The 142,837-nt window shown below is 39.9% G+C and overlaps 11 protein-coding genes and 1 non-coding gene across 19 annotated transcripts in view; 3 read left to right on the forward strand and 9 right to left on the reverse strand.

Annotated features, from left to right (window-relative positions):
• LOC104414137 (BTB/POZ domain-containing protein At1g67900) overlaps window positions 1-204 on the reverse strand; it is a 5,063-nt gene extending 4,859 nt beyond the window's left edge. For all 4 annotated transcript variants that reach the window (XM_039315357.1, XM_039315358.1, XM_010025164.3 and 1 more), the window contains exon 1: window positions 1-204. This exon is cut by the window's left edge and continues 200 nt beyond it. The gene's annotated coding sequence lies outside the window, so the exon portion shown is untranslated.
• Window positions 205-34,387: 34,183 nt separating this feature from the next.
• On the forward strand, window positions 34,388-37,347 carry LOC104414136 (beta-1,4-mannosyl-glycoprotein 4-beta-N-acetylglucosaminyltransferase). The gene is made up of 2 exons (XM_010025161.3): window positions 34,388-35,214; window positions 35,782-37,347. Exons 1-2 carry the CDS (start codon window positions 35,134-35,136, stop codon window positions 36,877-36,879), a joined length of 1,179 nt encoding a protein of 392 aa, XP_010023463.1. The 5' UTR covers window positions 34,388-35,133; the 3' UTR covers window positions 36,880-37,347.
• A 14,964-nt stretch (window positions 37,348-52,311) lies between these two features.
• On the forward strand, window positions 52,312-54,840 carry LOC104414135 (thylakoid lumenal 19 kDa protein, chloroplastic). Its single transcript, XM_039314642.1, has 2 exons — window positions 52,312-52,475; window positions 53,865-54,840. The coding sequence occupies exons 1-2, from the start codon at window positions 52,312-52,314 to the stop codon at window positions 54,700-54,702; spliced, it is 1,002 nt and encodes a 333-aa protein (XP_039170576.1). The 3' UTR covers window positions 54,703-54,840.
• Window positions 54,841-54,896: 56 nt separating this feature from the next.
• Window positions 54,897-58,630, reverse strand: LOC104414134 (transcription initiation factor TFIID subunit 9). The gene is made up of 3 exons (XM_010025159.3): window positions 58,423-58,630; window positions 55,933-56,211; window positions 54,897-55,442 (listed from the first exon to the last, which is right to left on the reverse strand). The coding sequence occupies exons 2-3, from the start codon at window positions 56,188-56,190 to the stop codon at window positions 55,176-55,178; spliced, it is 525 nt and encodes a 174-aa protein (XP_010023461.1). The 5' UTR covers window positions 56,191-56,211; window positions 58,423-58,630; the 3' UTR covers window positions 54,897-55,175.
• A 4,889-nt stretch (window positions 58,631-63,519) lies between these two features.
• Window positions 63,520-64,458, reverse strand: LOC104414133 (probable E3 ubiquitin-protein ligase XERICO). Its single transcript, XM_010025158.3, has one exon. It carries the CDS (start codon window positions 64,213-64,215, stop codon window positions 63,781-63,783), a length of 435 nt encoding a protein of 144 aa, XP_010023460.2. The 5' UTR covers window positions 64,216-64,458; the 3' UTR covers window positions 63,520-63,780.
• Window positions 64,459-64,834: 376 nt separating this feature from the next.
• Window positions 64,835-69,967, reverse strand: LOC104414132. Of its 3 annotated transcripts, none has more exons than XM_010025155.3 (15): window positions 69,611-69,967; window positions 68,341-68,516; window positions 68,139-68,247; window positions 67,915-68,058; window positions 67,162-67,266; window positions 66,738-66,821; window positions 66,532-66,647; window positions 66,338-66,439; window positions 66,144-66,257; window positions 66,013-66,069; window positions 65,829-65,895; window positions 65,665-65,718; window positions 65,505-65,579; window positions 65,341-65,376; window positions 64,835-65,255 (listed from the first exon to the last, which is right to left on the reverse strand). In XM_010025155.3, exons 2-15 carry the CDS (start codon window positions 68,385-68,387, stop codon window positions 65,163-65,165), a joined length of 1,203 nt encoding a protein of 400 aa, XP_010023457.2. In that variant the 5' UTR covers window positions 68,388-68,516; window positions 69,611-69,967; the 3' UTR covers window positions 64,835-65,162. The 3 variants fall into 3 exon arrangements, with proteins under 3 accessions (XP_010023457.2, XP_010023458.2, XP_039171211.1); XM_010025156.3 differs by lacking the exon at window positions 69,611-69,967 and adding an exon at window positions 68,991-69,212; XM_039315277.1 differs by lacking the exon at window positions 69,611-69,967 and having other exon boundaries at window positions 68,341-69,212.
• Window positions 69,968-73,754: 3,787 nt separating this feature from the next.
• On the reverse strand, window positions 73,755-80,123 carry LOC104417006 (chloroplast sensor kinase, chloroplastic). Of its 2 annotated transcripts, XM_010028332.3 has the most exons (9): window positions 79,554-80,066; window positions 79,259-79,426; window positions 78,874-79,161; window positions 77,997-78,062; window positions 77,850-77,918; window positions 77,682-77,774; window positions 76,838-77,046; window positions 75,743-76,016; window positions 73,755-74,425 (listed from the first exon to the last, which is right to left on the reverse strand). In XM_010028332.3, the coding sequence occupies exons 1-9, from the start codon at window positions 80,049-80,051 to the stop codon at window positions 74,171-74,173; spliced, it is 1,920 nt and encodes a 639-aa protein (XP_010026634.2). In that variant the 5' UTR covers window positions 80,052-80,066; the 3' UTR covers window positions 73,755-74,170. The 2 variants fall into 2 exon arrangements, with proteins under 2 accessions (XP_010026634.2, XP_018717071.2); XM_018861526.2 differs by lacking the exon at window positions 73,755-74,425 and having other exon boundaries at window positions 75,861-76,020; window positions 79,554-80,123.
• A 4,607-nt stretch (window positions 80,124-84,730) lies between these two features.
• On the forward strand, window positions 84,731-84,803 carry TRNAR-ACG. The gene has a single exon. It is a non-coding gene; the product is annotated as a tRNA-Arg (tRNA).
• Window positions 84,804-85,027: 224 nt separating this feature from the next.
• Window positions 85,028-87,699, reverse strand: LOC108954884 (GDSL esterase/lipase At5g14450-like). 2 transcript variants are annotated; one of them, XM_018861527.2, is made up of 5 exons: window positions 87,430-87,699; window positions 86,848-87,166; window positions 86,309-86,679; window positions 85,482-85,755; window positions 85,028-85,358 (listed from the first exon to the last, which is right to left on the reverse strand). In XM_018861527.2, the coding sequence occupies exons 1-5, from the start codon at window positions 87,478-87,480 to the stop codon at window positions 85,111-85,113; spliced, it is 1,263 nt and encodes a 420-aa protein (XP_018717072.2). In that variant the 5' UTR covers window positions 87,481-87,699; the 3' UTR covers window positions 85,028-85,110. The 2 variants fall into 2 exon arrangements, with proteins under 2 accessions (XP_018717072.2, XP_018717073.2); XM_018861528.2 differs by having other exon boundaries at window positions 86,848-87,172; window positions 87,430-87,696.
• Window positions 87,700-89,844: 2,145 nt separating this feature from the next.
• LOC104417005 (GDSL esterase/lipase At5g14450) lies at window positions 89,845-92,810 on the reverse strand. Its single transcript, XM_018861530.2, has 5 exons — window positions 92,383-92,810; window positions 91,779-91,985; window positions 91,489-91,661; window positions 90,519-90,789; window positions 89,845-90,413 (listed from the first exon to the last, which is right to left on the reverse strand). Exons 1-5 carry the CDS (start codon window positions 92,699-92,701, stop codon window positions 90,049-90,051), a joined length of 1,335 nt encoding a protein of 444 aa, XP_018717075.2. The 5' UTR covers window positions 92,702-92,810; the 3' UTR covers window positions 89,845-90,048.
• Window positions 92,811-118,919: 26,109 nt separating this feature from the next.
• Window positions 118,920-120,166, reverse strand: LOC104416991 (increased DNA methylation 2-like). Its single transcript, XM_039314643.1, has 3 exons — window positions 119,747-120,166; window positions 119,324-119,654; window positions 118,920-119,170 (listed from the first exon to the last, which is right to left on the reverse strand). Exons 1-3 carry the CDS (start codon window positions 120,164-120,166, stop codon window positions 118,920-118,922), a joined length of 1,002 nt encoding a protein of 333 aa, XP_039170577.1.
• Window positions 120,167-126,436: 6,270 nt separating this feature from the next.
• On the reverse strand, window positions 126,437-134,491 carry LOC104416989 (increased DNA methylation 2-like). Its single transcript, XM_039314644.1, has 5 exons — window positions 134,219-134,491; window positions 127,482-127,793; window positions 127,173-127,372; window positions 126,815-127,089; window positions 126,437-126,660 (listed from the first exon to the last, which is right to left on the reverse strand). Exons 1-5 carry the CDS (start codon window positions 134,489-134,491, stop codon window positions 126,437-126,439), a joined length of 1,284 nt encoding a protein of 427 aa, XP_039170578.1.
• Between the last annotated feature and the right edge of the window lie 8,346 nt (window positions 134,492-142,837).

Genomic DNA, 142,837 nt, shown 5'->3' on the forward strand with positions numbered 1-142,837 from the left:
TGATATCGAGAGCGGTCGAATTTACAGATTATGATAAAGTAAAGTAAGGAAAAAAAGGGAGAATATTTGCTCAAAAGTAAAGTGACTGCAGAAAAGCAAGAAGAATGGAAAGAACGGAAGAGGACGAGGAGGAGGAGGAGCAGCAGCAGCAAAGAAGATGATGGTAAGTGGATCGTTATCAAAAGATGGGCATCTTCATCCTTAGCCTGAACAGCATATTTATACATTCATATCATGGAGAAAACAGGGGGGGGGGTGGGTGGAAGATTGAACGACTGCCCTTGGTTTTCACCAGAATAACGAGAGGTGCCTCTACATGCATTGATGACATATGGTCCTACCCATGACCATGCATGAAACACTTGTTCCTCCCGTGCGAGATGAAAGTCAATGGTTTTTTTTTGCTCCTTATTTTTTGTGTGGAGGTGGGATTTCGTCACTTAAACCTGCTGAAGTTGTTTCAATTCTTGGGCAGTTGAGGGTCATCGTCAGCATTGGATTCTTCTGAACTTATGATCCTTTTTTCCTCCTTCGTTCTTCCTTTCTTACTTTCTTTCTTGGTGGGAAGTTTTGATTAATGGGAATCGATGAGTAGTGACATTGACAATCTGGGTGGGGTCCTGGTTTGAAAGAGAGACCGAAAAGCAAAAAAAATCACCAAAAAAATATGAATAAAAAAGAGGAAAAGAAACCTGCGAGTTGATGAGCATATGATGTTAATAGCAGCAAGCTTGATTTTTGAGCCTACAACATTAATAATGTGCGCGTTTTGATAAGGTAAGTTCTGACGTTGTTCTGCGCACACTTTGCTATCACATTGATTTTTGCTTTGATTTTTTTCTCTTGGAAGGGGGAAAGATAATGGTCCAAATGATAATTGAGCTATGGCAACCCCACCTCAGTCAATAGATGCCAACTTAGGACTCCCCCTATATGTCAAAAGAGTTTTTAAAACTTGGGGGTGTTTACATCACCGGAAGATCATAAACGTTGAAAAGCTATTTCGTCCACACAAAGAGTCCTGTTCATGAGTTATTGCTTTGCCATGCAGATGATGCAGATGATTCCTGATCCCCCCCCCCCTCTTTATAGGATCAAATGAGTTGGTCTATGTGGGGTGGGATAATCTGTGAGACATTGAGAGAGAGAGTGTGGAAGTGGGGGTGGGGTGGGGGCGAAGGGCGGCGGGGACGATGGTAAACAGTGAAGGAGCGGTGGCAGCTCAGCTGCCAATTGTTTAGCGAAAGATAGGGAATAGGGGCTGCTAGGTTAAGTACTGGATTTCCCTTTTCTTTTCTTGGCACGTGCCTCTTTCGAGCTCCCATTTGTACATCTATTGCTCATGCAGTTAGTACCATCAAATCCTAAAAATTAGATAAAAGGCTTATTAGGAGTCCCTAAAATTAAAAATTCGATATGGGCATTAATTGGAATTGCGGTATGATTGAGACTGCATGTTGACCCCTTTCTCTAGCCTTTTGACAAAGTGGCATAAGAAAATTAATTGGTTCACCACTCGATCTCTCGTATCGATATTCTTCGCACCTAATGCGATTTTCACAATTTCTTTATATTCCTTATATGTCTTTTCGGGTAAATTAAACTTTCCATCATCGCCCGGTCTTGAAGTGAAGACGTGTCCTCTACTATACCAAACATGTGAGAGTTACTCATGTTGTAGATGTCAAGGTTATGGTTTTACCAAACGATAAGAAAAGGGTGTGTCACCAGGAACGGCAGGAAGGAACCCTATAAATTGGAAGACCGAAAGTGGTTCATATATCTTTTCTACCCATCCTAGTTGGAAAGATAACAACAGCCATAACAACGACAATAACGTGCTGTCTATATACGGCATGCTTAGGAAGGACCGGTATCTGCCTTTTTAGAGTGTTTTCTCGGCCTCCTGAAACAGAGGCCACTCGATGATTCCCAGATTGACCAAGCTCCCGGACCCGGTGGACCAGAAGTATCGCCACCTGTTCACGTGCTGGCTCGATCGGTGTCTCCCTCGGACCGCGACGCGAGCACGTCTTGGCTCGATCAGCGGGTCATCCCTGTGGCGACGCCCCGTAATTAGGTGCCGGTGGCGGGGCAAAACTGTCGAAGAAGATTGGTGGCCCGAATTAGGGTTCCTCTTTTTCGTCGATGTTTTTATGGGTTTTGGGAGTGTATGAAAGTAGACGGTAAAGCATGGTGGACAATGTTTTGCCCACTGTACGAACGAACGAGAAAAAGATGGGATCAATCGGTCCTTCTCCGTGCAACCCAACGGGGCGACCGGCCGACAGCGGCGGGGCCCCCGCATTCGGGACGCTGTTGGGTTTTCCTTTTGGAGTTGTTTCACGTATTTAGTGGGGGATGCGCGCACTTAGAAAAGAGAGCAAAAAGCAAAGAATAACAAAACCCCACGGAGGTTTGGTTTCTTGTGCAAAAGCGAAGAGATCTTCCTCACCCCCCTCCTCCGTCCGGCCTCTTTCGTGTAGCATCATCAGCGAGGCCGTCCCATCGAGGAGGCCCCGCTCTTTTTTTTCCCCTCCTTCCCTGATTGGAGAACCTTCGGCGAGGGATGGAAACGAAAGCATGGTCCCTGTTTACGCTAAAAAACGATCCACTTTCTCGGTCGGAAGGACGATGGATTCGATTGATTGCGGTAAGGGTCGGTCGAGGCAATCGACTTGAAGATTGTCTTTCAGAGATTGTCTTTAGGCAATCGACTTGAAGATTGTCATGCAGAGATTGACGACTGACACATAAAAGATTGTCTATGAGGATCGTTGCTAATTGGCCATGGTCTTCGACAATCTAGCCATGAAAAATTTGACGAGGGATGCAGTTGAGAAACGGAAGAATGCGTCGTTTCAGTTGGAGCATAAGTATCAAATCTAATGTCCAGCGATGGTTCTGGTACTGAGTGACGGTTTATTATCCCAATAACCTCGAAAATTGTAACTTCGCTCCAGATAATTATTATTCGGGTATGGAAAGTACGCCTATAATTTAAAGAAGTGTGTCCTAGAGCATAGCTACTTATTTGTAACTATTGTTAGTGAGATATAAATGCCCACAATAAATTGTTGAAAAGAAGCCTCGACACAAATATCGATGAAAATACATTATATATACCAACAGTGGGGATGAGGCGCAATGATTGTTGGTTGTGTGGAGAAGCCGATGACGACTTCGACGGCGGCAGCGGCCATGACGGAAGAGGAGAGAGAGAGAGAGAGAGAGAGAGAGAGAGTGGAGGGAGACGAGGAGAATGAATGAGTTCCTGGGGGAACTTAGGATCTTTTAATAGTCATTCAAATAGTGATAATCATTCAAATAGTGATATATTCTGATTTTTTATTTTCGGGAGTAATTTTGAAATAGAATTATGTTTGGTAAAATTTTTGTTCCTAAGAACAAATTTCTAATTTTTTATCCTTGAAAACAAATTTCTAATTTTTTGTTCTCGAAAGTAAATTTGGAATAGAATCAAAATAAAAAATAAAAATAAAAGTTGATTTTTATTATCGAGAACAAATTTAAAAATCAAGCATTTTCTTCTTCTTCCTCCATTTTCTTTTTCTTCATTTACTGCCGCCGCTGTGGTTGCCATCCGCCGCCATCTGCTATCTACCGCCCACCATCGTCAGTCAATGACAACCAGTTCGGCGAACTCGCCGGAGGCTCGCTAAGCCAAGGTGAGGTTCGGAGGTAAGCCCAACCACTGGCGATAGGGGTGTGCAAAATACCCGGGAACCGCCCGGACCGCTCGGAACCGGACCGGAACCGCCCGGAACCGGCGGTTCTTGAGGGAACCGGTCCGGTTCCCGATTCCAATTTTACGGAACCGGTGGGTACCGGTCCGGTTCTCGGTTCCATGGGCGGATCCGCCCACCCGGACCGGACCGGAACCTTTTTAATATTAAAAAAAAAATTACTAAAAGAAACCCTAGATTATATCTCATCTCCTCACTCCCTTTGTCTTCGGTTCTCTCTCTCTTTGTCTCTTCCTCGGTTCCTCCTAATCCTATCGCCATTTCGATTTCTCCCCGAGCGTTGACGCCCCCTTGCGTCGGCCGCCACCCGTCATAGCCGCGGAAAATTGTTTCGCGACCGTTCTATGTTGAAAACCCGACCATAGACCTCCTCCCCTCCTTCCCAACTCATAGACGAGACCGTTCTATGTTGAAAACCAAAATTATTTTGCGTCAAGATCGGTTCCATGGATCCACCCGGGAACCGGCCGGACCCGGGTCCTGTTCCCAGGGGTCCGGTTCCGGTGGATCCATGCAACAAACGGGTGGATCCGGTTCTAATTTTTTCTAACCGGTCCTTAGTGGGCGGTTCTCGGTTCTAGGTCGGGAACCGCCCGCCCGGACCATGCACACCCCTAACGGCGGCGGCCGAGCCTCGCCAATAGCCAAGCGAGCCTTGCCCAGCCCCGATGAGGCCGGTCTGGCCACCGACGAGGGCCGGCCTCACCAAGGGCCGGCGACGCTCCAGTGAGGTCGCCAACTCTCGTCTGGTCAGTTGCCGGACCGACGATCGGCCACTTGAAGAAGAACAATAGGAGAGAGAAAAGAAAAAAAGAAAAAACAAGAAAAAAGTATTAAAAAAATGTAAAAATTAAAAGAAAATGATTTAGAGTAGAAATTTTTAGCATAGTACCAAATGCAATTTTATTCCAGAATAAAATATTTTAGATAATTTTCAAACGGCTTAAAATTCTAATAAGAAAACGCGTCCTTACCATCCTTTTCCCAAAAAAGATGATAAAATCAGAAAATTTTGAAAAAAAAAAACATCATTTCTTTCAAGTTTATTCATGTTATGGCATTGACCATGACACTTAGAATAGTGACTGAATCACCACCTTAGAGATATAAGACCTTCGTGAGGAAGAATTAATTGCACTTTCACTATAAAATTTAAAAGTAGATTAGTTCAATTGAAAGATATATAATCGAATTTAAATTCGTACAACAGATTTATGACTGATTGTGTTATTGTTCCCTTACTTCCACTTGCAAAAGTCGACATGAAGAATAAGTAGTGTACCCCAAAAACAAAGGCAAAAGGAGAGATTGAAAAGACATTTGAAATGTTCGCTCATTTGCAATTTATCAAGTAGGAGTTGTAGCACCAACAACTGCTCCGCTGCTTCTTCTTTTTAATTTCTCCTTAAGCACAAGTTAAGGAAGTTGATATCGGTAATTAAAAATAAATAGCACAAGTATCATTACAGATGGTGAACTGGGGATTTTCCTAAATTTCCTAGATTCAATGGACTAATTTTGGACCGAATACATAATGGCATACGTTAATTATAAAAAATGGAAATTGTTTTATAATATTTTAGGAATTCTTACTCTTAAGGAGAAAGAAGAAAAAATTAATTAATCACACATGCCTCATGGAGCAGCAACATCAAATTAGATCTATCTTTTTCTTTATAGATTTAAATTAATTGAAATCAATTGCAATTTCCTAGTGAATATTCATATGACTAATGCAAAACACAAGGCACTACATGATTGGTGCATGTAGCCACCTCATAATTAAAAAATTTATGATTGAATCGACAAAAATTGTAGTATTTTAAAACTTTTTGGACAATTTTCCATGAATATAAAACATAATAAAGTATTAAATATTAACCCTATTTTACGGAATGATATCCCTAACACTAGCAAAGTTGTCCACCACTTAATTTTGTGAATTTTATTTTTGAAAAACATAATCAGTGTATGGATACCAATGTAGTCCTATAACTTTTCAATTTTACCAATTTAGTTATAAACCTTTTGTGTGAAATTTCAATGAGGTCCTTTCGGCCAGTTTTCATTGGAATTCACTAACATGGCGGTCTTGTCATTGCCGAATGTCTTACGTAGTACAATACCATACTAGTGATTTTCAACGAAAATTAATCATAAATATTAAATTGGAAATTTCACATAAATGTTGAAGACTAAATTAGAAAAATTAAAAACTTTATAACCGAATCAACATTCGTACGACATGTTTAGCGTTGATTGGACAGATTTTTTTTTTCTCTTTTTACCCCCTAAATCCGATGTTTACACCTGTGAAGATATGATCCTCATCCATGCAAGTGTCACCTTTGTTATATAGTTAGAGATAGACAAAAGGTTCAATTAGTGTAAAGCTATGTCTGAACCCTAATCTAACATATAATTAGACATGACCCCCACCAAATGCTTCTTCTTCATATCAATCACATTCGTTTTCTAGTCAGCATCGTAATAAAAAAATATCACAATATGTCCTTTTCCATTCGAGACCAAAAAGATCAGCTGTCTTACGTTGATGCGGCACTTGATTTGCTCCTCTTTCTTCCAGATAAAACACAAATAAAAGGGCGACTAACTAAAAAATTAGGATTCACGCGTTGCCAAATAAGATTCATTTTATCTAAAGTTCGGATCTCCACATTATTCATGTCGGCATGAATGACGTGGTGCTGGCGCATCCTTTGTTGTAGGTAGAGGGTCTCCATCTGTAGGACACTATAAATCCTACATTGAAAGATGGGAGATTTGTATATGATTGATGAGTGAGACTCACTCCCGAGTGATCAGCACTGATTACACTTTGAGAATTCCTTCTGAGGGTTTAGCCTATGCAAAACGGAGAGATTTCGTTACAAATAGTACCAAAGCAAGACCCCTGCCAATAGATATATGGTACAAGAATGAACTAGACCTCAAGCCAATCCTATGATGACGGAGAGTGATCATCGGAACGTGAGGGTTCGAACGAAATGCCACTCCTAATAGGCTTGTAGGACATGAAAGGTGTAAGCATAGATTGGATTGCCTATTGAATAGAGGAAGCATCGTTGGGGGATATGGTCCAATAGTGACAAGATTGTTGGTGCTTTTTACATGAACGAGCTTTTAGAAACTGGGGGAACTAGGTCAACCTGTGGTTGAGGACAGTACCATAAGGTGCATTAACCTAGCTATGGGCATTTAACTCATCCTCACTCATTTCAAGTGCGGGTGGCTACTATACTTGCCTATTCGGTAGTAGCCAAAACCGAAGTCCTGACATGGTGTCTACCTTCACTACCATGAGGCTCCCTAATTCCCTATCTATCTTTGTCTTCCTGACAATGAGAGAATAGGAGGATAGCACGGGGTCTCTCACCCCAGGGCAGTTTTCCCGCATGTTTCCTCCATGAGCCTTTTAAGGACTCGCCCAAGTCCAAGATCTCCACATTATTCATGTCGGCATGAATGATGTGGTGTTGGTGCATCCTTTCTTGTAGGTAGAGGGTCTCCATCTGTAGGACACTATAAATCGTACATTGAAAGATGGGAGATTTGTATATGATTGATAAGTGAAACTCACTCCCGAGTGATCAGCACTAATTACACTTTGAGAATTCCTTATGAGGGTTTAGCCTCTGCAAAACGGAGAGATTTCATTACAAATAGTACCAAAGTAAGATGCTTGCCGATAGATATGTGATACAAGAACGAACTAGACCTCAAGCCAATCCTACGATGACGGAGAGTGATCATCGGAACGTGAGGGTTTGAACGAAGTGCCACTCCTAACAGGCTTGTAGGACATGAACGGTGTAAGCATAGATTGAATTGCCTATTGAATAGAGGAAGCATCGTAGGGGGATATGGTCCGACGGTGACAAGATTGTTGGTGCTTTTTACATGAACGAGCTTGTGATACTCCAAGTCCCACATCGAATGGAAGACGACTTTAGCTCCATCGATTAGTGCTAGCCAATTCCAATAATCACGATATCGAATGGTTGCCCATGAGTCTCCGAACCCTTTCGGGAGGAGACTCGACTCATGTGAAGTGGGTTATACCGTTCTATCTCATGCAAGAAAACGGACGAACTCGCTTCCACCACATGTCAGGCGGTGGGACCGGAGTTTTATCTCCCGGCCGGACGGATGAGGAACAGGGAGACCCCGCAAGATGGCTACGTGCTGGGAGTCGACCTTGCATGTCATGAAGAAGAATAAATGTCGAGCGAGTCGAGTCGAAATGAGAAAGCTGAAAGGGACTCGAGCCGCGACCACGACCACACACGTCCGGCGCATCGGAAAGATCCGTCCGTGTGAATGCTACAACTCGGATCGCCTTGCCTCGAATGCAACAAAAACCACGCAACAACTGCGCACAGCTCGTGCAGTGCGATCGAATCTGCACTTGTCTCTCCACCCTAATACGTACAAAAACCTCGATGCCCTCGAGAAAAAAAGCGGGATCCTCACATGGAAAGGACGGCAATTTGAGCCGCATTGGGCACTTTTTTACTTTGCTTTTTCACTACAGAAAACCGACAGGATCGATCATGAGATGATTAGGTGCTTACTCAGCAACAGGTTGAACGAGAAAAGCGACAACTACGACGACCATGACCCGGACGACCATTCATATTGATTTTGTATAGAGCATGGAGATGTAAAAAAATAAAGCTATACCTAATTTATGGATATTGATACTTATGTACTCGCTCATAACTCGTGACAAAATAATTAGCGAGGAGGGCCCTATAGAGGGAAAAACTACGAAAGTTTGACTTTTAAACTTGTTTTATGTCAACCGGAATTAGAGCCACGGAGTTTGAGTGAACTCAAAACTCATTTTAGTCTTAAAACATTATATTGGATCAATTAACTCTTAAAATTGGTTGTCGTCCTTCAAATTAGTTCATTCATTACCTCCGTTAGCTTCCAATGAATGAAAAAGTATGAATTGATTTTTTTTTTATAAAATAAAAAAAATTGTCCATGTGGCCATTATTTAGTAATATAGCTTTGTCAAAGCCCAAAATGATTGTCAGAAATTTATTTGCTTAGATCCAGGCTCATTTGAACGGTGTCCATGAAATCGTGATCATGTGAATCTCTTACGAGACCTGCACGTGAGATCTACAAGATCAATAGTCACTTTCATAGGGAAAATTATCTAAAAAGTCCTAAACCTATTGTACTTTTACTAATTCAATTATAAACATTTCAATTTTATCAATTGAGTTATAAATCTTTTTACATTTTGTCAATTCATTCTATTAGGCCAATTTTGGCCTCAAATCGCTAACATGGACGTCGGTTAATCCACGTACACAACCAGCATTGATGTGCTATGTAGCACCGACAAGGCCATACGACACGCGACACGACACGATATAACACACCGACACGTCATTTCTCAAAAAATAGGGAATTTTGACATGTTCCAACATGTTATATATTAAATATATATTTTTATATATAATGCAAAAATAAATAATAAAAAGAGCATAGAATTAGTTTATTCTAAAAATATTAATTCAACATTTGTTAATATCATTCATTATTTTAATTTGATAGAGATTGAATAAGAAATTCAAAAATTGCAAACATAAAAGAGTAAATTTGAAGGAACGTGCCATGTTTTCTTACACTTATTGAAAATTAGTGAGATTTCTTATAGTCCGAGATAGAGTTTGGACTTCATGAGATAGACTAGCTTGGAGCTCCTTTGCAAAACAAGGTTCGAGGAAAATGAAAATCTAGGACAATAACTCTCGAAGTACGACCAAAAGAAAAGGAAATAACTAAATTCGCCATGCAAAATGTAAGAAATAACTCACAAGCTAATGACATAAACCAAAATAGATAACTCACAAGCGACGCCTGTGAGAGGCGAAAAGAAGCAAAATTAAATAAATGAATAAATAAATCACAACTTTAAGTCTGTGGGAGCGGCGGAGCGACGCTAGCAAGAAGAATGGTGTTTCATTGTCAGTCACGGGAATGTCAAAACTTATAATTGAGAAACTTGAAAGTAAGAATTTTCTTCTTTCCCCTTTATTTTTGTTATTTTCATTATTTTTTCATATATTTATACTTTGACCCCTTAAGTATTGAAATTTTTTTAAATTAATCCCATGTGTGTCAGAATCGCGTGTCGGAGCATGTTGGGAAGAATTGACTACATGTTGGATTTCCCAACACTTATTGATCATGTGTCGGAATGTATTGGAGCGTGTCAGACACGTGTCGGAGTGTGGGATACGACATGAAAACTTTTGGAAAATGTTGATGCTTTTTAGTTGATGTGCCACATTAACAGTTTTTAATAATATTTTCATGTGCAAAAGTTTAGCGAGGTTGACCTCACCAGCATTGAGCAAGGCTTGACCTTGCCGTGGCTGGGTTCTCTAGTGAGCAAGCCACTTACAAATCTCAGCTCGTCTCTGTTCATGTTCTCTCCATTCTCTCCGACTGATCTAGGGCTTCATCAGGATCAAAATAGGTATTGCCTGTAGCTTCTCGATTACAGCACACCATTCATCCTCGTCCAAGAGGCAGATCTCAATTTTCCCTTGAACAATCATTGTCGCACTCTCACTTTCCTGCATGCTTCGATCCATCTATTTTTTGAATCGGTTATGAGTGTTCTTTTCGCACAAAGCATCTTCCTTTTGGTCCGGCGGCACCCGAACCTCCACCTCCAGCTATGGTGGCTACCGCAACCTTGGATCCGAGGCTGCGAACTATAAATCTGAATCCGAGGTTGGACGCCAACAATTAGTCAACTGCATCACATGCAAAGGGGTTGGAGGGCCGATGGCGAGGCTCAACCTTGCCTTGATGGCCCTCACCTTTGGCCAGTCACTAAGACCCGGCAACTAGCTAGGAGGAAGAAAGGAAAGGGGGAAAGAAGAACAGAGAAAAAAGAGAAAAATAAATTTAAAAAATTCAATAATATTGGAAAATTATTAAAAATTGTCTACGTCAACGTTGGCCATGTCATGTAGGACGGTTATCGTCAACGTCAATAATTTCTTACCAAAATTAGTTGTATAGACTCAAATGGCAAAAATTGATAAAGTTCATGACTCAATTGATACATTTAGAATGTTTAGAATTGAATTGAGAAAAATATAATAAATTTAGAGTTTTTTGGATAATTTTCACGTTTCCAGATATGGTCTAGGGAGCCAGGTCAATGTAAGAAGGGATGACTATCCTCTTCAACCGATTGAGACTTGCTTGGACACGATTTAACATTAAATGTGGGATCAGGTCAATCAAGGCCATTAAATGTGGGATTGATGTGCATGAGTTTCTTGTAATTTGGGAAAAAATTGTTCAATCAGTGCTAAACCTATTTTACAAATGTCAATTCAATCATAAATTTTCAATTTTAATAATTTAGTCATAAATCTTTGCACAAAATTTCAATGTAGTAATTCTAGCCATTTCCGCTAGAAAATACCAATATTCAGTGTGCCATGTAGGACGACTGGCGATGACATAATCATTATGTCAATAATTTTTGGTCAAAAATTAACCAAAATTCCTACCTTATAATTTTGCACAAAAATTTAAGGCTAAACTAGAAAAAATTAAAAAGTTTAGAGCCAGATTGACATTTATATAATAAATTTAGGACTGATTGGATAATTTTTCTTGAAATTAGTGATTGTAAATACACATAATTTATTGATACCAATCCATACAAGTTCTTTTTTTTTTCCCTTTAGCCAACAACATCTTCAGATACCGAAATGCTTCTTCCCTTTTTTTTCCCTGAGATAAGGAACAGATGCACGCAAGATTATCCTGACATAAAAATGTCTCTTTTCCCTGTAGATGTCGCCCTATGAATTCTCAAGCATCTAGCTACCGATCAACCTCATAACAAGCAAGGATGGACCCAGAATTCCAGCTCGGACGGAGAAGTTTCCGGTGCAATTTGACTTTAAATTATAATTATCATTCGTTGAAAATAACTCACTAATCAACTCCAACTTAATTAATCAGTCGACGTTGCCAAAAAATAAAATAAATAAATAAAAGATATTCACGACAATTTTGAAATTGGGAATATTTTTTTTAGTTGGAGTACATTATATAAATTAGGGCTGGTTTAGGAATAAGATTAAATTTTGTGTTCGTGAAAGATTAAATTAAATTCCAATTATTAAATCAGGAGATAAAAACAACAAATAATATTTTAAAACGTTTAAGGTTAGTTGGTATAATTTTATTTTATGAAGTTTTATGTTTATAAGTAAACGTAAAACTAAATGATGATTCGATATTATGTTAAGGGAAAATAATGCTAGAAGGGATCCAAAATTTTACTCGATATTCAGTGCAGTACCTCCATCAATTTTGCTACGACCTGGCCATAATCCACGCGAGTCAAGCCCTGAAAAGAATATTGGATATGGTGACCAATTAGAGCACTTATGAATCAAACTGGAGTAAGAATGAGAGAGACTCAATTTAGTAACATTTGTTTTGAATTCTAATAATATTTATCTCTGACAACGTTTATTGTCGGAAATAAAGCTATTAGAAAATAGATACACGATATATATACCATGTATGTTTTGAAAAGAAAAATACAATGCCTGCTACGACATAGATCAATTAGCAAAAACGACAAGGCAAAAAAGCATTGATAACTCAACAACAATTTTATTATTATTCCTTAGAACAGTGCCATCATATGATCATCTTTCTCTATCAACTTATAATTAGGCGGATAACAGACAAATGATGGTGGAGATTCCAAAGGGAAAAATGGTCAAAAATAAGTGCTGAAAAGCATGAAAATTACAGTTGGTTTGGAGTGCTTTTCTTCTCCTTGGGTAATTAATCATGTAACCTTGGTTCCCCAAGTTAGATACACACCTCTCCATTTGTCAAAGATTCGCGTGCAAAGCATGGAGAGGGCAGGATGAGTGTGACACGACGGATTGGTTTTCTTGCCTCTTTTTTTACTCAATTATTTTGACTGTGGAAAAAGAAATTACAAAAAAAGAAAAAAAGAAAGAGGTGGAAAAATAAGATGCTTTATACCATGATTAATAATTGACCCAATCATCATCACTAGGCTCTCTTTTGAGGTCTTAGGTATGATTCCCAAGATATCCTCTCCTTCTTTATTTTTCTTTTGCCCTGTTTGGTGAGCAAGAAAGTTATATATGTGGCCTAAGGTGGATTGACAGGCTAGTTGAAGAGGCAACAATAATTAACCCAACAATAGTGTGAAACTAATGCGTGTAGGCTATGTACAATTTTACGACAAAAGCTAAAAGCAACTGCAAATGGACATACATGTTTCTAGGGTTTCTAGTTCAAAATGAGATCCTTTCAAAGCTTAGAGCAACTGAACTACTAAAGAATTCACCAAGAGTTAAAAAGAGTTCGGTCTAGATAAGACAGATGTCGCATTCAACCTTCAATTTCTCTAGTCTCATCTAATTCACATGAATGGGACAATTTATGTGTCTTGAAAGGATTAATCGAGTTGAATCGGATGGTCGTGTTACTTAAAAAAAGCTTAGAGTGCTAGCTTCTAATTTTTTAGTTGCATTGAAAAGAGCTCCTTGCATAAGTAGAAAAATTTTCTCAAGAAATTTATCTTAAATACCATATCCTTTTAACCATTTTCAACAAATTATCATTCAACCAAAGAAAAACAAATTATTAAAGTAAAGTACATGCTAAACAGTTAGATGAGACAATTTCTTTGTTTATAACCACTAGGTAATTAAATTAAAAGAGTCGATAAAACGAATTTTTCCATGGTTAACCCATCTTCATATTACCACAAAACATTTCAGTAATTCTTTATTAATCCAACTAAATTTATCGTCTACAATATATCAACTCTAAACTAGGGAATGGATTTTACTCAAACCTATATAAGATAATCGAAAGGCATACTTTCCTCTAAAATACATGTCATTCAAATGAAACATCTTCTATATGTTCATAAGTGATTTTACGAGATACTATATATCGAGCCAAAAATATAAATCAAACTATTTGTAAAGCTGCCATAAACGTTTGAGTGCTTTTAGTTGAGCAAATGTTTTGTCCCTTTCATTAACCAGAATTGGTATACGACGATGACTTTTATCTCATCAAAAGAAACAAAAATAGTACGATAATCCACGCGGAAGCTAAGGTGTTGGCTGTGAAAATCAACAGGATTATATGTTTGACCTCGCTTTTTATTGTGGGTGCGGTTGGCTGGTTCAAATCAACTTTAATAAAGTAGGAAAAAGGGGTTGTAGTAGCTATTAGCTAAACATGCACAAAAGCAATGACCTTCCCTTGCTTTGGTCGGCTTAAGATAAACCTAGATGAGATCAAGCATACGTCTCCCTCGACCCCTTTTCCCACCTCCTTCAATCTTGTCCCTCACTTTTCTTTTTCGTTTTTCTTGTGAGAAATACCACTTTGCATCCTGAATTTTCACTTTTAATACCAACTTGCAACTTACATTGGTTAACGTGCCATAGCTAATTACAAAATTGCCCTTTTCAGCCTATTTTGTCTCTATCACAATTCTAAATTTTTCAAACTTAAAAGTAGATTTAGTTACAAAGCCTAGCCATATGTTGTGATACTCACATCGAAGAATTGGGTATGATGTGGAATACTTAATTTAGTTTGATTAGCTTATAACTCATTGACTTAAACATCTGAATGAAGATGTATCCAATTAGATATGTCAATGAGTTCAGACTTGGCTTCCCTCTTGACCATCTCCCTAGGTGAATGTATTAAGTTTCTGCTGCATGCTTCCAACAAATGGTATAACAGTTGATGGTTTATGGGCGGCCTAATTATAATACATATTGGTAATTGGTGAAAATCTCAAGTAAAGAATGTCGTGACTAACTCGATTTTCGGATAGCTTTCATGGTTCAATTTGACGAAAAAAAATGGTGAAGATGGGCATTGTGGTGTAGCAATGATCCTAATGGCAACTTTTATGGTTTCATTTGGAAAAAGAGACTAAACATGAAGATGAGCATTTAAGATTCAAGCTGAGACATGTTGGTATAGAAAAATATCTGAATTAAGAGGGAGTAGACTCTTGGTGTAGAACAATACCTAAATTAGAAAAGAGCAGGCTAACACTAGCTCACGTATGAATAGGTAATTGTTAAGATGTACATATGAATTGTATTAGAAAAGTTACAAATAAGAGAATTTGCATAATGTGGAACAACTAATATATCCTAATTGACAAAGTGGATATGAGTCCAACTGAATATATTGTCAAGTTCGAAGTTGATTTTCTCTTGGCGATCTCTCCAAGTGAATGTATCGGGCTTTTGCTGTATACTTCTAACACCTACACTAACCCAATTTTCTTTGAACATGAGATAAAATGGTGTCAAAATTTTATGATGTTATCGATATGTACAAAAATTGGTAAGTTATATATGTATTTACACAAAAAAATTCATCAATTCATTGTGGTCAACGTACAATGGAGTTTAATCGATTAGGTGGGATTAGTTTATGAAAGTTCTAAGACATTGTACAATCGACAAATATATGACGTAGATATTGACATCTATGAGGTAGAGTCATCAACAACTATGTGAAATCGATATAGACAAGTAGTTGAAAGGTGCTTAGAGAGACTTCTCGACAGAGCAAACAAGGGATTAGCCATCTTAAAATTTAACCAAGTGTTGGAGACAAAGAGAAGAATCATGGATTAATGCAGGGATAGATATCGAATGAGATTAAGCATCCTAATAATGACTTTGGAAATTGTAACCACTTGTGGATAGGGCCGATGTGAGGATATGAGGCTTAAAATGTCGGGAGTGCAATTGCTTCGATACTTCAAATAATAACTGCTGGCGAACAATTATAAATAGTAGGCTACATAAGCGATTGCGTGTAATTATGAAGGAGACGAGAAACACACATTCCCAATGTATTTTTATCAGTTTATTAATGTTATTGCCTTTCCATTTTTCATTAGAGAAATGATTGGTTGATAATATTTAATCTACTATAAGAATAATAATTAATTTTGGACCATAAAAAATCAAATAACAAATATTATAAATTGTTGTGGGATCCACTTCTTTAAGAATTTATGTTTCACAATAAGTTATTATTCTCAAGGTATTCAAAGACTATTATGCTAATAGAGCCGTTTTTATTATTGAGCATCATTTCCAATACTTTCCTTTTTAATTTACTATTCATCTTCACTATAAAGCCAAGTGAATTTATGTCCAATATTACCATTGAACCCATTTACATTAAAAACCCAATAATCTACTTTGGGTCAAAGATTTTTCACCATATTTCATCTCGATTGTTGCAACCAAGTCTCTTCCTCATATTAAGCCCAACCTTAGTAGAAGTGGGTGCTGGAAAAAGAGAAGAAGCATTATTGTACGACCCTTAAGGCTTTTCGGCAAGTGCCAATTTTTGATGAAACATATTTTTAGCACGTTCAGTGGGACTTTTGTGGTATGATTTAAGGAAGAAGCATGGCAAGAATGATGAATCAACAGAAGTCTGACGATGGCGTCGGTAATCTGTCCCGGCATGATAGTACTGAGAGGGCCAGTTCGAAATGCGTTCTGAGTTGTTGGCTGCTCAGCCAGCGGCAGAGCAGAATCCAGTTGGAATGCCAACGTCCCGAGGCATCTTATGGAAGAGCAAATAGGGAAATGGTGCCAAACTCCCCCATAGTGACCACCATAAAGAGATTAACAACAAAATGACATGGCCAACTACATCGTGAGACATATTTTCGATGTGATTAGGCCGATGGTCGTCAATGCAGTTGATGACGTCGTTTTCAGGAGGATCATCCAACCAGCCATTTCCAATTCATGAAAATCCGGCAGTTTTTGGTGTGTCCCTTCAACTTCTGGTCAATTTAATAATGTTGGGCCATGTAGTTCCACCGCTTGTGGAAATTTTACAAAGGCTCGATACGTTTAACCATGGTCAACGTAATGTGAATTTGGTTGGCGTTGTCACTGGCAATAACCAACTCAACATTGGCCAAAACAATGCAAATGATGACAATTTGGCAAATATAAACATCTAATAGAATGTGCCTTTGCCACACGTAAAAATGTTAGGCCAGTAGGTCCAATGCAAAATGCTGACCACATAAAGACCATGTGGAAATGCCACCAGACGTGGGAAATATTCCTTATAGGCCAAATTTGCCAATTAATTATGTTGAAAAAAGCTCCTAATATATTTGACTTTGAAAAAACTATCCATATCTCATATTGATCTTGACAAATGCATAAGTTGTCTGTCTTTCAAATAATATTCACATCAAGAGGACCTTTGATGTGATTAGTGAAAAGATTTTCAATAGCTGGAAGAACCTACTTGAACAAGTTTAGAAGAATAGAGAATTCATAAAGACTTTGAGGTATTGAGGTGAATAGTCTACAAGATCCCTTTGATGTGATTAGTGAAAAGATTTTCAATAGCTGGAAGAACCTACTTGAACAAGTTTAGAAGAATAGAGAATTCATAGAGACTTTGAGGTATTGAGGTGAATAGTCTACAAGATCTACATTTCCTTTATACTTAAAGAGTCAAAAGAGAAACATTTGGATATAACTATGAAGTCTGATATGACTGGAATCCGACATCGGTAGAAGCTTGTTGTGGAAACTTGATATAAGCATAAGCCTGGCGAAAGTTTAATATCATCATATAACTAGAAATTAGATATAACCGGTGACTATTGATATAACCAGAATACTTACATTACCTATGATAGCAATCTTGTCATTAACTTTAAAATTATCATTTTGAGATATTTTATCTCATCTCTTAACAACTTGTGACTTGGTATGAATTCCTATCTTGATTTTGTTTTTATTGGCTATCATTCTTAAAGATTATTTATGCTAAATATTATCTTAATTGATTAACAATCATCTTGAAGGCAACATACTTTCCTTAGCTAAATCAGTCCACTTTTGGAAATCAAGATTTGATTGTTTGGGAGTCCAAATCCACATGAATTTTGATTGATCAACTTCAACGACTACCCTGATCTTCTCAACAAGGCTCGCTTGGAGATTGATCCTATTAAAAATTGTCCAATGAAAGGTTTGCATGCTGAGGAGTATAAAAGGAGATCAAGACGCCTCATCTCTCTCATCTCTCTCTCTCTATCTTCTCTTTCTATTACAAATATAGTTGTCACTGTCATCCATGTCTACAACCACCGGAGCCGCCCTATCTTCACAACTACCACAGCCATCTTCGCGATTGAGAGTCTCATGCCGTACCAGTTTGGTATGATGGCCGACGGGAGAAGGTGAGAGATAGAAGAGAGGCAGTAAAAGTGGGGGTTTCTTTAGTATGTCTAACAATATGTGGGGAACATGCACCGGAATTTCGGTAACTTCATCTCGGTATGATCTCCAAGAGGGGGAATCTATTTAAAGTTCATTAACAAATTAAGTAGGACCTACCTTTATTCGAATTTTAGATCCATGTATTATGAGCTAACTAAATATTATAAACAGTTTAATCATTAGTCGCAACTCACCAGTGTGAGATTTCATGTCCCTAGCATACTCATGCTTTAACAAATCTTCGAGTTAGCCTTTTGTTTTAGCAATGATGCAGCTAATTCTAGTGTCAGAAAGGGAGGGGACGGGCTTAGATGTTTAACTAGTAACTATCATTAGCATTATTATAAATCGGAAATAACACCCTATAAATCAGCAAAAAGAATTCTCCATAACAAAAGTTTTTTTTTAATTTTTTACTATGATAGATATATGAAATAGTATATGATTGAGAATTATTTTAATTTTCTTTACCAACTATTGAAATATTTAGTGAAGCATTTGTTTGTTATTTAATGATTCATTTTATAAAGGCACCAAAAATTACTCATTACCTTAGTATAGAAAACTTGATTTCATGTAAAGTCCAAAGGCCTTGCACTACGGAGATAATGACATTAACAAATAAATGTTTCCTATCTAATCATCAATAATGAGGAAGCAATTGAAAATATTTTGGTAGGGTCGTGCACAAAGAGGAAAGAAATGTGTAAAGAACAGTTTATAAAAGCTAAAGAAAGGCTGTGGCATTCATTGACGTGGCCATTCGAACTGAAATTCAAAGGGGTTTGAGTAGGAGCATCTTCATCCATTGCATTGAACTTGCAACTCACCTTACTCATCGTACAAAAAGAAAGTCGCGAGTTACCTCGTTGCTGACGTTGCTGTTGTTTTCCTTTTCACTTTCTTGTAATTGTTTGCCGATGGCTAGTTGATTTCTTAGGGTTGGTGGAACATCCCACACCTAAAAGGAGTGGGTAGAAGACTGAGACATTGCATGGTGTTCGGATTAATTGCGTACGTCTGTTTTTGTCTCTCGGAGAGAGGTAGTAGAGTAGTAGGAGTAATATTTTATGTTCATCATGTATTTTTCACTCAGTATAGTTCCTTAAAAGGAACTCGATAATAGCCTGGACCAGGAACCAGATCGATAATAGCCAGTTCCAAAGGAAAGTGGACTAGAATGGGCCGGGCAGGGCCGATTCTTTCTAGTTCCAGACTTCCAGTGTCTACCCGGACCAATGCTCATCCCTTACTCCTTTAAACACCAAAAGCTTCTCCTAGGTTATTTTCCTTTATATCTTTCTAATCAAGATCTTGTTACTAAACTGCATGAAGCCATACCCTTGGCCATAATAATAGAAACAACAATAATATCGTTAATACCTGCAAACAGGCGATGCCAGAAGGGCCGAAGAAAGATAATAAAGCGATGTGTAGCTAGCTGAGATCACAAGGCAACTTCATGTCGGTGCCATGACCTTTTCTCGAGTTGCCGTGAAGAAATCGTAATATCTAGAACACACTTGATTACAACGTATAAAGATGTAAGGGTTCAAAGATTGATTTGTTTCGTTGTCTCTATGTACTTCAAGGATTAAGAGGGGTCTCTAAACATCTCCTTCTCTTGAGGCTTTTATTCATGGCAGAAATGTACCTCTTCTTTGGCTTTCAATGTTTCTATTCGAAGCTAGGTATCCCCCGAGATCCCAAGAGTATCATATATTAATCTCATGAGTCGAGTAAAATGAAGTTGAGGAGCTGTCCAAATATAAAATCAACTTAGTATTATTTATCCAAACCACTAGTCAAGCAAGCATTCCTGACTACACATAGCCAAGGATGAGAGAGAGAGAGTACAAAAGGTTTGGACTGGAGATCTCCAGGTTCTCTCCACACATAAAGAAAGATTAAAAAACTATTTTGTGCTAGCAAACAATATGGAAACTAATGATAACCGCATATTGGAAAGCCAAAAGCAGCTTAATGAGACGTGTTGAGCTGTGGCGTGTTGAGCTGTGGCTTTTTCAAATAGGATTTGGTAGGTGGACTTATTATTATTCGATAATTCTCTAATTCCCTAAAAGAAATTATAGACGTGGGGAGGAAAAGAGGAGAATGGTAATCATACATGTCCTATCTGTCTAGCGATCATCAGCACCAAATTGCCGGTCAAATTTCATATCATGATGTACTAAAAGCATGAGAAAAAGCAAGGATTGATAGGTCTGGGAATGTTGATCCAAAGACAATCTCGTGGAGTCTGCCGAGAAGAGAATTTGACCAACCCCATCTTGCTAAAGTTGTATAGCCTTTTTTCGGAGGGGAATTATCTGATCTTTACCGTCAAGATCAGTAATCTTTGTGACTTGAAAAGTCAACAAAAGGGTAGGTCATCGAGATGGGCACTTTATCTTCCTTATACGTATCAACATCTACTTTCCGATGAGGTGTCGCTGCTTTTGTTTTCTCCATTTCTCGAACTCTATCATTCCTATCAGATTACAAAGCCTTTATCTATATATTTTATGAAAAGATTTTGTCACGGATCCTCATCGAAGAGGATATGAGCACGTCGACTCAGAAAAATTTAGGATAAACGGTCTTGATCTAGTCTCTCGAAATCATAACACATCGTCTCCCAAAAGTTTTCGACCGTCTATCTATGTTCAAGAGAACGTGTCGCAATATTAAGGCTTTCCCTCCACTAGTAAAGGACCAAGCCCATCCTAAGAAGAGAGAAAAGGAACAAAGGGATGTCAAGCGAATGGAAAGCCGTGTTTTCCGAAATCAATGAAATGAACTTTTTGGACACTAGCCTTCCATCAGGTGCCGGATACCCCGGGCAATAGGAGGATGCAACAAAGCTGGAGCCTTAGCCCATCTATCTTTTCTTGAACTTAGGCCTCCCTTGTTGTTTCCGTCTCTTTTGGATGAGGTTGCTGTGGTGACCTTACTTGTTTGTATATTTGTTTTAGTGGAAGACGTGCAACCTTTGGGTATCAAGTCTTTCCTGTTTTCATTTTGAGGGTCGCCATTGTTTGGCTCCCCCTTTCCTTTTCTTCTCCGCACCCTTTCACTTGTTTGACTTGTTTGTTTTCGTGAGTGCAAGTTTTGTAGATACCGAGACTCTTTTGATGTATAGCTTTCTTGGTTAAAAGTGAATATATATCTTATCTTTACTAAAAGAAAAAAAAAAAACTTATTGGACACTGGCAAGGCAATGTGTAGGGTTCTGCAATACAAGCCCGTAGCTGCCACCGGCTAATCATCCCGATACTTCAAAAACAGCGGTCGAGAATGTCACCGGATCGCTAAGCAATCAAGTAAAATCCAAGTAGGCTCCATATGCCGGAGAAAACAGGCGACAGGGGCATGCCCCCATCAGCCTCTGTTTCACGTCTGCAGAGATGGTAAATTGCATGCGGACAAAGCCCTCTTGGCAAACCCACGAGAGGCTGAACCCAAATGCCAGTTAAGGAAGCCAAAAATGAAAGGGAAATGGCAGCAGGCGATCCTGCGAATCAGACCAGACCATCCCCCACCTCCCAAACCTGTGAACAAAAGAGGACGTTCGCGTTGCGCTGGAGGCCACACGGCCAGTTGGTAAGGGAACACCGGAAAGAGCCAGCCCGCCCCCACAGCTCCTCCCAGGCAGGCATCGAACCCACCTCCTCGCGGTGCCTCCCCCCCGCACGGCCGTCGCGGGCATTGCTTGTCTGCGAACGTGGCGAGGTCACCGCTAGAGTTCAAAGCACCGTCGCCCCGTCGTCGCACGTCGCATCAAGGCTGGCGGGACGAGGTGATCAGTGGCCCTGATATGAAAACGGGCAAAGAGGGAAGTAACAGTGCCGGGAGTCTGGTTCCCCCCAGCTCAAAATTTTTTTAGGGAAACTTATAATCGATTTCCTTGAAAAGAAATTAAAATTTGAAAGCATGAGAAATCACGATTCGTCGTCGGAATATTGTGTCGATGGAGTGATGCGCGATAACCATCCAATTTTCTCCTATTGAATTAAGCGTGTTAAGATAACATAATAGGTGCATATGAGAGCCGCACGAACAAATTATTGTTCTTGCGCATCTTGTAGATGGTCATATTTAAGTATGATTGAAATGGAGTATGAAACTTTTCAAAATAAATACATCATTTTGTCGCATCATTAATTGTAAAAACTACACACAAAACTAAATTATCCAAGTACAAAGCAATTAACCACTGGGATTCACCTGAGTGACCACTCTTCCAACATGGAAGGGAAAGGTGAGGGGTTCAAATTCTCACATTCTCAAGAGGGGATGAGATGGGGACACATAAGTTTCAGGAGTGGGTTTCGACTCCCACGCCTTGCAAGAGACAGGACAAAAGTCTAAGAGTAAGTGTAGTGTAGAAATAGAGTAGGACGATAAAAAAAAAAAGTACAAAGCAATTAATTGGGTTAAAAATATAAATTTACGAATATATTGTTAATTTTTGTGAAGAAAGTACCAAGTATCTTTTCTCGCAACAAGCATATTTTGATCCTAACAATTGTGATTAAGGTGGCATACTTAGAAGTAACGCTCACGCTCAGAGAGAACTTTATTATAATAGTTAATATCACAAAAAATTCTAAACTATGCTCACTATGATACAAATACCTCAAAAAAAATTTGTGTTACTAAAAATCCTTAACTTGTCCATTATGACACAAATACTCCAAACATTTTTTGTGTAATGAAAAAATCCTAAATTTTACCAATATGACAAATATATCTTGAACGGAATTGGAATAAATGGTATATATATTACACATGTATAAGTGTAGGTTTTTTTGTTACACAAAAAAAAAGTTTGGAGTATTTGTGTCACAGTAAGCAAGTTTAAGATTTTAGGTGAAAAAAAAAATTAAAAATATTTTGGTCAAGTGGGTATAGTTTAGGTTTTTGTGTTATTTGATCTTATTATAATACATCAACAATTAATTATTACTGAATTTATTGAAATGTTGAACTGGAATGTATTTTTTCTATTTTGAATTTAACCGTTCCAAATTGCTATAAATAAAAGAAGTTAGGTTAGTTGCATACCATACAAATAGAGTTAATGATCCACTTCTCTACTTCCCTTTTTTTGTTAAGGAATAATTACACAAATGGTTTATGAACTTTGGCCTAATGTGAAATGTGATTGCTGAACTTTTAATTTATTTAATGTAGTTCCTAAATTTTAGTCTAGTATACAGTGTGATCTCAGAACTTTTAATTTATTCAATATGATCAATGAACTTTATCCCAATGTGCAATGTTGTTCATGAACTTTTAATGTATTTAATGTAGTACCTGAACTTTCGATACATATTCAAGTGAGTCCCTAAACTATATGAAAATGTTTAATGTTATCTTTCCATTAATTCAAGTTCAAAGACAACATTAAACATTTTCATATAATCCAAAGATTAGATTGAATATATATCAAAAGTTCATGGACCACATTAAACAAATTGAACTTTAAGGATGATATTAAATATTGTGCTAAAATTCAAGAATTATATTGAACAATTTAAAAATTCATGAATCACATTGTATATTAGATTAAAGTTTAGAGACCATTTGTATTATTTTCCCTTTTGTTAACCCACTCCATTGATTCTAACTCATTCCCTCCCTTCCCATGGTAATGGATTGCAACTTTCATCTCCATTCCGCCTCATTCCAATTGATCAAACAATACCAAGAAAGGGAACAAGGCTTCTATTCCCATTCAAAAAATTTCAATCTCGATTATCAAACAAATCCTGTATAAAACTCGCAACTCATTTTATTATTGTCACTATGTACCATCCTATGTCTACTTGGACTTGGGTTTGAGTGTCAAGAACTCAAATGCGGATCTAAGCAATCGACTTGCCTAATTTAAAATTAAGAAAATGAGGGCTTGACTAAAAATATGGACATGTCTAATGTTAGAGAAATAACGATAATCATCATACTATATTAAGGGTTCCAAGATGGGTCGGTTCCTAATTGATTTACAGTTTGTGGAACTGGGAACCAGCCCACCTAGTTCTAGACCCACTCGAGAACCGGACTCTCAGGTGGATTCAAGAACAGGTGATATCTCCCTCTCTTCTTTTCCCCCTATTCCTAGTGCATAGTCTAAACTACTATACAAGTAATGTTAGTAGAATAAGATCATTGATAATCTAAATAAGAGTGATGAGGGTGACTGAGTCACAAGAAAAGAATGAGAATTAAGGTTTTGGAATAATAAGAATTAATATATATATATATGGTCTCATTTAGGTGGTCTAGGTGGGTAGATTCATGCATAGAACCAAGAATTGGACTGATATTTACTGATTCCATATTTTAGGAACCACCTAGAATCGACCGATTCGGTCTAGTTCTCTTGCTCCCCTTTAATGCTTATTGCTGCGATTGAAAGTTTAAGTGAATCTTATGCCAATTTGGGCCTCTTCTTTGATAACTTAGTCGGCTTCAAAAGATCGATTGGGCCTCTCTTCCTTGATTTCGACTACATAGCCCATTCTTAGGAGCTTCACAATGACAACTCTATATCGATCGAGGCCCCTCCAACGATTAGCCTGAGCCCACGCACCAGAAGCGCAGTTGCCCTAGTGGCATAGTCGGTGAGCAGCAATAGATATTTCTTTTCCCAATTTATATTTCTGATGAAATAATTATTCCTTCGTTTGATTTACAAAATATACTTTTCTTGAAATTAACATAATTTAGAGGTTATAATATATTGACATTATAATTTTGGTATTTCATAGTCTATTTTTATGTGTAGCATAGATTTACTCATAGTTAAGGATTATATTCATAGTTATGAGTAACTTATAGATGGTTTGCGTATACACTGATTAATAATGTGAATTTGTAATTGAGTTTTGGTTATCATGTCATTATATTAAATCCTTATTATTATTTGGTTGTTCGTTAAGAAAAATAACAATTATCATGTAAGAAGCTATTTTTATTATTAGTTCTTTTACTTAAAAATAATATCAATATGATTGTGCAATAATTTATTAAGGAAAATTAGTTTATTCACCGACAGGATTTATTTTTTAGATTACAAAATATTACTATAATTTATAAACCCTTATGAATTTATCTTTTTCAATTATGTGATAATGGAATAAATTAAACATTGATTGTATCTCATTGATGGCTGTTTTTTTTATCATACCAACCTTAAACCATATAATGTAAATCTAATAAGGACGTACTCTAAGAATAATTAATCTTTTCTATAAGCCAGACTATAAAAATAGCTATTCCCTTTTCTTAAACTAAAAAATAAAAATATCTTATACAATATCTACTCCATTCATTGCCTTATTCCATTCAGCGAACCAAACGTCACCTAAAACCTTTTGTTCTTTGAAGACTTCAACACTTGCCCCTTACCAAGACCAATTGATTCCAAAGAGGTCCGTCAAAGTGGTGGATCGAGTTAAGACAAATTGACTTATTTAATTCATTTTGAATCTATTTATATATAATACAAAATTAGTTATTCATACCCAACTTATACCATATATCTATTTTTGGCAATTTTTCTCCTTAAATTGTTGCATTTGGAGAATGGGCAACTTTATTGAACAAGGGGTGTGAAGGTAAAAAATAAATCTTATAAAGGAATTCACTATTTATGGGATTTGTAACTAAGTTAACTAGGTTGGACGATTTTGACCCCAAAAAAAATTAGGGTGGACGATATAAAAATAAAATAAAGTCTTTTCGACAAGGAACGAGAAATATAATGAATGAAACCTTAGATTCGAACTATAGGTGATCTAAAATCACTAAGCGGCCGAGCCCACTCGAAGATGAAAAAGGCTTTGTTTGGCTCAACTGGGCCAATGACATCCTATCCATTATATGAAAAGCCACTAAAACCCATTTAATAAAAAAGACTTTTTCCCCTTTATTTGCTTTCGACAGACCATATTATGTTGGGGAGCACAAAGAAATTGACAAAATCCGCACTCAATAACTCAATTTTCCATCAATAAAGCTTCGCGCGCATTTAGTTGGTAAAATAACAAGTAACATGAATTGAAAAGCCAGATAAAATTCTTACTCCAGTGAGGGGAAATGGGAGGAACATCAGAGAATTCTGAAACAACTTCACCACCTCAAGTAAGGGCAAGCAGCAGCAGCCAGAAACAAATCCTTTGAGCAACAAATTCGCCAACTCTAACTTGCCCAACACCCTCCGCGGTGGCGATGGTGGTGATTGTAGTCGTTGTCATGGTGGTGCTAATGGTCGGGGTCGTTATCGCTAGTTTTGGCAATGGGATGAGATCGAAAATTGCGAGGAGAACCTCAGAATCAGATCTTCAGCAATGAATCGTGGAAGTCGAGAAGTCGAGAAGGTTAAGTCAGGGTTGCCTAACGACGATGCGAGAGGTCGAGGAATGGAATTTGCACAGATTGATCGCGCGAGGGAGGGCTTCCGTTGGCCAAGTGTTGAGCGGAGCTCAGGCCATGAACTGAAGAAGAAGAAGACACTAGGCAAAGAAAAAGAAAAGGTGGGTTGAGCCCGGCCTATTTATCAAATGGGTTGGCCTTTGTTGAGAGCTCCAGTGACCCATTTAAAATTCACTTAAGTATGTATGGGTTTGTATATGAGTTTGTGACCCATTTTGACAAGTGAATTCTAAGTGAATTCCACACCTTTTTCGTCATGCCGTTTCAACATGAGTAGGTCGACGAAAATGACAATTCTAGCAGGTGTAGGTTCATAGTCTCTAGTAATTTTTTCATTTGACTGCATATACCTATTGCTACATTTACCCATTTAAAAGGCTTTCTTTTTTTTCCTTTTTTTTGTAATGGAAAGGAAATTCTTTACATTGAGTAATTTCATAAGGACGGAGTGTTTTATTAGAATTTGCATACTAATTTACGTGACAATTGAAAATGAAATTATTGGTTTACTAAGTTTCGATATTGCAACACATGGAATCCATAGATTAGCCATTAAAAGAATTTCATGTTGCGCCACACATGCACATATTCTTGGGGCATCCCTAAAAGCATTGGTTTATGTGTTTAGTAATGATGAACTTTAGAGAGAATTTGGGATATCAATTAGAAAAGTCTGGAGCATCTTAGGCTATTTTTGGGACCTCAGACTCGGGCGACTCAAAATAGCATTATTCTTCTGGAATACATGTTGTTATTAGAAAAATAACAGGTAATGAAGTTGTTTATTATTATTATTATTATTATTCATTAGAATTATCATTTGGGTTTAGAACATCTATGTTGTTGATACGGCTCCAGTATATTCTTTTTCAATTTTTTTTTACTTGGAGTTTATGTCTATCTAGTTCTCTAGAGTGCTTGCTTGATTATTTCTCTTTTTTATTACTTTATGTTTTTCGACTTTTCTTTTTAGAAACTCTATCCTCTTGAGTTATTATTACTTTTCTCCTAACAATTTTTTATATACTCCTTTCCAAATGCCCAAAGTATCAAAGGCCTCAAATAAATAAATAAGTAAAATAAAGAATTAAAAAGGGTTACGGGTTGTAGACGCTTATGGACACCGGAATAAAAGCTTAAAGCAACCGGAAAGCTGGCTAGGGTTAGTTCTTCAAGGTTTTTAGGGCAAGTTAGATTTTAAAAACGCAAAATTAGACAAAGAAATTTTAAGGATAAATGTGTCAGAAGTCCTAAAATTTATCATGAAAGTACAATCGAGTCTTAAAATTTATTACAAAAATACAATCGAATTTTAAAACTTTCAAAAAGTATAATCAACAAAATGACTTAGTTGGATCTGAAATTTAAATATTTCAAAAGATGCAATCAACGAAATGACTTAATAGATTAATTTGATAAGTTTTAAAACTCAATTACACTTTCGTTGATAAGTTTTAGGATTTTGAGTATATCTATCTTGATTTCTTTTTATTACTTGTTTGTTGGCCTAATTCCGCCTTCAGCTCTTTTTTTGTCTTAAATTTTTTTCCCAACTTTCACTTTAATCTTGAATCTGCCTAGTTACCCAAAGAATCGCCACTAGATTCTTCGAGATTATCAACATCATGATCAATTAGAGATTCATTATCAAAACAAATCTTCATCAATATCCTCATTTTCGTATAAAATAATAACAGTCTCCCTTTTGATATCAATATCTTGTAAGATCAGTGACGATTTTTTGACGTAATGAGCAGATTTGAGACTACAGCAAAAACTAATGACTCTTTTCAAATAAAGAAAACTCCAGAACAGAATTATAATTAAATCAAAAGTCAGGGGATTTTGTAAGGAAGAGGCCCTTGTTTGGTGCGAAAAATTGAGACCCCCTCGCAAACAATGGGAAAGCGGAAAAAAGTCGTGCGCTCGACTTTAAAAGCACGTCGACGGGAGTCCTTGCCGCCTAAAACGGCGACGCTAAAGCTACCGTGCACGTAATTCTGTCTGCGCCAACACCTCTTCCCTCTCTTAAAAGTCGTAAGTGGAGAGATGGGGAAAAAGGATGGGATATCAGAACCTACATTCAAATGTTCAAATTAAAGAAAGGAATCCCTTGATATCTACCAAACGAATTCATTTAACGCCGATTTTGTAGCTTCCCAAGCTACACGGCAAGGTACGATAAAGTAAGATGCCGACATGACACGATACGACATAATATGACTATAGTAATTAATTTTGAAATTTAATCAACGGTGCTAGGGTCGGGTTGGATTTCTAGCCAACTTGATCCATTAACTGAACACGAAGGGTGTGCCTTCATAACAACCCGACCCTACCTGAATAAAGCATGAAAGGTAATTGCAGGTGGGGTCAGGTATTCCGAGGTTCGTTCGGTTAGAAGCACGACTTGCATAGCATGCTACCCTTTTCTTATGTTTGCGATCGTCTCTTTCAATTGATAACATGTTTCGGTTCGAGTCATTACCCGACCTGACACGAACCAAAACAATTTCACTACCTGTTTTATAGTAATTTACCTGAATAAAAACAAAACTCGAGCCAAAAAGGCCTCAAAATCGTGTTACGATTTCGATGTGTGGTCCAATTTGATATCCCTCCACAATAGAGTTTGTCCCCCATTTTTCTTTAAACTGTATAAGGTAAGATACATTAAAATCCCCAATTAGTACCTCGACACATGTATTCTAAATTAATTTTCACAAAAAAGCATCATAAATCCGCACTCCATGATACATTTGCCTCGAATTAATTTTCGTCTCGTGAGAAAATCCAAATTAATACCCTTGACCTAAATCTATGATCCGTTCACACTCCATTCAATGTCTCGTCAACATGCACACATGTCGACATCCGCAATAGACAATGCCAATATGGATTTAAGGTGGATAATTTCATACCTAAAGTGAAAATCCACGTGCATTCTCACGCATGCATTCCATTGATGTGTAGATTTGCACAGAAGTACTAGTTTGTGAATTTTTCACGAGAGAGAAATTAGTTCTTGATAAATATGTTGTATGATACAAGTTCAAAATCGTTTTTCAAGCGAAAACTAGATTTTGATCCATATCCATGATCTGAAAAAAAATAAAAATAAAGATAAAATATTCACGAAAGTGTCGATTTGGGATTTTTCGTGAGGCAATATTTAAAATACATGCACCACTTTGGAATATAATAAGCACATCCGGCCCCATGAACTCTTAGCTGCATGTGCTACTGTCTACTGAAAAGCACCTTAATAATTTATATTGAGTTCCAAAAGGTTTCTTCTTTTTGCCTAAGTTTTTAATAATAATAAATAAAAAAATCTTGGTTAAAGTTCGGTTAACTCAACATCAGACTTGAAAAATCTGCAAACTACAAGTCAATGGATTCGGAATTGCTTGCAATAATTGGAATTTGAAATTTATTTCTGTTCTGAAAAATAGAAACCGACACGACCCATTATGCTGCACATGTAATTCACGCATATTATTAGCTGACTCAATCTAATTTCGAAAGATTATCACCTGCAAAAGAAAAAAAAAATTCTAGCAAGACATTTAAAGATTTCAGGCGTCTGTAGCTCAAATAAATTTCACATTCAGATTTTCTTTTCTGAACGATACGTCATGGTTACAAAAGAAATCGACTTTAATTTGTCCTTACAAAAGTCTAAAGTAGCACTGGTTCGTCTTTCCAAGGAATTTAAAAGCAGCCCACTCAGGCAACATCCTCGGCATTCACTTTCCTTTGAACTTATTCGGTCCCAATCCAAATAGCTTTCCATCTACAACAAGATCGCTGAATTTTCGACATTGGGATTTCGGATTGGAAAAAAACTTCCTAAAGTTCAAGGGTTCGAGCACACAAACTACGGGCTCGACGACCTCATCGACTTACCGAATTTGACCGAGTCTGACTTAGTCGACCCAACATCGGGTGTACAAATTTCTTTTCCCATCTCAATGATTCCCAAACATTCAAGTTACATTCACTTAATAAAATTAATTATCGAGAGCACTGAAGGAAGGGGTGTCAAAAACCGAACCAAACCAAACCGAAAAATTCGGTTTTTTCGATTTGGTTCTCATTAAAAACCAAATTTTTTTTAGCGGTTTAAATCGAATCGAACTGGCAAACCAATAAGAACTTATTTCTTGAAAACAAAAATTATATACAACAGAAAAAAAATGAAAAAAAAAATAAATGCAAAAATCGAAAACTAAAAACTGAAAACTAAAAACCGAAAAACCGAACCGAACCAAACCGAATTGAACCAAAATTTCGGTTTAGTTCGTATAAGGTTCGGGTCTTATTTAGTTTGGTTCAGAAGTTTTTCCTAACGGTTCAATTCGGTTCGGTTTGGTTTTTTTTAAAAACCAAACCGAACCGTTTAACATACCTAATTGAAGGGAAGAGAACAAAATTAGCAATTAAAAGAGTAAAAAAAAATGACAAACAGTGGAGTTGAGGGGGTCAAGCGTTGAAAATTTCTAACAGGAACGTGTCTGCTGGGTTTCCCGCAAAGGTTTTGCTTGCTCATGCTCGGGAGTGCCCATCGAAAGCACCTCGGCGGACCATTTCTCGCGGACAAAATCCAAAGTCTCGAGTCAACGATTGATTGCTCCCCGACCTCCTCTTTAATAGTTCAGCACGTCGACTGATTCCGACCGCCTCGCCACGGAGAGACCTCGGTTACAAGTTGCTCGGGTCGGATTTGCGGTCTTGTGGCTTTCCATTGCATACATCATGCATACATAAAAAAAACGGCCTCGTCGGATTTCCGGTCCATTCTTCTTTATTTTTGACTCGACGTTACAAATTGGCCAAGTTCCTCCTCTTTGATAGTTCAGCACGTCGACCGATTCCGACCGCTTTGTCACAGAGATACCTAAATTGCAAGTTACTTGCGTCAGATTTGCGGTCTTGTAGCTTTTCATTTTATACGTCATGCATATGTGAAAAACGACCTGATCGGATTTCCGGTCCATTTTTCTTTATTTTTGACTCGACGTTTCAAATTGGCCAAGAAAATGCGCATTTCCAATACATGGTGTTGAGAAAAGTTAGAGCCATCCTGTCGCCCACTTTTGAGAAATCGATTCGGTAATCACTTTGTCTTTTTTGCCAAATTTTTGTATTAAAAAATTCAAATTTTAAGTATGATCTCAAATTTGCCCTAAATTCCATTTTTTTTTCCAACTTTCGCTCCAATCCTAAATTTAACCTTGTGTCTAGTATTTGCCAGTGGTTTTTATCAATATTATCAACATTAAGGTCAATTAGAAACAAACATGTCAAATGGGTGGACCAAATCAAAACTTGGTCCAATCCATATTGATCAATTTGACTTGTTTTGACCCATATCGTACCCAATTTGCTAATTACAAAAAAACACATACCTAAAACAAGGTAAGAGCTAGAAATGAGTGAGCGCAGGATTGAACAAAGGCAATAGAGAGTCATAGAGATGACGTGGGTTTAAGTAAGTTGTGAACCTATTTAACACTTATATTATTTTGGACTTTACCATTCTAAACCTATTTATGAGCCATTCACTAAAAGTAACTACCCTACATAACAACTCAACCCTTCAAATATGGATTAAGAAATAGGTCCATGACCCATTTCATCATGTCTAGTTCGAGGTTTATTATTAGAATTCGCGTCTTTACTAACAGCCTTATATATATATATATATATATTTTATGATCATATATATATATATTTTATGATCAAGGATCCGCTGGAACATGCCCTTGTCGCTTACGCCGATTTGGGGTTTCACAGGCCTCTAGGGTGAAGGACCAACAACGATTATACCTTGGAGGAAACTAACCTAGCAACCAATCGTCGAGCTTATTGCTTTAATTGCTAGTAACGCAAGGTTTTGAACCATCGACCTCTATGCACTGAAATGAGAGATCTTAACCAACTGCCTTATATCTTAATGTCGATAATTTCGAAGAATCCAATGGTGGTTTTTGGATGCAAAGGAGACTCGAGGACCATAGCGAAAGTTTGTGTTTTTTGAGGAAAAAATACGGGATGAAATTAGAGATCTTTCTTTAAAAAAAGGGGAATCAAGCCTATGCATAATTTGATCATCTAATTGTATTCCCCTCACGGCACAGCGCCATTTGAGTTGTCAGTCCAACAACGTAATTAGGGCGGATTTCGTTAGGTCGACAGGTGGATGATCACTGGCCTCCTAATCCCCCCCCGCCGGTCGGCCCCACCGCCACCGCTTGCCGCCGCCGCCACCACCACCACCACACCACCAGCGCAAGCAAAAAAAAAAAAAAAAAAAAGTCGGCCTCCGCGTATCATCCACCAGCCACGTGTCGTCCCCGAAACGACCTGCCCGAGTGCACGTGTCGACCCGACGGAACCGCCCCGCGCCTCGGCTTGTCAAATCAGGTCGCGCGATTGACGTCGGCGCGGAGAAGTTCTTCCCGTTTCATTTCTCGGAAAGCGAGTTCACGAACCGTTGAAGCGGCGGACGAAATCCGCAATGACCTCTCCACGTGGCAGTCACTGTAGAACCTTTTGGCAAAAGGCGAGTCCGACATGATTCCTTTGAAAAGTATTCCCATCAATAATTACATCCATCGCTTGAAATTATTGATCGGTTGGAGATATTTTTATCGATAATAATTTATATCTGAATACATTATGTGAATTATAAAAAAAATTTCTTGTTTAGTAGAATCATTTTCGAAAAAGATGTTTTTTAAATTATTTATTTTTTGGAAAAATAAATTTACTCTAAGTCCTTTAAAGAGCGTGGTGCTATTTCTTCATAGAATTCATTAAAATCGCACTTTAAAATTCGTTATTTATTTTCGTTCACAACGCGAAACATTGAAACTATTCAATAGTGAACTATAGCCCTTGACTTGTGTGTTGGAGGGTTCGGGTTCCCAAAAGAAGATGGGGAAAAAAAATCTGGCTCCTCTTCGGGTGGTTAAGTGCTTGATCTAGAGCTTTCAAGTCATTTGATTTATTTTTAAATTGCATTCGTTTCCATTAAGACCTCATAAAAGCCAGTAGCATGATTGAAGTGAAGCGTCGTATCTCCCTAACGGGAGACCTTCCGATTTTAAGAAAATTTGTTCTGTACCCATATGAATGTGAGATCTCGTGATTTTTTTTCTTTTTCAAATCAATCGATTCAGTTATAATTTATGATTATTTCTAATCTATAAAAACCCAAAAAGTCCATGCTCTCGATCACTTTTCCCCCAAAAAAACTGTCGTTTCATTTTATCTTGCGATAAGAGAAAATCCAAACTTTTTAATTTGAATTTGCTATATATGACTTAGGTGTACCGTTCAAGATTTTTACTCACTAATGTGATTAATTAAGTTTGGATTGTCCCATGTCTTCCCAAAAACGGGTCAGTCCAAACTTTTCAATTTGACTCTTTTGATAAACTATAGTAATTTGCTATCTATATAAAGTTAGGTGTATTGTTCAAGATTTTACGCACTAATCTTTCCCCCCAACGACACAGTCTGTCTCGAGCCCAGTCAAGAGACGCGTTGGGACCCAGCCCCACCCCGCCCTCTAAATAAAAAAAGAATCAAGAAAAGAAAATAATATTAAAAAAGGAGTGCGGATTCCTCAATGACCGAACTGCCATCGCCGGCTCCCACCTTCGACACGCGGTTTCCTCAATGGCCCCCGCGGCCCTCCATCGTAATTTCGGCGCCACGCGCATCCTCCAGTTTCTCCCTCGATATAAGGGAAAAAGGCTGTGGGGACGGGACAAGGCAAACGGCTCTCTTCCCTGCTCCTCTGCTTTGGAATTCGTGAAGAAGCTTTTTAGAGAGAGAAGCAAGAGAGAGAGAGAGAGAGAGAAAGAGAGGCATCGAGGAGGGAGGGAGGGTACGGGGTTGTGATATTTCCAATTCGCCACCCAATCACCAGATTGGCCACAGCTTTTTCCCGTGTCGTTCACCCCCGTTAGATTCCTCGCGTTCTCGCCTTATTCTTTTATTCTTTTCATTATTTGATTCGTGCTTCCAAGCTTCCCTTTTCCCCCCGCCATCCCTGGTTTCCCTCTGCATCTGCTGAAGAAGGAGGAGAAGGAGAGGTACCCATAGCTTCTCTTGTCGTCCGAGCCTTAAAGTTGCGAACTTTGGCGAGCGTTCGTCGATCGGAGGGGCTAACTGAGGTTGGGTTCGGTGCTGCTTCGATTCCGCCGGCCGATCGCGAAGTGGGTTGGTGTTGGGTGCGAGGGCATTTCCTAAAGTTGCGAACTTTGGCGAGCGTTCGTCGTGGGAGAGAGAGAGAGAGAGAGGGGAGTCGAGATCGGAGCTTGCTTCGACCCTAGATTCCTGCCCCCCTCCTGGTTCTGCGGGCCGATCGCGAAGTGGGTTGTTGGGCGCGGGGGCATTTGGGTAAATTCTCGAGGCGGCCCGATCCCTCGCCGAGCCTAGAGCCCTAAATTCGCGAGATCGAGGCGCGGCCGAATCGCGAAGGAGGAGGAGGAGGAATCCGAGGGGACGAGAAAAAAATGTGGTGGATGATGAGCGAGACCGGCGGGCATTACTGCTCCAAGAAGACCGATGATATCTGCGGCGATGTCTGCGGCCAGGTAACTTCACGCTCCTTGACGACCCTTTGTCGATGTCGATCTGTTTTTCCCCCTTTTTTTTTTTTTTTTTTTTTTTTTCTTTACGTGCGGGGCTTCGTTTCAGATCTCGTTTTTATGTTCGATCGGCTTGTCGTCGAGTGATCGGTCCAAAATGTGGGACGGTCTCGTGCGCTTTCGCTGATGCTTCCTATGCGATTTCTCTTCTCATTGTCGTTTCTTGTTTGATTTGTGGCGACGCTGATTTGTGGAGCGTGGGCAGATCAGGGAATAGACATGATCTTTGAGAAAGCACGCGGCTTTTCTTTTTTGAAGCATTCATAGAATTTGGGAAAAAGTGTAAAGGAAAGCTCGGAGCTTTTTTGTTAAAAGTAATTGGGTGAAATTTGAAAGGGCAACCCATGTTTTTTCTGCATACTTTTGATTTTGGTTTTCTCGTTGATGTTGGGCATTTGCTCTATAAGATTTTTTTCGTATTCATGGCTCTTGATTTACCCTATTTTTTCTGGTCTTTTGTGAACTGTCATCGAATCGTGTTCTGACAGCCTATGCGTGGATTCGAATTTGCAGGACTCGGATCGAGCTTTGAGCTTGTCTAGACTGCGGTGCATGCTGCGTGGCTTGGATTTGAAGACGCTTTTGCTGCTGTTGATTCTTATCCCGACGTTTATTCTCGGCATCTATATACATGGGCAGAAGATTTCGTACTTCCTGCGGCCATTATGGGAGTCGCCACCCAAACCGTTCCACGAAATCCCGCATTACTACCATGAGAACGTGTCCATGGAGAACCTCTGCAAGCTCCACGGTTGGGGGATCCGGGAGTTCCCCAGACGTGTCTACGATGCTGTGTTGTTCAGCAATGAGCTGGACCTCCTCACTATCAGGTGGCAAGAGCTGTACCCTTATATAACACAGTTTGTTCTCCTCGAATCGAATTCGACCTTCACTGGATTCCCAAAACCTCTGGTTTTTGCTGCCAACAAAGATCAGTTCAAATTTGTGGAGCCTCGATTGACTTACGGTAATATTGCGGGGAGATTTAAGAAGGGGGAGAACCCATTTGTCGAGGAAGCTTATCAAAGAATAATGTTGGATCGGCTCCTTAAGCTTGCTGGCATAACTGATGATGATTTGTTGATAATGTCGGACGTGGATGAGATTCCGAGCAGACACACTATCAATCTCTTGCGGTGGTGCGATGAAATCCCACCTGTTCTGCATCTTCAGCTTAAGAATTATCTCTACTCGTTCGAATTCCTTGTTGATAATAATAGCTGGAGAGCATCGGTGCATAGGTATAAATCTGGCAAGACGACGTATGCGCACTATCGTCAGACGGATGACCTCTTGGCAGATGCTGGGTGGCATTGCAGCTTTTGCTTCCGCCGCATCAGCGAGTTCATATTCAAGATGAAGGCCTATAGTCACTTCGATCGGGTGAGGTTCCCCCACTTTTTGAACCCAAAGAGAGTTCAGAGAGTGATATGCAAGGGGGCTGATCTTTTCGATATGCTTCCAGAGGAGCACACGTTCAAGGAGATCATTGGGAAGATGGGACCTGTTCCACATTCCTTCTCGGCTGTTCACCTTCCTTCATATCTCCTGGAAAATGCTGAGAAGTACAAATTTCTTTTACCGGGAAATTGCATGAGAGAAAGTGGCTGAGATTTTCATACTATGTGTGAGCTCTACGAAGGCTTAAAGCACGGCTTTGTTGACTACTCATCAGGGGTTCAACGGATGAGTTTGTCGTCATGGCATGTCACTGATGTAGCTGCTCTGGATGTCCAGCTGAGATATCATTCTTCCAGGATTTTTGGGACCATCTTGGACATTTAGGTGAGGCTTTGTAAATAATCTTTTTCCGGAGTTGGAGAAGCAATGGTTGCTGGGAGGAGGGCTTGTTGGCCATGGCGGGAATTGATGAAACTTGTTGCTGGGTGTATTTTTACCTAGGCGTTGGTATTACATGCTTTGCCTTGTATACCAACTGATATGACTTCTGTTTTGAGACAAATTTGTGCGTAAATGTCTGTCTTGACGAATTTCAGTTGTACCATCTGATTGCCATTTATTTATCTAGTGTTCATAGAGCTGACAATATTTACTTAACCCTGGCTCATTTGTTCTGAAGGTCGGTCTATCTCATTATTTCCTGCAAAAGTTTATTGCCAGTTATTGTCGCGCACACACCTGTCCGATGAGTGTTGATTTAGACTTTCCCTTCGATCACATGGAAAAGAATTTGTTGATACATTTCGCCAATATCATTGCTATTGAGACAGGCTTCCGAATAATTTGGTCTTTGGTCACTATGCCTTTCATAGCAGGCCATTGATGAATTAAGTAAAATGTGTTTTCTACAAAGTATCTTTTCCAAGGTTGGGATATGCTTGTGACTGAGTTAAGCAATTTGCCATCAGTTGCACATTCATGTACAAGTCCTCCTTACCAGGGTCTTTTAGAGTTTTGGATATTCAAGTTGGACATGGCAGAAAACATAGCAAACTGCTTTGCATTGCTTTCCAAATTTCAGATGGTAATGTTTCGTGCAATGCTGGCTCTCTTGGCTTTGTCCTGAAGGATCTATAAGGTTAGGTGAACGGGTATCAGTGGTACCCAATGTGAGATGCCATTGACTTGGTTTATGGTTCTGAATTTGGTTGTCAACTATGACCATGACATAAGGACTTGCTGGTCCAACACAGGCTTATGATTGATTCGCCCATAACCAGAGCAAGGAATCTTACGTTAGCAGTGGGTTCTCTTGATGTATCTTTTATGTGCTGATATGGTTAAAGGTCTATATTAGAGCACGAAGGCATGCTTGATTTGTGCTGATAGTCTCAGGTTTCTGTTCTAGGACTTGTTCTTCAAATGATGAATGTGATTGATAATATGGCTTTTGCCTATCATGACAATCGAATATGCTATCTGTAACGTGGGTCAACTTCTATCATGTTCTGTCCAACTGGAGATGAGGAAGGACCTGGCTTTTGCCTCTCTGTCAGGAGAAGCTGGCATATGGGGAAGGCATTGTTATTCACTCCTTGCTTTGTCTCTTTGACATTGGCCTACTTCGATTATAAAATTAAGGTATCTTGGTCCTACAACTACCCTAAGTTCCATGAAGCATATGGGGAGGGCATAGTTATTCACTCCTTTCTTTGTCTCTTTGACCTTGGCCTACTTTGTTATAAAATTAGGTTCACTTTGTCCTGGTCCTACCCCATGTTCCATGGCTTCCAGCCAAAACAACTAACGACATCCAACTGGCCTCCTCTCAGATTCTCTCTCTCTCTCTCTCTCTCTCTCTCTCTCTCTCAAATGCTTTGGATGAAGAAACACCTGCATAGGCCAGATGTTTGGACTTAACTGGTTGAAGGAGTTTGTAAGGTGTTTCAAGGACTTCCAAGTAGTCGAGTTTTTATCCCGGTGCCACTTGATTATAAAAAAGAATACAAATTATTTATTGTATGTTTAAATATGAATTCGATTACAGGCTCTTGTTAATCGGAAATCTATGATTGGCTCATTAATTGGAAGAAATCCAAATTTGTAAACTCACGTTAACGTGATAGACGCGACCCCATCCAAATAATGGCCTTGCTAGGAGATGTCGTGCACTATTATTGAGTTCTGGTTGGTTGAATCTAACTAAAATATTTTTTTTTTTTATTACTAATCAATTGTCAATCGTATAGAATAAACTATATACATTTCCCATATGCCAGGTCAAACAGAAAGAAAAAGAAAAACAGAGCTACATTATCCCTACACCATATGTTTGCATTCACACGGTAGCAAGTGGAGGAGCATCTTCTCCTCTTCGTTTTCATCTCCATCCCATTCCCATCCTCTTTTAGGCGATGATGACGAGCCGAGCTGGCCAGACGAATGGCGTCGATGATTTCGGAACGGACCCGAATGAAATCTTTCCTTATTTCTCATTTTTCTTTTCTTCCCGGAACACAACGTTGTATAAAGGACAGAGACGTTGGACAATAGTCATCGTGGGGCGGTGGGGCATGCCGCTCATGGCGGACAGACTTTTAGGTTTCGTCGTCGCTCCAAAGGGCCTTTTGGTTTGGAACAAGAGAAGGGGAGAGGAGAAAATGACAAAAGGACGTAAATTGAGACGGATTGTCCACCCAATAAGCAAATCACTTCTGCTTCTGTCACATAGTATAAGATATATCGATTTGAGTATAGTCTTCCTCGCCCCAAACATGAGTTGGGATCATCCCTAGTTTATGAACTCATATGAGCTGGTTCGCAAGGTAAAGCAATCTCCGGCGCTTTACCAGGCTCTCCTAATTGACGTTATATGTAAGTTTGCGGCGGCTCTAAGGTAATGACAAATTAATGAGAGAATGTCTGTTGCGGTTGATGGGACTTGGGAGAGTCATTATGACGTCTTGGTGCCACATTGCGAGAGGTTTCCGTTAGATCCCCCGAGAGGGTCACAACAATTGAGGAAATGCAATTTCAGAAACATATATCTAGGTTCATGAATTTGGAGAATATAAAAGTACAATCAAATACCATTATGCATTGTTGTTGGTTGTCGTGTTGACGTGAAGGGAGAATTATTAAAAAAATTCATAAAATTATTACAATAATGCTAATTTAGTTCTAAACTATTTGTATTTCTGTCAATTGAGCCAATTCGGTTAATTTTGGCTAGTTAACGCTGATATTGCACCACCGATGTTGATGTGACAATTTTAAAATAATATTATAATTTTTTTTTTTTTTATAATTTTCTTTTCTTTTCTTTAATTTTTTCCCTTCCCCTTTGGGTTGGGGAGGGTCGCTAGCCGACCCTCATTGGCCATAAGCGAGGGTGTCCAGGCCCTTGTCAACTAGAGCATGGGTGTGTGGCCCCTTGCCTAGACCAGGCAAGGGTCGAGATGCCCTTGCTCAGTGCTAGCGAGGGCATTGCAGCCCTTGCTAGGTTTGGACGAGGGTCATGACGACCTCGCCCAATTTGGGCAAGCGAGGCACTTGCAACCCTTGCCCAGAGTTAGTGGGGTCGGCCAATAATCCTTGATGACTCGAAGGGGAAGGGGAAGGGGAAAAATCAAAGAAAAAAATAAAAAATTATAAAAAAATTCAAAAACTATTGCCACGAGTCCATGACAATGCTGGCTAGTTAAAATTAGCCAAATGGACTCAATTGGCACCAATGTAAAAGACTTTGGACTAAATTGGCAAAAAAAGGTTCGTGACTGAATTGATATAATTGTAATAAGTTTAGAACTTTTTTGATTTATTCACCCCGGCGTAAATGACCTTGTCAGCATGCATCTAATGAGATGATGTCATTGTTCGCCGCTGCCCATTGTAGAGCATGTTTCTCTGGCCCCATTTCTTCCCCAATCCAAGAGATGCGAGTAGTTCCTCGAACCGTATCGGGCAGCATACGCACCCGTACAGATTGTCTAGCCAGCTCCTCACTTGGGCCAAGATTAACGTAGATCAGTCGATTCAATGAGGCCTAAATTTTCATGATATCGGGCAAGCAGAGCTCCGAGCCCTATTCATCTCGAATCTTGAATCCAGTCGAGGTGCTGGCGACAGGTTTTGTTCCCTCTGGTATTGTCTTAAGTTAATCGAAAATACCTTGTCCGATAAGGCAAAGTCATTTACCACTGTCATGTGTTTCTCACAAACGTTGTCTCGATCGAGTGGCTTGTGGCACAACATTGTGGGAAATTGATTGGCGGTGAGTGTATAACATGCAAGAGGAAATAGTGAGTTCGGTAACAGTTATGGTCTATTTCAAGATCGAAATAGCGAGGGGAATCGTGTTTTGCAAATTGGGAATTTGTTAGGAAATTGAAATCTCTGGGAATTTTTAATAGACGACCTCTAATTAATAATGATACTTGGATTTATTCTTAACACATTTGTTTGTAACATGCCGCCGCAGCTTGGGTCGAGCATTAACTCCGGAGGAAACGGGCATGCCGACAATAGGACCTTGTAATGCCGAGTCTGGTCGTGCCCAAGCCAGCATGGCCCTTTTTAAGATTGCACAATGAATATCTTTTGTCGTCTTCTGTTTCGAAAAATCATGACATTCTAAAGAAAAGGTTATTCGATGCATTAATATTCGAGTTATGAAAATGCATTTGATTTATTTCATCAAAAAACATTATAATTAATGGATATCCTCTTCGTAAACTCATAATTGATACCCCTACTCTAGATTTTCCAAACCTCATAAAATATTTTGCAAATTTTGAAGTGATGGATTACGTGGGTGGCCGTCCATCTCCCAATCGGATGAAGGTATTGTTCCTTACTTTAGGAAATATGTAATCATGTAGATTATACCCACTCAAGTAAACAATTTTGATGGCTACCAATAAGAACTTCCAAATCAATCTTAATTTACAAAATGTGAGAATATTTAAATAATAAATTACGCTTTTATTTAACGGCTTAAGTTTTTAGAACAATCGAAAATAGTTTCACTAAAATTCTCACATAATATCAAAGTTACAGGCTCTGAATTCGAATAATTCTGGGCTTAATTTGCCTTCTTAATTAAAATTTCACCCTTAATACTAAACTTTTAGAATAGTTGCTAGTAGTACACTCAAAATTTAAAATATGAAATTCATCGTGAGTTGAAATTCTATCAATAAAAAATGTCAAGTGTGCCTATAGAAAAGAACTTCAACGGGGTTAAAGCTCTAGCCATACTTTTCATTCCCACCTCCCTTTTAAATATCGTGATGGTATCAGAATGCTTAGTCATTTCAGAATTTTTGGTTGTCGGTTCTATCTCCATCTTATCGATAAACTGTTGTCAAAAGATACTGACTTTTTTTGTTGTTGTCGAAGATAAGAATTTATTCATATAAAACCTGAGATGCCGCATGGGACATCATTACAAAGCAAAGGCCCAAACGCCGAGAGGTGGACACGATAACCAGTCGGGCGGGATCGACTTTTTCCTCTTCTCACGTGCGGCCCAGTCTGCAACGGCAACGGCAACGGAATCTTTCGGGAATCTTTCGGGGGGGGATGTGATCTCTTCCTTAATTTTAGCCATGAATAAGACCGGTCGCATTCGACGGCCCGGTGGTTTCAACGTGGTTCGAACCTCCCCTTTTTGGGACTTTCCGTTTGCACTGGTCAAAAAACACAAGTCCGAAACAACAAATATCTAAGCTCGTGTTGTCAATTTCGAAAAGCGTTTGGACTCTTTTGAGATTAGATTATAGGCCAAATGGACCCCACGTAACTAAAATTTTTCAGAATCGGTCATAAGCCCATTTCTTAACCCATTTTGATGGACCGAGTTATTACATGGGTTTAATTATGTTTATTATATGGGTTATAAAATGTGTTTAGAATGGCAAAATACAAAAATATATGAGTGTTGATTAGGTCCATAGTTTACACCAACTCAACTTACCTTTGTGATTGTCTCATCATCTTCTATGAAAAAACATAATGAACTCTTCCGGTTATTCTAAGTTCAGAGAAATCTTAGTGGGCCTATCTTATTAAAAATATCAAGATTCTATTCTATTTATTTTTATTTTTATTTTTATTAATCTTGTGAGTTTCATCTATTAGTTATTGGAGTATATCTTTCCTTGATTACATTTGGCATTATTACTTTTATGTTATATTCTAATCTTAGTTCTTGTCATTGTAATCCATGATCGGTACAAATCATCATCTTCAATATCTTCTATCCCATTCATTCACGTTATTCATTACTATAATTTTATAAATTCACTATCATGTACTAACTTTTTCTTATTCTTCATGACGAGTCAAAACAAAAACTGGAAATTCCATGCAATGTCGAAAACCAATTCTTATACGCATGAAGACCTTAAAGTGTGTTTACTAGTTGGATATAGGTTATCATAGGTTGGATTAAATATAGAAATATATTATTAAATGGCTCTAGTATAGGCCAATATATTTGTGTTGCATATAATGGGTTAAAATCAGTTACATAGGTCAATTTGAGTAAGACTGTTTTCAATTCGACCCAAACTTGTCTCGACCTTCCCCATATGTCGGCCCTACACGCGACGGACATCCAATGAAAGCCACAACCTTGATATTAACACAACATTTTCGAAAGATTCTAAAGGAAGAATAAAGTCACCAGAGTGCTTTCCAAGATATTCTTCTTTTCACGACAAGTTCAAAAGAAACGTGATCCTCTTTAGATCGTGGTTTATCCCCGAATCTAATTCGGCTTAGCCCGTTTGATCGGAAAGCCTTGTTATCATACGCTCCAGGCTGGTCTATAAAATACTGCATGAAGATGAAGGTAAACAAAGCACAGACAACTTCAGACAGTTTCCCTAGCTTCTGCTCCAAGCCCCACCTAGGAAAGCAACCATGTCGTATTCAAGCAGCCCTTACCATTACGGGCACCACCATCACACGGAAGATGCACGTGATTACCGAGGCCGGTACCCGGATCACGCCCGCCACCACCACAGCATCGACGAACCCTACCGAGTCCAGCACTCCAACACCGATGCGATCTTGCTTGAGAGCTATCCTCACCATGCGCATCGTCCTCATACCTATGACGGTCTATATGGCGTCGCCGACCAGACCGAGCCCCGCAGGAACCACGCTGCGGAGGTCCTGGTCTGCGATTATGGTCCGGCCTCCACCGTGAAGGGCAACGTGGGCAGCGAGCTCGTGGACGAGAAAATCAACGAAGAAGCGGAGCGGTTCATCCGGATGGGGCACAAGAAGTTCAACATGAGCAGGTAATTGTCCACGAACAGTGGCTGAAACGCGCCCTGATCGTCATACGCTATTGTAAATAACAGCCATGGACATTATAATGTCGGGCTTTGTTTTGATTCAAGGGACTCTGTCGTAGGTTTTCTATGCAGAGTCGCGTGTTTCGTACGCGATTGTCTCAATAAATCTGTACCTCGTGTGTTGTCGTTAACGAGTATCCTGGCTTTAATAAACAGATTTCAGCTTTCATTCTTTTTTGAAATGATCGATGGCGACGGGTCGAGTATTTCGTTTGGTCGCCGGAGTTGTTTAGTCGCTATAGGCGTTCGATGGGCCGGGAAATCCACGCCTGTAGCTTGGCGACGAAATTTCAGGGGTTAGCCGCTCAATGCCACTTTTTCAAGAAAGCATCAATTATTTTAGACTTCATTAGTTTTGCAAAAACAGTAAATGATTTGAAAAATATTTTCTTAAAAATGATTATTTCTATAATTTGGAAGAATTAGTTGATGAAAAATATTTCATTATCGACAACAATTTATGTTTAATTATTTTCGTTGAGGATGAAATTTTCTTTCTTTCATTCATTCATTTTTGTAAACAAGATGATCGATTATTTAAAATATATATATATTTTAAAGTGATTGTTTTTCATGAAATAAATGCACTCTTAATTGGAAAAGAATCGAACTTTCTAAAAATTTCATTTGTTTGGAATTTCTAGCAAAACGCCTGTGATGGCCTAGAAGTTCTTTGAAATATCTTAGAAAGTAAAAGACAGTAATAAAAATAAGGGACAAAAGCTCCGAAAGTCCATGAATTCTTGCCAAATGCCCAATCAGTTTTCCTACTAAGTTTAGGATAGGAAGGAATCTAACAAGCAGAGTAGGTTTTCTATTTTTGTCCAATTAAATTCTTGAACTATGAAGCTTGTTATTATTATTTACTCAATGTCGATCCTTTCGTAATTTGGACAAAAAGAAATTGCTAATGTGGCAGACCACGTCAACATCACAGCATTGCTAACTAGATTGATTACTACCAGCGAGGGGCCATCATCCCTGGCCAGCCTGCTAAGCTAAGGCGAATCAGCACGGCACCAATGATCGAGTCGAGCCAATTGTTTTTGACAAAAAAATTGGGTCCTCTGAGGGGACCTCGTTAATGATGGCCAGTTGAGCAGTTCTTGATTTGGGAATATGCATTCATTTATCTCTTCTTTATTCCTTGTGTCTGCGAGCATCAATATACTTGAATTTGAAAGTAGATTTTGACGTCAAGTATGTTATATCATGAGCTGTGTTCTTTTCTTTTTTTAATGTGATTCTTTTGGCTGAATTTGGAAATGAATTGGAGAGTAAGGTTGACATTGTTGCTGTTAAAGAAAGAGCATATAGAGGATTGAAGGTGATTTTGGAGATTAAGTCAAGGAAAAAGAAAACTGAATCTCGTGTAGATGGGGAGGACTTGAAGGTCCATGTGTAATTCTTGCTGGAGTTTTCTCTTGATTTTTGCTTGGAACTCATATTTTGTTGTTCCTTGAGTATATGAATCTAGGCAAAGGTCGTCTAGGTGATTCTTGTTGGGTCGTCTAGATGAGGCTTGTTGGGCCATTAGCATGAGGTCTTGTTCCGACCATTAGTTGTTATTATTAGAGGTAAGTGGTTCCAAATTCTGTCCAAGTTCCATATAGAATTTACTTGTCGGAACAGGCTCTCTAATTTTTAGAACCTTAAGCCTACTTTGTATACCCAAAAATTTGGAATCTATTCCGTCACAGGTTCTAGGGTTTACTCAAGTTCCAATTTTACTTTAAATTTAACAACTCTAGTGAATCATCATCTTTAATAACTACTATTTGTTATAATCCACTGATCACAACTCATATTTAGACACATAAAAATTATGAAATATTAACAAAGTAAAAGGCTCAGTCATAGATATCACTGGAAATGGAAGCTCAGACTAGTGGTTTCAAATTATACAATTATCATTGGATGTCATTGATAAATATAGAATAAGAAAAATACAAAAACTCCTTCCAGGTTCTCAGTTCCACCTAGAACCTACGCGTCATTACAAATTTTCCAATTTTAGGAACCTGTAACCTACCATACATATTGTAGAACTTGAAATAGTAATGTTTATCGGTCCGATTCTCAAGTTTTCAGTTTTACTTGAAACTATGCTTGTCCTAGCTACTATGGCGATGGCCGTGACCCTTGCTCGTATACTTTCCTCCATACGCATGCGTGAGTCTTTGTGTGTTTGCGTTCGAAGGTGAAGGTGGCGACGAGACGACAGTGCCGAGTTAACTTAAGTCCAATGAGGGCCTAACACCGTCGCCTGTGCTTGTGCAGCGACGGCATTGTAACAGTCGTGACAAGGGCTTCAAGCTTCTCCCATCTCTCTTTTTACTTGGCATATTTTCCTTTTTCTCTTTTCAGATTTCCTCTTTTTTACGCATCCAAAAAGGATTTAGTATGTTCTAAATCTTTTTGAGTTTTTTCTGGATTGCCATACGGGATGCCAACGTGATACTTAATGGCAAACTTAATAGGCACCTTAGCATTTTTGTTCACTTATTCAATAGAAGGACCATCTCGAACGAAAAAAAGTTCATACTTTACGGACATAACTACACAAAAGAAGGATCACGAACCTGATTGAACATTTGAAAAATGTTGAGAGACTTATGGTGCCTTTATCCTTAAACAAATGATATAATCTGTCTGTTGACACCCAAAATTACCCTCATTATCATGTGCTGGTCACGTGGAATCTTGATCATCCTCTCTATCACATGCTAGTTATGATTAATAGCAATCCGGCCCATATCAATCATAGAGATGAAGGATGGCAAAGGTTTTTGAGAACCCTTGGGCTGGATTTTGATGGGCCTACAAATGGAGATGCGTGATTTAATAGTAAGGCAAATGATTGCCACATGTCAGGGTCAAGAGACACTACTATGGATGCCAAAATTCATATAGAATTAGTGTCAAGATGGTGCTTAAAAGTGCGCACAAAATCAAAAGAGTTGTTATTACTTGTTGGACAAGTCGTGCAAGCATCATTGACAAGTCAAGAAACAACAAGATATGTGTCAAGCGGTTAAGCAAAGGGACGTGGGAGAAATTAAGAGCGACTTTCAAGGAAGGATCAACTAACCGATGGTTATTAGATTGTCTTGTAAACACTACAAACAATCCAACGAAGAAGCCCCCGAACAACACAACAAAATCATTTATCTTATCATTTATTTATCTTAGCTTAGCCTAGTTTAGTTGTAGCTTTGGATTCTTATCATTGATTCAATTTCAACGAGTGTCTATATTCTAGGTATTAATGTTGATTGGATTCTAGTGTTATCCTACCCTCCAACGTCATCGATTAAATTTCAACAATGTGTTCTCAAATCCATCTAGGAACAATACCTACCCGGTGTTATTTTTGCTAACTAACATAGTCAATTAGATTATGACTTTGTGTCCTCAAACCCATTTAGGAATAGTGCCTACCTAGTGTTGTCTTGTTTAGCATCATCGAATAGATTTCAACGTTGTGTACTCGAACCCATTTAGGAGTAGTGCCGACCTGATGTCGTTTTTAACCGTCTAGCATCATTGATTAGATTTCAACGTTGTGTTCTTGAATCCATATAGGGGCAATGTCTACTTGGTATTGTTTCTATTGCTTGGCATTGTTGATTAGATTCCAACATTGTATCATCATAGGGCAGTATTTAACCAATGTCGTTTCTATCACCTAGTGTTGTCGAACAAATTTTGACATTGTATGCACCACTTGATCTTAGTGGGCTTTCATTAGCATATTGAAGTGTGTTTAAATTACGCTGTTGATTAGATTCCGGGACTTGTTATTATTAATTCTGAGCTTGTACTAAATGATTCTATTGGGTTCAACACTACATAAGATATATAAGCCTAAGTCCCATTAAATAAAAATAAAAAAATAATATTTGGTGAAAGATATTTTGTTGCGGGATCCGAAATTGGTGAAACAAAGTCTGAACGTCTTAACAATGTCTAATTAACTTGAATTACAAAATTGCAAATCAAATATGCTGAAAATAATTAGGATTTTTTTGAATGAAATGAAAAAAAAAGGACAAAACATTATAAACAAGTTGATTTTAGGCTGAAAAATGGCTTTTAAGGTCCTTTCCTTAACGAAACTGTATCTATTAATAATAGCTATAAATGGAACATATCCAATCATATTGTGCACAATCAAATCTCAAGTCCTAAATATACAAGAATAATGTTGTTAAATTATATTAGAATAATGGCACAATGTCTAATTCAATCTTTTTTTTTACAAAAAAGAAGAAGAAGAATCCCTTACTTTTTTCTATACAAATGCAATGAAAACTAATCCGAGAGGATTTTAAGGATGCGTTTTGGGAAACAATTTCTTTTCAGAATAATTTTTCCATTTCTACTCCTTGGAATAATTTCTCAGTAAAATATTGCATTTGGTAACTATACAAAGTTTCTTTTCTTAAAATGAAAAAAAAAGAACATAAATGCATTTGGTACGATCTAAAAAAAAAATTGTAATGTAAAATTTCTTAAAATTTTTCAATACTTTTTAAAGATTTTTTTTCCTTTTTTATTTTCTTATCTTTCCTTTCTACTGGTAGTGAGCGGCGGGGAAGAAAAGAAAAAAAAAAGAAAAAAAAAGAAAGAAAAAAATAACTTATTTTTAGAATTTGTTTCGAGAACAAAAACTATATTTTTTTTTTATATATATATATATATATTTTTACTTCTTGTTTCTGTTTCAAATCTATTCCCCAGCCATGTTTTTATTTTGGGGAATAGAAAAATTAGTTGACGTTATCAAATTGATTTCTATTTTTTTTTTAAATTCCGAGGAATCAAAGAACATAAATTGAGAGAAATAAAAATGTTACCAAACGGAGCATAAGTAGTTGATCTCGAATTGAATAGCCAAACTATGAGTTTGGAATTCTTCTAGGTTGATGACTAGGGTGAGCGGTTCTAAATACTGTATATGTTATATCTAGATCTTGGAATCTACCCATTAGAACATATTTATCATTTTTTGGAACCTAAAACCTACTTTGTCAAGTTAGTTCTATGATCTACCTAGGTTTCACCTATATTATTAATTGAACGGTTATAGTGAATTATCACATTTAGTAATCATCAATTGTTGCTACAATTTACTAACCGTAACTTATATTTAGACACATGAAAAATATTAACATTAATAAAGTAAAAGTCTTAAATCATAAAATGGAAGCTTAGTTAGTGGTTCCAATTATACACTTGTTATCGAACTATGGAATACCGTAGGATTGCACGAACACATGGACAAAGATAAACGCAAAAACTTATTTTAGATCCTAGGTTATAGGTTCCAAGTTCCTCCAACTTAAAACTTACAACCTACCCATTGAAACCAATTTATCAATTTTTGGAACATGGACTGCATAGGTCCTCACTAGTTTGGTTCTCATGTTGCAGATTTTATCCTAAAACCATGCTCATCTCTATTAATGATGCTTAACTTGATATAATACTATGAGATTCGATGAAGTGTGATGGCGCTTTTGAGCTAGATCTAACGTAACATTCTTGTTTGTCGTTGGGGATTCGTCAAAAATAAAACAATCCTGAAAAAGGGGCCGAGCCAGGCACAACATAAACATACGGGCCTAACAAATTTTGAAGAGAGAATGGTCACGCTGGCCGAGGAAGGAAAATTTCATAAGACTCAAAATTCACCCTCCCATTTAAAATCCCCTTCCACCCTTTTTGAAAATCATTAGTCTTTATTATTCCACATCTTTTCTTTACTCAATATCTCTCCACTTTTAATTTATGCTTCCCCAACCTATGTTATTTACTTCATATTTATATTATTGCTTTTCACTCGTGCTGTCTTTCCATATTTTCGCTTAGTTAATCGTCCGTATAAAAGGATCACGCCACCACTATCGGGGAATAATGACTATTCCTCTATTTTTTTTTTTTTTTGAGATATAGAAACACTTATTATTTAATCCACTTAACACGAATAAAGTATCCATCGAGATCAATAAGAACTGCAAACGGAAACTTGATTGATGGATGATCGCATCGCATTTTCACTAGTATGCAACGTGAAGAAACTTTTTGGGAGCGAGAACTCCTTTCCCCGAATCCGAAATGAATCTTCGATAATTTATATCATTCTTAGAAGGCAAAACGATTAGGTTGCTCATTATAAAAAGAAGGGGTAAGATTTCTAATTCCAAGTCTAAATCAGTGTCTTAGTATTGCCGCCTAATGGATATCAGTACATGTTAAAAGAAAGGCGAATCCACGATCATCATGCGCAAGAATTCCAGTACGCATACGTACGCAACTATGGTTATCTTGGTCAATTTAGGGAGATTATTATGTATTGTTGTACCACCGCATGCGGCGAGCCGAATATAACATGAGTGTAATAATTGCAATAAATAAACAAAAAATAGCATTGCAGGGGGAGGGGATGGGAGGGGAAGCAAAGCAAAACCACCAGTCTCCCCTTCCCCCAACCTTTTTTTCTCAAATGGTTTTGGAACCTGGGAAGGTCATATTGACTTCATGGGCTAAATATGGCACGAGAAGATGTCAACAAGGTCAGAAGGCACATCCCCAACGTGGGGGCATTTTGCTTTCTTTTTTATTATTTCATTCTATCGAAGAACATATGATGGGAACACAAGGACACGAGGAGAGAAAGACGAGACCACGAAACGTATTGATATATAAAAGAAGGAGCTCTTATTCAACAAACAAAGTTGGCCTCCCTTCCCTCCCCCATCGTGTCGACACGGTTGATATGCCTCTAGTGCAAGTAGTAGGCGATGGAGGACACGAGGGAGGCGCACACCAGGGTTCCGACCACGGGCAAGCAGGCGGCCGCCCCGCTGGTCGGGGAGGGCGCGGGGGCCTCCTCCTGGGCCATCACCGCGGTCACGGAGGCGGCAGCGAAGAGGACTGCACAGGCGATCTTCTTCATTTCCATTGCGGCGCGACCGGCGAAGAACCTCACGGGCTGTTCTCCGCTAAAAAAAAGGGGGTCTCGAGATTGATCGCCGAATCACGCTTGGAATGCAGCCTGAGGGGAAGATTGGGAGGGGGAGGCCGGTCTCTTATAGGGTTGGTTTTCTGGGGGGAGAACGTGACAGTTGTTGCTTTCCACAATGTGTGGGTTGATCTGTGAATTGGGATGGCGAGGAGAGGTTTGCTCGTCGCGGTTGAACGGATCTCGCGTTTGGATTTTGGTTGGAAAAAGATGCATTTATATATGTTCATTAGTGTTGGCAAAGGGGAGGCTGCGAATGCCAGAGTAAGGACTCCTCTTTCTTTAGGTGAGGGAAGAAGTGCATGCGGGACTCCAAAAAGTTAGGTTAATATCCTGAAAATCTCCAAACTGGTATACATGTGACAAATTTATCCTAAATTATTTTTTTTTACCATAAAAAACCAAAAATTGGTATATTTGTAACAAATTTACCCCGAACTGACCATAAAAAATCATAAACTTATACATTTATAACAAATTTACCCAAAACTAATTTATTTAATTACAAAAAATCCAAAACTGGTAAATTTATGATAATTATACCTTCCGCTAAATTAAATTAATACCACAAAAAAATCACAAAAATTGTAAACTGTGACAAACGAGTGTAATAAACTGTCATGTGTCATTTAATTTAATTAAAAATTAATAAAAATTAATATATGGTAAATTTGTCACAAGTGTATCAGTTTTGGGTAAATTTGTCAAAAATATACCAGTTTGGGGTTTTTGGCGGTCAAAAAATAATTTGAGATAAATTTATCATAAATATATCAGTTTGTGATTTTTTAAGGTATTAACCCCAAAATGTTTTATGTATTCTACAGACCCATTATTTGATAATGGGCTGGGCCGCGCCTCGAAGACTCTTACGTCATCACTCAATTGCTTAGACGAGAGAGAAAGGAAGAGAAAGGAGAGAGAAGAGAAGACTTAGGGAGACCCAAAAGCCCTACTTTACTCCAAAGCAGAAGCGAAAGAACTTCGAAGCTAAGCCATAACGACCTCGGATTGAAGAAAGAGCACGCACGCATTGTACCGTCCCGTGTTTCTGTCGGTTCCTCAGTGGTGTCCAACTTCCCATCCCTCTCCAGATGTTCTCTTCTTCAAGGCAGAGCTTATGATGCTGCTGCTCGTGTGCCCCTCACGCTTGTCTCCCGCTATAAGTAGTACCCACAGCTCTCGCAGACTCTCCACACAATTCACTGCAGACGCGCCCTCCATTCCTCTCCCTGTCAGTTCTTAGCCATGGCACCAGCGGCCACCGCATTCAATTCGGTTCTCTTGGCCGCTTATGTCGTTGTGGTTGCTCTTCTTTCTGTGCCCGCGGCAACCCGCGTTTCGGCTCAAGGTTTAGAAATGGCGCCGTCCCCTGGCGATCTTGCTGGACACCGGATCAGCTCCCTCTTTGGGTGTGTCCGGAGCTGCTGCCATCCTATGCTCTTTCTTGTTGGCCACGCTCCATCTCTTCTTCGGCAACTGATATCCGATCCCGTGCATCCTATCATCTTTGTCGGATGCCTTCGGCCCGGTCGAGGATGTGATTTACGTATATATATGTATTATCTTCATCTGTCCTTTCTTCTTCTTTTGCGTTCCTGTATAGCAGAAATTGACACATTACACAAAAGGAATTACAGAGATCCATTCATATATATACATGTACACTCCACATATATTGTTTCACAATAATGAACAAGGGAGCATCCACCTATTGCTGATAGGACTATGCTTTTTCCTGCATTCTTTGAATTCCCTTGGCGATCATTTGCAGACTACATAGATGTCCACATATCTGTCCATTCATATAACACTCACATGCACACACAAAAAATTCGACATTCCTTGAATATAATCATTCCGCACAGAGTCTAGCAATTAATTTTTTTTTTATGTACTTCTCCACTTCAAAGGATAAAACCTATATGCATAAATCCAAGCACACGCAAACAGATTCATCATAATCATCTATAGTGTGAACTCCATGTAATCCAAGGATCTGGTACCTGTAAGAATTTCTTGTGAGGGAGGAACAATAGTTGTGGATCATGTATGATGGGAATGTGACCATTATTATTTTGTCCAAACAGGAGTCAGCCCAACCGTTCATGCAGTGCTCTACAAGGGCCACAACCTATTAGAATGGTTCATCACGTGCTTTTTCATCGGTAGCGTGTACTAGTTTTGAAGTGGAAGAAGCCAATAATTCAAACTTCTAAAAAAAGTGATTAGTGTAAGAGTGGTTAAGCTTTCTTTTGTCTAGGAAAGAGAAATATCAAGTAGTGACTCCTACTATTAGACTATAAAGCTTTTTCCAATCAAACATTCGAATTTGGTACTCGTTATCATGATATGACATGACCACCATTATAACAAGACTTAGGAAAAGGTAAAAGATATGGAGCCTGCCTAACGCCTTTGTTTCTACTTTTCTTTAGCTAAAAGTATTTTTTTTCTCTCATTTTTTTTCTGCCGAACTTCAAATTACTACTTCAGCTTAAAAAAATTGCAAAAGAAGTCATAAACGATTCACGTCAATATTCCTATAATTTATTTTTAAAAGTTTTAGATGTTCCGCATTTGAATTAAAAGTCAAAGTTACACTCTTGGGTTAAAAAATTTGAAAGCCCTTTTCAAATATTGCTGCGTACATATTTTCAAGCCTTTGTTCTGTGAGAAGGAGAAGGTGTAATTTAGAAATCTATCCTCGCCCAATAATAATGCTTGGAATGGTCCTAGCGTTCCGATGAGATGGCAAGCCGCCATTGGTCGCAGATAATTACCCACCACGTCCCAAAATGACGTCACAATTGGCGAAGAGCATTGGATAAGAGAAAAATCATCATCTTCCATTGCAGAGACCCTCACATCCACCAATCCTTCTCCACCACCAGAAGACCGCCACCATGGCAACTTCACTCTCACCATCGACCATCCTCTCCTCCACCGCCGCCGGCAAATCGGCCCAAGCCCTCTCACCGTCGCCACCAAAACTCACATCTCAGCCCACCCCAACAAACACCCCTCCCCTGGCTCGGCCGCCGGTCTTGCCGCCACAGCCCTTGCGGCGGCCACCGTGCTCGCCACCGTGCCGCCTTCCTAGCCGAATCGCCACCAGCGACCTACCGTGTCTACTACGGCACAGCAGCCAGTGCTGCCAACTACGGGGGCTATGGTGGCAATGCCAGCAAGCAGGACACGGCCGAGTACGTGTACGACGTGCCCGACGGTTGGAAAGAGCGGCTGGTCTCGAAAGTGGAGAAGGGCACCAACGGGACGGACAGCGAGTTTTGCAACCCCAAGAAGAGGACGGAGAAGGAGTACCTGACTTTCCTTGCCGGGTTTAGGCAGTTGGCTCCCAAAGACGCCGTCTTGAACAATTTGGCTCTGTCCGACGTGGAGTTGCAGGACCTCATCGCCAGTGCTGACAACATATCATCGGTGGAGAAGAAGGATGAGAAGGGGCAGCTGTATTACGTGTACGAGATCGATGGGGTTGGTGCTCACAGCTTAATCTCTGTAACCTGTGCCAATAATAAGCTCTACGCCCACTTCGTGAATGCGCCCGCTCCTGAGTGGAATCGGGACCAGGAGACCTTGAGGCACATTCACGAGTCCTTCAAAACCGTCGGATCGTAGTAGGACTTCTTTCCTGAGAGAAATTTGTATTCTGGGTAATGATTTTTGTAAGCTCTTTTGAGTTTTGACGATGTAATCTGTTAACTCCATATACTCGTATCAAAGTTTTATAAACCAGTCGCACCGCAGCAATGTCTACTCGCATGCGTTACTTGGCACTCCAGCTTTGACAAAGCATTGCTACTTGAACAATATAAAGGAAAGCTAACTACTTTTTTTACAGCTGCTAGAAGCTCAACAGCGATTGCTTCTAAGCAAGATAAGTTACAGGTACAGCAGTTGCTGACAAACACCAATCTTCAAACTTGTCACTGAGCAGACCAAAGATGGAAGAGAAGCTTAGGATACAGCCAGCAGACTGCATAATATTCTTATACATTAAACGATCCAATATGAACTACCGTGTCAGCAGACAGACCCATAATTTCTCCAATTCTTTTCCCAGTCACACCATACCTGCGGATGCAGATCCATCACTTGGGATGTTTAGAGAGGGGAAATGAAACTCTCTGTGGCGTACTATGTGGCACATCTGTTTTCTGCTCCTGTGATGGATTGGCATCACTTCTTTCATCTTCTTCGGCTTCTTCCATTGCCTGAGCAGATTGCCTCCTCGGGATTGCAAGTTGGTAATTTGGGCTGATCAGCGTGTCCTGTTCTGGAGGAAGTGGAATTCCGAGACCTGATATTGTCTTTGGTAATGGAATCTTGTTCCTGCTTCTAGCCAATTCTAGTAAGACCTGATAGACAGTAACATCAGCATTGGTTTTTGATCGCTTGGTACAGTAACATCAAACAAGTAAAACACAAACACCAGACGTATAAATGTGTTGTTCACACACATAAGCCCCTGATAATTAATGAATCAGACTACTGAACATTCAACAGCAAACACAAATGTCCAGACTTCGCAAGGACTCAAGTGTGCAGCTTAAAATTTTTTATTTCATGGTCTTCACATGCCAAATGCCATCATGCCAAGATCATGCCAAGACAAAATTCTGACTGGGAGTCAACTCTAGCTCAAGTTGAATGGACTCTACATTATAACCTAACATGGTTTCTGCTCACTGGTCGGAGTTCCATTCACAAATTCACTCCGTCAAGAAACTGCCACAGCTGATATGAACAAGACATCATGCATTGAAACAGAGGATCATCCATGGTCATATGGACATATGTTCAATGATGACAAATCTATACAATGAACAATATAAACACTTTACGCACCTCTCGAGGAGGAGGCTGTGAAAAGGTGAAATTGACTTTTGACTGGACTGCAAGCTTAACATCATCACAATCAATTGCAGCCTTGCCAGCATGCTCAGAGTAGACCTGTGCATCTGTCAATACATCAACTACATATCGATTCCACAGCTCTAAGAATTGGTGTATAACACGAGGTTCATACTCCTCAACACCCATTGATTTCAGTAGTGACTTCACAACCCTGGCGTCTCTTGGCAAGTCATTGTCTTTCTCCGCCATCACCTCTAATGTCTATGATGACTGCATAAAAAGACAGCACACAGATATAAGAAAGATGTAGAAAGCACATATGGTCACTTTGCATTCAAAAAGGGAGGATAAGAAAAATGAGTTGCGAGAAGTTAATTCCATCAGCTTAAAATGACATCATAGGAGGAATTAAGATTATTAAGTAATCTCTTGCTCTGTATTGATTAAGTAAATGTGAAGTACAAAATGACTCAATTTCACACAGCTGAAAAAGGGAAAATATGTTATGCATGACAAGCCTGGCTGAGAACCACACTAATACTAACATGAGAAATTCTTTGTTAGCAACAGAATTTTGCTGGAGAGTGTGAAGGAAATGTTACAATGAGCTATTATTGACATGCTCTGTACTTCTCTTGGATCATGCCTCCAGGTAATCACACTTAAGGGAAAATGCAAAAGAAACTCATTTATAATCACAATGGGAGACAAAAACACTGGTATAACCCAAATGTTTAATTGTAGAAAAGAAATCAAGTCTTCTTGGTACTGCAAGTCAATCATCAACAACAGTAGCTAACACATCAATTACCATCTAGCTTTTTCTCATAAAAAAGGGAGCTAGCTGAACACCAAATTAAGTAAATGTAAATTAAAAACCCAACAAGAAATGCCAACTCTCCTAACACATCTCAAAAAAGTTTGCACAAGATGAAGAAGGGAAATTGCCCCTCTAATTAATACTTCAAAGGGAAAAACTCCAATTTGAGATTGGCAATAGCAATACAATGCTTCCAGCAACTTAAAATAAGGACACAAAAAAATACACATCCGGATGACCCATTTTACTGAATTGAACAATAGGGATTCTTCATCGCTCTCGGACAATATGCCATCTGAACTTAGTTTAACAGTACAAAAGGGAAATGCTCTCCCCGCCAAATTCAAATCACTGAAAAAGAGCAAAGGGAGATGCAGATGAGAAGGTGACAGTGCTATTCTCTATTGGCAACCTATCTCTCAAGCTTCACTGAATTTAACACTAATGAGACAGAAATTGGAGATGAATGATGATTGAGGGATTCATGTTCTCTCTTTCACTAAAGCTGCATTTATTTCAAGAAAATATGATATTTCAGAAAAAAAAAAAAAGTCGTCTTCCTGAAAAATGACAATATTTTTCGGTGTTTGGCTGAAATTGAAAATATTTTCTGTCGTATGGTAAGGAAAACTTTCTTTTATTTTCTTTGCCCATTCCATTGTTTTGCCTGTACACTTAAATGCTCCAAACCAAAACTCAGCAAAACTTCCATGCCAAGACTAAGCAATCACAAGCACAATGCACATATCATCTCGTATTCTGATACCAACCAAATACTTGTACAAATTTATATGAAGTTGAACAATGGAGTTGACATGGGCTAGAACCATATATGCGCCCTTCATACTGAAAGGACGCACAAATGTTTTACTCCGTGTCTCCAACCACCGTAGAATTTCCATCATCAATTGCCAGCCATCACATATACACAACCAAAGCCATTATCAGAGTTCAGAATACAAGAGTGGAAAGGGAATCAAAATAGAGAGAAATCATAGCAATATCCAAACACCATTTTGGACACTCAATTCTAGTTCAAGAAAATCTGCAAGCTATGAGACACGATTTTCCAATCGTACATTCAGTCAACAAACGGCATGAATCATCAAATCGATTCGAGCAATGACAAACTATAATAAGGCTACAACGAGCCAAGTTCTAATTGGATAATCATATCATAGAAACGTGGACGTCTAAAGATATAATAATCCAATCGCGCGAGGTTAAAGAACAAATGAATGCATTCTGATGTCATTTAGGCATTTCATCGAACAGGTAGAGTGGATTACGGCCAAAGAACTCGTATGCAAGAATGCGATAACGGTTCACTTCTATAACTCCCATAGAAGATTTCATAGAAGAAATTGTCTTCCTGGGTTGAACTTCTAAGAATTTTGACACCAACACTTCCAAGAGATGGAAATCGAATCGAACCGCGAAAAACACCCACCCAAACCGAATCACTGAGAAAATGGGGGCAAAGCCACCGTTCAAAATGGTCACGAATTCTTCATCTTTCAGAGAGAATTACGATGTCTGGTTCAAATATCCCGAGCTCAACCAACCTAAAACTGTATAAATCGACGAGTCCACACCACGAATTCTTGATAAAACAAAAACCCAAGAAACTAAAATAATTCCAAGCGAAGGAATCGACTTACCGAAAGAGAGAGGATCGAGCGCAGCTTCGGTCGATTAATCCACAGGCGTGAATCCACCGAATCGGACGAATATAGTCAACCTCGGAGGCGGGAGGGAAAGAAGGAGAAACTCCGGAGGCGGAGAGGCGAAGGAGGAGGAGAACTCTGGGGAGGCGGAGGGAGGTGGAAGAGCAAGCAGGCGAGAAGAGGAAGGTGAAGGAGCGGAGGAGGATTTCTCGTGTGAAAGAATTTTTTTTTTTTTTTTTTTCATTGATCGAATTTTTTTTGTTTTTGATTGATTTATTTTCTGTACATCAAACGCTGGAAAAATTCACAAAATCCTTTTCTTTTGTTCAAAAAAAAGGTTAATACCTCAAAAACCTCAAAAACTAGTGCATATCTGTAACAAATTTACCTAAAACTATTTTTTTTATCATCAAAAATCTAAAACTAATATACTTTTGACAAATTTATTCCCTATTACTTTTAACAAATTTTTATTTTGTAAAGTTAAAAAATTTTCATTAAATTTTACTATCAAATTATTAAATTAAATGACACATGATAATTTATTAGTATACCAATTTGGGATTTTATGTTTCATTTGTTACAGTTACAATTTTTGTGATTTTTTTATGATATTAATCAAATTTAAAAGAAGGTATATTTATCATAAATTTTTTAGTTTGGGGTTTTTTAGGTCGAATAAATTAATTTGAGATAAATTTATCATAAATGTACTAGTTTAAGGTTTTTTATAATTAGTTGGGATAAATTTGTCATGGTAGTATTAGTTTGAGATTTTTCAAGGTATTAATCATTGTAGAATAATTTAAAAGATCCAAAATTTTATTCCTTTTGTTTTAAAAATAGAAGCATTTGAATCTTGTAAGGACAATTAATTTCAGAGATGTCATTGTGAAATTTATTTTAGTTATAAATTTTTCTTAAGTGTTGATGCTATTATAGAAATTATATGAAAAGAGGCTTCATATTTCGTATGAAATAAGAAGGTGGGGTACCAATAACAAAAGTATAAATGGATGGATCCAACTGCAAATCATATATGCTTTTGAAATGTCTATTCTTATTTTGAAATTTTCAGTTCAATGAACTAAATACTTTTTCTAATAAAATATAAAATTGCAAATCAAAAAGTATTTTTATTTTCATAAAATTGAAAAAAACTTCACGAATGAAAAGCCCATGCTCTTCAAATTTTTACGAGAAAAAGATTGTGTGAGGGTAATATAAGAAGCAAGCTTGCTGGGTATTTCCTAGGTATTTCGAAAATTTCAAAGTATTGTCTTTCCAGTGTTATATACAGTCAGTAAATTGTCGATAAAAATATTATTCCCGAGTATGCTTATCAAGTGTCCCAATAATATTCAGTGACAAAATTAATAAGGCGGATTATTTATACCAAAGCGAAAAAACCGAAGAAAATTTCAAAAGATGGAGGAAGCTTGATTGGACATGCCATGTGGATCACCGGATTGTATTTGCCTATGGTTATATCATTGTTACCAAACAACCAAAAACCAGCTATCATCATGCATTCTTTTAAAAATTTTAAATGGCAAAGATACTTTGAGTTTATATCACGCCCTAGGTACGACAATTCGTCACACGAATATTTTAAAAGCTTTTAATAAATGTCGGTACGGTAAAATGGCCTATATCTTCATATCATAACATCTGTCTTTCAATTTTTATTTTTATTTTAAAAGGCATGCTATAACTTCAGCTTGACATACCACAAATCGTTGGTACAAAATAAAATTGTTAATTTACAAAGATATGATATACATCAGTATTGATCTACCAAACATCCAGCAATGCCAGGAGTATGACGAAGCGTTGTACCTTTGCATGGAAAATAATTCATAATTTATGATAGCATGAGATAAATTGGTATATATTTTTCTAATCTAATCGTGTTGTTTAATATTAAAAGTTAATGTATGAGATTTTCATTTTAAGTATGGGTGAGTGTCATATGCATTGGCAATACATCGTTTAACATATTAAGGCATGCGATGATTGACCTAAAGTACCACAAAACATTTTTGGACAAGACGTTGGAAAATATTTAAAAAGTAAAGTATAAGGATCTTGGCCTTAAGTACGTCTTGATTATTGAATACTTGGTAAAATGTCCCGTGATATTAAAAAATTTCATATGATTACTGACCTTCGGTAAGACACGTTATTGTATGTTATAGTAAGACCTTGTATAATATTAAAAAACATCATGTGATTTTGGCCTGAAATATGAGGGACTATCGCTCAACCATATTAAAAAAATTTAAATTGAAATATAAAAAAAAAATAATCAGATTGGGACATCACCTACAATAGTGGCATGTGATGCAATGGTTGCTCAATGCAATTTTAAGAGCAACACAATAGCGGTTTCCAAGGGTAGGAACTAATGCCTCTATGAGGTGAGTTTTAGAGTCTGTTTGGCAACTTGTCAAACAATGATAATTTTTATTCTTTTGTTCCTAGGAATAGATTTGGAATATAAATTTGTTCAGTAAATTTTTTGTTCTTGGGAATAAATTTCTATTTTTTTTGTTCTCGGAAATAGATTTGGAACAGAATCAAGGAGTAAAAAAAAGTTGATTATTTGTTCTCATAAACAATTCTAAAAAACAACCAACCTATTTTCTCTCTTTTCTTTTTCTTTTTTCTTGTTGTTCTTCTCTCTTTCTTCTTCTTCAACTGCCGACGTCGTTACCGTTTGCCGCTATCGCTGTCTACCGTCGCTAGTCGCCAACAATTGGTTGGGTGAGGTCCAGTGAGCTCGTTAGAGGCTCGCCAGGCCAGGGTGAGGTCTAGCGAGCTCGTCGGAGGCTCGTCCAACCATCGACAAGGTCAAGTCTTGCCAGTGGCTAGGCAGGCCTTGCCTAGGCCTCCCCTAGCCACCAGCAAACCTCGCTTGGCTAAGCAAGGCATGGCCTCACTAAGAGCCGGCGATGCTTCAGTGAGGTTGCCAGCCCTCATCCGGTTGGTCACTTTGAACATCTTAAGGTCACACCAAAGAACCTTGAAGAAGAAGAAGGGAAAGAAAGGAAAAAAAAAAAGAAAAAAAAGAAAAAAAAAGGAAAAAAATAATAAAATTATTTAAAAATTAAAAGAAAATTATTTGAAGTAGAAATTTTGTGAATAGTGTCAAATGAAATTCTATTTTAAGAATTAAAATTTTTGACAAATCAAATGACTTAAAATGCTTAGATATTGTTCTTGGAAACATAATTAAAAAGAATCATTTTTAATGATAAATCGTTCTCAAAACAAAAACGTTACTAAATGTGCTCTTATTGGCTCATATGCACAACTTATAAAAATATTTCGTCAAAATTATAAATAATATTTAAATTCCACAAAATTATTAATTTTAGTATTTATATAATATAACAAATTTCAGTGTCTAAAATTGAAAGAAAATCAAAGTATATGCCTCTTAAGACTTGAACCGTGTAAATCAAAAGTTTTAGTGGACATAATTCATAAGTAAAAAAGCAAACGCTGAAGTAGAAAAATGCTATCGAGAATCGAAGGAACACATCCATTTTCCCCCATTCAGATCACGTGCAATGAAACTCTTTCTTCACAAGAAATGTTTCATTGTAGTACGATAGCTAATGTAGTGAAAACTATATATATACTAAAATATTATAGCTACTCAAATTTAGAGAGAATCTGATATTGGATGTCAAACAAGTCGACGAATGGTGACGTAGCGAAAACTAAAGCGTGAAAAGATTTCGAGGTTCGGCTAGTGGCGGTGGCGTTCCCACTCTCTCCCACCCTCTCTACAAACATTTTTTGAATATTTTTGTAGTGTTATTCTGCCAATCAAAATTATTTTATGATTTAAGACATTTGTACTATTATTTTTTATTTTTTTAAAATTGCATCAGCAGTCGCCAGACTCGCCACGATGTAGTAGTTAAAAAGTCAATGAGAAAAGTGGGGTAAATTGCACGCCATCATGCCGGTTGACGAATTCGACAGTAGAATCTCTTAAAAGAAGAACAATGAGCACTTAATTTACGAAAGATTTACATGAACAAAAAGTTCCCCATGCTTTATGGACAGTGGAGAATTTCACGGCTCGGTGGGTGGGCCCCTCGCTCATATGCTCAGAAAATATCTTTTTTCCAATAATTAATTTAAAAAAAAAAAGAAAAAGAGAAAAATAAGAGAGAGAGAGAGAGAGGAGGGAGGACCTGGTGGGGAGCTCGTCCAAGTAGCTGGAAGGAGAAGTACGTTCCAAAATAAGAGTATAAATATAGAGATTAAAGAAGAAGACGGCTGTCGAGTCGTCGACATGGTGTTTGGGGAGGAGAACAAGTGGCCATTCGTGATGCTCAATCGATGCCAAAACCCAACCTAAATCTTTCGTCAGCTTCTGTTTTACTGAACAAAAAAGGGGTTTCTTGAACCATGTTGGTTCCTGCCTCTAGGCAAGTTGGTCACTGCTGTCCCACCGCAATGCAGCGCAGGATCGGCGATCCACCTAATAAGCCAAGGCACGTCCTTCGCAGACTAAACAAAGTAACCCTAGAATCGAGGGCGGACTGGCAAATCGAAACTCGTAACCTCTGGCTGACGAATCAAAATCTTAGACCACTCGACCAACCGTCATGGCGGTGGTAAACATTCATTGGCTTTCGGTTTCTCGCTATTGAGTCCCTTCACATTTCTACTGTTGTCTTAAGTCTCTCTGATTGCTTGCATAAATTTCTATCCCTTTTAGCCATTTTGTTCGTGAATACCAGTGGAGTAGCAGTAGTATGCCGCAAATACCAGGGTAAAACAGTTTGATCTGGAGCAAATATCTGTCGGTTCAGTCTAATCTTCTGCATTTTAGTTTTTAGCAACATTTACATTTCCGGACTCGCAGGTTTTCTGACGTTCTTCTTGCTTCCGAGATCCAGCACACCTCGTCTGAAACGTAAGAACATTTCACGAGGTTAGTACCGTTTCAAGACTCGAGCAAGTCCTGTCTTAGAGGTCGGACCAGAGCGCGAATTCGAGGTCGAGTTCTCGTCAGATTTCCTCGCGCGTTAGTTCAGGGAAGAAAAACACAGGCGAAGTACGCAAAACTTCAAAGTCGAAAACCCCTTCAGCTTCTTATTATGTCCGGCAGCTCTGCCAGAGAAATCCCTACTAATCCTGTCTCGAGACAGTCCGAGGGAAAAAACAGAAGAGGAAACACCAACGTGAAGGGGCAAAAACAAAGGAGAAGAAGCGAAAAAAAAAAAAAACGCAAACGGGAACGCGACGGAGAAGCGAAAACCGCATCACTCGCGCGGGAAAAGAAAAAGGACGTCAGCAATCTCTCTGTGTCGTAAAACCCTTTCTTCTTCAGAGAACGGAGCGACAGAGAGGGCAGGTCCGGTGGCCGTTGTCGAACCACCTGGCGAGGCACTCCCGGTGGAAGAAATGCTTGCAGTCGAGCTCGCTCACCTCCTCCTCCGCCTCGAACCGGCACAGGCACACGCAGCAGGAGCCGCCGCACTCGCTCCCCGCCGGCGTCTCGAACCGCCTGACGCGGACCCTCCTCCTCCTCCTCCTCCTCCGCGCCGCTCCTCCTCCTCCTCCCCCTCGCCGCCGCCGCCGCGAGAGGGGGCGCGGGGTCCCGGCTTCCGCCGCGGCCGAGGCCGAGGCCGCGACGCCGCCGGCGATGGCGTCGAGGAGGTACCTCCAGGTGCTCTTGACGTGCGACACCGAGAGGGCCGCGTTCATCACGAGCAGAGGCAGTAGCCCTTCCGCCGCCACCGGAAAGCTCGACAGCCCCATTGACGTTCTCTTGCTGCTGCTGCTGCTTCTTCTTCTTCTTCTTCTTCTTCTTGGTTTCTTCAGTGGAGGCGAGAGGACCAGGTTTTGACGCTGCGACGACGCCCGATGGGGGGGAAGCAGATGAACTCGCCACCGCGCATAAATGGCTGCGGCTCCCGACCGCGACGGATGGCTCGGCGCGCGACACGTGGCGACACGTGTGAGGCCGGGAAACGGTAGTGGGGTGTACTCGGTTCCTAGGGCAAGGGAAGGGCGTTGGCCCCCCCCGGAAAACCGTGGGCGCGCGTTTCGGCCATGATAGTTACGGCGGACGGTGCGCGACACGTGGCCCTCTTTGTCAGCAGGAGGAGGGCCAATGGGGAGGCGCCACTTGGCGGGTCGCGAATTTGTTTATTGAGCGGAAGCTTCTTGATTTCCCGGTAAACATTATCTAAATCATGATAAGATGCGACTTATCTCTCTGATTTTATGAGATTATGAGGTGTCGGGTTCAATCGAGTGCTCGAAAAAGAGTCGCGCAGTGAATAATTTGGACAGTACAATCTTATACCATGGAGAATTGGGTTCGTGTGGTCCGGCCCCGGCTTAAGGAGAACTTCTTAGATATCCGTCGATCGATGTGCCTCGAGAAATTTCGATTATTGGAATCGTAAACAGGTGTATCACCTTGCGATGGATCAGCCAGTGTTTTTGAAACTTCTGATAACATCTTTATTACAGCTCCAAAGGAAATTGGCATGCTGAGAGCTCTCTATAAAAACAGGGAACTGAATTCTGTAATTTTAACGATGTGAGGCTGTTTATGCTGAGTAATGCTATGGTACAAGGACAATCATAATTACCGAGGATCCTAAGAAATTTGAGGTTTCTGGTGTGTGTAACTTTGGTATCTGCAGAACATTCTGCTGCTGCAATGTGCGCTACCGTGTCTTTTAGTTTGGGGAGGATCACGGACCGCCGTTTGCCCGTTCTTGAGCGATTTCGGCGTCTCTCAATCGGCTGTTGAACATCGCCCACTCTTTCCCGCATCTGTCCCTCACCTGCAATTGCGAGCCATCGAAGCACAAGGCAGGTGAATTCGAATGGTCCGAAGCGTAAGTTCAGGAGGATTTAGAACTGACTTACCCCTTGCCATGGAGCCGATCCATTTCGTGATTCGCCCTGCGAAACGATCCCCGCAAAGCAAATTGTATCAGCTCAATGAGAAGAAAGAACATGGTAATGCTGGCTTTCCTAAGAAGACCGCTAGTGAAGGGGCAATGCAGTGACTGCTGTGTTTTTTCGCTTACCTGGTTACCCAACGAAGGAAATGACTGATGCACGATCCACTGAGCGTCGACTACTCCTATCTTCTCATGCGCAGGCTGTTCAAATAGAGATTGTGAAGATTATGCTATGTAAGGATAACAGACGATGTCGAAATTGTGAGTAGTATAGGCACAGCCTCACCTCTACACATTTCCTCAGGGCAAGGTCAAAACCCCATCCATGTACCAAGTCATTCTGTAGATTCCCAGATAAAATAAAATACACATTTCAGTAAAGAAGGTGCTTCTCTCGCCGCCTTTTTTTTTTTCTTCCTGTTTTTGGTGCAGTATGGTTGGATGTCATACCTGAAGCAAATACCATATGCAGCGCCATGCCTCTCTTGTGAAAACCGGAGCCATGATCTCAACAAACCTGCGTAAGCGGAGCATGACAGTCCATATTTTCCCATCAGGGCGGCGCAAGAACGAAGTAGAAGAGACGTAAACTGCAGCAAGCAAAAATGAAGTTGACGATCTAAGTGGTACATACGCTGCACATGGGGGCAGATGTGGGTCACGACATCTGCCTGGTCGTTCTTCTACTTTCCTGATTGAAACGCAACATTAGTTGATTGCCTCGGAATTACAGATGATTATTTCTGGAGGCCTCATCAGACTTACTTGTGAACTTCACTACCATTTATTCTTTTAGTCATCAACCAGTTCAACTTCCTGTCAGGTTCCAGGCCAGGCTGTGATATCTCCAAGCCATGCTTCCTCACCAATTTTAGATACCTGGATTTGCCATGTTTAGCACAGGTAAGACCAATTAATATAACTTAGTCATATACAAAGAAGCCATATTCTGTACTCACTCCTCTGCATCAAAATGCTCAACTCCTAGGTCTTCATCCCATATAAATATGTACTCGTAAGGAGCCACGATGTCAGGATGTAAGAACCTCTTGGCGTACCACCTAGGCCAAAATAAACAGGCAGTTGAAGACATAGGATCTGTAGAAAGATCATCAAATTCAATCTCAACAATGAAAAGAACAGCGCTTCCTACCATTTTGTCTGCTTTGGAACACTCACATGTATGGCTCGCTTGGCCCACTCGAACTCATTCCATTCTGTTGTTCGCCCGTCGTAATGAAACAGAAGAATGGTGAAGTTCTCTGAAAACTGATGGGAGAAGTAGAGATATCGAGCTTATGAACTTGGATATAAATACATACGGAAAATGCACATGCGCATAACCAAGAGGGCTCTCACCTTTTTGACTACTGCATCAATATTATTTCTTTGGTTATAACCAACAGTGAAGGTTACCAGATACCTCTGTTTGAAAGTCAAGTCCTGCACAGAGCAATTTCACCAAAAGATCAAATTCAACATAGTGTTAGCCATCTTTGATACATCAGCCAGACATATCTCAGTGGCTCGGAAGTACTACTAAATTGTGGCGAAGTTCTAATTAGTAACTTCACAAGAAGTAACATCCAAGCTTTTCCATTGATGAAGATGCTAAAGCAGATCATTGATAATTCTCCAGCTGCGTCTTCTACTTTAGCGCTAGAAACATTTGTACTCTCCTCTTAAAAAAGGGTTCTTTCTATGCAAAATATTCTTGAAGAATATCCAGATGCTTAGTCTGCAAATTTGGGCTGCTAGCTACCTTGCATGCTAGAATGCTTACCTCTTTGGGGTCTCCAAACAATCTACGCAAGTAAAAATCTGATTCAGCAGCTATTATTCCCGGTGGCAATCTTTCTGCACCTCTTGGCTTTGATTGGACCAAAATCTGCAGTAGATCAGGAGCAAAACTTCAATTTAATCGAAAAAAGTTTAAACCGGGCTATAACACTGGGATGACAAGGGCTGATCTATGGTGAAAGACCCCCAGCTCTATGCATTGTGCAAATGAATATGCTCCCACAAGAGTAAGCAGCATTTACAGTCAGCAACAAAATGCTCCTCTACTGTCTTATCAATTCCTGGGAACTACAAAGATCTATTGCTAGAAGAAGGGAAATTGACAGATCGGTAACCCTGCCACTAGCAAAATGCAAAAGACGCTGATATTTGTTTGAACCATGAAATACCCATCAAAATAGGATAGATTCACTTTAGCCATGGGCACTATGTAGATTATGACAAGGAAATCGGAACAAGGATAAATTACACGAGCCGATTGGGTTCTCGGCAATGGCATGGCATGAGTTTAGACTCTGTAGAATCCATCTAAGTCAACAATCATAAGATGAAGTGTTCAACCTCTTCCTACAAAGAAGAAAACTACTTTTACGATGGACCAATGGCTTTTTTTCACTCTTAAACATTCGTCCACTACCTTACTAGAGCTTGATAAATCAGATAAACGAATTCCACGATCCAAACGTAATGAGGACAGAGCAGTGATCACTGAAGTTAGAGAAGGGAAAAAATGCACCTTGGAAGTGTCGTTCACTTTCGGAGCTTCAGTTGAGCTGCTGTTGCAGCCATTCTCAGAAGAAACTTGAGTCAAGGGCCTCAATTGTTGGTTATCATGTTTGGAAAGATCAGAGATGGGAAGAAGGCTGGATGAAAGGGTAAACTGCCAATTTGGACATGGAAATTTCTTTACAAAATATAGTTAATTGGAACTACTACTAAAAGCAGTGATCAATCACATACCTTATTTAATGACCACAACGGAAACGATAGTCCTAAGAAGAAACCGAAAAAGATTCCAATCAAAGTTGTTATTATACCCCTCGTTCCACCGTGCTTTGTACCGCCTGCACTGCAGCCAAAGAAGGCAAAGGCACAATCCTTGACTTAAGCCACTCTTACGACTACAAAAGTGAGAATAGAGAAAGCACCAAAAGTTTGTAACCTGTGTGAAAAGTTCCCCATTTTCTTTGCACTCTTCCCAGAAAGCATTCGAGAAATAAGCTAGTAAGCTACAGGGTTTTGGAAGAACTCTTCTGCTCTTGTCAGCAGATTTGGAGTTCCCTAGTTCTCAAATCTGCAGTGGTACATAAAGTTGCTTGTGGAATGTGTACAGGGGACCTGATATGACACAGCAATTAAAACTGGCAAGTTAGATTGAAGGGTTCACATACTTTAACAAAGTACAGAACAGCATAAGTTCAACAGAGCTTATGGTTTGAAACTTGAAAAAGCAGAGTCACTCATGCAGACTGTGACAGAGATGTTATAGCAGTGACATCATAAGATCATATTACAACCTAAACCTACTCAGGCTGCATTAATTCATCAAAAGCATACAAGAACATGCACAAAAGCGAAGCAAAGGAAAGATTAAGCAGATGACAAGTTGCCTTAAAGACCCCTTGCCCAATTCACGCCAGCATCTCTACTCCGATGCGCTTTAAGGCGTTCCCACTTCATTCGAATAAGAAATTGTCTCCCTCTCCCTCTTGTCCTTCAACCCCACTTAAAGCTAAAGATTTATCCCATAATGCAGAAGGGGAAAATGTAAAGCTCAAGAATTCAGATTTCCCATCGACACTCATCACTCACACCAGAAGCGAAACGACTTCTCTTAGAGATCTGCACGAGTGATTGAAGGAGCAAGCAATCATGTGCTCGAAAAGTTTGCTTTTATGAACAAGCAAACATGTGCCTTTGATCCTTTTTTGACCTTGGCAATTGAACCCTCTTCAGCCCTTCCGGGTTCCGATCCAGAAATAAGTTGACTCCAACTGAAGGCAACCGCGTGCCACTTTTCAAGACGAAATTTCTGCAGCCAATATAATAATGCCATATCCCCTGAATTGAATCCCGATTTATTGCCGCTCATGCAAACACGTAACCCTTGCGTCCAACTGAAGACAATGAGCTCAAAAACGTCCCACTTGCATCGAGCCTAAGCACGAAGTTAGCTCTGAACAGCAAAACCCAATAATTTTAACGTATCTACGACAGCATAAATGAACCCGGATCGCGGACGTGATTTCGTGACAACAATCACTAAGTAAGCACACGAATGAATTGATCCGCATGCTTCCAGCAGACGAACTTCAAACGTGCTAAACTTAGCTAAACCGACGACATGGGCAGCCGAATTTTAGCTCCAAAAGTTTACTTTCACACAGCTCATCCAATACTAGAACACATCTTTCGGAAAAAGAAAAAATCACCATCAACGCCTCGTTCTCGTGTCGTGAAGACGTGGAAGACCTCCGGCTCAAGGGTCGCGATCCCGACCTCGTCTCGACGACGTTCCTCGGGAACAAGACTGGAGCGGCGGCTGCATGGAGCAATCAAGAAACCGCCGTTCGCCGGCAAAACAGCGGTCCCTCAGCTTCTGAGGAGCCGGACGACGATACTGTGCTCGGGAGAGAGCAAAGATGCGAATCTAACGAGGACTGAGTAGGAGGAAGGACTCTGTTCGATGGCGGGATGCGACGGGAAAGAACGTCGGATTCGGCGTTCGTTGTTTTTCCTTGACGAGCTTCGAGACGGACGAGGGAGGCGATGGGAAGGGAAACGAATTTAACTGAACGGGCGATGCAGATGCATGGCATTGAATGGCGACTGCATGCGTTGAAAAGGTTAGGCATGCATTGAATGGCGATGCATGGCGTTCAATCAAGTCACTCGGTTAATTAATCACCTAATATGCACATGATTTTCTTTTCGGTTTTCCTTTTCTTCTCGTTTCGCCTTAAGAGTCCTAAACCTATCAACGTTTCTCGAATATAATCCATCCGGTCAATATAGATTGGAAAACACTAGAGTGAGGATCTAATTAGCCCGTGCCAGCATTAACGATTTTTGTATTTTTTCTTTCTTTTTTTTCCCCTTATTATATGTTCATATTTTGCCTCGGTCGGTGGGTGGCCTGGGCCTCGGCTGTACCTTTTCATGATTGAACCATGTGTCCCTCAATCTATTTCCGAGCCAGATCCAAAGCTCCAAAATCAAATGGATTTGACGGGAATACAAGTGAAATCTTATGGCAGTGAAAGTACACGTACCAACCATTGTGCTTGGCTGCCAAACTTTGACCACCGTCGTTTTGGTTTTGGTCTTTGTCTTCCCACTTCCCTTTTGCCGAATCCAAATGGCTTCCCCAATGTTGGGTCTGGTACCAAACTTTGCTCCTCCCGTGAAAATTGCACATTTAAGATGTTTGTGTGTTTCGACGTCACGGACTAGAGGCGCCCGACCATGAAATTACGACTCGCCGATGAAATCAGTTTGCTCGGCGGCGTGCGCAGCCACGGATTCTCATCGAATGCCTGAACGGGGCAGCTAACCGATCGACATAAGTGCTGCGTCATTCAGTAAATCGATTTAGTGCTTAGTTAGGGTATCGACTGGAATCCCCACTTGCGTCCGACTTGGTTCATCAGATTTACTCGTGGGCCTTACTTAACACGGAACTTCCGTGCGATAAGGGGAAGAAGAAAGGGTTGGTCATCAGATTTTGTGCACATGGTATGAGAAGTCATTCCATGTACCATGTCCCAAACCCTCCTGGCACGGCATCTTCCCGGGTGGCGAAATCAGGCTGATCTGGTCATGTACTCATCATGGCCTGTACCAGAATGTAAGAGGAAAAGCTTTCTGTCTTTCTAAAACTTTGATTTATTCGCGGGAATTTATGAGGAGAAGTACCTAAATTGAGAGGATTGGTAAACCTAGGACCGAAACAAAGCGTTGACTTTGCGTTCGCAAAAGCAAATTTGTATTGAGTTTAGCAAGTCTTGCGTGGACTTGACCGAGAGAGAATTGGCATTGGGCTAATTGCATTTTGCACCCGTCAGCTTTGGAGATGTCTCGTTTTGATCCCCATAAAATATAATCTATCTCCAATCGATCGCATCGTTTGTTCTTTTTCTCGGGTTGGCTTAAAATCACGATTGAGGGCCAATATAAAACATAGAGGATCGAATCTTGCATATCTAGAAAGTTTAAAGACTCGATCGAGCAAATAAAATTTAGAGGACCAAAATTGCTCGACTGCGGAATCTGAAGGACTAAAAAAATCTGTACTTTAAATCTCAAAAGGTCGGGATGCGTGGAAAAGGAGGCGTGAAAAGTAATTTTCTTAAAAGTTGAAGGTTTGGCAGCTAAATGGAAAATGGATCTCTATACCTTTAAAATAGAGCTCCCAAACAATGAAAAAATTGTAATTCTCACCCGAATTTCGTCATCCACTTTTCATTTTGGCCCCCCTCGCCCACTTCCCAAACCCAGTAGAAGGGTCAAAAGTTTGGCAGTTTCTGTTTCCGCAATGCAAAGAAGAGAAACATTTCTTTTGGCTGCACATTCAAAGTTAGGCCCCGCGATCGGCGCATCCACGAGATGCACTCCTCTTAGCGAAATTGGCGCGCATTGGACTTTGACTTGACCATTCTCTCCTCTCTTTTTTTTTTCTAAAGGCCAAAAGGGTTGACTTCGATTTGGACGGTCTATCGTCCTCCTCGAGCAATTGGAGCGCGATGATCGCCGCACGTCGAGTTCGAACCCGGGCTTTATTGTCCGTCCAGTTTGCGCCTTTGACTTCGCATATGAAGCGATCCAATGTCTTGCCAAAGGCTCACAATGTCGGACTTGAAAACCTTGCTCATTATAGCCAATTTGCTTTGCGCCAAAGAGCGCACAGGCTTTTCCGTGCAAAATTAATCGATTACAGATCCCGCTGCACTCAGCAGAGGCAAAGTCGTGGGTCGGGCTCAGCTTGAGCCAAATATCTTCCATGCGAAGAGTGTAAAATTCCCCACATCTTCGCTGGGAATAACACTGCAGGTTTCTCAACATCGACATCCACTCGTTATCGCGTAATTGTGTCACAAAATGCTATGAGACGGAGAATTCATTCAAAAGCCAATACCACAACCTGCCCTTCTTTACGCCCACTCGCGCGACCTTACAGCTAAGATATCACGGCCCCACGCGCGACCTTTATCGGGATTTTACATATCACTTCACCCACCTGCACCTCTAATAGGTGTCATATCACGGTCCCACTGAGCACTCCACCTTTATCGTGGGCATATCACGCCTCACTAGGCGCGACCCTAACAGGCATATCACGGCCACCGCCTATCAATTTCCCAATACACTTAGGATTTTATAAAGAATCCCTATATATTATAAAATCACACTCAATTTACCACAACCAATCATCAATATCAAATTTTAAATGCACAAAGAAATGATCTAAGATTTAAATTCTCATAGCCAGATTCAAAATTAATTAAATAATAATATCCATATTTTTCACAATCCATACTCAATTTATAATATCCAATCATCAATTTCAAAATCTGACTACAAAGAAAGCGATCGGCACGAAATTCCGAGCAACCTTGGGATCAAAAATAATTTTTCCGTTTTCTTTTTTTTTTTTTTTATAACACACAATATTTTAATAATTTCCTGAAATATAATATAATATTATAAATTCCAGAATTCGAAATCATTAAATAATTCAAAAATAAAACCCTATTATGTCACATCAAGGCTTTATATTAAAATAAACATACTTAACTTTAAACTAAACACACTTTAACTTAATTAAACATCCTAATCTAATCATCAACCAAATAAACTAATCTAACCACCTAAACTTGCTTAACTTAGACTAAGCACACTTAGGGCATCATTAACCGTCTAATCAAGGTTTAGTGAGTTAAACTCACTGGATTAGTGAGCCGAGTGAATCAAAACGACGAGGATGACGCGAGATCGACTTTCTCAAGGCGGGCCGAGCATCCGGCTTGGAAAGGCGGCCAAAACGGGCCAAACGTCCGCCGCCATACCCATTTTCTACAACTACCGATTTGGGGCGGAGGAGGCGGTTCCGGCGCTTCTGGAATGGGCGGTGGAGGCGGCGGCAGCCGTGGCGGGTGAGGCGGCAGCCCGGCGAGACTCCCGGCGACCCTAGCGACGGCGACCGCGGCTGGACGGAGGGGAAGGAGCTCGGGGCCGGGCGAGTAGGGCGGAGCAGCGCGCGACGGCTGTCCGGCGAAGTGACACGCGGGCGCATGAGCTTTGCGCACGGACGACGGCGGCGGCGGCGGCGAGCGGCTCCGGCGACGAGCGAACCGGCGGCCAAGCGAGCGATCGGGCGAAGAGGGCGGTGTCGGGCGATCGGCTTGGTTGGTCCGGTCGGTCTCTCCCTCCTTCCCTCTCTCTCTCCTTCCCAAGGCTGAAGATGATGGTGATGGCCCCTTTTTTGAGATTAAATCTCCACCCTCCACTTGTCAAGCCCTCAATCCTCGTTTCAATCAGCATAACATCTTCCACTATCTCCTCTCCCACAACATAGAATTCATTCAAAAGCCAATACCACAACCTGCCCTTCTTTAATATTAGTAGTTCTCACATCATGACAACCGACAACCAAGCTTCGACCACCTCGATAGATAACAATGGTGGCAGAGCGATTTCGACTTTCTAGTTTCGCAGAACTGGTACAGACGTAAACTTGCTCAATACATCACCTTCTTTGAATTTCACATCACTATCTACCACGTATGCTGTATGATCTATGGGTTTCTGATTGATCGGAGAGCTGTGAATCTCCTACATAGCATGTTTATTATGCAAGTTTGTCACGGCCTATATCAGAACAAGACTAAAACCCTCTGTACAGGACCTCCCACGTATTTCAGAAGTGGGAAGTAGTTGAAAGGCGAAACCTGCCATATCGGTTACTAATATTGAGAGAGACCGATTCATTCTTGCTAAACTTCCTGCGCAGGGCTTTCTGGATGGGATACAGATGCAAAAGAGGGAAGCCATAGCTCAATGCGAGTTCCACCAGCACCAAGGGCAGCATCTGGGGTCCGTGGTGATATCACGCGGACCACACAGCCGTAGCTCTCGAGTATCTCACGAGCAACGGTGAGCCCCGCTACAAAGTTCCATGTCATGTTGTCTTCAACCATATCTTTGGAGAAAAGATCTGACCCAAATGGTGTCAGTGAGTGCATTTGTGTCTGTAGGCAAACACAAAAAGGAAGAAAACAAGTATTAGACAGCCTAAATTGAAGGTATAAACCCACGGAAAGCAATTGAGTGAGCAACGGCGATTTATTCATTATCGACAGTATAAATTGTGGTACAAACCCAGGAAAAAAAAAAGAGTGATTCCTTGATTTCATGCGAGTATTTACCAGATGTCCTTACTCCCATCTCTACAGATTGCATGCAAGATCCTACTGTGCAAAATTGTCCAGACTAGCATCTCACTATCTATTTCCATCCAGGGTCTCTTTTAAAATATATTTTTAATATACCTAATACCACCAGAACTCTTATGTAACAATAGATTTGATGCTTCTGTCGTGCCTCAATTCAATTAGTGAAATATTAGCACAATACACCTGATAACACAGTAAAAACTATTAAATCCTGCATATCACTCCCAAACCCAAATCATAGAAACATCTCTTTCTTTACCAAGAATGCACGCTTAAGGAAGGCTTTCCATGTATTACTAACATACGTCCACTTGCACTATGTCCCAGCCACCTCTTTCTGATCAACAATAACAATCCCGTAGTCAATTCTTCAGTTTCAGATACTACTAACCAAAACTAATTAACATCAAACCCAACATCTTAAGCTCCCAACATCTTAAACTATGGCATAAAAGGAGACACCATCAATATAAGGCCCAGACAAACCCCACAGACCAGATATGAGATGCTTTAGTATCTTCTCTCATGTGCAGATTGGATGGAAAGAGAAAAGAACCCCACTTCAATGAAATATTAAATGAGGGTATAAAGAGTTAAGGGGCCACTTGCTTGAAGGAAAATCGTTTTTGGAAAATTTTTCCAACCTTCCGGTGTTTGGATGATGGAAAAACTAATAGATCATAGAAAACATTTTCCACAGACTGAAAACAACAAATTTAGATTGGGGGAAAATGTCTTCCCCTTTTGGCAGGAAAGGAATCACTTTCCCTTAGTCACCAAACAAATTAAAACTATCTTTCTTGAAAATTATATTCAAGGAAAAATTAATTTATCATGAAGTTTTCGGTAAAACAAACACACCGTAAAACTTGCCTTTTATACTTTGTTAGACTGTCAGACTAACATATTTAAGCTATAAGGTTCAAAGGGATTATATGAAAACAGACCTAAATAAACTACTAAACGAGTGATGAAATTATTAATATAGAACAGAGCTAGTAATATTTGTAACAATTAAGCTCTAACCACATACCTCTATACAAGCCAAAACCAGAAATTCGATGAGCTATTCACAAATTGAGATAAGAAATGGTAAGAACTCTTTGCACATACCATGTAATGCATATCGGGCCCATCATCATCAATTACCACGAGAGCACCACCTGCTGGTGCTCCTGTTAACACTATTTCAACCTTTCCCCCAACATGCGTACGCAACAATGCACCCTCGATCAAGTTGCTCAGAGCCTGGCGGAAAGCAGGTTCTTCTATGGCAACTTGCAAGGGTTGTGAAAGTTCACTTAGCTCTACCACACGTTGCTGATTACGGGCAAGAGGTCTTATGGCACCAACGAGGTCCGAGAGCACATCAGAAACATTGCACGGTCTTCCTGACAAGAAGAAAGGGCATTAGGGGATAATCAGGTGGATTAACGTAAAATGAGAAAATGAGATAATTCCATGAGAAAGCACTGTACAAAGATTTATCCATTTCGATTATTTCCATTGAAACATTGAATTTCTGCAAAAGTAATGAAATCACGAGCTCTGTTGCTAGAGCACCTCCACACTTAATCAACAACTTTAAGATGTCATGATGAAAGTGGTCAAGTTTCCTTTAAATAGTTGAATGTCACTAAAAAGCAACGAGTATCTTTCCCATCTTGTGCAAGAGTCCAATTTCAGTTCTCTCAGCCATGCTCTTACGAAAATTAGTAACCAGACTTGTAACTTGTAAGGTCCGGTGGTATCAAGTTATCAGGTTGACATATATATATATATATGCTCTCTGAGTGTCATTCTAAAAAAAATAGAGAAGGTGGTGATCAGTGTACATCCAGAAGTACTAATGCACATAAATCAAATTAAGGAAAGCACAACCTAATATAAGAAATTGTAACTGTAACTAGTGTTGCTTCTTGATGCACATATAGAAATTCATTGCCTTAGAATAGTAAAATCTTCATCCAAGAACACATTTGTCAGCTCGAATCATCGCCTATGAAAGGTAAAAGCCATAAATGAAGTTACTTACTGATAGTTAGTTACATATATTCATATGTAGGTCTAAAGCTAGCCTGTTATAGCATTACTAGCAGAAGAGATGCAAGTGATGAACAGAAACTACAGTATTCACATATAAAAAGCAAGAAGAAATTGCTCTCAGAATAATGGAAGCATCTGGTCCAGCTTAAGGAATATAATTACCTGATTCCATGTTGTTGAAGAGGTGCAAGAGCAAGAGGTGGCGTTGGCAACTCTAAATCTTTCACAGCAGAATTCTGAGAGAACTGATCACCTTTTGAAAATTTGCTTTGAATATTATCAGTCAATTGAGACCTTCCAGAACCAGGATGGGCATAGGTTGAGTTGTGCACTTTCTTTAATGTTTCTTCATTGTACCGCATTATGTTAGCCTGAGAAATATCAAATGAAAAGAGTCAGATCTATTGCCAGCTATATGAATTGTTAGGCTGACAGTCTCTGCAATACCAACAGAACATGAATAGCTAAGTTTTGTCTATTTGTAAAATTGTAACGGTAACTTTGAACTGCAGATTTTGTAGAGGTCAGCTACATTAACAGAAAGGGCACATCTCTTACTGCATACAAAAAGATTGACAGAGTTAAATGACTTTTGACTCTACCAAAGTGGAAAGCACTGGTGACTGAGGGTGCTGAAGGTTGGCAAAATTGATCAACAGATACATCTGTAGAAGTAGATAAGTCTATAATAGAAGAAGCATATCATGCTTCACCAAGAAGTGTTCTAACATGGTTAGAGAACAGGAAAAAAAAACCTTAAACATATACAAAGGCTTGCAAATGCCATATTAATCAACTCCATCCACCTTTTACTACATTTTGTCCTCCATGAGAAACTTATATGCGTCACAGAGATGTCAATGAGCAAGCACGTGCGAGCAACTCCACTCTACATGATCACTGTGACCTACTACTAAACAGCAGTGGTCTATATCAAGAGATGAAACCTAAATGACAATTCTGTGTCCAGAAAAAGGACAACTGTCAAAGGAAATGATGTGTGCACCTTTGTAAAGTATACTGCATCCTGAAGTTGTTGAAGAGTATCTCGCATTCGATCACCTTGCACCAAGATGTCTTCAACAATGTCATGGGAAATCTGCAACCATATGTCTTTTAGATGTAGAATTTCAGGCCAGAAAGGGGGGAAAAGAAAGAAGTGAAATACACAAACCTCACTTCGTTTCATGTGCAGAGACAGCATTTTTGTCAAACTTCGAATGCTCGACAGAGGACCACGAATCTGTGTAAACTTTCAAACATTACATTTCTTAACAATCACTTCAAGTAACACATGCTGATGCCAGATGATCCTTCTTACCTGCTCCACTAAGTTGCTCATCCGGACGTTATTTTGCCAGGAAGATTGCTGGAGCAACATTGCCTTCTGTTGGGCAACAAATGCAAGCAGGAGCAACTCAGTTGAACAGCACACAATAAGGACTAGTTCAATTTAAATATGCAGGAAGTAAAGTCAGAGCTACAGTGAGGCAAGCTGATCACATGTTATGCATACAAGCAACCAACAAGCTGTTCAGGTATATGAAGGGCAAATAGCAGGTGATTATATCTACCAAAATAAAAGGGCATTAATAGTAAAGCTCCTGATAAATACCAGATTACAAACAGGTCAAGCTTTTAGCATATTCTCCATGGAGGATATATCTTATCCAAACACCCTAATTAAGAGTGCGATATAGCATGACTAACATGTAAATCACAGGATTCCACTGGAAAATGAAGCATGACAACCTAAAAATATGACTGCCTAGTGAAAAAAGTGCAATGATCTAATCTAGGTAGCAGAAAATGCTGTAAATCCCCTCTAGATATCCACGGAGCAACTAAAAATCAAATTGCTCCCTGCACAGACCATGCATGCCTATGCAGCTACGGTGGATTATGCAATACAGAAGTAGATGCTGTTTTACCAAAGTAGTGACTGAAGCATATTATAAAAAAAAATGGCCCAAAATATAGAAAATAATATAATCAAAAAAAAAATTTGTCAAAAGGATTGGTGTCACTCATGATTAACAGTCGTTGCCACAGCAGACTAGACAACTAACCCACATCCCTGGAGTCCAGATTCGGCATGCACTTTCTTTATGCAATATACATAGAAACAGGACACATAGAATCCATATGTATCCAGTTACAAAAGAGAGCGGCAAACCGGCTTAGCTGAACAGTTGTACCTGATCCATGACATAGGCCATTGCAATAGAACGGGAGATGTTGACAGCAATTGATCTCTGCTCAGGGCTCAACTGGCGCATTCCGACCTTCATATCCTTTACACTCGGAGTATCCCTCATTTTCAATTCATGTCCCAAAGGCGGCAATGCATACACGTCCTCCGGAGATAGCGAATGCAAAGTATCCTGCTCTTCCATCATAGGAAACTCGGCAACCAAGAATCCGACTACAAAAGGGTGCTTCACCATCGGAAATACCACCGCCCGAGACTCCGGTATCTCTTCAACCTACAAGGTAATCCACTAACTAACTTCCAGCCCCTAAAAAGAAAGAAATTGGAGCAAATGGCAATAAAAGGACTGAGCAACAAAAATGATCATTTACTTGTTGGTTAGAAAGTGCGGCTTCAGCAACGCGCAATCCAGTTGCAACGTTGAAATTTCCAACCAAAATAACAATGTCAGACTCATTCGCGTTGGATTCCGGATGAGCAGCGACGCGGCGCAGCTCTAGGCGGTCCATCACATAACTACCAGCCGGCCTCACATAGACCTGCTCCAATTCGAATCGAACACTCCTCATTAACATTGAAAAACTCATCGATTCAACGACAACGATCTCGACTTTCTAAGCAAAACCGGAAGCAGAAAAAAAGGCTCAAAAGCTCCGAGGAACGGACCGAGAGGAGAGCATCGGGATGGACGATCCGGCGGAAGAGGTCGAGCTGCTCGAGGCAGAGCCGCTGGAAGTCGGGGCTCGGGAGCACCAGGCCGCCCCTCTGGTCCTGCTCCACCCGCTGCGCGAACTCCACCGGCGAGCTCGAGGCCCTGCGGATGGCGGACGCGACGGCGGAGGCGGAGGGCAGGAGCGGCCGCTCCGCGTCGCCGGGCGGGGGCGCCGTGGGCCACGCGGCGGAGGGATCCGGAGCCGGGGGCGGGGCGGCGCCGGCGCCGGCGAGGGGGACGGGCCTGGGGGAGGGCGAGCTCGGGGAGAGGGAGCGGCATTTGCAGGCGGAGGCGTGGGGCTTGGGGGCCGGGGAGGTCAGGAAGCAGAAGAGGAGGAGGTTGCCGGAGGCGGCGGTGGCGGAGGCGGAGGCGGAGGCGGAGGCGGCGGCGGGGGCGGAGGCGGTGGCGGTGGAGAGGAGGTTTTGGGGAGAGAGTGAGGAGGAGAAGAGCATTGTAGTGGCGGTTGTAGAGAGAGAGAGTGATGGAAAAAGAGGACGATGGCTTTCGGTTTTGGAGCTGCAATCTGAGCCATATGGCTGGAGGCGGAGCTCTGCCACGTGGCACTTTTCTGTGCCCTCATAAATTTTGGGAGGAATTTCGTGATTAAAAAAAAAAACAAAATTATTTTTTGTGGGTGTTTAGAATTGAGCTTTCCGACAAAAAAGAAGAAGGAATTAAACTTAATAATTATAAAGTTCGGTCAATATTTAAAATGTCATCTAAATATATATATATATACATATACTACGTATATCTAAGTATTAATATTCGTATCCTTTTTATAGGTTCAAGTGTTTAGGTCTTAAAAGGAAAATCAAAGTGCATCGGTTACAAGATGTTAGATCAAGTAAAAAGTCAAAAATAAAATTTTGCGTCCATGTTCTTCTTAGAGATTTTATTTTGCATTTATCCACATCTATTTGTAATTAAAATTTCAATATTATGTTGCCAAATCACTATCTTGTAAGCTTAAGACGGCCCAACCACTGCGATCTCGCCCTACTTAGGGCCACTTCTTCCAACACGGGAAGAGGGAGGTGAGTTCAAATCCCCACATTCTCGAAATGGGGTGTGGGCAGAACGTGGTTTCGGGTGGATTTCGACTCACCCCTACTGCGGTAGGGAGGAATGGGGTGGGACGCGTAAAGTTTGAAAAGTGGGTTTCGACTCCCACGCCCGTTCGTTCAAGAGTAGGGTAAGAAATGAGCCGAGCCTGTAGACATAGAGTAGGATTGACAAAAAAAGAAAAAGCTTAAGATGGCCCCTATATATAAAAAGTGTCACACCCTGAACCCCGAGCACGTGTACGTCCCTCGATGGTTGACTGAAATGCGACATTCTCAGAACGAGTCGCTTACTCTTTCTTTTTATGCACAATTAAACACATGCAGAAGTGAATTAAATAAACACTTTGGCAACCATCAAACATGGGGATAGTAAAACACAGGCCAATGCTCTTTCACAAAACTCACTTCATTAACCTAAGGATTCATATTAACAAGTATATGTCCAAAAGAAAACCCTAAGCCACCTACGCTCCGTACCCTCTAACCTTGGGCTTCGAGTTCACCATCTAAGGACCTGAAAAATGGTTAATCACGACGGACTGAGATAAAATCTTAGTGAGTCAATACCTTAAACTCCAATTAGGATGTTAATTCACTTACCAGCCTAAACATGCATCACACACAAACTTATCTCGTCTCAACATCTCCCTGCATATTAGTACACCACATCTATTATATGCATACATCAAACGTATTCAATAACTGGAAAACCTCAATTTATCTTTCAGACAATCACAAGGGTCCTGATTATAAGACAAAATCGTTATAACAGGTCCCATTCCGTGCCACACAATTTTGCCCCATAATTATGCGCAAATATCTCAATCACTCAGACGTGTCCTAGTTATTTACGACCCAACGGCTACGGCCAACTCATCAGTCGGCAGTCATTCGACATAATCGGGCGTTATTCTGCTTTGTTGGGCACGGCAATGTCTAGAACCCCTGCCTAGACGGTATCCCAAAAAAGGGCATCGGTTCGGCCTCAACCGGCTTTTAGACCCCCACCAGGCATCCGATAAAATTCGACATCGTCCCCAAACTCCCGTTGGGTGACGGGTTTCGATAGTAACCGCACGCACATGCATACTCGGTCAAGAATATCGTGTTTTACACTCAAATGCCTCAATGTTAAATAATGGATTTGGCTAATTTTCTTTATATTAAAAATTCCCGATAATATAATTATGCATGGTCACACATTCAAATCGAACCATAAAACGTGATACACTCCCATTTCAAAATTCCACGATTTTATATAGTACATAAAATATTTTTGGCATAAAAAATCGACACTCGGTATTTTTTCTATTTAAATACCAAAAAATCATTTTTTTTTGCAATAATAATCCAAAACGGCAACCAAGCACTCAATTGCATAATTAAGCAATCAATTTCACATATAAATGCATCCACGACGATTGGCGTAAAATTATGATAAATAGCTATCCTGTCACAATTTATGCTAATAAAAATTAATTAAATAAATCTCGGGAAAATAAATTATTTTAATTTAATTAACTTAACCACGATTAAATAAATTAACCACGGTTAACTAATCCAAGATTAGGATGTTAACTCATCGGATTAGCACGATGGCGGGTCCTCGGCGACGGTGACGCGAAGACGGTGAAGACTTGTGGCTACGGCCTCAACCGACCAAGGCTGAAAAGGCCCAACAAGTCTCAGCTCAAGCTGAGATTCAGTTCTAAGGTTGCTGGGTCGAGGGCTGGGCTGACGGATCGCGGGGTTGCTGGTGGCCGGAGGACTAAGCTGGAATGGTGGGGTCTGCTTGGCAGGGGAGCTGGGCGGACCAGCTGCTGGTGGGGATGAGGCAGTTGGCGGCTACTGTAGAGTGGAGCGGGCGTGATGGTGGGCTGCACATGGAGCTAGGGAACTGATGGTGGAGTTGGGCGGCTGAGGGAGTGATGGCAGGGGGTGGTGTCGTGTTGGTGGTGGAGATGGACGAGTGATGTGGGCGCGGGCGTGTGGCAGTGCAACAGAAGGAATGGAGGAGATGGGAGCTGAGGCGTGAGGAGGGGGATTCGGTCGCTGGTGGGGTGGAAGAGAAACATGAAGAGGAATAAGAAGGAGAAGGAATGTGCGGCTAAAACAGAAGGGGAAATTCACACCGGGGGTGGGGAGAGGAGCCATGAAAGTCCAAGCAACATCCAATGAGAGCCAAGCCTAAATATCCAAGCACTTAAGTATTAGCCTCAAAAAGTTTTCAGCTCACAATGTCAAGAGGCCAACCAATAGCTCATTTCCTCTCATTTCTTCACCAAACAAAGCAAATTTGGCAGTAAAAGGGCACGGATAATAACCATTTTGGCCAGAAAATTGATTTATGAAAGAAGAATAGATTTTTCTATTTCTATTTCTAAATGAGTTTCTAAGAAAAAATATATGTTTGATAACAACACAAAATTTCTCTCGCTAGCGATGGGCGGATTCCAGTAGCAACATGACCGACGATCGGGCTAAGGCGACTAGTTCAATGGCGACGGATGGATGATCGGTTCGTAACAAGGACTAACGATGAGGAGAATTTTTATTTCTCATTTTTATTCTAGAAATAGAAAAGTATACATTTTTTACTTTTGATTTCTATTCCAAATCTATTTCAAGAACAAAAATCTATTTCAAAAATAGAAAAATGAAATAATTTTATCAAACGGATTCCTATTTCAAAAAAACAAGTTTGGAATAAAAATTGTTTCTAGAACAGAAATTTTGGTTTGTCCTGCACCCCCAAATAACCCCTTTTTAGCAGCCCATACAAATTTCCAATTCTTTTCCGATTTGTCCAAATCGATTTTTCGCAAAAAAACCGGACTTGACGGAATTCCTTTGAAAGATGAAACAATGTTCTAAAAATAAATCGTGATACGCTCGAACGTTCGATTCCCGAAATTGAATTCAATTTCATAGTTAAAATCGACCCATGATGCGATTTTAGTACAACCTACCCTACTTGAGTAGCTTTTAGGAATTTTAATGCGTTTGACCCGTGGTCAATAATTTTCGATCCACATTTGTGCATCTTTGACTCGTAGGCGACTCTTGATTGTCGTAAAAATCGCAAGATTTTAATTACGGGCACCAAGTATAAAATCGACAGAAAATCAGGTTAGTGCCGTTTGACGTGAATTTCATAATCATGCGGAATCACCCGCAATTCAATTACATTATTTCGTTGAATCGACCTATTTCCTATCACAATAAATTATAATGGTGTCATATCAACCCTTGCCGATTATCACAGTCGAGCAGTCGAGTTTTGATCGAATTCTCAAGTTTATCGCGTTTATATCCCTTAATAGCTTAACCTAATATGTTAGTTAACTCAAGAGTGATCAACTATGAGAAAAATGACCATAGGCGCGTCGATGAAATACCCATTTCATATTATTGAGACGGGGTCGAAATTCATGATGTCACAAAGAGAGTTAGCCAATTCATATATATATACAATAATCAATAGAGGTGATCATTGGGCAAGGCTTGAGTATACCTCGAGTATAAAATCGAGCCTAATATTTTCCCAAACTCACCCATCATATATTACATATATAGTAATTTTTAAGTAGAATCGAGCTGGGTTTTTTTCCTATAAGATCACTACCCAATCCTATTTATCTACCTATTGAGACTTGGTCGAGTTTTAGGTAATCTTCTTTAGGATAACACCCATCAAGGTATGACTTAAGCCAAAAAAAAAAAAAAAAATGTATGACTTAATGACTTTAGCCCTCTTGAGTATCGGAAGGTCTTTCCTAAAGTATTTTAAGGACTTCTCCTCTCTTCAGTGAATAGATCCACGATCACTTGAGAAGCTTGACATGGTTCGAGATTGGCTGGAGATTTCATGCATAACAAAAAAACGTTATTTAGAGTATATTTGCACCCGGAAAACTTTTACGTTTGGGTTGTTTTTGAAACATTCATAGATAAGAACTTGGAAACTTTGCATAAAAACGTGCATCCTCCGACTAAATTGGGGCCTTTTTATTTTCGCTTTGTAAATATTAAAACAATACTTTAATGGCGATTCCACCAAGAAAGACTCCATGGCCCAATGGATAAGGCGCTGGTCTACGAAACCAGAGATTCTGGGTTCGATCCCCAGTGGAGTCGCTTCTCCTTTCGATTTTACCTTTTCTTTCTTTCAGCCATCAACTCTTCCTTTCCTTTTTTGCACTTACTAGTGCAGCTCCTGAATGATGCTAATCTAGAATTTATATTCCCTCAGACACATATCAAATGGCAAGCGAACGCGTCCCTTTCGTCTCGACTATCTCGACCTGAGAGACAATGGACATTGAGGATGCCGAGAGAACTCGGAAATCAACCTCCCAGATGAACATGGAGGAGTTCGATTCGCTCTTCGAAAATTGGGAACAAGTCGCTTGTTTTCCGACTATTACATACTACACATGACTGACTACAGGGCCTTACGGCATGCTTCGGTTATGGCCACGGGGGGATCGGAGAACGAACCGTCCAGGATTTTGTTCGCTATCCAGAGGTTCGCGGCGTGAGAGTAGTGAATCCCGTCCCAGCTTATGTGTTGGGATGGATCGCTGCAAGAATCCCCGGAAACTTCAACTCCATCAACTGCCATTTTCATCCCGCACGGGACAACGTTATCTCCGTCGTGGCCGCAGCAGTAACGGAGGGGATCGGTGAAACCTGCACACCAAATTGAGTCCCGTCAGAAGGGGAATCCAAACATGTCCGAGACTGCAAGAAAGCACTTGTTGTCACCTAATTACATGCAAATAAAGAGATTAGTAGACCATGATACGGACTAACCGTGCTGCTTCGCTTCGCTTATCAGCATGAATTTTGCGGAGTACATGTCGACATAAGTGAGAACTGCATCAGTGAGTTTGGCTCTCAGGTCAATGACTCTCTCCTTGAGCTGCCTGTTAAATTCTTGAGCTATTTCGTTGTGCGACTTCACACAGCCGATTCCGTCCACCTTATCGGGCTGCATCGCGGAAATGCGCCTGGCGGTCAGTGGTATGCAGCCGATGGGACCCGTGTTGTGTATCCAGAAAGCTCTTGCCCCTTCTTGGTACAGCTTCTGCAGCAACAAAGAAGCGCAGTAAGGTCTAGATAAATCGCATCACGAGACAGTACAAAGCTCATGATCACACCAAAATATTTTAGCTGATTAGCAGATGATGCAAAAGGACTAACCCAGGCTTTTTAGTGTTTGGACTGAAAGCGAGGCCAACTACATTAGCTTTACTAGCACTACTATCGAAAACTAGCAGATGCATATCAGAGAACACGAGAATTGCTATGTAAAGTGAGTAAGCAACACTTGAAGTGATCGATGTCATAGGATGATATCAGTATCTCCAATTCATGTGTTAACATCAATAAGATGAAGAAACTTTTTAGACCATTTGAAGAAGCAATTACATGAAGAATGAGAATCTTGATCCATGACATTGAATCCAAACCAGAAGCAATGAAACCGATCTCGACATGGGTTGAGTTAAATTCTTATGTAGTTGTAGTGGTGGAACTTGTAATCCTTTCTGCAGTAAAAGTAGTACGACAGCAAGACCTTTTGTTTTCTCGGCTAAGAAACCCTCAGTTTAGGAAGACGCTATATAGAGGCTACAAACCTCAACAACTGAAGCGAACTGATGTGTGATGTTGGGAATAGAGGCCCGCGCTTGTTCTTCTGTCATGAATTTAAAGCCGAGGTGGAGATCGTTCTGACCGATGTCGAGAGTGTATAGAGCATTGGAGAAGTCGCCCGGTAGTGGAAGACGGCTTGTAACACCGTCACTGAATAGCTCATTAGTCCGTGCCTTGAACTGTTGGAATTGCAGAAGCTGCAGATCGAGAGAAATAGGGCTAAGTCTCGCGTCAAATGCTCGGCCGTCGATTCGCTGGATAGTAGAGCCTCCAGTGGCGAAATTCGCTCCATGGAGATAATCTGAACCTACAGAGTCCAAATACGCAGATAGAAATGGCAAACCAAGCTTCTCGGCTGTGCAAAAAGATGACAGCAAAGTTAGATCATTGAGCAGGAAACTAGTGGGTTCTCCGTAGAAACTAGATCATTGAGCAGGAAATCAAAGCAGAAAAGGGAAAAGCAATCCTCATAAAATCAGGAAAAAATCATCTGATATTCCCACACACTCGAATTGAAGCATACCCATGAAATCAATAACGACTTGGCCATCCGAGAACCGGCCCGATGGTTTGCCAAAGAAGCTGTTCCCATAAGGCGAAGGGAGCCAGTAAAACGCAGCAGACAGACCGCCGGTGTCGGAATTCGAATCGCCAAAGTTGTAAATCGCCGGGAAGCGGCAAACCCCGGAGTCCCTGAATGCCCAGCCATTCTCCGTTTTTCGTGGCATCAAGACTGAAAATGCGATAGCCACAATGACTCCGATCACCACCACCGCAATGCACCTCGCGAGCCCGAAGTTTTGCTTCCCCATACTCAATTGGGCTTCTCTTGTACCAACCATCTAAATCTAAACAGGGAAAATACCAGAGAATCACTTCAAAGCTAAGATGCTATGGCTAGAGCGATGATTTCATGGAAGGTTCTTGCATAAAAGAAAGAAGTTAAAAAAAAAAAAAAAAACAAGCAGAGCAGTCTCCCAATGAGCAAAACGTATGCAAATGAGCTTCCGATGCTGCTAAATTGCCGATCCTCATGAACAACGAGCACGCGAGATGCTTAAACAAGAAATTCGAAAAGAAAAGGGAAAAGGGTAGGACAGCGTACGTCGCTGCGAACGCTTGAGATGGAAGAACTGTCGATCCCAATTCTCCTCATAGCCCTTGCTGTCGGCAGAAGATCCAAAAGAGCACCTTCCCAGCTTGAAGAACGAGCGAAGGTTTTTGTAGTTTCACAGAGAGAGAGAGAGATTCGCAGAAATCGTCAGCGAAGCTTCAAGCCTGTCCGCAGTGGTCGGCAATGCTTCGCGCCCGAAGTCTACGTGCACGCCCAGAAGTCAATCACGGACGGCACACGGCACACGTTGTTTAATACATACAAGTGACGAAGCTTTTTGGCGAAAATAAAAAACAGAGTGACAGAAGTCTTCAGCTGCCACGCACCATCAACTCTCGACCATCTTCCACGAGTGCACGAACTCGACTTCTCCTGGATGACCCACTTCGCAAATCCCAAAAATCTAGACTGCAGATGATGTTGAACGCAATGTTAATGACATGAGTTATTATAACTTAAATCCAACGTTTCGTAAGGCAAGTGAGTATCTTCATAGATTGCATCATATCGTAAATTCAGCTAATTATTTTCTGTAAGAAAATCGTGATGAAACACATCGCTAGAGCTCTTCAACCCCGATAGTTACACAATAGCTAAGGAAAGGGAGACCGCCGACTTGCGGGGTGGTCTTGTAGCCTCGGAAAACCCAACACTTCGGGAAACAGTGATGGGCATATAGTCTCTGATATGGACTCCAGACATGGTTATAATAGAAAGAAAAAAGAGAACATGAATTCTTGAAGAATCAGAACGGAAGCGATGGAGGTGTACATTTTCTTGTTTTGGTCGAAGAATCAGGAAGCATTATTGGTCGGGCTCGAGTCGCTGTCTTGCCACTTCAGCCACGGCTTCTGCCCCATGTTCTTGTTTCTTTGTCTTGATACTGGTATGTTGTCGTCTTCTAGATTGATCATTGAAGCCTACATAAAGATAAATGTTGCAATTGAAAATGACACTGTTCCACATTCAAGTGGTGGTCTTTTGGGGGGCAAGAGAAACATACATTTTTTTCTTTATAAATGACACAGAAAGTAAGTAGACAAATCGCACTTTGAAAGGCATGAGTGACTAGTTGATTAGCCATTTTGAATGTAACGATTGATATTCTGTAGGTCCGACTTTACTTTTTTGGCTCCTTTTGTCAGAAACAAAACAACAACAAAGGAAAAAAAAAAGAATAATGAAACGAAACAAAACAAAACAAAGGAAAAAAAGCAAGCTCCTTGAATTTTCTTAATTGTTCGATCAGGTTCCTGAATTAATTGTTCGATCCGGTTCCTGAATTTTGTGTGTGCAATTCCTCCCTAGATTATATGCTTTTTATTTCAAGTCATTCATTTCGTCAATTTTTTTTAGAGAATTGCCAACGTGGCATCATTCATGACTTTTTAAGAAAACTTACTAACAAAATTAAGAATACAAAGTTAATAATTGAAATGAAGCAAGATAGTTATTTGGGCAAATCTAATGCCGAGAGGTTGCCTAGTTCTGTTTTTATGGCTTCTTACATTGGAGAGAGCAAGCTTTTTGCCTGAGTGTCTTCAACAATACGAGGTATTCCATCTCCATTTCCATTATTACACGAAATATCAATGATTTAAAAAATATTTTTTAAATTATTAATTTTGTGCAAAACAAAACGGAGCCTATTCACTTCCATTTTTACTTTTAACACTCTTCTAGGCTACAACTCGAAATTTAGGCACCCGTCCAAGATCAGCCTAAACATTGTTATAACATCACCCACCATTGAGAAGAACCATTGGCCTTCGATTTCATCTCTGAAAAGGATGTTATCCCTAAATCTATTCCTTTTAAAACTCGATTCGATAGTTTATTTTCATCGTGCATCATCATCCAGGATTAGCTTCATAAGTAGGGCAGAGTTAAAGTCCGCCATTACGGCGAAACTGCAATCCTCCAAACATGTTGGAGCCATCAGCCGGTTCGGTTGCATCGTCCTGTCCATGGCTTCTGATTTCGACATGAAATATACTGGGTTGGAATGGCGAACCAGACAAATGAAAGTTTGTTGCCCTGCCTATGACAGTAACTTTGGCTTCCATAGCATCGTTCGAAACCGAACTTTCACGAATGAAGCCAAGATCTTTGATGCACGGCCTTCGTTAGAATAGAATCTGATCAAGATACTTAGAAGAGATCCGAATTTTAGTGAGTCCCTACCTTTGACAAACACAGGTACGAGTCGAAACCAGCAATGACGGCAAGGCTCAGGTTATAACACACCTTGATGGGATTCAGGTAGCATGGATGGAGGCGACCGGTGGAGCAGTTTTTCGAGGTTGATTGATGGGGGCGTTTTCTCTGCCTAGATAGTCATGCGGATTTTTTTGGTTTCTGAATTGACATTGCCTTGAGGAAGCAGAAGGAAGATGAATTATGGAGTGAAGAAGGAAAAGAACCAAATGGCATTGAAAGAAAAAATGTTGAAGGTGTTTTTGAAATAAAATAATTGATCATTTACAAGCTTGCCGAGCGGCATGCCGGCTAATGTCCACTGTCGTAGAATCTACCACCGGTTTTGAAATTGCAGAAGGGTACTAAGTATAGCAAGATCAGGTAGCTTGTTGTGGCTTCTCCACCGTGAATCTAGGAATGTTCTGATCCGCTTTGATTCAGCTGGACTTTTGGGATGGAAAAACTGGAATATTTACTAAGGTGAATTGCAACTTCAGGACTGTTCACCTTTTGGACACAATGATCAGGAGTGAATGGACTCGTGACATGATTCCGTGAGAGGAACCTGAACATCCGAGAGGAGCCGTCAACAACTCTGTTTGCTACCCACTGATTTGCAGCATGAGAATAGTGCACTCCATCCCAGCTTATCACCTTCGAAGGGTCGCTGCAAGAATCCCCGACTACTTCAGTTCCATTCACAATCGCCTTCTGTCCGCAATATACAGTGTAATCCCCGTCATGCCCGCAACAATACTCTAGTGGACCACCAAAACCTAGAAGAATCCAATTGAAACTTGAACTGATGTCAAATTCTGCACTCATTCCATATCATACATGCCGCATGTAATCTGCAATTTAGATAGCTGCAGGATGCTTACCATGTTTCTGAGCTTCAGAGATCAAAGTGTATTTAGCTGAATAAATGTCAATGTAGTTTAGTGTTGTGCCCACAAGACGAAGTCTTAGCTTGGACACAAGTGTTTTGAGCTGCATATTAAATTCTTGCGCAATTTTGTTGTAGGATGCCAGACATCCATTTTTGTCTGTCGCGTTTGATTCTGGAGGATCAAAGACGAAGTAATGGGGCAAACATCCAATTGGTCCTGTATTATGTATCCAAAATGCCCTTGCTCCTTGCTGATATAATCTCTGAGATCATGTAATCAGCGTTAGAATCCTAAAATGACTTAATTACACATTTAATTAAAATTATTTAAGGGAAAATGTCAATATTCTATGTCAAAGCATGGGATTTGTTAATTACACATTTTACTTACAACTTCTGTAAGTTCATTGTGAAACTCTCACAAGCATTGACAACAAATACAACGGCTAGAAAGCCATAGTTTAATCACTACTTCGTTAAGTACTCTATGACATGAGAATTTGGAAGAGTATAGCTGGATTTCATAAAGCAAGCCAATCAGGTCAAAAACAACCAATCGAGCATCCAAAGGCAAAGTCTCTCTCATGTAACATGCACTGAGCAACTAAAGAAAAGCCTATCAAGATCAGCAACATTCCCTTAATTTCAAACATCTTATATCCAGATCCAGCTTCTTCCACCCATCCTTTTGTACATAAAGCTGATTAAAAGGCTCCTTGATAAGTTCTTGTTAACTTCAATGAACATTAAGCAAAATGCATGGGTTTATTCTGCTACGGTGCAGCTCTGAGCTTACAAACTCCTTTCTCTTTCATGCAAGAGATAATGTTAGGATGCAAAACAGACGAGATGTTCTGATAATGCCCAGTCAAGCCACTGCTTTCCTTCGTGAAGGGTATACAATGACGTTCCTCACAAACTAGAGAGTTCATAAGCAGTTAATTAACGAAACTTTTACTTACCTCTACTGCTACAGCAAACTTATTCAAAATGTTGGGAATGGACGCCAATGCCTGTTTCTCCGTCATGGATTTCAATGTGGCATGAAGATCATTCTGACCAATATCCATTGTGTATAATGCCTTGGAGAAGTCCTCGGGTCTTGGCAGACTGCTCTTTGCATAATCACTCTTACCTGAGAAACATAATGCACGAATTTTCAGACCTCCATGCTTGCGAGTTAGAACAGATTCTGAAAATGCAAAGACCTAAACTTGTCCAAAGTCAGCGAATCAAATGAATAGTCAAGTACCGGCATGAAGCTCGAGAGTGTGTGCCTTGAATTGCTCGAACTGCGAAAGCTGTATGTCGAGCGAGATGGGACTGAAGCCTCCCTCAAAGATTCGGGTATCCACCGGCTGGATCGTGGACCCTCCCGTGGCAAAATTCGCCCCATGACGGAAGTTTGTCCCCATGGAATCCAAGTATGCACTCAAGAATGGTAATCCCAACTTCTCAGCTGCCACCAGATTTGCAAACACACTACCGAATGAGAGGCTAAGAGAGAAGAAACTAACTTATCAAGGAGATCAAGCTGAACCTCATAACTCAGTCCATAAGATCTCAAATTATATCTTTATCATCAGGTCTTCAAAATGGCATCGCAAACCACAACATCCAGCGCGATTCATATGGATCAAACCCGAAAATAAGAATCATTCAACTATCCCTCAATCACTCCATGTTAGAGATGGAGCATTGCTACACATACCCAGTGGAAAAATTGCAGAGAAATGCAGCAGGACAGTCTAAAAACTGTTTCTTGAAATATGTATATATATATCAAAACTCCAGCAAAATCACGAAATTGGCAGGCAAGAATATTGGACAGAAAATGGGCAAGTCCAATCGTTCACCTATGAAATCAAGAATCACTTTGCCGTCGCAGTACCGGCCAGAGGATGTGCCGAAGAATGTGTCGCCGTTCGGGGGCAGGAGACGGTGGAAGGCGGCGGATTTGCCGCCGGTGTCGGAGTTGGAGTCGCCGAAGTTGAAGATCGCCGGGAACGCGCAGGCCCTGGACTGGAGGGGGCCCGCCGGGCGCCTCGTCGAAGACGAGAGGGTGGAGAGCGCGACCGTCAGGAGGACGAGGACGGCGACGACCTCGGCGGCGTTCCTCGGCGAGAAGCGGTGCCGCAGGCTCCTGACGGCGGCGCCGGGTCGGGACCAGTCCATGGCGATTGTTGGTCTGAGATTCTTGCATAGGCCGGGTCAACGCACCCGACAACATAGGAATCACTCAAGTCGACTCAGGCCTTGAGATTCGAAGCTACCTGTGAGAATCGCCAACAGAGTTGAGTATTTCATTTTTATTTTATTTTATTTTATTTATAGCAAAGTAATATAAGTAACAAAACGATTCAAAATAAGGGATGAATTATGTGAGAAAATGCGAGTTAGAAGTGAGCGAGGGTAGGCGGGCGGGCGAGCGAGCGAGATGAAGTATTTGGATAAAGTTGGAGAGAAAAGAGAGAGAAATATGTCAAGAAAATAATTAGGTTTTTTTTTTAGACTTTATGAAACTAATTTCAAATTTGGACCGGATGGTCTGGTTTATGAGTGGTTCTTCACTAAAAACTAAGGATCAGATTGGTTTCCATTAGTTTCAACATGAATCTAGAATTGGATTGGCTTCAGGATGGTTTGATTCTCTGATAGAATCGATTTGGTTACATAAATCTAACTTTTGTGTAACCTTTGATTGAGAGCACAATAGAATCAACAGTGCTATAAATTTCTCATATTAAACAAATACGTCATATTACTTGAATAAACAGCGTATGAAAGTTATAGTATTCAAGTGATCAATTGAGATATTAAATCAATTAAGTGAATATCATGAGAAATTTATCGCATTTGTGAGGTCTTGGATGCTAGATTACTGCACCTTAAAAATCTAAAAATTATGAAACGATTACATTAATATAAATTTGCCAATTATTCATGTATGGAGAACTGGGCATATGGTATCCGACAAAAATGCCGTTCGGTGAAGAGGAATCGGGATTTGTTACTATTATTTATCAATAGGGGCAAATGAAGTTAGATTTGGTCAATTACACCCGCAAATCTACAATATCAAGAAGGGCCTTAATTTCGTAGCAAGTAATCAAGGTCACATTTACGTTGTTATATCATGTTATAACAGGAGTAATACCAGACATTTCGCTTTTTTTCTTCCTTGGATGAGATTTAATGAATCAAGCAACTCGATTTTGCCAAAGTGGAAAATGTTTTACCATGTTCTATAAGTTTAGCCAGCTTGCATGGCCAAATTGCATCGGAAATAATAAAATGGAAAAACACCCGTACGAGGTTGGAGTGTAAGGCTGCGTAGCAAGTTAGGTAGAGTGCCTTTTTTTTTTTTTTTTTTTGGTCATACTCATCGCCTCTTTCTACACTCACTCGCAGACTTGTGCCTCTACCTCTTGCGGGCGTGGGAGTCGCAACCCACTCTCGAAACTTACGCGTCCCTACCCCCATCCCCCCAGAAGGTGGGGATTTGAACCTCACCTCCCCTTCCAAGTTGGAAGGGTGGCCATTGGGGCGAACCCCCAGTGGTTGGTAGAGTGCCTTAACTTGTTGGTTATTTGGTTGGACTTTTGGAGAAAATCTCTCAAAAATGTAAATTGAAGTGGTTTCTCGAAATGTAAATTGTGTTTGGTAAAGTATAATGTAAAAGCATATTGAGAAGTAACTTTGATTTTAATGATTTTTGGTAAAAGCACACTCATAAAGAACTTTTGCAATATTTTTTTTTCACAAAAAAAACTCAAAATTTTCATTGATGAGTTAAATCTAGCCCTAGCTCCCCAACGAGGTGGGATTGTGTGACCCCAGACAAGGCTTCTTGGCACTAGATCTAGCTTGTTGGTGGTTAGATTTGGCATCTCCAACGATGTCTAATGAAGTTGTCGGTGGTGAGAGCATTTTGGGAATTTCAATCATTAGCGAGGGAAAAATTGGAAGAAGAAAACATATTAGCATTCTGGAAATACTAAATGCCAAAACTCCTATGAACCTCTCGGGTGTTGGAGAAATCTTTATGGAATATTTTGAAACTGACAAAACGTTTCTATTAGTCTAGTCTGAAGTTTTGCAGACTCTTCTATTAAAGTTTGAAGACCTCCGGACTACCAGACTCAAGACTCAAAGTCTATTCTCATTGACAGTTTCTAATTCGTTGAAGAAAGGCTATTCAGAATTGCTTTATTAAGGATTTGGCCTTATCGACTGGAGAAGATCTCTTGGCTGGATATGACATAACGGATTCCTTTATTCAAATCAAGAATGATTAAAGATCCGATGATTGGCAAAGTATTTTTGGAAGGTTCTACTTATGGAAACCATGATCCTAATTGTATGGGCGAGCAGGATTGATGGGCTATCGACATGTTTCTTTAATAGCTCGAATGATCTTCCTAATTGATTCTGTCCAACGGGAGGATTGTAAGAATTCCTTTGGTAAGTGCCAACTGGTATGATGGCACAAAAGAGTATAAAAGGAAGACGTTCCACTTGTTCGAGGGAGTGCACGATAGAAGAATTCCAAAGTCTGAAGCTCTTTGATTCTTAGTCAATTCACTTACTGAGCGAAATTTTGTACACAAAAGAGAGTATATATTTTGAGATACCTTGAGGAAGTGTGGTAGAATATCTACACTATGGAATCAAGGGAAAATAGTGCTGTAACATCTCTTTTGTTCATAGTGAAATCCAGCGAGTGGGCTGTCAGTACAGAAGAGTGGACGTAGGCTTGGAATAAGCCGAACCACTATAAACCTTGTGTTTAATTTTCTCTTCCCTACTCTCTGCTTTACTTTGATCATAGTTTGATTTGTTAACTAAAGGAGAACTTCCTTTTTGTTGTTTGTCTAGTATTGCTTTCATATCTTGAGAAATTATTTTTACATCTATTCACCCCCCTCTAGGTGCTTATACTAGCTATATTAATTGGTATCAGAGTTTGTGTACTCACTTTGTTTGAAGTGTTTTACTTCAGAGTTAAAGATCTATGGCTAGTATGCTAGCTTCAGGGCTGGTGGAAGGGCAAAGCAATACTAGACCACCTTACTTTGATGGAAATGATTACAACATCTGGAAAAACAAGATGAAAGCGTTTCTATGATCAAAGGATTCTCTGGAATGGGACGTTGTAGAAAAATAAATCACTCCTAAAGCTGTATCTCATAGAGAGAGAAAAGAAACTGTTGAGTCAAGTGAAATGACTCGGGAAGAGATAATCAAGAGACAAGCTCTTGATGCAAAAGCAATTTATTCTTTATATTGTGCTTTGTCACCTATTGAATATAACAGAATATCTTCTTGTGTTACAGCAAAAGAAGTCTGGGATATATTACATATCACCTATGAAGGAACTGATCGAGTGAAAGAGACCAGGATCAACATTCTCCTCGGTCAATATGAAGCCTTTAAAATGAAATAAGGAGAATATATAATTGACATGTTTAGTCGTTTTACTGAAATCGTGAATGGTCTTCAAAATCAAGGTCAACCAATTTTTGACCCCATGAAGGTAAACAAGTTACTGCGTGGACTCTCCAAGGATTGGAATCACATAAAGACCTCAATAAGAGAGACACAAAGAATCATGCTACTATCTGTCGATGAGTTGGTTGGAACTCTTCAGTCTTATGAAGTGGAACGAATTAATGAAGACGAAGATCCTAAATGTAAGAAATCCATTGCATTAAAATCCAATGATAATTCTGATGTCACAGATTCTGAAGACGATATGGATGATGAGTAGCTTGCTCTCATGATAAGAAGATTCGAAAGCTGAACGAAAAGGAAGAAGATTCAATCCAAAGAAACAGAGTTTTCAAAAGCAACGGACCAAGTCTCGGTGATGATGATGAATCAAACAAAGATGTAGTCTGCTTTGAATGTAAGAAAAATGGACACATCAGACCCAACTGTCATCTTCTGAGAAAGAAGAAAGGAAACACTGAAAAGAATCGAAAAGTTCTTAAAGCAGAAACCTGGAGTGATACAGAGTGTGAAGAAAGTGATGATGATTATGCCAATATATGTCGATGGCACAATCGGATTCAGAATTAAACTCCGAGACATACTTATTCGGACGGTGAATTTGAGGTAAGTAACTTTAAAATCCATGTTAAAGTTTCCAAATACATTGATGAGCTGTGTTTAAGTCTTAAGACTTCTCTTAAAAGATTTCCGAACTTAAAAGGAAAACTCTGCACTAAAACAACAGAAAATGTTTTGAAAGAAAAGTTGAAACATTTAGACATGAATATTTCTACTCTTAAAGAAAGCGAAGATAATCTCTTGAAAGAAAATGCATTTTTAAAAATGATTTATCAAATATTTCAAAACGATTTTCAATAGGATCCGAGAAACTTGAAAAATTCTTTCAGCACAAAGACCTTATTTCAATAAATTTGGTTTAGGAATGACAGCAGAAACCATTCCTTTAATTGATTTTCCTAAAGTGAAGGAAATAATTAAGCAAAGACCTCTAAAGACATTTTACAAAAATCATTTTCAAAAAGTGTTTGTAAAACCGGTGGGTCAAAATGCTCTCGGATGTTCAAAGTGCAATAGTGCATCATTTTGAAAAGAGTGTCCTATGGTTTGAAACCCGTTAAGAAAGTATGGGCAAAAACTGCATATCATACTAACACCAATGGACCCAAAAAAATATGGGTACCAAAGAAAGCTTGAGTTTCTTTTTTAAATGCAGGTCACTATCAAGAAAAAGGTAAAATGGTATCTGGATAGTGGATGCTCAAGACATATGACAGGAGATTCAAATTGCTTCATAAAGCTCGTTCAAGTAAATGGTGGAAAAGTCTCATTTGGAGGAAACAACAAAGGAAGAATTGTGGGATTTGGAGCGCAGAAAGATTGGAAACCTTACAATAAGCAATGTTTCCCTAGTGGAATGACTCAACTACAATTTGCTCAAAAGTGTCGATCCAAGTGTGATACTGGTTTCAAAATCAACTCTCAAGAGAGAATATGTTCAGGAACCAGTAAAAATTCTACTCAGTCATTCATGGGCCGAAGACATGAAATATCTACCTCTTGGATATGAAACCAGATGAATCGCAATGTCTAATCTCAATTCAAGATGAAGCGAGCTTATGGCACGTAAAGCTTGGGCACATCAATATGAAGCGAATAGCCAAAATTTCAGCAAAGAAGCTTGTTCGTGGTCTACCCAAATTGTCATACCAAAAGTATGATCTATGTACACCATGCGTATTGGGAAAGCAGGTAAGAAATTCCTTTAAACTAATAAATCAAGTTTCCATTAATCGTGTACTGCAGCTTCTGCATATGGACCTTTTCGGACCAACCAGAACTCAGAGCATTTGAGGTAAAAAATATTGCCTAGTAATTGTGGATGATTACTCACGATTTACTTGGGTATATTTCTGGCAAGTAAGTCTGAAACTTTCTCTTACTTTGAAAAGTTTGCTAAAAGGTTCAAAATGAAAATGGTATGTTATCTCGAGTATAAGAACATATTATGGAGGTGAATTTGAAAATCAAGATTTTACAAAATTCTGTGATAAATCTGGTTTTCAGCATGTGTTCTCCTCTCCATATACTCCAGAGCAAAATGGAGTTGTGGAAAGAAAGAATAGATCGCTTCAAGAAATGGCTAGAACTCTTTTAATTGAAAGTAACATCTCTTCACGATTTTGGGCTGAAGCAGTTTCAACAGCATGTTATATTATCAATAGAGTTTTTCTAAGACCTATTTTGGAAAAAACCCCCTATGAGTTATTCAAAGGAAAGAAGCCTATTGTTTCATATTTTCATGTGTTCGGATGCAAATGCTTTATATTGAAAAATGCAAATGATAAAGTTGGTAAGTTTGAAGAAAAATCAGACGAAGGCATTTTCCTTGGATATTCTACCTCAAGCAAAGCCTACAGAGTCTATAACAAGAAGAGTCAATCTGTGGAGGAATCAATGAATGTCAAATTCTAGGATTCTATGCAAAATGAATCTGCTTAGACTTATCTTGAAGAATCTGAACCTACTCCAGACTCTACAAAGTCTAAATCTCAAGAAGCAACTCAGACTTTGAAAAATCAACAACAAATGGTTATTGAAGATTCAAATGAAGGAAGTGATCATCAACCTGACAAATCAACCAGTAATTGGAAGCATAAGTCTAGTCATCCCAAAGACCTCATTATTGGTGACATTAATGAAGGAATTCGCACAAGATCCAAAAGGCGCGAAGAGTCTAGTGTTGTGGCTCTTATTTCGAAATAGAACCAAAAAGCATAGAAGAAGCTTTATCGATGAAAACCGGATTGAAGCTATGCAAGAAGAACTCGAGACAATTCAGTATTAATGATGTCTCGGGAGTTGACTCCTAAACCAAAAGGTAAATCTATTATTGGAGCTAAATGGTTTTTCAGGAACAAGATGAACGAAAAAAGGTAAAGTCGTAAGAAACAAAGCAAGACTTGTGGCCAAGGGATATACGCAATAAGAAGGGATAGACTATGACGAAACTTACGCACCCGGTAGCAAGGTTAGAAGCAATTCGATTATTACTTGCTTTTGCTTGTTATAAGAATTTCAGGTTATTCCAAATGGACGTCAAAAGTGCTTTCTGAATGGATTTATCCATGAGGAAGTCTATGTGGAACAACCCCTGGGTTTGAAGACCCAAGGAAGCCAGACTTAGTATTCAGACTGAAAAAGGCCTTGTATGGATTAAAAGCAAGCACCTTGAGCTTGGTACAACGGGCTGAGTAAGTTTTTAATTCAAAATGGCTTTGAAAAAGGTAAAGTAGACACTTCTTTGTTTAACAAAAGAGAAAACAAAAGTTTTCTGCTTGTTCAAATATATGTTGATGATATCATTTTTGGATCCTTTAATGAAAATTTGTGCAAGAAATTCTCTAAGTCAATGCAAGATGAATTTGAAATGAGCATGATGGGTGAACTAACCTTCTTTCTTGGACTTCAAGTGAAACAATTGAAGGAATGGACTTTTATTCATCAAGAAAAAAATGCTAATGATCTTGTCAAAAGTTTGGACTGGAAAATTGCAAAAAGACTGATATACCAATGTCAAGTTCCTTGAAGATAGACAAAGATGAAGGAGGAAAGAAAGTTGACCAGAAGTTATACGGAGTATCATCGGTTCACTTCTTTATCTTACGCTTTCTAGACTGACATTTTGTTTAGTGTTTGCATTTGTGCAGTTTCAAGCGGACCCTAAAGAATCTCATCTAAGTGCTGCAAAGTGTATTATCAAATACATTACTTCAACTTCAAGCATCGGTCTTTGGTATCCTAAAAGGAGACTTTACTCTCCTTGGATATTCGAGATGCGAGATCTAGACGGTTGCGAGTTGATAGAAAGAGCACCTCGGGTACTGTCGCTTACTTGGAAGTAGGACAAAGTGTCTTGGTTTTTAAGGAAGCAAAATTCGGTAGCTCTTTCTACGCCGGCGAGTATGTAGCTATTGGAAGTTGTTGTTCACAAATTCTGTGGATAAAACAATAACTAAGAGATTTTGGGATTGAAGATTCATGCACGGAGATTAACTGCGACAATACCAGTGCAATCAATCTTACCAAAAATCCAATTCTTCACTCAAGAGTAAAGCATATGGAGATTTGACATCACTTCATTAGAGATCATGTTCAAAATGGAGAAGTTTCGATTCGGTTTGTTGACTCAAAGAACCAACCGGCGGATATATTTACAAAGCCTTTGGAGAAAAATCAATTTGAAATCATCCGTTCCAGACTCAACATCTTGAAGCTTGAAGAAGTTAAAGTCTAGAGACTCGCAGTCTTAGACAATCATGGTTCTTGATTGTAAGTTATTTTATTTTCTCTATATTAAATCTCATAAAGGTACGATCATTTATCCATTCATAATTGATTTATGCTATCTTCAATTTCTGTGAAAAGTGCAATTTTTCCTTTTCAAAAAGAGTTAATGGCAGTTATCTATTTTTGAAAAAGGCAGTTATTTTTTTTAAAAGGCATCTTTTAACCTTCCTTTACGACGTTTAACATTCCCCCATTTCGACTAAACGATATACAAATCGGTTTCTCTTCACTTAACTTCATAACCCTAAAAAGCATTGATCCTCCATTCCTGTCTTCCTCCCTTGTTTAATCTTCGAAAAAGTTGTCATCTTTCTTGGGAAAATCAAGCAAGGAATCTTTCGAAGACTGAGAAAGATGTTGTCTTCAAGAAAGTCTTTGAGAATCGCAAGCAGGGGACTACGGCGAATGAGTGAGGGGCCTACTCACTTTGATCTCACCGAGGAAGAGGAGTCACCAAGTCGGCGAGAGCCCACAACATTCTCATCAGCGTCATTCTCCACCATCTAGTCCACAGGATGCTGGTCATCAACAAGAGGAAGAAATCATTGAAGACGCAGATCCTGTAAGAGTTCAAAAGCCCTATTTTATTTATAAGCTTTACTGTGCGTTAAAGATCACTAGTACTCCATTGAACTACATCGATGAGTTTCTTAAGGACAAAGGATATGGGAATGAGTACATCTTTTTGCGAAAAATGGAGAGTTTGGAAATTGCTCCTAAGGGGTTGGCAGAAAAAACCCTTGCAAATATCCCAAGTGATCCACGTGTTGGGGGATTTAATCCGATAGATGGGAATGATGATGACCAGTTACAGCCAATTTCAACCGAGAATGGGTGTTGTGGCGAAAATTCGAGGAAAAAGAACAGAGTTGTTTAGATCGAAGGAATAGAAGGATTTATACTACAAATTGTTGAAGCGTGGGGTGATAAACCCTAGGAGTGTGGATTTTGATTTCCTTGATGTTATGAATGTCAATTTGAGGGAAAAGTTCAGTTTTCTTCAACTTGAACAGTTATGTTCTGACACCACAAAAGCCTATGCTCAATTAATTGCATATTTCTATTCAAATCTTAGTTTCTTGGATGCGAATAGAATCTCTTTCAGTGTCCGAGATCAGGACTTTGTAGTGGATGTGGATACACTGGCGGATGTTATTGGGGTTGAGAGAGGGAGATATCAACCCATCAGTGTCTCTATAACTCGTGCCACATTGGAACTTGTTAAAGACAGAAGGACAGAGGGAAGGATTTCCTACTCAAGGATGCGTGCGTTCAACATTCTGCTTCACAAGATTGTGATAAATTGCCTCAGACCGAAATCAACTTCCAAGACTGATGTTTCTAACTCAAAGGCAAAGCTGATGTACGCCATCAATGCTTTGGAAAAGTTTTCTTTCCTCACACTATTCTTCCACATGTATAGAGCAAGTGGTGAAGGACAAGGGCCAACTTCCTTATCCAGTCTTGTGTCAAAGATATTAAGACATTTGAATATTCAGCCTCCACAAATTCTCTCGTGTTCGACCATGTGACAAAATGGTGGTAGGACTGAAAATGGTGTCCAAAATGCGTCGAAAGAGCTCGACAAGGCGTTGGAGAAATTTAAGGAGAAAACCCCCGTCAAATCTCATCAAGTCTCTTCGGGCGAAAAGAAAAGGGAAGGAGCCCATGGTTACTCCATCCAAAAAGAGAAAAGCTCTCATTACGTGCGATGAAGATGATGATGATGACCTCACAATTTCTGCTATAGCATTGAAGAAGCTGAGTCGTTGTTCGAGAATCAATGGAACGACGGAGAAAGAAGCAGAGGAGAGAGAAGGACAGGAGAAAGAAGAAGAAGAAACGAGAAGCGAGAGGAGCAAGAAGCGAGAGAGAAGGAAGAAAAGGAGAAAGAAGCTGAAGAAAAAGAAGCAAAGGAGGAAAGGTTTGAAGAAGAAGAAGAAAGAGAAAATCAAGAGGAAGGAGAGCATGAGGAAAACTCTTCTCCACCTGAAGCCATGGAAACAGGGGGAGATGGTGAGAACAGGAAATGTCCTCATATCCTCGTTATCGCGTGAAGAGTCGCCCGCTCTCCAGCGAGATCCAGAAGACATTCATGCCTCTCAATTTCCTGAGGAGGGACATGATGCTTCATCGCCAAATACTGTGTGATTATCTTTGATATACCATCGTCTGCCTTTACTCCATCAGATCGTGCCAAAGCTAGTACGTTGACTGATAATTAAGCAGATTTTCGCAGAATCATTGATGTTCTTTTGGAAATGTGGGGTCAGATATATGCTTTGGAAAGCGAAGTCCAAAACTTGAAAAATGCAGGACAAGCTTCTTCCGTTTCATTATCTGATCAGATCCAAGCCCTTGCTCTTCAGATTCAAGCCAATGCTAAAGGTGAAGAGGTGAATCAACTGAAGGAAGAATTGAAAAAGCTGAAGGCATCATCCAGTCCATGGGAGATTTCCAACTTGTTCGCATTCCCAAGCAAACTTGACTCCATTCTATTCCCATCTCAACCTTTTTTTTTTATGACAAAAAGGGGAGAGATGCGGGATTTGAAATCTTTGAACTTAAACTTGTTGAATTTTCAGTTTGTTTGATGTTTGACTTGTGTGTCTCGTGTCTGGATAAGGATTGACCGAACGTGGATTTGGATTTGACTTCGCTATATTAAGTACTATTGATATCTTCGAATGGCTTTACTCTCATGCAAGACTAACCTATTTTCTGTGGTTGCAGATTCTAGTGTTATCATTAAGCCATTAACCTTTATGAGATATCCATATTTGCTTGAGTAATGTTTTGTAGGTCAAAGTTATTCAAATCTGCAGGAAAGTTTTGTCACCATAAAAAATGGGGAGATTGTTGGAGAAATCTTTCTGGAATATTTTGAAGCGACAAAATGTTTCTATCAATCTAGTATGAAGTTTTGCGAGACTCTTCTATTAAAGTCGAAGACCTTCGGATTACCGACTCAAGACTCAAAGTCTATTTTCATTGTGATTTCTAATCCGTTGAAGAAAGGCTATCCGTAACTGCTTTATTAAGGATTTGGCCTTATCGATTGGAGAAGATCTCTTGGCTGGATATGACATAACGGATTCCTTTATTCAAATCAAGAATGATTAAAGATCCGATGATTGGCGAAGTATTCTTGGAAGGTTCTACTTATGGAAACCATGATCCTAATTGTATGGGCGAGCAGGATTGATGGGCTATCGACATGTTCCTTTAATAGCTCGAATGATCTTCCTAATTGATTCTGTCCAACGGGAGGATTGGAAGAATTCCTTTGGTAAGTGCCAACTGGTATGATGGCACAAATGAGTATAAAAGGAAGACATTCCAGTTGTTCGAGGGAGTGCACGATAGAAGAATTCCAAAGTCTGAAGCTCTTTGATTCTTAGTCAATTCACTTACTGAGCGAAATCTTGTACACAAAAGAGAGTCTATATTTTGAGATACCTTGAGGAAGTGTTATAGAATATCTACACTGTGGAATCAAGGAAAAGTAGTGCTGTAACATCTCTTTTGTTCATAGTGAAATCCAGCTAGTGGGCTGTCAGTACAGAAGAGTGGACGTAGGCTTGGAATAAGCCGAACCACTATAAACCTTGTGTTCAATTTTCTTTTACCTACTCTCTGCTTTACTTTGATCATAGTTTGATTTGTTAACTAAAGGAGAGCTTCATTTCTGTTGTTTGTCTAGTATTGCTTTCATATCTTGAGAAATTATTTTTACACCTATTCACCCCCCTCTAGGTGCTTATACTAGCTATATCACCGGGGACTAAGGGATTTTAGAAGATTTTGGAAATGCTTGCGTTAAAGCTCTCCAAAAAATTTTCCAAGCACGTTAAGATTTGGTTGAGGGCCTTTAGAGGCCTAAAAGGGGTTCGCCTAAATGGTCTCAGCCATTGCGCATGACAACGAAAGCTCAATAAAATTCTTTTTCAGCCAAAAAAAGAACAGTTCTTTCTATTACTCGTCTAGCTGATTGATAGAATAAACATCATGTGCAAAGTCATTTGATCAAGCCACTTGATTCAAGTGGCATTTCCATTGTTGTCAAAGTGACGGTAATCCACCGAATGTAGTGGAAATGGAAGAACAAAAAATTAGTATAAACTATGGAAATTTGAAGTAAAAGCACAATGAAGGAATTTATTGAATTGATAATGCTTTTACGCTTCGTACTACAACTCCTTGTTTACTAGGGGTGAGTATAGTCTAGGTTGGGTTGGTCCAAAGATTTAACCTAGGGACCAATTGTATAATGTTGGTCTTCAATTTTTGAGATTGAGGACTGATCTTTGTTGAGCTCGAGACCGAGGGCTAGACCGACCCTATGGGTTCGGTGCGGTTCTAGGGTCTATCCCATCAACCTGTCTATTTTCTTCCTTTTTTATATTTCTTAAAAGGACAAGGACAATCATACTATTTCAAATTACATACATATCAAACATAAATATAAAGTAAAGTAACAATAGAAATTTGCACTTGTTAAAAGCTTTGTTAAAAGCAATAAACCATAAAAACAAACATGCGAGGCAAGAGAATAGAGGCGAGTAGCAAGGTGAGTGAAAAGAGGGAAGCGACAAGACAAGTGATGCAAGCGAAGGAGGCGAGTCATAAGCAAGGCGAGTGAGGCCGAGGCCGAGACTAGTAAAGAGGGTTTATGTTTTTTTTTTCTCTAATTTACATGACAAATTGACCTACGGAGATAAATAGATGAGAAGGTGCTATAATTTAAAGTAGATAAAACATATTATATATATATATATATATATATATATATATATATATATATATTATATGCATGGTTAGTCCAAGTTGGATCAATCATAAACTCCCATAACTAACGACCAACTCGCATAGTGTAGGGTTCAGGGATTCCAAGACAATAGATTGACCTAGTCCCTATTAGGACCGGACTAGGATTGGTCAAGTTGGATCGATCTAAGGTTGGTCTAGAGTTGATGCTAAACCAATGCTCATCTTGTTGTTTACAATGCTTCACTAGCACTCTATATTCATAGCTAAGGTTTTAAAATTCAAAAACAGTGTTGCATTTATTCACCCTAGGACTAACCTGCAAACCATGTGCTCAATTTTTCAACAATCCAACAATCAATTTTATATAATTCTAATAGCTTCCCTTGAAATTGATCTTGAATATAACAACACCAAGCATTGCCTTTACTTTTTTTAAAAAAATCTACCTTTAATGGTTTGAATTGATTTGAGTGATTCCATCTTAGGACACCTGGACTCTTGGAGTGTCAAAAGTTGGCACAAAGGGTCATTTAAGTGCCAAAAGTTACGAAAGTGACACTTAAGTGCCAAAATCAAAGCAAAATGGATTACTTAAGTGTCATCGCGAAAAAATCCGGCCAAAATGCTGACATGCCAATTTTCTGGTGAGTTACGCGCAAAATGATGTCATTTTGTATGCTAATGTGGCTAAACAGTGTCAAAATGACGTCGTTTTGGTATAATTCAAATTTTAATATAATAATTAATTAAATTAAAAATTAAAAATTTAATTAATTAATTTTAAAAAAAGAGGAAAGGAGGAGGAGGGAGGCAACCAGCAGGCGAGGGCTCGGCCTTCGCCCTCCTGTTGCCACCTCCCCTTTGTCGCCGGGGAGGTGGGGAGAGTCGCCCGAGGCCGCCGAGCCCAAGTTGGGGGCAAGCAGCCCCGATCAATGGTGGCAAGGGCTTGCGTGCCCTCGCCCCAAATGCAGGTGAGGTTGTGGCCCTCGCGCGATCGGTTGGGGCCGCCGGCCCTCAACCAAACTCGCGGCCCCGGCCGACCCTCCCCACCTTTCGGCGATGGCGGGGAGGCGGCGCGGCGAGGGCTCGACCCTCGGCTATCGGCTGTCTTCCTCCTCCTCCTCTTCCTCCTTTTTATTTTTTATTTTATTATAAAATAAACATAAAAATAAAAATAAAATAATTATTATTTTGTTTTAAATTTAATTTAATTAATTTGTATATTATATTAAAATTTAAATTATGCCAAAATGACATCGTTTTTGTGTGTGTTTTGCTGATTCGGCATTCGACGGGTCACGTAAGCGAAAATTAATAAAAAATGCCTCGTAGGATTTTCAGTGAGGCTCGGATGTGACACTCAAGTGTCTCATTTTTTTTTTAAATTTATTTATAAAAAAGTAGCATTTAAGTGTCACTTTCATAAGTTTTGGCATTTAAGTAACCATTTATACCAACTTTTGGCACTTGAAGCATTCTTTTGCCTAGCATTTTATAAGCTTGAGTAGTGCCACTTTGGCGAGTCCAACTCTTTCACTCGGTAATTATTGTCTATGCTATATTATTTCATTGAATATTAGTTCAGTCTGTCCAAAGCATCAAACCAAGTTTTTTAGACTTACTAGTTTACTAGTTTAATTCACACGATGCGCAATAAGTTCATCTTTCTTCACTTAAAACCAAAGCAAAGTGCTCCGTCCGGGTAGCAAATACCCTCAGTTCATTTCTCTGGCCAACCTGCGCCCTTGTTTGTTGCTTTTAGAGCGACATATGGCAAGGTTAAGTGCTTGTTTTGGCTAGAGGAGCTTGTTTTGGAGCATATGCTGCCAAGCTACCGATTTATGCCATGGATGAGGTGTTTTATGAAGTGGTGGCACGAGAGGTGCGGTCAGAGGGACGATCTCTTTTTGTCCTTCCTCCTCGTGATTGTCACGGAAGAAAATGCGAGAGCAACGCAGCTCTTCGAATGGTTCCATATAACGCTCACCCTCCTCGACATCATCACGGTTGTCCGGAGAACGCAACACCTACTTCAAGGCTCAACTTGATCTAAGGTGGTCTTTTCTCCGCTAAGTACAACAGAGATGCAATGTTGTGGTGCCGCCGTCACTTGCAGTGCTGGAGTTTGAGTGGTTGGGAATGCGAATGTGGGTCTTACAGCATCCATCACGGGGCGTGCGAAACTTGTGGAGTCCGAAGACTGTTGCCTGTTCCTGGCGTCACTTCCGGGGTCAGAAGAGATCAATGTAAGTTCCTGATGGCATAAAATAAAAAAAAAAAACCTCATTATAATCGAAGAAGCGAATTACTGAGTTTCAAGTTTTCTCCTTTTTGCATATTCTGAAACTTCCTTTTGGATGAGCAGCTATCAATTGTAAATTCAATACGGATGGCGAGTTCTTGATTGAAGGAGATACTGCAATGGGTCGAAAGGTGGTTGAGAGCAGACTGGGAAAACTTTCGTCCTCCTGGACACTTCTGTCTCTGTTTTCAGTTGCCCGGTTGCGTCAATTGCAGATAGTCTCCCTACAACTTTGGCTCAGATTGGATCTTCGGTGGAGTTGTGAAAAATCATGTTCAATGTTTACTCCTCCCATACCTTTTTCATATGCAGAGAAACTCGATTAAGAATAGACATTGTTTCTCTGCATTATATGTGCATCTGGAAAAGGTATAGAAGGAGCATACATAGAACTCGATTTGTGTCCACTTGAGTTTCGATAAATCCCAACTTTTTCTTTTCCAAAGTCTACCTGGCTAGAGTCATCAATCATTGATCTACTTCTTCACGACGACTCCGAAGGTTCCATCTGAGCCACACTTGCAGTCGGACCATCTAGGATTGACACGACTGGGCAGCTGAAAATAAGGACAGAAGTGTTTGCGGGGAAAAAGTTTCCTGTGATGCTCTTAACTACCTTCCCACCGGTTGCAGCGTCTCCTTCGATAAAGACCTCGTCGCCATCCACGTTGAACTTACAACTGAATGTTCCTGCATCTTAAAAGGAAGTTTCATGTAAATCTGCAATTATCTTACCATCACCATATGAATCAAAATATACAAAAGGAGACATCTGCAAAGTTGGTAATTACTAATTAGCTTGTAGGCCTAGAAATATAGAGGATTTTTTTAGGTCATGAGGAATTTACTTTGATCTCTAATCCCTGGAAGCGACACTTGGAATGGGGAACAGTTTTCGGACTGCACAATTTTCACACGCCGCAAGATGGAAGTGAGTTAAAATGGGGAACAGTCTTCGAACTCTTCCATATGAGGAGCTAGGACATAAACTAGGAAAGATTACACCAGGCAACATTAAAAAAGAAAACTTTAAGTTGGGGAATAGTAAACTATGAAACATCAAATTAGGAAACATTGAACTAGGAAACGTTAAATTATAAATCTTATTCACAATTGAAAACCAACTTGAAAAGGTAAACCTTTGACTCCGTCGAAAGAGTTTTTATTCTTAGACTTCATTTTAAATGCTGTATCCTCATGAACATTGATGCTCCTGCACCATCCACCCCGGGTTGATGGATATTTGACCTCATTTCTGATGGGATCTTCAACTTTAAGATAGGGAGAAAGGTCTCTAATATTGAAAGTAGCTAAGTTGCCACAATTACCATTACTAAAAGGAACTCGACTCCATAAGTTCTTAGGCGGCCTTTCGAATGAATTAGATAATACGTCAGTTCATCCAGATAAAAATCTTAAAAGGCAAGTTGGCAAGCTGGCAAGCTGAAAAATAAATCGGACATATTTTAACAAATGATGAACAATTCCAGATATATTACTTCAGGGCATATGAAATGAACGTGGCAATTTGTGGCTCTTACCATTGTAATAATTCGTTCTCTAGAATTTTTGTCTTCCTCAATATGAGAAAATTTCTCCAATGGATGAATAGCTAGAAAATGAAAAAATTATCAAAAAAATTATAAACCTATTATAATTTTTCTAATTCAGTCATATTTTTTTTTTTTCGCCAGTTCAGTCTTAAACTTTTTGCAATTATACTAATTCAGTTTATTAGGCCAATTTTGGTGGACCAATGCGACATAGATACTTGCTGGCATTGGCCATTCGAATCGACACTTGATATAGATAATTTTTAATATATTTTTTTTTTTCAAAATTTATTATTATTATTTTTCTTCCTTTTTTTCCCCTCCTTCTTCCTTCTCCCTCCTTCCTTTGGTTGGCTGGCTAGAGGTGAGCATTGGCAAGGTTAGCCTCATTGGCCAATGGTGAGGCTTGCCCCCATCAACCACTGGCGAGGGCGAGCCTCGCCCAGCAATGGCAAAGCTGCCATCGCCATGGTTAGGCGAGGCGGAGCCTCATCGAATTTGTCGTAGTTGGGCATGACCATGGTCAATAAGGGCGAGCCTTGTCCAGCCATTGGTAGCCATGGCCGAGGTTGCGTGAGGTTGCGTGAGGTTGCGACCTTCAACCTAGCGGTGTCATCAAGGCTCGACCCTTGCCAAATTAAGTGAGGGCAAGCCTTTCCCCTTGCGAGGCCTCCGGTGAGGGCCTCACCCATAGCCGGTAAGGCTCAACTATTACCAAATCTAGCGAGGGTGAGCCTTGGTAGCCTAGCTGGTGGCTTGGGCGAGGTCACCCAGCCACGACTAGACTTCCTTGAGGTCGGCAAGGTCTCTGGCCAATCACGGGCGATGATTGGCTAGAGGAAGGAGAAGGAAGTAAAGAAAAAAATAAACAAATAAAAAAAGAAAAAAAAAGAAAAAAATTAATAAAAAAATTCAAAAAATAAAAATATTATTATGTTTACGTCGGTGTTGGGTGGCATCCATGTCAATGCAAGAATGGCAAAAAATGGCCAAAATGGAATGAATTAGCACAATTGTAAAAAGTTTATGATTGAATTGACCCAAAAAAAAAGGTTTAAGACTGAATTGGAAAAGTCGCAATAGGTTTGTGATTGTTTTGGTAATTTTCCCGATAGAAAAGAGCCATACAAGGCAAGCTCAAGATTCCCATCTTCTCTCATCCTCATTGGTGTAGCTTTTGCCATCAATAATCAATTTATATATTCTCTCTCTCTTTTTTTAGTATGTCCACCAAGTGAGGCATGTTTCTTAAGTTCAAGAGAAGTAAGCTTGCACTTCGTTTCATCTGAAAATAATCTAAACTCAAATACTCATTTGATAGCATGCAACCAATCAATAAAGTCACATGGATTTAGGCTGCCTTCAAATTCAAGTGCTTCCACTTTGATTTTGTGGTCATTGTCTTTGTGCCTCCTTCTTCCTCTAGCTCAATAATTCGAATCACTGGAGTTGTCTCTAGTGTTGTTGGATTCGTTAGTGGAGCTTGGATGGTCATCAGGATCAGAGTACCGTGGACAATGAACCGGTGGTGTATGTGGCTATACTTGCTCGCTTGATTCTCTAGCAGGTTGAGAACTCGTGCCATTTGTCGTGGAGATCCTCTATTGCATAGTCATGCCATTCATTATAGGCTTATCCCAAGGCCAAGCATCTTGGAGCCCGATCATTCATTCTTTTTCAGTATAGAAGTATGAACCAGCAAATAGAAGAACTTACCCATCTAATTCACCCTTGAAGGTTTGATAGTAATTCGATGCATGGTGAGTTTAAATGAGATTGCTGAATGAATTTGATGGAATGAGAGCATTTGATGTTCTTTTCCACAAAGAGAGCTTTGGTATAGAAGAGTTCATCACCAAGGCATGAAAGAATACCTTTGCAACCGAGGAAAGAACTAGACTGTTCACCACCAATGAATTGGATAAAGAACCGAAAGATTTTTAAGGTTTACGGTCGATGTAAATTGCATAAAGAACTCAACTAAGAGAAATTCTAACGTATTATCAACTCCCAAATCTGTCTCTTACAATTGAGAAGCACCTCTTATTTATAGAGGAGCTATGGCACTAAACTAGGAAAGACTAATTAGGAAACACTAAACTAAAGTACTTTAAATTAGGAAACATTGAACTAGGAATCATTTAACTAGGAAATCAACTTGATAGTAAACCTTGACTCAGCTGAATGAGTCTTTATTCTTGAACTTCATCTAAGATACCGTACCCCATGGATCTTGATGCTGTCGCATCACGCCCTTTGCTAGATTTAGCTTGGCCGTTATTGGAAGAAGCCAATAACAAAGTTTCCTCTGCTTTTCTAGAACAATCAGATTCCCAAATCCATAGATGAAAGGCACTCAAGAGAATAAAGAGTCCACGTGAGGTGCAATCTTTACCTTGCTTATCCTGCTTTTATATACGTACAAGGAATGATTTTTGACAAATGACAAACTAGATAAGAAATATTACATTGAATCACAACCTGAATGGACTTTCTTGGACATTCTGATTTTTTCCCCATGAACGGCAACATATTCTGTTAAGGAACAACTGAAGGAGCTTCCTAGAATTACTTCTTATGATTTTTTTATTTTTATTTTTTATTGTTAGGAGTGCACAACAGAAGCCCGATATTTTCTTATGAGGAGATCGTCAAAAGGGAGCCCAAGTCCGAGCCCATTAATATATCCAGTTAGATTCACCTTCACTCAAAAGCTTAAGTCAATGAGTTATCGGCCATTTAGTATACATTAAGGCCCTTTTTGTTCGGCATTTGGAATGCTCATTTGGGCTCTAAAGTCCCTTGGCCAAATCAAAGTGTTTGGTTCGTTTTTTTTTGCGCGCTTTGGCGAGATGTAATTGCATCTCCAGTGGCTCTAGGGCGCTTTAACCCAATGTAGCTCTTGAGGTCCTTTAGCAAGTTGCATCTTCGGAATGCAACTTCGGTATTATTCATCTCTCCTATGGAGAAGCCAATTGGCGCCCGAATAAAAATAAAAATAAAAATAAAAATATTTATATAAAAATAAATATGTTTATATTTTTATATAAAAATATATATTTTATATTTTATATTTTATATAAATATATAAACATATCTATTTTTTTTATATTTTATGTTTATATATATTTTATATAGATATAAACATATCCATTTTTTATATAAATATATTTTATGTTTAATAAATAAATATATATTTATAAATATAAACATATCTACTTTTTTTCTCCTATTGTTTTTATATAAATATATATTTATATAAACATATCTATTTTTATATATATTTTATGTTTATATTTTTATAAATATAAAAATATGTTTATATAAAAAACATAAACATATTTTTATTCAGGCTGTTCGGCCGCCGAATTCGGCGGTCCAATAGAAATATATAAACATATATTTTATGTTTATTTCTATATAAAAATATAAACATATCTATTTTTTATATTTTATGTTTAATAAATATATATTTATAAAAAAATATAATATATATTTATAAAAAAAAATATATATATATATAATATAATATATATATAATATAATATATATTTATATAAAATATAATATATATTTATATAAAATATATATTTATATATATTTTATATAGATATAAACATATCCATTTTTTATATAAATATATTTTATGTTTAATAAATAAATATATATATTTATAAATATAAACATATCTATTTTTTTCTCCGATTGCTTTTATATAAATATATCTATTTTTTATATATATTTTATGTTTAATAAATATATTTTATGTTTATATGTTTATATAAAAAAATATAAACATATTTTTACTTTTTAAATTTAATAAAATTTAATTACAAATGTAAATTTTACCAAACGGTATTTTGGCAAAAGTTGTTTCTCAATGCAAATTTTACCAAACGACATTTGCATTTCGGAAAACCCCATTTACCCAAAGGTATTTGCATTTCGCAAATGCATTCCCCAAAACCGAACCAAACGGGCCCTAACTAACGCTTCACACCATATCAATTATTTGATGTGTGACTTTTCTAACATAACTCACTCACATCCTAACAATCTTCTCTCATGTATGAGCTTAGTGTTAAGCTCACTCTCCCTTAATTTAGGTATCTTTCTGCATCAACTTTGGGCCTGCGTTGCTCCACCAAAACACCCACCTACTCGAAAATTCTGATACAATTTGTTAGAAGTGTGCAGTAGAAGCTTGATATCTTCTTTCAAGGAGATCATCAAGAGAGAGCTCAAGTCCGAATCTGTTAATATATCCAATTGGACCACCTTCATTCAAAAGCTTAATTTAATAAGTTATGGGTCATCTATGATATATTAACTATTTTACACCATATTAATTCTCTAATGTGGGACTTTTCTAACATAATTCACTCACACATGCATCCTAACATTGATGTCTCCCTTATCTCATGATGTTAACAGTGGTAATTCCTGTCACACCCTGGACCCCGAGCGCGTACCCATCCCTATCTGGTCAATAATAATTTGCGACTTCCCAGGACGAGTCGCCGACCCTTTCCATTTTATTGCACATGCGGAACGAAAAGAAATCACCCCACGAAATCATCTCGGGATAGAAAAGCATGATACAAATTCTCAGAACAAACATGCTTTTATATTCACATAATGTCAAGTACAAAAGTCTATGGCCAAAAGACTACAAAAAACTGGCTTTCCAGAAAGAAGCGGTCCTAGCGACCTACGCTTCGATCACCTTCTCTCATCTCCAGGTCCCCCACTCGACGAACCTGAAAATGTTGTCCCACCACGGGGTGAGATAAAATCTCAAAGAAATCTAGCTCTAAACCCCAATTAGGAGGGAAATACGCCCAGAAGCGTCCTAACCACACAACCACTCAATTGGCATAGAGGACTTACCTCGCCTCAGTTTCCTTCCCTGCACGTCAGTATAGTTCATATCGCAATGCATATAATCAATGCACATAACAACCGGAACACCTCATCAATTCAATTAATCAGGGTCCGATTATAAGGCCAAACCATTATGACACGTCCCATTCCATGTCACACAGTTTTGGTCTCATAATCGGAAGCATCAAACTCAATAATCATGCGTTCCAATTGTTAATTACACCCCTCAAGGGTACGGCCAACTCTATTGGCGGTCTTCTGGCATTGCCAGGCGTCGTCTCACCTCCTTTGAGCACGGCTACGTCTCTCAATTAGACGGCTTCCCCGAAGGGGCGTAGGTCCCGAGAATCTCTGCGACCATTCTACCCTAATGCATGGGTAACCGAAAAGGGATTTAGTAACGTCCTAACATAATTGCTGGGCGGTTCTCTTAACCAACACACGACCACTCAATCTCGGCCTAGGACACTATGCATTGCACTCAAATGCCTCCATTAAAATAGTGATCCTGGCCTATTTCCTTCATATTAAAAATATCCTGAAAATAGTAGTGTGTGGGTACACGGTCAATTCGAACCAGAAGAATGATACCTATCTCTTTCAAACCCCACTATTTGATATAGTACTTAAAATCCATTTTCGGTGTTAAAACCCGACACCCGGGATTTTTTTGAATAAACATTGGAAATTCACAATTTTGGAATTAAATAACAAAAAATCAATCGGCCTCAATTTGCATAATTTAACACTCAATTGCAGAAATTAACCACACCATTGCAATCGGCACGACGAAATTCCGGTCACTTAGGCTATCCCGACCTAAATTTCGGAAAAATAATTAATAATTAATTAATTCAATTTAATTTCTAAAAATACTAACCTTGGCAAAAATTATTAAATTAAATACCAATACGAACCGGAAAATTCCCGAACCCTTCTAGATAAATAGTATAATTTATTTAGGCCTTAGCTAAACCATGCTAACCACCTAACATGCTCAATTAAATAATTACATTTCTAATTTAATCTAACTTATCACCTAATTCCTAATAAAATAAATCTAAACACCCTTTAAACGTCATTAGCCTACTAAGTAGAGTTTAGAGTATAAACTCACCGGTGTATCGCGAAAACCGGTTCACCGCGACGACGACGCGACGGCGGCCAAAATCTTAATTTTCGGCGGCGTCGGCGGAATTCTCGGGCCGGGCCTAACGGGCCCAACACAACTCAGCAAGGCTGAGTTTTGGTCTTGGGCTTCTGCAGGGCTGCTGGTCGCGGGCTTGGGCCTTCTTCGCGGGCCGGTCTTCACTTGATTTGCTGCAATAGGGCCGAGTAAGTTGCACAAAGGAAACTGGGCTGATCAGTGGGCTGAAGACTGCTGGAGATGGGCCGAATTTGGACTGACTTCACTGACTTAAGGGCTGGATGGACTCAATTCTTTGGGCCCGCGAGACAGAAGGAGCTGGGCCGAAACCTGAAGACGCTGGGCTGATGGGCCGCTCGGTTGCACGCGTGCAGCTTCGCGCAATTGCTGGCAGCTGGGATCGGGGCATGCGGGCGCTGGAATTCTCGAAGATGTTGAACCCGCTTCACGAAGATCAACGGATAAGGAAGCAGCTGGCGGGTGGTCTTCGAACGGTGCTGCTCGAGGTAACGGCAGGAGGTGTCGCACGTGAAGTTGCTGGGTTGGGCCGCTTCGCACGAGCTGAAGAAGACGCCGTGAAGAACGGAGCTGCTTCGACTTCGTTCGGTGGTCAACCAAATGGGAGCAACCTGCGGCTCTTGACCAAAGAGTCGCGGTGCAGGACAAGTGGCGCGGACGTGCGGACGATGGAGCAGCTTCGTGGACGTCGCTGCTGCTGGGCTTTTGCGGTCAACCGAGGAGCTTCAGTTGTTGCTGCTGTTGACCGAAGCAGATGGAGAATCGTGAGTGGAGGTGGGCGTATGTGAGTGGAGCAGGGGATGAGTGGCTTCGGTAGATGGCAGAGGAGATGGAGGAAATGATCATGGAGAAGAAGCTGAAGGCGTCGCACAAAGAAAGAGAGAGAGACGAAGGAGCTGGCGTGCGCAGGAGGCCAAAGGAGAAGAGAGAATCGGATGAGGAGAGAGGCGGTGGACAGGCGTGCGAAGGAAGCTGCAGCTAAGGAAGAAAAAGTCAAAGAAAATATCTTGATCCTTTAATGCGTGTCCCCACTTTGGTTTTCATGCATATCACCATGTCCCCATTTCCTTTCTAACAAATATAATCCAAAAATTAACCCAATTGATGCTAAAATCAGTCCCCAAACCATAGCTCCGAATTTCACTGATTTTAATTCGATTTCATCCTCAAATTCTCATTTTGAAGTCCAATTTTATCGAAGAAAAATCCACACATGTCCATCAATTCCCATCACCCAAAGTAGCTCAGCCCGCTCATCAAAGTTTCCTTCAAACGAGCCGTCCGATTTCCGTTCATTTCCGAATCGATTTTACGTAAAAATCTCGGAATCTCTGAAAATTTCTCGGAGAGTGAGTCGATGTTAAAATAGCTTGTGACACCTCGGAACTTTCGATTTAAAATCGGGTTGAAATCGCGGTTATTTTTAATCCGGTGCGCTTTTAGTGTGACCTAGTCTACCAGGTAACTTTTAGGAATTTTTTTGTGCAATTGACCCGTGATCGATTTATCTCGAGTCACAAAATACATCTTCGACACATTAGCGACTCTCAGTTGTCGTGAAAATCTCGAGGTTTCAATTACGGGCACTAGGGTACCAAAACGACGAAAAATCAATTTAGTGCCGACCGATAAAATTTTTCAATCAAGTGGAATCACCCACAATTTGATCACATATCTCGGTCGAATCGACCTATCTCGATTTCGATCGATCTCGACGGTGCCATAATGACCATTGCGAATCAACACGGTTGAGCGGTCGATTCTGGTAATTCTCAAGTCCAATTGCATTTAGATTCCCTAATTGCTTCCCGAGATAGTCCGGTTATCTCATGAGTGATCGAGCTCGGAGAATAGCACTCGGCGCGTCGATGAAAGGCCCGATTTATTTAATCGAAACAATTCTGAAAATTCAGGATGTCACAATTCCATAGCTTGACACTAGAGAGATACCCATAATTTACTGCATCGATAAAATTGGATTGTTCTGTTTGCCCTAAGCATATACTAAGATAAAAGCTAAAATCAACTCCTTCCATACTATAATTCAAAGCAGAATTTAGAGTCAGATGTAGTTCATGATGGAAAATTTAGTAAGAAGAATTAGGAGCTGTTGTATCCCATTCTTTGTTTGCATTATATTTGTAAAATATGGATTGAAAAGTCAAAGAGGAAAAGCAAAAAAAAAAAAAAAAAAAAAGAAGGAAAAAATCGTGAAGAAGTCAACAAAAGAAGGGAAAAGGGGACCTAAGCTATTAAAAGGAAAAAGGGTTGCTCGGCTCATATTAACCGAGAGCTCACACAACAAACATAAATAACGGAAAGAAAAAGGGAAAAAGAAGAAAAAAAGAGGGAAAAGAGAGAGTGCGTTCACTCCACAGAGGCCTCGGCAAACCGAAGTCTCTACGTATTGCAATGCCTGATGAGTGCTCCTATCGTCCGTTCGTCCAATTGAAGTAGTTTTTGGAATTATGGCTTAAATTCGAAGTTTTGTGAAACTTGAGCCGTGTTGTTCCATTTTTGAATTGTTGAGCGGTGGGATTTCAAGGTAATGGTGGATTATGGCATTGCGGAGCCATGGGTTTGATGGGAGTCAATTTGAATAAATGGTTTGGCTGAAGTAAGAATTTTGGGGTTTCACTTGTGAGTTTCATGTTTCATTTAGATTTAAATAATTGCTTCAAGTGAGTGATTTGTTAATGTGTATGAGTCGCTTTGTTAGTGTTAGGCGTAATTTTTACTCGATTTTAACGTTATTTTTCGTTTAATTGTTGGATCACGAGTTCGACAATTGGCATTCCGAGATGAGTAATACTATCTCTTCTTTGATTTTGTGAACTTATATTTCGAAAACGAAATGAATTAGTTATATTATGAGTTAAGAATGAGCATATTTCTTGCATAAATTGGAATGAACATTTGCTACCATATGTGTATTAGATATGGATTTTTTTTTTTGGGATGGTAGTCTAAATTGATTGCTTGCAAATGGGTTTGCGAATCCTTTTGGAAAGACTCATGAGAAGTCTTTGACTTCAATATGGAGTATAAAATATTATATATTGATTTGTGAACTATTTCAACGAAATGGAGTTCGAAATAGTTTAAGAAACGTATTATGATATATGAAATGGTTTTGGATTTGGCTTTATAGCATGTGGAGGATGTTGTAGATTGGTGTTGGTGCTCAATATTGCTATGAGCCCAATAAGGGGTTGTGGATATCTATACTAGTTTTAAAGATCTTTGTAGCCCGGCCATTGGTGATATAGGTGGGGACCTTGCTAGGGGAGAGCCCGGTCACCTTGTCATAAGGCGTTATGCGTGATCATAGTTGATATCTTAGCTTGACATTGGTCATTGGAATGGACCTATAACGCGTGTGTTGAGATTGATCAATGGGTTGGATCATTGATATTTGTTTTGATCTTATTGATTTAGATGAGTATTTATGGCACGAAAATGTTATGTTGTAATATATATACACACACATACAAACAACTCATTTTAATCTTAAACTTTGTTGTATTATGGATTTGGTGTAAATGATTTACATTTGTTTTTTTTTCTTAAATGATAGTAATTGCTTGATTTGTTTAGAAGATATGTATTACTCATTGGATTGTAGTTGCTCAATTCACTAGTCTTTTATATTTTCAAGTTCTTGGGTTAGGGGCACGTAGGAAGAGAGTGTTAGTGGTGGAGAACTTTTGGGAATTATATTTGAGAAGGACAACGGTGCCATCTCTCACTCTTGTTAGTTTAAGGGTGTGACTATATTTGCATTGAAGAAGGTACATGAGGACCAAACATAGGACGCAGTTTGTGTCTAATCGAGTCACGGTAAATTTCAACATTATTTCAAAACAAAAACCAAGCTGCCTGCAAGTCATCAATTTTCGATCTGTTTCTTCGCCCTTCCTTCGAAAGTCCCATCTGAGCGAAAGTTGCAGTTGGCGCCTCTGAGATAGATACGACCAGGCAGCTGAAAACGGAGAGAAAGTGTCCAGGTTGACAAGGGTTTCCTGTTCTGCTTTCAACCGTGTTCCCACCGGTTGCAATCTCTCCTTCGATCAAGACCTCGCCATCCATGTCGAATTCACAGCTAAAGCCTGCAGCTTCCATAAGGAAGTTTCCGAGAAATTCGTCAATACATATGCATCACTATGTGAATCAGAATCAACCAAACGGAGAGTGCTCAAAATTTAGTAATTAGCTTCTCGACCTACAAATATTGAGGTTCTTTTAGGCCATCGGAGACTTACTTTGATCTATTCTGATTCCTGGAAGTGATACGTTAAACAGGTAACTATCTTCAGACTCTGCAAGGGTCACACGCCCTGTGATGGATCCTGCAAGCTCCACTTCCGCATTCCAAACAACTCCAGCTCCAGCACTCCAGGCGGCAGTGGCACCTGTCGTATCGAGCGGAGAAAACGCCATGCTGATGTTGCATTGTCTTCCATGAGAACCACAATGGGGCACAGAAAAATGTGGTTGTCCCTCTGAACGCTCCTCTCGTGCTATCACTTGATAAAACACCTCATCGGTGACATAAATAGGTAGCTTGGCAGCATCCTTCTCCAGAACGAACTCCTGCAGTCAGTCAAATTCTTAAACCTCACAACAACCTCTTCTCTGAGGTAAGAGGTGCTCGGGTTATCGATCAAGACAATGTTGTCTATTGCCATAAATCGCTCTTCGACACGTGAACAAGGGTGCAGGTCGGTTGGAAATAAGTCGATGAACAGAGGGTAGTTGAATCCTGGACCAAGCATTCTGGGTGGAAGCGCGTCGCGGAAGAACTTGAGCAGCAAAGGTGGGGCCACTATGACAGATTGACTGGCCTTCCTCAGTATATAATAATATACGTGAATCATTTGGGCCACCATCAACTTGGACCCAGCCAGCCGATCTTGAGTGTACCGTGGCAGTCTCTCGAGTACTCTCTGCAATGCTGACTTGTGGGGTGGCCTTTCCCCTTGGAGATGAGGCCCAAAGTATAATCCAAAAATGACGGTCAAGAGGAAGCGCTGGTCATTGGTCAGCATGTCTTCACCTGCAGAAGAAGCGGTGGATGGTGTAGCAGCATTCACTGGTGGACCCATTTTCAAAGAGAATCTGCAGGAGAGCAAGGCATCAGTTGACGAACAGTACATGCAACGTAACTATTAGAATCTTCCAATCGCACATTATTAATGTTTCAATCAATATGATTGACATGCCGTCAACGACATGTTTGATTTCTAGCATTTCAAAAACTTAAAGATAACGAACTTTCTTTTACTGTAAGTGAAGTCATTCTAACCGCAGAAACTTAATTGACATTCCAAGTGACCATCAACATGCTGCTTGATATCTACATGAATCAACTGTCCGTAAACCTAAACTCTGGTAATAACAAGTAAATGCTCCATCTAATTATGGATGAATCTATTTTTTTTTTCTGGTGAAATTGATATGTGAAAGAGCATGGCTCATCGTAAACCACCCGATTCTCAGTAATTCAGATTTGTAAGTCATGATTTAACGATCTCCGAGAACTATCCAAGGCAACAGAGAGGATGACGTGAAAGAAAAAAAAGAAAGTTGGTCCACTCGCACAAAATGAACTACGCTTAATCAGATCATACACTCAATCTCACAAAAATAATAAATTTTATTCCATAAAAATGTTATGGTTTTGTTCTGTTTTTTTCATTAAAAGCAAGATCAACTTTTTGCACATCATGCGAAAAATGTATGTTTTTTAATCATTTTTCAGAGACAACTTCATGAACACATCGAGATCCATAACAAGAACAAGAAGGCAAAGTGGCTAACCAGTAAGTTTGAAGAACTTGTTTGATGCTTTGGACCAGAGTAATATTGGAGAATAGACACTAAATAGCGAGTCAAAGAGTTGGGCGTGGCCAAAAGTACTGGCAGAAGTCGAGCTTTTATAGTGCTGGCTCGCCTCTACCAGGGGTAGTTTTGTTATTCAGCAGCTTTCAGAATTCATACTTTTTTGGTTAAGATTTTATTTTCCTTCCTCGTCAGGACAAAATTTCTATTTATCCAAGAAAAGAAAATCCATTTGGACCCATACTAATGAGTAGGTAATTTAATTTTACCTACCCATTTAAAGATGATTTTTTAAGGGTGTGCAAAGGAACCGAGGCTGCTTGGAACCAGACCAGACCGACGGTTTCTTGGTTCCAATTTACTAGAACCGTTGAGTATCGGTTTAGTTCCCGGTTTTTAAGTGTGGAATCGCCCATCTAGACCGAACCGGTTTATAAGTTTTAATTTTTCAAATCAAAACTCTAATTTCCTCTTCTTCTCTCTCCATCTCTTGACTTATTTATCTCACAGCCTCGCCTCCCTTGTCACTCTTGCTGTTGGTGGCCTCTGACCTCGTGGATCCCTCTCTCACTCTTGCTTCAAGTCACCTTTGGTCTCCTCACTCTCTCTATTACTCTTGCTCTTGATCACCTTTGGCCTCCGACCTTGTCAGGTGCTCTCAAATTTCATGCCTCTTTCGCAGTGGGGACATTAATTTGGTTCTTGGGTGGGTCTATAAAACCAATAGGCAGTCTTGCATTTCAATTTTTCAAACCGGTCCTTAGTGGACGGTTCCAAGTGGTTCCCCTTCTAGAATGGCACCCACCCTTGAACCGCCCACGCTAGTTTTATCTCCATTTGCCAACTATAATATGGAAGCTACCTATTTGCTAGATTCGGTCAATTATGTCAACAAAATCTACAAAATCTGAAAGGCCCTTAATTTGATAGGAGGCGATTAGGTTTCACACTATCATATCCCTTTAATGAAAAGTCCAATCTAGTGAGCATCATCCATATTTCTTTCTGCTTTTGTGGCCAATCGATTTTAATGAATTGCTTAAATTTGATTGCTCCATACTTGTGAGTTTTATTACCTTAATTAGGTGACTCAATTAGGGGTATGCAATCGGATCAATTCCATCTGAGAACCGAATCGGACCACCCAAAAAATAGAACAAGGAACCGATTCTCATTGGAACTGGCCCGGGGATAGGTTTAAGTGAATGCCCACCCGAGAATCAAACCGGACTGCCCAATTTTGGAACTAGTTTTATAAGCTAAAAAGCTAAAATGCTAATTTCTTTTTTTCCTAAATTCTAACTTTAGCACTTCTTCATCTTTTGTCTTTCCTTAGAACTCTTTGTCAGTCTTTCCTCTTCCCCTAAATTTTTATGGATGCATGAGGAATGAAGTTTTATAATTTATGTTTTATGTTACGTGTTTGAACTTTTTATTATTTATAATTGTAGGTGATTACATGTTCATCTTATGAATTGTTGTTTTTGGCAGATAGGGATTTCTAGTATTCATCCTTACTTTGAGTCATTTTATTACTCATAACCTCATACGATTTTGCTATAAAAACTTAACCAAAAAGAGGGGAAAAAACTAGGAATCAGTTATAACAGGGCAGGTTTTGGGTTTTAGCTATAGAACCTACCCACCTTGGAATCACTCATAGACTCAATCATTGTACAAGGCAAGAAAAAACAAAAGCAATATGCAAAGCATCTATTGGGCTAGGGGGGTTGTAAATCCCTTTGTCGGCAATCCTTTCTCTCCCAAAGAAACCTCCCTCAAAGAAACGGTTTTGCTTTTCTTTTCTACGTCTAGATTTTCTTTTTTTTCTCTCTTGATCTAATATGGGAGTCTTTTTTTGCCTTGTTTGGCGTCTTCTTTTGCTTGTAGTTTTTGCTTTTTTTTTTCCTGGTCTTGGTGAATAAATCTACTTGCAACTGAATATTTGTGAGAATGTTATCATTGGTCTAGCTAGCAAGATGACTGAGATGTGGTTCCATGACTTCTTCAAGATCCTATGGAAGTTCTCCTCTGTTGATTTGGGATTATATCTAAATTTGAGAGCTTTTATCTCTCAATCTAAATATAGATATGAGATTTTCTCAAAGGTATTTGATTTGTGGTGGTTCAACATGTTGTCGCTATTGTCTCCGAATGATGATGGTGTTACGGACATTGGATTTAGACATGCATTGCAAGCTATAGTTTTTGGTGTGCCCATCACTAAATGTTCTGATGATTAGCAGTCGATTGTTTTTTGACACTGGGACAAATATGACCTTTTGGGATGAGAGCATGCTAATAGTTGTAGGCTGTACTCTATTGATTTCTAATTTATTTTTTATTTTTTTTTCATTTTGCTAATCTTTTGGTTTGGTTTTCTTAAAAAAATTTATATTCCTCTCATTTTGATTATGTCAAATGAATGAAAATTTCTTTCAAAAAAAAAGAAGAAAAAAGTTAGGGGTGTGAACTATGCGATTAAATTATACAACATAATGGCCGAAATAAATAAATTATTATACAATATATAGCAACAATAAAATTAAAAATGTGCATAAATGAATAATATGATTCTCATAGAAAATAGTGAAAACTATGTCACTCAAGTTCAATAATATGCTTTTTTTTTTAAAGGAGATAATGAGCTCTTTTTCTGTTCATTAATAGAATAAAGGGTTAATACCTTAAAAAATCCCAAATCAGTACACCTATAATTGATTTACCCCAAACTAATCTTTTGACCATGGAAAACCTTAAATTGATACACTTGTGACAAATTTATTTCAAATGACTGCAAAAAAAAAAAAAACCAAAACTTGTACACTTGTGACCCTAAACTAATTTGTTTGATAACAAAAAAATCTCAAAATTGATATATTTGTGATAAATGTACTCTCCATTAAATTGGATTAATATTATAAAAAACAAAAAAATTGATATAAAAGTGACAAATAGAGAATAAAATCCCAGACCGATATACTAATTAAGTGTCACATGTCATCTAACTTAACAATTTGATAGTAAAATTTAACAGAAACTAATATAGAGTAAAATTATTACAAATGTACTAGTTTGAGGTAAATTTATCAAATGTATATCGGTTTGAGGGTTTTAGTGGTTAAAAAATTTGTTTGGGGTATATTTATCACTAGTGTACAAGTTTAGAATTTTTTAGGGTATTAACCCTAGAATAAAAGATGTGTGAATTGTATGATTGACAAGAGTAAAATATGTTTTTAGGAAAAGAAAAAAGATAAAAGTGAAAAGAAAGGACTAACTGAATCGTCTAGATTGAGACATTGATGTTGTCATGCCCGATCCTCAAGCCCGTGCCCATCCCTCGGTGGTCGATTATTTGCGACGTCCTAGGACGCGTCGCCGACCCATTCATTTTATTACACATACGAAGCGGATTATTAATCAACAATAACAAACGTGAGATAGAAAAGTAGGACAACAAATTTCAAATCAAACACATTATTAAAAATCACGATCTGGTTTACAAAACGGAGGCCAACTCTAGGGTCTAAGTACAAGAAGTCTATCTTCAAAAAGAATTTATGCGTCATCCACGCTCCTGACCCTTCTGCCTCAAGCTCCAGTTTCTTTACCCTAGGGGCCTGAAAATGTTATCTCACAACAGGGTAAGATGACGTCTCAGCAAATTTACCTCATAAACTCTGATTAGGAAGGAAATACACCCTAAGGGCTGCCTAAGCACAAGCACAAGCACAAGTCAGAGGACTTACCTTTGCCTTAGTTCCTTCCAGCAAATCAGTACAATTTGTATCTTTAACCAATCACTTTAATTCAAATCATATCAAACACCGATCAATCGATTCACTCGACTCCATGTCATCAATATCATCCACCCTATTCAATCAAATCGAACATTGCTCACCCTAAGTTGACAACAGATGGTATATTTTACTGAAACTGATCAAGTATACTACTCGCTCTAAGCTAATATATCAAGGTCCTCAGGTTGATATAGTATACTGATAATGCTCACTCTAAGCTAATAAATAATATAGCTCACTTTAAGTTGATAGAGTATACTGCTCACGCTAAGCTGACATATCAAGGCCCGTAAACTGATATAGTATATTGATAATGCTCACCAAAAAAAAAAAAAAAGAAGCTGATAAAGTATATTGCTCTCGCTAAGCTGACATATCAAAGCCCTCAGGCTGATATAGTATATTGGTATATTGCTCTCGCTAAGCTAACATATCAAAGCCCGTAGGCTGATATAGTATACAATTCTAATCATCTAACAATTTCACCATTTTTATCACACCCGATAAAATAATCGTGTGTGGTACACGGTTGGTCTTAGCCAAAATACAATATTTTCCTTTCCAAAATCCCATCATTTAATATAGTCCACCAAAATATTTTTGACGTTGTAAACCGACGCCCGGTGTTTTCCCGATTAAATATTTAAAATACTCAATTTTGGGATAAAATCCCAAAATTACAAATTTCACTCAATTAGCATAAAATAACGGTCAATTAAATAATCCAACCACACCATTGCAATCAACACGAAATTTCGGTCATTGGCTATCCCGATTTGATTTCCGAAAAATAATAATTAATTAAATAATTACAAAATAATTAATATATACCAATAAATGCAACTTAGGCCGAAAAAGCCTAATTAAATACCATTGATTAATAAAGGCCCACGAATCAATATAAGAATTTGGGCTTATTAGGCCTCGGACCAGGAGAGTTTATAGCCCAAAGACTCGGGCTCATGCCCAGAATCTGAATTTTAAATAGAATATGGGCGAAAGCGCATATTTTGGCCCAAGCCTAGTTGGAGGTCATCCTCAACCTCCAACTGAGTCCCGAAAACCTACAAAACCAGGTCGTATGACGTGGTTTCAACCTTATATATATATATATATATATATATATAATAATTTATTTTTGATGAATCTCTCCATGGGTCTTGCTTCTAACATCAATATAATTTACTAGAATAAATTAAACGAAGAAAAAACATGTAAATCTTCCACATACAAGCTTCAAAAAATTTGGATCTAACACCCCCATGGTCGAATTCGGCTTTCTCATGTTTAAGCCCAAAAAACTTACCTTAATGCAACCAAAAGATACTAAAACATATATATAACTATACCCATGTAACGATTTATAACGAACATCAATCAATTGCAAGTAATTTGAAAATTCTAGAATTTTTAAAGGTATAAATCCTATAATTTCAAATTCAAAATTCTTATTCAATTCTCAACGAAATTATACAAACTATATATATTTAGAAAGATCCCAACATGTAGAACAAAAGCCCTATGGTTTCAGGATCAATCGATTGAAAATTCCGTACGAAAAAAAAACGCAAATATTGGGAGCAATCATATTCCATTTTTTTCTGCATTATACCTGCACCTGAAAAAAGTACAGGAAGAGAAAACAAAGGACATGATTTGCGTCTACTTGAGTTTCGGTAAATTCCAACATTCATTTTACAAATTCATTTTACAAAGTCTGAGCAGCGAGAGTCATCGGTCGTTGATCAGCTTCTTCACAACTCCTTCGAACATCCCATCTGAGCCGAAGTTGCAGTGGGACAGTCTGGGATCAACACGACCGGGCAGCTGAAAACAGAGAGAGAAGCGTCCGGATGGACAAAGGTTTCCTGTTCTACTCTCAACCTCCTTCCCGCCGGTGGCAGTCTCTCCTTCAATTAAGACCTTGCCACTCATGTCAAGTTTCCAACTAAATGCTGCAGCATCGGAAAAGGAAGTTTAAGAGAAATTCGTTAGTACTTCAACATCATCCTATGAGTTAAAACCCACAAAACGGAGAATGCTAAAAACTTAATAATTAGCTTTTTGACCTATAACATTGAGGTTTTTCTCAGGCCATCAGGAACTTACTTTGGTCTCTTCTGACCCCTTGAAGTGACACCTGGAACAGGTAATAGTCTCTGGACTCCGCAAGGTTCACACGCCCATTGATGGATCCTCTAAGCCCCACGTCCAGGTTCCCAACCACTCCGACTTTAGCACTACTGGCAGCTGCAGCACCGCCATATTTTATTTCTGTGGTACTGAGTGAAGAAAACACCACCTTAGGATCAAGTTGAGCCTTCAAGGAGGTGTCGCATACCCAGAGAACCATGCCGACGTTGAGGAGGGTGAGCGTGGAACCACTTGAAGAGGCTTTATGTCTAAAGCCACGTTACTATTGCATCTTCTTTGGTGAGAATCCTGAGGAGACATGAAAAAATGAGACTGTCCCCCTGAATGCGCCTCTTGTACCATCACTTCATAGAGTGACTTGTCAGTGACATAAATGGGTAGCTCGGCTGCGTCTTTCTCAAGAACAAATTCTTGCAACCCAGTCAAGTTCTTAAACCTTGCAACAACCTCTTCCTTGAGGTAAGAGGTGCTTGGGTTGATGATGAAGACGATGTTGTCTATCACCATAAACCGCTCCTCAACAAAAGACCAAGGGTGCAGGTCAATTGGAAAGAAGTCAGTGAACCGAGGGTAATTGCTAGCAGGACCAAGCACTTTTGCCGGAAGTGTGTTGCGAAAGAACTTTAGCAATAACGACGGGGCCAACACGAGATTTACTGGCCTTTCTGAGTATGTAATAATAGACGTGCATCATTTGGACCACCATCACCTGGGACCCAGCCAGCTGATCGGGAGTATACTGTGGCAATCTCTCGCATACTCTCTGCATCGCCGACTTGTGGGGCGGCCTTTCCCCTTTGAGTTGAGGCCCGAAGTATGTTCCAAAAATGATGGTAAGGAGGAAGCTCTGGTCATTACTTAGCATGCTTTCGCCTGCAGGAGCAGCAGTGGATGGCGCATTAGCATTCACCGGTTGAGCCATTTTCAATCGACTCTGCAGGACAGCATGGCATCGGTCGAGGAATGGGAAATCAGCAAGAACACCTATAATCTTTCTTGGACGCAACAATCACAGTAAAAGTTTGCTTGGCAAATGAGAAATGAAAATGTTTAGTACTACTCGGATGATGTCCAAAGTACCATCGGTGTACGAGTATATTATGAAAGATTCACTAATTGTTGCACATAATGTGAATGCATACTTGTCTTTTCATCATTCTTCACACAGAACTTCATGAGCACATCAAAATTAACTAAGAAGAATGTCGCGACCAATTTTTTCGGAGGTGTGAACCACCTAGGGTTTTGGCTAATGGATTGTTAAGCCTAAACTTAACTCGGGCTCTCCCAAGCCCATACCAATTCGCGACTTAGATTCAAGTTTTAACATGCAATTGATTTCCAACTAGGAGTCGCCACTAATCAATTTATGGTAGGTCGATTAGACACCTAAGTAAAATAATGGGAGAATTATTTTACTTTTACGAACCAGAGATTATGGGTACGGGGACTTGATTACACTAGATTTCTCTAATGCCCTTTCGGTACCATTCTTTTAATTTCAAAAATGTATTTTTTGCAGGCAGCTTGAATTGATTTTGAATTCTAACATGTGAGGTGACCATGCAGGTGCGCAAACCATCAATTTAACACTCAAGAAAGCAAATGAATAAATTGCAGGACTTACCTTATAGCAACGAAAGCATCTGCGTTGTTAGTTTAGAATTCACATCAGCAGTCCTAGATATGATTTCTAATTAACACGCAATTTTTGTTTTGTTTTCACTTAATTAATGAAAATCATGCGATATGCAATGCATGCCACTAATTAAACATGAAATGATATGACATGGCAACATGTCCTAAACCATATGAATAAAAATTTTATGATCTCTTAATGAGCATGCAATTGTTAAATATGCAATCTAAATTAACAAAAATGACTTAATTCTAATGACGTGCAATGCAATGCAATGACGGACAAAATTATTTCATCTAAAATGACATGCGACATTGCAATTTAATATGCGAGCTATATGTCACGTGACATTTATTAAATGGCCTAATCTGATGACGGTCAATTTCTAATCAGAAATAAACCTAACAATAATCACTAAATGACGTGCATTTCATGGACCTAATTCTATATGACATGGGCATTTTTATTTTCCTAACAAAACATGCAATTTATCTAGGAGAGATTATCTACCTATAATTGATAAACATGCAACCCTAACATGCAATGACGTGCAAAGAATGCCTTAATTCAACATGATATATGCATGATGATTTTTTTGTGTTTTTTTATTAATTTCGAAATTAAAATTTACATAATTAATATGTAATTCAAATAAAAAACTAACAACCTAAATGAATGCACTTTCTTTTTGGTTTTCTTTTCCATGATTTAAAATAAAATTCTTATTTTAAATATAAAAGATAATAACCAAACCTAATCTTAATTCAACATTTTTTGGATTTTTTTTATTTAAAACTCGAGATAAGATTGCAATTTTAACCCTAAATCAGCAAATCTAATCCTAACTCAAATATTTTTTGGATTTTTCTTTTATGAAAATAAGACTGACTCAACCAACATCGAATCAAATAAGATAAGATTGGTATCTAAAATTGACGAACCATATCTCGCATGAGATCGGGTTGGCCAATTTTAAATTAAATCGCAAATCAAATCTCGGGCTTGAGATTGGATTGTCGATTTTATAAAGGGATTGCGAGTCGGATTTCGGGCGCGAAAATCGAACACAATCCCTAACTTGAGGGGCACTTTCATGTTGGAATCTCAATCAAACATTTAAGAGGAACAATTCCATTAAACAAAACTAGATATAAAAGAAAATAAAAAAGCTATAACTAGATAAGCAATAATAATAATAAAAATCTACCTGATTCCCTTTTCCTTTTTTTGTTGTTTTTCTGTTTTCTTCTTCTTTCCCTGTGCACCGTTCGTGGATCTCCAAGGGGAACCGGCGAATCGGCTCAGCAAAGGAGGCTCCGGCCAAGGTGAATCGGCGACGGCAACAACACGGGAGCGGAGCTAGGGAAGCTCGGGTCCGGACGGGCAGGGCCGGCGTTGGGTGGACCGGTGCCGTGCTCGGCGGTGTGGGCGCGGCAGGCTTGGGCGTAGCGGGTTGCGACGAGTTGGGGCGAGACCAGCGGATCGGGCTCTAAACGGGGACGTAGGCGGAGACGTTGGATACTCCGGTGGGCAGATCGCGAACGGAGCAAAAGGTGTTGCTCGGGTCGTCGTGGCTTCAAGGCGTCGAGCGGCAACAACGCCGCAAGAGTGCAAGCTGCTGGTGGGCACTCGGGCGGGTGAACGCGAGCGGAGCGAGGGGTAGGCTCGTCGCTCGGGCGGCGGTCGTCGCGGATCGACACGGCAAGGCGGCGGTGCGAGCTCGCGGGCAAAGGGAACCCCGGCAAGTGGAGTCGCGAGCAGCAAGCGTGTCACGGCTCGGGCGGAACTTTGGGTCGGGAATCTCGGCGGCGCGGCGAGCATCGGTGGGCGAGGCGTGGCGTCGGTCGTCGTGGCGAGCTTCGTGGGGAAACCGACGAAGCGGCTGTGGCGGACGCACGGTTGCGGAAGCCTTGCGTATGGAAGTTGCGAGAGGAGGGGCAGCGGATTTGGGGAAGATGATGAACAGGTTGGGGTCAAATCACCTTGCCTTTTTACCTTTCTCCTCTCTCTCTCTCCCTCTCTCACGTTCTGACTTTTTTCTTTTTTTTCTGCAGTTTTTTCAAAGAAGCCCTCTCCTCAGCCCCCTTCGTACACTGTTGCTTTTATAGGGGGTAGGGGATAAGTTTTAGATTTCCCCTTCAAATCTACATCCGCGATATATTTTAACCAACTAATCACTATTGATAAAAATTCGAGATTACGATAAATATTTTCTCGAAATCCAAATCTCGCAAAAGATAAATCACAATATTTTTTCACACATGTGTCCTATTCAAAAGATTCATATCCCGGAATAATTTCAAAATTTTTATTTTTCACGAGATAATTAAAACACATGGGCTTGGGCCAACCAGCTTGCTTCGTGGGCTTAGTCCAACTAATTTGAACCCATTCGCACTTGATCTAATAAATAAAATGCCAATAACAAAATAAATGCAAATATAAATCTATATGCTATAAAGTTTAACTCCTAATTTCCTATGCAATAAATAAATAAACTAAATCGTCAAAATTTAGGTGTCAACACCCCCTCTTTGAAGGTGGGCTCAAGAGGTTGCCTTCAAAGATAATTTGAGACCTAAATTTTGGTTATGTGTATGCAATGGATGATATTTTTGTTGGAACATAAATTCCATTTTTAATGCAACTTATATGATGCATGGAAATACTAATGCAAATGATAGATGAACCTACCTGAAATAACTTACCTTCGAGGAGGATAGAGTAATTCAAGGTAGTGGGTGTTACTTGTCTAGGACCCGTACCATTCTACGGTCGCCTAGAATAGTAACATGACTTTGTGAAGATGCTGCTTTCCCAGACCCGTACCATTCTACGGTCCGCCCGGTATGGCGAGAAGGAGCTGCTTTCTCGAGACCCGTACCATTCTACGGTCGCCCAATACGGCAGAAATGTTTTGTAATGAACTGCTTTCCCGGACCCGTACCATTCTACGGTCGCCCAATCTGACAAGAAAGGTTTTGTCTAGGACCCGTACCATTCTACGGTCGCCTAAACGGGGATTCATTTTCCAGGACTCGTATCATTTTACGGTCGCCTGAATAGGGAAATAGGTTTTGTCTAGGACCCGTTCTATTCTACGGTCACCTAAACGGGGATTTACCTTCCAAGACCCGTACCATTCTACGGTCGCCTGAATAGGGAAATAGGTTTTGTCTAGGACCCGTACCATTCTACGGTCGCCTAAACGGGGTTTTGCTTGGCTAGGACCCGAACCATTCTTCGGTCGCCCAACCTTGCAACAGAGATCAACTGACCAGGACCCGAACCATTCTTCGGTCGCCTTAATCAGATCGAGTCTTAGAGGAAAAAATTTGGGGGACAACTCAGTCGAGTGTCGGTGTTTTCAAAAGGGACCCTGGGCTATGACAGCACACCAGGTCGATATAAAGGGACATCGGGCTACAAAAGCACGCCGAGTCGATAAAAAGACTCTGGGCTACGAAAGCACGCCAGGTCAATATAAAGGGACAGCTTGATTGAGTCAAGTGTCGAGAATGGGTAGAGATACACTTACCTGATGATATCTCTGATTCTTTGGGATATGTCTTCTAGAACTTAGATATCCTATGGAGGCCTTTCACCTCCTAATATCATGAAACATTCTTAAGGGAACTTGAATTACTCCGTCGGACATGATTTAGAGCAAAACGATATGCATTCATCAAAGAGATAGACAATCTAAGCTACTCTAGAATGCACATTTCAAAATTCAGTGAGGTTTTTATCAACTCAATCAGGGTTTATGCATAATGACATTTGTATCACCCAAATTTCCACTGGGGAGAAATCTTTGGGGGACAACTCAATTGAGTGTCGGTATGCTTAAAAGGGAATATCTGTGCAATGACAAATATTCAAGGTATGGATAGAGGTATACTTACCTGGTATCATCTCTGTTCCTGGAGAAATGTCTTCTGCAAAATATGGTCATAGGAGAAGCAATATGCATTTGTGATCACAAACATGCATTAATTTAAGGGAGGTTCATGCACTATGATTTATATCAAGCCTGCATCACCTAATTTCCATTGGGAAAGATTTCACAAAGAATGTTCCAACTTGAACACATGAGTATCATGGATGTGCCAAATGGGGGGCCTCATGGTCTGAAAGGACTTTTCATTTATCCTCATTAAAAGGGCCATTTTATCCTGACCTTTGATGCAGGATTTTGACAGTCACTTCATCTCTCCATCGTCATGCCGAACAAGGGTCCGAGTAATCTCGCAAGTGGTACGAACTTACCAATCTGAGAGGTCTTTAACAGGGACCGTAATGCGGGCTTGGTCAATGGCTTAGCAAAGGAGACTCTTTGAGCCGAGGCTATTGAAAAAATGAATGATATTTCACAATCATCTTGGGGTTTACAAGCCAAGAAACATGAGAAATGAAGCAGAAATTATATTACTCGCACTTCTTCAAGCGATGCTTCCAAACATATGAACTTTTACGTTAATTCAAGTGCCCTAATTTGAAGAGACTTTGTAAGGGACGTAACGTAGGTTGGGTTCATGGGTTGAGAAACGAAAGGATCATTTGGCTCAAAAAGTGTTTATGGGGACAAAGTTGGTGATCATCTTGACATTTTCAACAATTTTTCTCCCTATCGTCGAAGATTTTCTTCACATCACGACTCCACCGATTGCAACATCATTTGAGTTTTTTTATGAGTACCACCTTGTTGGGGATACGGCTCACTTCATCAAGTGTTTGATTTTTTCTTTGGGCATTGGCCTTGCTTTTACCAGGCACACTGCTTTTTCATGCCCCATTTTTTGCACTTTTTTTTTTTTTGACAAAGTCTTCATTTTTATCAGCATTGTAAATCATGCTACTTGAGTGGTTTGATTTTTCTTTCCTTGCCCCAGTGTGGGGGATAATCACCAACTGGGTTTAATGTGAAATGAATTCATAGGCTCAAATGGGCTATGTAATGGATAAAGTGTATAGGATAGAGAAAGAACTACTCTTCGTCATCCTAAGGCACTTTAAATTATCGTACAAGTCACATTGTAAAAGCAATACTCGAAGATTGATGCAAGTACGAGTAAGAAAATTCCTATCATTCATTTCAAATCTTGTCCCAGTATGAGATGATTCTTGACAGGGATAATTTAAAAAGTTCTTCATGTGTGTGGGCTCAAAGGGCTGAACAATGGATATACCTGTAGTGTTTTAGGTAGCAGAAGAAACTGCCTCTCATCACCTTGGTTGACGTATCCTTTGTGAGATCACCCTTTTCCTCATAGGCATGGAATTTTTCCACACAACTCACTAGGGGTTAGTGTATGAAACAGTGTATGGAATATGGTTTGCCTTTCATCATTCCAAAGTATCCCATTTGACACATTCAATTTATCTCACATAATTCATCAAGGAAGAAAAATGCAATATTTGTGACAAATCTGAACAATTCAATTCAATGAGGGAATTTATTCATCATAAAATGTTTGCAATTCCAAAACATGACATGGCAAATTCTATCATGGGTAATACTTCTTGACAGCATTCGAATTAACTGAGTGGAAAACACACGACCATCCATTTCTGCCAAGATCAAAGCACCACCATGAAGTACCTTCTTTACCACATATGGGCCACTCGTAGTTTGGAGCAAACTTCCCCCCCGGGATCTGGAAAAATTGGCAACACTTCCTTAAAACAAGATCATTTACCTCGAAATGTCTCGGCCGTACCTTCCGGTTGAAAGATCTAGCTACTCTCTGTTGATATGCTTGGCCATGGCAGAGAGCCTTCAGTCTTTTCTCGTCGATCAAGTTCAACTGTTCAAGTCTTTGTTGCGACCATTCTGTCTCAGATAATTCCACTTGGGATAATACTCTCGGGGAAGGAATCTCCACTTCCACGAGCAAAACCGCCTCCATGCCGTATACCGAGCAAAAGGAGTTGCCCCGGTAGAAGTACGAATCGATGTCCGATACGCCATTAGTGCAAAGGGTAACTGTCATGCCAGTCTCGATAATTCTCAGCTGTCTTAGCTAAGATCTTTTTAATATTCTTATTGGCCGCTTCAACAGCCCCATTCATTTGAGGGCGATAAGGGGATGAATTCAGATGCTTGATCTTGAGCTTGCTGAACAACTCATCAATGAGCTTGTTGTTCAAATTTGTTCCGTTGTCAGTGATAATCGTTTCAGGGATACCATAGCGAGCAATTATGTCACGCTTGATGAATTTCACAACATTGCGAAAGCAAGTGACACTTGCAAAGGATGTAGCTTCGATCCATTTTGAAAAATAGTCTATGGCCACTAAAATGAATCTATGCCCATTGGAAGCCTTTGGGTTTATTGGGCCGATCACATCAATCCCCACATTGAAAAGGCCATGGCTCGGAAAACGGTGTAGCACGTTGGAGGAACATTTATCTTATCACCATGGACCTGGCAACGATGACAACTTCGAACATGTTGTATACAACCCTCTAGCGTGAGCCAATAATAGCCTAGTCTCATGATCTTCTTAGCCATCATGTGTCCATTCATATGGGGGCCACACACTCCTTCGTGAACCTCCTGCATAATTTGAGTGGCTTCAGCTGCACCCACACACCGCAATAAGACTGAATCATAAGACCTCTTGTACAAATTCTCACCACTAACGAAGAATTTTGAGGCCATCTTCATGATGTACTTTCTATCAGCTGGAGTGCTTCCGTTGGGGAATTCCTGTTTTTGGATATAGTTCATGATATCGTAATACCATGGTTTTCCGTCAGACTCTTCTATCACCATCATACAATAAGCCGGCCTTGGCAGAACCTCTATTTTCAATGGCTCGACTTCTAATCCGTTAGTGACTTGCAACATAGATGATAAAGTTGTGAGTGCATCTGCAAATTGATTATGAGACCTCGATAAGTATTCGAATGAAACTTCATCGAATTCCTTGATCAAATCTTCTAGGTACTTGTGATATGGGAGCAATTTAGCATCCTTAGTCTTCCATTCACCTACGGTCTGCAGTATGATCAACGCGGAATCCCCGAACACTTTTAATTTGGCTACACCCATCTCGATCGCAGCTTGAAGCCCGAGGATGCAAGCTTCATACTCGGCTGTGTTGTTAGTGCATGGGAATATCAGCTTTGCAGCTCTTGGGTGATGCGTGCATGTCAGGGATATCAAACCGCCGGTGCGAACCCGCACAAGTTCGAGCTCCATCAAAGAACATTGTCCATGAGTCTTCATTTACAATCAACATACGGTCATCTAGGGAACGATCATCATTATTTGAGGCTTCTGGATTCTCAGCCAATAAATCGGCGATCACTCGACCCTTAACCGACTTCTGTGGCATATATTGCACATCAAATTCTGATATCAAAATTTGCCATTTAGCCAACCTACCCACTAGAGCTGGCCGATCAAGTAGGTACTTGATAGGATCATTCTCAGTTACAAGGAATGTCTGGTAATGCAGTGTGTACTGTCTCAATCTATGCAACACCCACACTAGTGCAGCACAAGTCTTTTCCATATCAGAATATTTCAGTTCTTACATGGTAAACTTTTTACTCAGGTAATAAATGGCTCGTTCTTTTTTGTCGACGGGACTTCCCTGAGCCAACATTGCACCCAATGACTCACTATGAATGGTGAGGTAGAGAATCAAAGGATACCCTGGTGATGGGGGGACAAGAACTGGTGGATTCATTAAGTACTGTTTCAACTTGTCGAACGCTTCTCGACACTCATCATCCCAGTTGACTCGTGCATTCTTCTTTAAGAGCTTGAAGAATGGCTTGGCGGTTTCAGAAAGTTGGGAAATGAATCGAGCAATGTAATTCAATCTCCCCAGAAGACTCCGGACTCCTTTCACTGTTGATGGAGGTTGCAACTCACATATGGCCTTAGCTTTAGCCGGGTCGATCTCAATCCCTTTACTAATCACAATGAACCCAAGTAATTTACCAGATGTTGTTCCAAACACGCATTTAGTGGGGTTTAGACGAAGCTTGAACTCACGGAGTCGATCAAACAATTTCTTCAAGGTTTCGATGTGGCTTTTCCCAGGTCGAGTCTTAGCGATCATATCATCAACATAGACCTCGATCTCTTGATGCATCATGTCATGAAATAGCGCTACCATAGCTCGTTGGTAAGTTGCCCTGCATTCTTGAGTCCAAAGGGCATGACCTTATAATGAAAGGTTCCCCACGGAGTGAATAAATGCAGTTTTCTCTTTGTCTTCCTCCCTCATCCTTATCGATTGTATCCGAGAAAAACCATCCATAAATGAAAATAGTTCAAATCTAGCAAGATCTTGTCAACAAGGACATCTATGTGAGGTAGCGGGAAGTCATCTTTTGGGCTAGCCTTGTTCAAATCCCGATAATCGACACAAACTCGAACTCGACCATCCTTCTTCATCACCGGCACGATGTTTGCTACCCATTCAGGGTATTGCGAGACTTCAATAAATCCGACTTTTAGAAGCTTCATCATCTCTTCCTCTATCTTCTTCGAGAGCTCAGGCTTAGTTCTTCGCAACCTTTGCTTCTTAGGAGGCATGCCCGGGTTAGTAGGCAAACAATGCTCCACGATTGATTGGTCTAACCCAGGCATGTCGGCGTAGGTCCATGCGAAGATGTCTTGATATTCCTTCAATAACTGAATTAGGCGCTTAGCCTCATCTTTGGGGAGATTCGGCCCTATTTTCACCTCCTTGGCTTCTTCAATGTCACTTAAATTAATAGTGACGGTCTGCTCGGATGTGAGAGTCTTGGCTTTTTCATGTTGTTCCCAGCTTTGCTGCACCTCAATGGAATCTTCAATGGAATCCTTGATCAACTCTTCAGGATCATTATCAGCATTTGTTGCATTGGATTGAACCATTTCCGTACTTTTGCATGTTATATGATCGTCCCTGAAACATGAAATAGAAGGATCAAAAAGACAAACAAGGTTAATCATTTTTTGTGAAATTTTTTATTGAAATTCTTTTGCAAAAGCATTTTTTAAACATTTTGACACGAGGAAGCATGATGAAGCCCAGGCCTCAGAGTTCTCCTTGGATTTTGATTTTGTTTTATCGGCTGGATATCATCACCGGGCTGGTTTGGTATACCTCATCATGCCCTCAAAATAAAACTTGTAATTTCATTGAAATTCATCAATCAATTACAATTTATTGAATGGAAAATGCAATTCAAGTCCTAAGAAGAAAGTGAAAAATAAGAAATCAAAAACAATTCCTAGAAAGCAATAAAATTCCACCTTGGACTCGTACAAAAGTGATAAATGAGTTACTCTTGTGGGCGAGGGCCCGTTTCTTCCAGAGGTTCTCCATCAATGACTCCAATGGAGAGGTCATCAAACAAACTTGAAATTCCTTCCAGGATGTCGTCAGAGTTTTCCGTCCTTGAAGGCGCCGGATCATCCATGCCATCCCACCCACTTGGAACTATATTGCGGGCATCAAAGTAAAAGCCGGGAGGAGCCGAATACTTCACCATATAGTCGAACTTCCCACTTGGCTGTCCGAGTATCCATTACTTCAGCTTCATGTTGCATCATAATTGGAGGACCGAGGGAACGTCTCATGAATGTTTGGAGGTGGTAAATTTTGCCTCCCTTGCCCTTGCTCGGGTGGCGAGTTATACCTTCCCCGTCTCTCGTCTTCCGGAACTTCCTCCACCTCTTCCATGGTACCCTAAACCAGCGATCGGGACCTCTCGAGGGGCTTCAATGGGGCTTTGAATACCTGACCATTTCTTCCCAAGCCATTGCCGGGGACAAAACCATTCCCAACCATTACTCTTCCTACCATGAGGGCAGCATCTGAAACCTCAGGAGTGGGCGGCGATGAACCTCAAGAAGTGTGTATGGTAGACACTAACTCAAATGAGTGGTAACTTGATTCGAGCTCAGAATCCGGCTCTACATAGGGGATGGCCGTCTCGTGATAAATCTGGTGGTCTTGCTCACCATACACAGTGACTAGCTTCCTTTCGATCACAAATTTCACAGCTTGATGTAGAGTTGAAGGGACTGCTCCAGCAGTATGTATCCATGGACGACCTAGCAGAAAATTGAATGCGGTAGGGATATCCAAGACTGAAGGGAATGTTAAAGATGACCGGCCCTATTTGTACGTCAAGATGGATTTCCCCCGATTACCTCCTTTTCGTTCCATCAAAAGCTCTCACCAAGTCTTCGCAGCATGTACCTTGGACAGTCTACCTTGAGGCGGTGAAGAGTGGCCAATGGACATATGTTTAAGGCGGACCCATTATCAATGAGCACTCGGGACACATGTGAAACCTTGTGCTTGACGGATATGTAGAGTGCTTTATTATGCCCCTTACTCTCAAGAGGAAATTCCTCATCAGAAAAAGCAATCATGTCCTTGAGAATGACTGATCCCACAAAATCCTCCAGCTTATCTGCTTCAACTGTTTTGGGTACACGAATTTCGCTTAGCACCTTCATCATCGACTTTTGATGCACAGGGGAGGTTTGGATGAGCTCGAGCAAAGAGATGCAGGCGGGCATCTTTCGCAATTGATCGACGATATTATACTCACTTGCTTTAATCACAGCCAGAAATTCCTTAGCCTCTTCGTCAGTGACAGGCTTTGCAGGTTGAGTATTATTTGGAGCATAAGTTCGACCAGACCTTGTAACGAGGTCAACATCTAGATCATAAGACCACGGCACCGCTTTATTATTGACATACTCATACGGCTGAGGTATTTCAATCACAACCTCCTCATCAGTTGCATCTTCTAGCGGGGGCATATCTGCAAGTGACGGATCTACTTCTTCCTTACCATTATCGAGAGCAGCCTGCTCCTCCTCCCAATCAATGATGATGTGGGAAATGGTGGAAACCACGCGATTACGGTCGGCATACACGATGATGCCGTCATCCACCATTTTGGCAATTCTTTCCTTCATCAACGATAAAGGAACATCCTCTTGATCTGGATAATAACCAGCTCTCACCAGTCCCTTGTAGGCATCTGCCACATTCACCTTCGAGTTCTTGATCCGTCTAACCTCAGGTTCTAGGATAGCATTCACTGTACCCTCATGCTCCGGTAGTGGATTCTTCTGGACATTAGGCCGAGCAGTTTGAAATGAGAAGGCCTTTGTGTCCAGGAGATTTTGGATCTTGTGCTTGAGGGTGAAACATTCGTCAGTTGAATGCCCCAATTCACCGTTATGGTAGTCACACTTCTTTGCCGGGTCATAACCATGAAATGCTTTCGCGATTGGGACCTTTGGTTCAATAGTAAGCAAACCTTTCTTTCGGAGGATCGTCGGCACTTGGGATGGAGACCCGGGGAGAGGAGAAATTGCCTTCTATTATTTGCTTGGGCAAATGATTGGCGGCCGATGGTTTGCGGTTGTCTTGGATTCATTTGGGCCGGCCGGGCACGTTTGACATTTTCTTGGCTATAAGCCACATTCACATCCACAAGCCATTTCCTTCTCCTTCTTGGCAGTGAATCTCTTACTAGATGACTCAGTAAACCATCCTTCTCTTATCCCCATCTCGATTTGTTCTCCTACAAGAATAAGCTGATTGAAGCTTTCAACGTACGTACTGGCCATTTTATTACGAAACTCAGATGGGAGGGTCTTCACAAACAACTTCATCAGCTCCTTGTTGGTAGGCTCAGGAGTGATTTGAGCTGCCAGGTTTCTCCATCTTACAGCATATTCTTTAAATGATTCGCTCCTTTTCTTTTCCATCCGCTCCAGGTCTTCTCGGGAAGGTGCGATGTCCATGTTGAACTTGTATTGTTTGAGGAATGCGTCAGCTACTTCGTTCCAGGTGTCGAGGAGGTTCATATTCTTCATCACATACCAATTAAGAGCGGGTCCGGTCAAACTTGCATGGAATGATTGGATCATGAGGGCTCGTTTTTGACGTCTTTGGGCCATGCGCACATGGTACATCTGCGAGATGAGATTTTGGGCAAGATGTGCCATCATACTTCTCTCAAACTCGGGCATTTTGAACTTGCTCGGCATTTTGACCTTCTCATAGACCAAGAGGTCGAACGGGAGGGACCTTTGTGACTCCTGCAGCTGTCTCATTTTCTCTTCCAACTTCGCAACACGCTCATCTTGATCTGTCTTAGGAACGCCGTCAAGCTTGGCTTTTCCAACAATGACTGGGTCATCTTCCAGCTCGGGCATGTCGTCGTCAATCGTTTGAACCTTGTTTGCTTGCTTCGGGATAACTACTTCAGGAAGAGCAGGTACAGTTGTTGGATTTGCTTGGAGGAGTTGGAGCTGATCTGTCACAAGCTGTAGAGAGGCGAGTACTTGTTGGAGTTGAGTCTCCATAGCAGAGACACGATCACGCATTTCGGTTTGTTCGGCCATTCTAGCTCTCAACCGTGTGATGATGGGCGAACGTGATGGATCCGTTATAACCTAAATGTAAGAAATGAACAAAAATAAGCATTCTCATATAAAAATACGTCGATCCATGGCAATATTCTAGAACTTTATTCATCAATGGAACTTTTGACAAACCTATCGAAATAGAAATTCAAAACGTCCTAAACAAATGAACTAGGAAAGTAAATGACTCAAACTTCCTAATCTAAAACTAAAAATAGCAAGATTGATTCAAGCATTTCATTTGGCTTGATCAATATACACTCGAGACACCATTCGGCGCAATCGTTTATTCTCCTCTTGAGCTTTTTCAGCAACTCTTTTGAGGCGTTTATTCTCAGCTCGATTGGTGATCTTCAACGGCGCCTCCGGTATCTTTGGGAGCAGCTCTTCAGGAATCTTGTGCTGTTTGATATACTTAATCGAGGCATAGTACCTCATTTCCCTGCCTTTCAATTCCTCCTCGGGCCATTTGAGTTTTTGTAGACGGCACATGTCCCACATCGATTTGATGGCGAGAATGGAATCCTCAAGGCCTTGGCTTCCATCAACGAAACTGACCTGAAGCGGCTCGGCTTGCAATGCCGGGGGAAGCTCTTGCACGACTTGGTACTGACGAGTCACTCTAGTCGGATAGTATTCCAACGCTCCAGTGAATCCCAATAAAGGGATTGGGCCCACTCTTCCACACGAGAGTCTCGCTACCCGAACTTGGAACCATTTAGCATGCCATAGGAAACCCTTGGGAGTTGGTTTTTTCATGAAAGCTAGCCACCTAGAATAATGGTAATCTGGTGCATGTTTTTGATTGTTCTCAAATCTCATAATAGGGTGATTAAAATTACTAACATCATATATAGTCATTGAACCACCAAATCCTTTTATATGAGATAGGAACCAGATTTGTAACAGTTCAGGAGAGGAATGGAGAGTCTTATCGCCACCTCTTTTGAAACGAGTGAGAGAAAGAAAAGTCTCAGTCAAGACAGTGTTTACAAAATTTTTTCCTTCCAACACCTGCCTAACTAATTGAGCAATCAAAGGGTTAATAGCATTCTTGCAGTAAGGGAATACTATAAACCCAAAGAAAGCTAAGAGGAAAATCCTATGCATTTGAAATGATGTGCCTTTTTCAAAACATTCTTTCAGAAAAGATAAAGGACATGCATTTCGGTAGGCCTTTAAAACCTTTCTTATGTCATCTTCTTTAATTCTCATAAAATCAGATAAGGCCATAACATAATCTATTCCGATAGGCGGACTAATCAATTCAGCTTTCAAGGACTTCCCTATGGCGATGCTATATTCTTCCAAGGTGGGAGTGAGTTCATGCTTACCGCCGAAGATGAAGGTAGAAGTCTCGGGGCACCAACAAAGTGGGCGAGTGCTTGGACAAGGCCGCCATGGATGTTGATACGCAGCAAAGTGGAAGCAATCGACCAATATGTGATTCTACGAATTGACAGCTATTCGATCTAACTTGTCCCACCAAGTGCTAAGCTCTTCCTTTGGAGGGAGAATGATCCGAATGTCCGGTGTCCCCATTGTATATTAATCAAAGCTCGGGACAATCCTAATGCCATGGACCGACAAAAATAATGTGACAAAGTAAGTAAATTGCAAAGGCAAAAATTAGAGAACTTACTTTACCAATGATTGACAATCACATAGACATGCGCATGGTAAATGGCTCAATTTCTACTCTATAAGGCTTATCAAGGTGGAGCCACAAGAATGATCAGACTAGCCACGGGCTTGTGGACTATGTCGGGTCCTCATGACTTCGGCTTGGTCAAAGAGCCGACCTGGGTCGCAGGCATGCGGACCGAGGTGGGTACTCTTGACACCATGAAAGAAACTTCGGGATTGAGATGGGTGACTCATACCGCGAGCATGCGGTCGAAGTGGTATCCATCTCAATACCATCCTAAATGA

Source organism: Eucalyptus grandis, chromosome 6 (assembly GCF_016545825.1).
Source record: "Eucalyptus grandis isolate ANBG69807.140 chromosome 6, ASM1654582v1, whole genome shotgun sequence".
NCBI lineage: Eukaryota > Viridiplantae > Streptophyta > Magnoliopsida > Myrtales > Myrtaceae > Eucalyptus > Eucalyptus grandis.

Excerpts from the sequence above, each read along its gene's own strand:
- LOC104414135 (XM_039314642.1), top strand. The coding sequence starts at position 52,312 with ATGGCACCAGCGGCCACCGCATTCAATTCGGTTCTCTTGGCCGCTTAT. Across the intron at positions 52,476-53,864 it reads CGGATCAGCTCCCTCTTTGG|ACGTCACAATTGGCGAAGAG; the intron begins GTGTGTCCGGAG and ends CGTCCCAAAATG.
- LOC108954884 (XM_018861527.2), bottom strand. The coding sequence starts at position 87,480 with ATGAGGAGAATTGGGATCGACAGTTCTTCCATCTCAAGCGTTCGCAGC. Across the intron at positions 87,167-87,429 it reads TCTCAAGCGTTCGCAGCGAC|ATGGTTGGTACAAGAGAAGC; the intron begins GTACGCTGTCCT and ends GTTTAGATTTAG. Across the intron at positions 85,359-85,481 it reads AAGCGAAGCGAAGCAGCACG|GTTTCACCGATCCCCTCCGT; the intron begins GTTAGTCCGTAT and ends TTTGGTGTGCAG.
- LOC104416991 (XM_039314643.1), bottom strand. The coding sequence starts at position 120,166 with ATGGGTCCACCAGTGAATGCTGCTACACCATCCACCGCTTCTTCTGCA. Across the intron at positions 119,655-119,746 it reads GTGTCGAAGAGCGATTTATG|GAGTTCGTTCTGGAGAAGGA; the intron begins GCAATAGACAAC and ends GACTGACTGCAG. Across the intron at positions 119,171-119,323 it reads AGGAATCAGAATAGATCAAA|GCTTTAGCTGTGAATTCGAC; the intron begins GTAAGTCTCCGA and ends TGGAAGCTGCAG.
- LOC104414132 (XM_010025155.3), bottom strand. The coding sequence starts at position 68,387 with ATGCTTTCTGGGAAGAGTGCAAAGAAAATGGGGAACTTTTCACACAG. Across the intron at positions 66,822-67,161 it reads TGTTTGGAGACCCCAAAGAG|GACTTGACTTTCAAACAGAG; the intron begins GTAAGCATTCTA and ends TGCTCTGTGCAG. Across the intron at positions 65,896-66,012 it reads CATCTGCCCCCATGTGCAGC|GTTTGTTGAGATCATGGCTC; the intron begins GTATGTACCACT and ends CCGCTTACGCAG.
- LOC104417005 (XM_018861530.2), bottom strand. The coding sequence starts at position 92,701 with ATGGACTGGTCCCGACCCGGCGCCGCCGTCAGGAGCCTGCGGCACCGC. Across the intron at positions 91,986-92,382 it reads AGTGATTCTTGATTTCATAG|CTGAGAAGTTGGGATTACCA; the intron begins GTGAACGATTGG and ends ATCTGGTGGCAG. Across the intron at positions 90,790-91,488 it reads AGTTTGCTGTAGCAGTAGAG|AGATTATATCAGCAAGGAGC; the intron begins GTAAGTAAAAGT and ends ACATGATCTCAG.
- LOC104414136 (XM_010025161.3), top strand. The coding sequence starts at position 35,134 with ATGTGGTGGATGATGAGCGAGACCGGCGGGCATTACTGCTCCAAGAAG. Across the intron at positions 35,215-35,781 it reads GCGGCGATGTCTGCGGCCAG|GACTCGGATCGAGCTTTGAG; the intron begins GTAACTTCACGC and ends TCGAATTTGCAG.
- LOC104416989 (XM_039314644.1), bottom strand. The coding sequence starts at position 134,491 with ATGACAGTTACCCTTTGCACTAATGGCGTATCGGACATCGATTCGTAC. Across the intron at positions 127,794-134,218 it reads CTAGATCTTTCAACCGGAAG|AGTCGATTGAAAATGGCTCA; the intron begins GTACGGCCGAGA and ends GCTGTCCTGCAG. Across the intron at positions 127,373-127,481 it reads GCCCCGTCGTTATTGCTAAA|CGGTTTATGGTGATAGACAA; the intron begins GTTCTTTCGCAA and ends TTTGTTGAGGAG.
- LOC104414133 (XM_010025158.3), bottom strand. The coding sequence starts at position 64,215 with ATGGGGCTGTCGAGCTTTCCGGTGGCGGCGGAAGGGCTACTGCCTCTG.
- LOC104417006 (XM_010028332.3), bottom strand. The coding sequence starts at position 80,051 with ATGCTCTTCTCCTCCTCACTCTCTCCCCAAAACCTCCTCTCCACCGCC. Across the intron at positions 78,063-78,873 it reads TGGCCTATGTCATGGATCAG|AAGGCAATGTTGCTCCAGCA; the intron begins GTACAACTGTTC and ends GTTGCCCAACAG. Across the intron at positions 74,426-75,742 it reads GGCCCGATATGCATTACATG|ACACAAATGCACTCACTGAC; the intron begins GTATGTGCAAAG and ends GTTTGCCTACAG.
- LOC104414134 (XM_010025159.3), bottom strand. The coding sequence starts at position 56,190 with ATGGCGGAGAAAGACAATGACTTGCCAAGAGACGCCAGGGTTGTGAAG. Across the intron at positions 55,443-55,932 it reads CACAGCCTCCTCCTCGAGAG|GTCTTACTAGAATTGGCTAG; the intron begins GTGCGTAAAGTG and ends ACTGTCTATCAG.